Below are 144,179 nucleotides of genomic sequence, written 5' to 3' on the forward strand. Positions count from 1 at the left end.
TATATTTATTCGTATGTTAATTGATATGTTCTTTTAATGTACCTTGGTTTGAAATGTTTTGATAGTCATTGTTTATTAGTTTCCATCAACCTTGTACAGTTTCTTTCTCTGTGACATAAATTAAATGTCTAACATGTTTGCACTAAGAGTGAAATCAGAAAAGGTGTAATAAAAACACCAAAACCACTTAATGATTAAAGGCGGTCATTATTGAAGTATCAGTGAGTGCACGTTCAAAACATTCTTCTCTTTTTTCTAGCTTAGCCAAACTTGAGTAGGGGAAAGCAGGACAATAGGCATCCTGTCACAGGGAGGTGTGACCACCTCCCAGACAGGATTTAGTGTATTGTGGCTGGGTGGGTGCACTTCCAATGTGCCTGAAAGTCTGCATCTGGGCACACTTGGTGTCCCTGTGCATAATCCAGTTCAAACCAATCCTGGCAGACGTTGGCTTCTGCTCTGGTGTGAAACTGGACAAAGGGCATGGGTGTATCCTCCCTACTGTCATGACCCTCCCCTGGGAGGGTCCCCTGAATCTTCCCAACCCTCTCCAGGGAGTACACAAGGACTTACTTGGCTGTAGGGCCATAGATTCAACGTGGACAAGATTCTGATCAAGAAACCACTGAACTTCGACTGACTGGACACTCTGGACTTCACTGGACTTTGACTGGGCCCGACTTCGTCTCCGCCCCAAGCATCATCTGTGCCTGTGCACCATTCAGGCTCTGTGCAGGACCTGTGGAGCATCAAGGACATCTGAATTATCTCCCTTGGGGTGAAGGAGTCACTCCCCTGCATTCACAGGCACCATAGTGCAACTGACTGTTCTACTGATCCTGAGCTCCTGTGGACTCCAAAGGCTCCAGTAACACAGGATGTGGGTTCCTATGTTCATTTAGGTTGATCTGCCCTCTCACCAATATTGAGGCCAGTATCCTTCGTGGGGACCACATAACCTGAACCCCTGTGCACCATGTACTTTTGCAATTGCATATGCTTGTTGGCATTTCCTAGCTAAGTGTATTGGGCTATTGATAGCCCCAGCCTCTATGCACATTTTTTTACAATTACTTTGGCCTCTTCACACTCTATGCCCTGCAAACTGTTGTTTTGTGAAACTGCTAGAGGTCCCCTCATGACTCCTGTGCCTTCGGCCTGTGGGTCTATTTGAGAGGCAACACTGATTTTCTTGGGCGCCCCTGGTTGTGCCAGGGCTGTCCTGAGTCGCCTTGCTGTGGTGGGTCCCCTGGTCCTTGCTGGGTCAGACAGTGACCTTCCTTGATCTTTTTCATGGTTTGCTCATGCCAAGACTTGTTGGTGCTCCCGCCAGACACCAACTCCTCAGCACTTGACATCCTTTGTGGTACAGTTCATATCTGGCTCCCAGTCATCCTCAACATCTCCTGGTCCCCATGGCTGCAGAGGCAAGGTCTCCATCTTCACAACTGAAGCACCCGACATCAGTGGGCATTTGTCTACTGAGACCCTGGTCATACCTGAGTGACCCAGACTCTGTCCCCTCTGCTTTTGGGTTCCTATCTTCAAGAATCTACCTTTGGGTTCCACCAGACACTCTTTTTCTTTCCTAGAAGTGGCATTTCTTTGACGACTCCCATTGAGAATGAAGGCGGCTTCCTATGCCACTTCGACCCTCTGCACCCTGATTCCCTGGGATAGGTAACTCTGGTACTTCAGTATCCACGAGTGGGGCGTCTCTCCAACCTTCTATGTTCCAAAGTGTTTCTTCGTAATCCACTGGGAAGGGTCCTTAAACACTAGAACTGCAACAACGACTCTCCGATTGAATTGTACGTAGCACACAGTCATATTCTCACACTGCACCCATCCTCCGTGGGGTCCCTGCTTACTCACCTTGGGTGGTTCCTTGGGGTCCCAGCAATTCTACAACCTCTATACACTGTCTTGACTTGAGTAGTACTTCTTATACTACTATTTTAGTATATGGTTTGGACTCCCCTGGAGCCCACTGTGTATTAGTGCTACTCATGTTTGTTTCTGTGCTACAGTATTGTGTACTTTGTGTTTATCTGTGTGTAGCAGACACTGTGAGGTATTTAAGGGGTGTTATAATAATAAATACATATTTTTATAACTACTGCGTGGTTCTCCTTTCATTTAACCAATATGTTAAGATTGCATTCTGATAAAACGAGCTGCTTAACATTCCTTCAAGACTAAGCCTGAAAGCTGCTCTCCGCAGCTACCTCTTGGATAGCTTTCTAAGGTTATCTTTGACCTCTTAAATTACCATAAGGGTTGTTTGGACTGGTGCAAGGTGCCCACTTTAATTAGTGATTTTAGAAAAACATTGGTCCTTAGATGAAGAATAAAAAGGAGACAATAGCATATAGACCTTAGTGGGTACTATAGATATTCAATGTCCAGCCGGACAGAGAACTTTTAATGTGCAATTTTGATCAGTGATAATTTTCATAAGAAACAACAAACAAATAAAAGAAGGGAGGACGCAATCCTGCACCAAATATAGGAGAAAGCAAACAGAAAACAAATAACATGGAGGGTTTTCAGGCAACAGTAGAGCAGTGGCGGCTTAAAATATTCATAGAGTCAAGTAAGCTAGCCAAAACAGTATCCATATTCTTCATACAGATTGCGAAACAATGGTACTATTTAGAAAGTCGACGACGTTTCGATCCCGAGCTCTTAAATTGCAAGGATCATCATCAGGACCTGGGAATTAATTGCCTGGTATTTTACACAATGCCTCGTAGGAGCATCGATAGGGTCTACACGGTAATTGTGAAGTTAGGTAGGTGGACGTCACTGATTGTAATGAATTAAGACTATGCAATGTTGTTAAGGGAGCCGCGGTGTGGGCTTCCGATCAGGTTTTCGGGACAACAACCAAGCAGAGGTATTGGCGAAGGCTGACGTGGCCGCAATGGGCAGAGCTGCGTTCAATAACGCGCTCCTGATTGCTCGGTGGCTGGGTAGGCCCGACACACAATGGCAGGAACTATGTGTATAACTTTAATTAGTGGACATCATATACCAGGCCAACTTCTCACATCTGGGTTTGGTAGGGTTCCCTAGATGGCCCCGGAGCCCATGCCAAAAAACTGCAGGTGGCCCCTTGCCAAAACAGATTGTTTTGTGATAGATAGTGGGCACCTGCATTTTGGTCCTAGGCTTAGCAGCCATCTAGGGAAACTTACCAATCCTAAACATTTCTGAAAACTAGACACCTGGGGGAGTCCAGTGATGTGCTCCTAGCTTGGATACCCCAGTGTTTTCTTACGCAGAATCCCCGGCAAACCTCAAATTTAGCTAAAAAGCCACTTTTTCCTCACATTTCTCTGTGGGAAGGATGGGAGATCACTGCACCGGCACACATTTCCCACCACCTAGCAGTCCCCTTAGTCTCCCGATAAAAGTCTAAAAAATAAAAAATAAATCCCTCTACTGTTTATAGCAGATGGATTGTCCCGTGGTGTGCCGAGGACGAAACAATTCCGTCCTTGGCACACCATCGCTGAGGATGTAACCAAACCGGTTAAGTAGAGTGTATGGGTGTTGACTCCCTAAGATTGTCTGGACCTCTGCATTAGATGCCTGCTTCAATGAGTGGTCATAAAGGCCAAACAAATGTGAGTGCCATATTTCGGGGTAATGGAATCAGCTAAAATCTTTGGTACTCGGTGCCCACCAGTGGTCCCCAACCTCCAAGCTTTTATAGACATATAGATAGGTAAGTTTCTTTATTCAATTAAATAGTTAAATATTAAATATGTAAAACATAATAAAAATACAACAAAGCAGATACAAAGCATAAAAACATAACCTGTTATGCAAAATAAATAAAAAGCTAGTCAGTCCATGAACAAGTACTGTTTTATAGTACATAATGGATAAAAGACAGATTCGATTATCAACAGGTGCCAGTTTATCCGGGATAAACAGGATTCAGTAAAAAAAATACAGAAACACTCTTCAAGTAAAACAGATTTGCAATGGCCAAGCACTTCAAATGTTACCACACAACTTAAAAAGTGACCCATGCATTTACATTTACGGATGTCCCCCAACATGGCAGGCAAAGCATGACTGACCTTACTTGAGTAAACTTGGCCTCCTACAAAATCGGAGTCAGATTATTTTTCCTTGGAAGAGAATAGTAATAACAAAAACTAAAGACATGCAACAGAGTCTGACCTGAGGAACCATCACACCCACATGGACCTAGGCAGCCCCCAGCCACCCGTCCTTAGGGAAGCCTAATCAATGTGAAAAACACAGTAATCCTGAATATAGATAAAAGATGTTTATGGTAAATGTTAATCAGTTTCAGTTTCATAAAGCTTTATTTCGATAAATGAATATCTTAAAAGCTAGGCAATCCAATATAAAAAGTATACAAAATGGACCCTAATACACACATTTTAAAAACTAAGTATACAATTAAAGCTTTAAAAGTAATATTTCTCATTTAAAAAAACAATGAATAGTTAAAAAAAATTGTCAGGACAGCTGCGTAGTGGTACAAGGAAGAGGGACATGATTGGAAATTTTAGTCCATTTTCAGATTTCATGCTTCAGGAGTTAGCCTTGATTTTTTGCGCTCTAATGCTCCATGCCCATTTAAGATATTTAGCTATGTCCACAGGCGTAAAGATCCCGAGTGTCGGATTTTAAGATGCGCAGTGCAACTTGATGGCTGCCAGTGCCCATCTGCTTGCATATTGGTTTCAACCAACACCCCCTTGGCACGTTATATGCTGGGCAGACAAACATAAAGGGTACAATAAATGTTAATCACCCAGGTTAGGAATGGTTCCAGACAGCTAATTGTCTGTGTCAGGAAGTAAACTCGCGTTGATGGTTCACAAGACTCAATATCCTTATAGTTGGCCGATTGCCGCATTACGAAGTTTTGTTTAACCTACTGGTAGTCATTTTTAGCTAACCCTTCTAGGTGCGGTATAGGCTGGAGTGACCCAAGGCTAAAAATGCAGACTTTATGTAATCTAGCTATGGGATGACCTTGTGGTTATTCACAGGAAGACAGTCCTGAATAAACAGACGAATAAGAAAGAGCTCATCCTTAAGCCAGATAAAAATTCTGCTTAATAAAGCCCTGAGTTTGGGCAGATCTGAGATGTAACAAATGCCAAGTGTGTATTTTTATATAGCACGGCTACCCCAACGGGGTGTCCCGGCGCTCATTGTATGGCAGTGTGCTTAATTTTGGCTCTGATAGAGTTTAACAAAATAGAAATTATTTCAGGGCTTTTCGGAATGGGAGTTCTTCTTGAATCAATCGAATGGAAAGAGGGAGTTTGTTCCAGAGGGTGGTGGCACATACTTGAAACGTTCTGCCTCCGGAACAAACTTTTTTTAATTTAGGGATGACGAGAAATTTTTTGGAACTGGAGCGGAGAGGTCTGGTGTTGCTGTAGGGGCGAAGGCAGGAGGAAAGGTATGCAGAACCCTTGCCCCTTACAGCTCGGTGGGTCAAAGTTAAGGCCTTGAATTCTGCTCTTTGTTAAATCGGAAGCCAATGAAGACGTCGTCTATGTGGGGAAATGTGCTCACGCAGGGAGATGCCTCAGACCAGCCGGACTGCGGCATTTTACACCATCTGGAGTTGATGGCGAAGGCCAGAGGCGAGTCCTATATAGAGGCCGTTGGCGTAATCCAAATGGGACGTAATTAGTGCTTGGATGATTGTTCTTCTGGTGTTATTGGGTAAAAAATTAATAAATTTTTTGATCATCCTAAGTTTGGAGAAGCAGGCAGCGGACACCGTTTGTTCCTCATGTACAGTGAATCTGGATGTGCCCGGTGGGACAACCAAAAGCCTCCTGCGGAATTTGTTTTCTTCCCGCTGTTTCAAGTCACAATCCCAGTATCCCCAGAGGTCACTGTCATAACTAACCGCTGAGACACACTTGGCCTTAACATAACTTTTTATGAATGGCTGCCTCATATCTATTTTCCCAAACTTGCCTATACCATTCCTGGTGTGCTTTAAGTTGAACCAGTTTGTACTTCTTGCTCCTCAGTTTGATAAGGCTAATTTCACCACCCTCAAACTAAAATGAAGCTTGTTCTTCCTATGACTACAGTCTTTTTCAAACCAAGTGCGGCCAGGTTTGACAAGTGCGCAAGTGGGCTCATGACGCTGAGTACAATATTCCCCTAGAATTTTGACGAGGCTCCCGTTTATCCAGATATTCCTGGAATTCAGATAGTGATCCCCAGCCTGAGTAAAAGTGAGGTTGTCAAACCCATTTGTAGCATCCATGAGAGCCTGGCTCATTGTCCCTGATGTTCAGGTTCACTGCAACGTTGCCCCAACTGACCCTGCACCTATCATTCGAGGGAAGCAAATTAGTGGTAAGTGATTCAGGGATGTTAGCAAAATGATGAATTAAACCTTTGAGTGAATAAAAAGGAGGGTTGTGGTAACTACACTTTTGAGCACCTTCATATCAACCAGACTACCCCAAAGAGTAAGGAGGGTGTTTAAAAAGAATTAAATTTTACTCCTGTAGCCGGGTCGGTTAAAAGTATGGGCAGGTTCCGGATTGGATAGTGTGCATGCATTACATGCCAACAAGCCATAGGATAATGTAAAATACAAATGCTGGTAGGCATCAGTTGCCCAGCGGTTCACTGGGGTGATATTGAGCATAGGTATGCCCCATTCCTCATCCCTCATCTTCTGCTTCAATGGGGGAAATACTGTTGTTGTATTGTGGCTCATATGTGGTGTTAAAGTCACCAGCGATGATGAGAAAATCATGTGTACAATAAAGGTCCCTGTGCGAGATCAGCTCTTGCTTCACCTGTGTCTCACCCCCCCTCCCCCCACATATGGCCATCCGGTTATAGACATTATACAAATAGTAGGTATGAGAATCCTCCCTGGTGATGGTTATACCTGAAATGTCATGCGAGACAATAGAAATTAAATGTATTTTAATGTTAAGGGCCACTTTTACCCTGATAAGAAGGCCGCCATAAGGATAGCCCGTTCCAACACAAAACAGGCCGGAATTTGGTAAGACATGTAACCTGATCTATTGACAGAGTCAATGATCCAGATTTCCTGGAAAAGACATGTCAAACTGGTCTATAAACGCTGCCCCCTGGCCAGATCACCTAGCTTAGATGTCATGCCTGCAGTATGACAGAATATCAGTAATAGTGCAGTTCATGAGGTGGTTGTAGTCAATTGTGTCAGGTGCACAGGATACCAGTTGGGCTGAGGTGACTCAAGATTGGGTGAATAGCCCCTCCCCCCAGTAATGCTTAGAGGACCCAAATTTCCCATTCAATCTATCATGGATGTGCCAAAGGCCTTAATCTGGTTATAGGGCCCCTCTTTCTGAGGGACTTGTGCATTGTAGGCAGAGAGTGAATTAGTTTGAAACTAATCAGTGTGCCAGAAGGGGGTTTCCTACTCAGCTCTAAGTTTACCAAATCCTCCACTAGAAATTTAGATTTCAAACTTATTCTGATATAATCAAAAGTCTCTAGAAACTACGAGGGGTCGTGCAGGCGTTTGGCATGCAAGATATCAGAGCGAATGATAGAGAGATAGTCATGGACTGTCTGTATGTGGTGTATACAGTTATTTATCAGGGACTTTTTATCTTTATGAATTCTCTGGACCAGTTTAGGGACCTTAACCATGTGAATAGTGCCTATGTTTTCTACCAAAGCCGTATTTCCCTCTTTAAGCATACCCTTCCACACACCCATATTTTGGAGCGAAAGCATATTTAACCTACCACAAGATTTATTCAGAGAACTAGCCAGTCGCACTTTGCTGCATTAGGGAATCAAGCGTGTTGGCCTAGTGTTAAATCGGTCGGAGACAGGACAGGGGATGGGGCGAGGATCAACATGATGAGTAACCCTCTAATTTTTCAATCTATTTCTTTTGTTTACTAAAGAAATATAAGTAGGTTGAGGTGCTTGTAAGAAGGGTCTAGGCCTAGGGTCTGGCAGCTTTATAAGAGATCTCAATTCCCCAGTTTCTCCATATAGCTTACCTAGTTTTGATCTTAGATCAAGCACCTCGGCCTGAAGTCTTTGCACCAGCTGGGCCATGCTAGCAGTGGATTTGTTGGACTTGGCCCTTTTTCCAGGGTCTTCCCAGAACTTTTTGCCTTCCTCCTGTATTCCTTCTGACCTGTTATTTGTGGTTTTATGACTCTGGGCACTTTACCACTGCTATTCAGTGCTACAGTGCTAAAGTGCATATGCTCTCTATTGTAAACTTGGTAAGATTGGTCTACACTTGTTTGGCATATTTAATTTACCTATAAATCCCTTGTACAGTGGTATCCCATATACCTAGGGCCAGTAAATTAAATGCTACTTGTGGGCTTACAGCGCTGCTTGCACCACCCACCAAAGTAGCCTATCAAGCCTGTCTCAGGCCCCTGCCACTGCAAGGTCTGCAAGCGCAGTTTACTGCCTGTGTGACGTGACACATAAAGTGGTTGCCACGTCTGTGACTCCTCTTTTACTACATATCAGCCACCCCTAAGGTAGGCCCTAGCTAGTCCTATCGTCAGGGTGCGGTGTAGGTAAAAGGTACGACATGTGCCTTAAGTGTGTGACATGTCCTGGTAGTGACAAACAGCCTATTTGTTTTCTCACTACTGCGAGGCTGCCCTCTCACATGAATGCCTTGGGGATTCCCTGATTGGCTTCAGTGGTAATTCCTGATCTGAGAGGGGTAGCGTGATCAAGTTTGGTATGTTTGTAATAGTAGTGATAAATCCTGCTTATTGGTGAAAGCGGATTTATCATTACGCTTTTAGAAATGCCACTTTTAGAAGTAGGCATTTCTGTGTGCTTTGTGTCTTTGGTCCTCTGCTAGGATGTGTATTGACTGTCTGGCTTTGGAGTGACAGGGGCTGGGCATGTGCAGTGGCCCCAGAGGGTTTGGATGAGTCAGCGCTTGACTGAATAGGCCTGGTCTGCATTTGGACTGGTGGGAGGAGTAGCACCTGTACTGGAATAGGGCTGTGCCTGCCTTCCACAATGATGGCTCCGCCCCCCTGTGGTGTGCCTGGAGCCAGGGCTCACACTGAAAATGGAGGTTGTTGTGCACTTACAAAGTGCCCCCAGAACTGGTTTACACTGGGCTCAAGGCCATGTGCCAGGGCAGAACAAAGACCGGTAGTACTATAAGCACTGGGGCTGTGACCCCATGTCTGTTGAGCTTACTTGGGAACTGCATCTGGGGAACACTCTGCTAGGAGGAACCACTGTGGGACTCATCTACTATGTGCTGGCCTGCCTGTGTCCAGCTATGCCCTTGTGGATTCCTGGAGAAGAGCACTGCCTGTTCCCTGGTTGTGTCTTGAAGTGGGAGACAGGCTGAGCATTTCATATTTTTCCCATTGTCCTGTAACCCAATACGTGGAGCACTCCAGGACCTCTGTGCCCAGTTTTCTGGTCCTCCACAAGAGGAACCATAGCGCTGAGTGAGCGCTGTGCTTTCTTTTCTCCACCTATGAGATGGTGTTCATCAGCCCAGCGTATGGTAGACACCCCCAACTTTATCTCTCTGAGCCCGAGAAGTGGGCTCCAGCCAGGTGGGCAGTGGGCGCCGTGACCAGAAAGCTGGTAATCAACTCAGATTTTGCTCCATGATCCCAAGAGAACCAGGGAGTCAGGCGGAGGATGCCTGGTTGTGGGCGGGGCTCCTGTACGGACCTCCGTGCCCAGTTCTCTGGTCCTCCACAAGAGGAACCGTAGCGCTGAGTGAGCTCTGTGCTTTCTTTTCTCCACCTGTGAGATGGTGTTCATCAGCCCAGCGTGTGGTAGACACCCCCGACTTTATCTCTCTGAGCCAGAGAAGTGGGCTCCAGCCGGGTGGGCAGCGGGCGCCGTGGCAAGGAAGCTGGTAATCAACTCAGATTTCGCTCCATGATCCCAAGAGAACCAGGGAGACAGGAGGAGGATAACTAGACCATAACGATGGACCCTTTCTACTAACAGAACCTTTTATCCTATCCCCCTAATCCAATGAATCTTTCCCTCAAGTTACAATCGGGGTTTGTGTGAACACGGTATGGCACCCACCGTTACTGTGCCTTTACCCTAAGGAATTGAATACAAGTAAACAAACGCAAAGGTGCACCACAAAGTTCTTCAAATAACAATTCTTTTGAAAAATCATACAGAGATGATGTCTTTCTTGTATTTTCAAAATTCTTTATTTTTTCTATGTTAGTAATTGGAATCAGATAATGTGGAGCTGCTGGTATCTCGTAATTCGGAGAAGGTGAAGGCTGTGTGGATGGTTACAGGTCGATTTATTATGATCGACCTGCTGTTATTCCAGTGCCCACATATAAGTCCCAGTGATTCACACTTTTGAATAGCCAGAGAACGTTATAAACCGATACAGATTATCTTGATTGGTTGAAAAATCTCCTTCATTATATGGCAGAGTTGAAAGACAACATATGAAGTTCGTGTCATCCACATTATCTGATTCCAATTACTAACATAGAAAAAAATAAGTCTCAGCACAGGCCTTTATTTTATGAAGACATTGTCCATGGGAAAGGCGCCACACAGATTTTCAATTTTGAAGACCCCAATTGGAAGTATTGCTTTCAATTTACAAGCCCTGAAGAAGTCCCAAAGGGACGAAACGCGTCGGCTGTATGGTGCTAACGTTGGAAAAATAAAGAATTTTGAAAATACAAGAAAGACATCATCTCTGTATGATTTTTCAAAAGAATTGTTATTTGAAGAACTTTGTGGTGCACCTTTGCGTTTGTTTACTTGTAGACAGGAGGAGGATGCCTGGTTGTGGGCGGGGCTCCCGTAAGGAGAGCCCCGCCTGTGTTTTAAGTCTGGTCTTGAGCAAGGGAGAAGAGAAGCAGATGGAGACCTCGCTCCGTGTCTCGCTGCAGCAGCAGCCCAGAGAAGAGCCTTTGCGTGGTTTTCCGGCCAGGGTGGCCATGCTGAATTCTGCCCCTCCCCCGCATTTTTCAGGTAGCGGCGCCGCGTGATCATGGGCAGCTGCCTTGGGGACAATTCCTGTTTCCTTTTGTCCTCAGCATGAACACTCAGCCAGCCAGAGGGGGGCTGACCCTCCGTGTTGGCAGCTGGCCTTTGCTGGAATACTTGAGAAGGGGCCAGAGCTGACTTCCCAAGTGGATTTATGTCAGCCCCCTGCTTGTCTCGGTCCAGAGGGGCCACCATTTTACGGACACTTGAGTGCCTGTGGGAATTACCGTATTTCCTGTTGTAGTTGGGCAGGTGGCTCAGGAACTTACATGGAAAGAACAGGGGAACACAGTTCCTGCATAGTTCCTAATAGGGGCACGGGGACCTATGCAATCTTTTTGGGACACGTGCCTAGAGGCACCAGGAGGTGATGGAGGTATGTACAACATCAGTAATGGTATTTTATGATGTGTACATCCCTTACAAGTGTTTACTAGGTGGCTCTGATGATTATATGCATAATGTCCTATGCTGAGTACCGTTATGATGTTTATGCCTAATGCCTTGTGCTAAGTGCAATTCTGCCAGTAGTTACTGGTGAAGCTAAATGTTTATTACAATGGCCGTATTGGCCAAGTGATTTCTGTAATCCCTGTAGAGTAAGAACAAGTGCCTAGTGGCACAGTCATATATGTGCTTGTGTTCTAATGTGTTTTTATGGATAACACAAAGGCTATTTTTTTATAACCTTGTGTCGAGTTTCTTTTGTGGTATGCCTAGTGTGTCGCTGTTGTGTGATTGTGTTGCGCAAATGCTTTACACATTGCCTCTGGGTCAAGCCTGACTGCACTGCCAAGCTACCAAGGGGGGAGCAGGGGTTATCTTCAGCGTGTAACTCCCTTGCCCTGACTAGAGTGGTGAGTTCTGCCTGGCTTAGGTGGATACCCTAGCCGACTAGAAACCCCATTTCTAACACGGACACATTATTTGTATTAATAATGGTGGTGGCCGATTCAGAGAATCACAGCGTGCTGGATAACTAAGACCATAGCCACTCTATCCTTCATAAAGCCCTTCTTAGAGCACAAGCTTGAAGGAGGAGAGGCAAAGATTGAATATCCATTCTCACTGTTTTCAGAGGGGACAATGGCACAGATGTATGATTTTCAATAACAATGTCAAGAGGGATAACATTAGGGTCAACCCTCGGGCCATCAATAGTCAGAGTAGTGTAATTAGAATCAGTGTTAGCCTGGACATGTGACAGCAAAGACTTGGGCTTCCGTTTCTTAGCAAATATTGGGGCAACTCTGTACGATACTGTATTTGAGTGTGGACCAATAGCATTGTCTCCTCCCAAAATAATTTTCGCCTCTTTAATAATGTATCTATATCCTTGAGAGTTGTGGTATCTTGGTGTCTATCAGGGAGTAACATTGAGGGGGACTTGTTGTTTTTAACCGTCTTTCCCGGGACAGTATCTGTTGCTTTGAGTTTCCCCATCACAACGCTTCTGCCAGTACACTTTGCCTTGTAACTTGAATTTGGGAAACAAAGGAGGAGGAATTGACAAATTAGGCTCTGAAGGTGCTTCCGAGTTCAAAAAGGTGAAATGAAGGGGCCTGCAGCCTGCCCGCTGAGGACTCATCACATTTACCAGTCACTAATCTTAAAACTTGAGAACACCAAGGCTCAAAATACATGTGCAAAGCATGGAAGTAAATGGTGGCTACACAACAGAATTATTGAAGAGTAAGTCCAAAGTTCTTACCCCGGTAGGCGGAAGCACATTGGCGAAGAACCAAGGGGGTGGCCCTGCCCTGCCTCTTCCTGATGCTTAAGGGCATAGGATGGGCCCACCCTTGGCCCCGTCTTTGCCCGGGTGTGGTTTCGCATGTCCCACACAGTGGGGTATCATGATGATCTTTCTAGTGCTCGCCAAAGGATTGATGGCATGACAGGTCACCTTGTTATCCTCGATTCCTCCTATACATGGTAGTCCATTTTTTGAGTCCTTTAACATGCTTGCCAAAGGATTGCAGGTGTGACAGGGCTCACCATGGTGATCCGCCTTGTGAGTCTCCTGCACTGTGATAAGGTTCTTCCACTCCACAGTCGCATTCTGTTGATGCTCAGGTAAGCCATCTCAGACCAGTGCCTTTGTTTTTGCCGATAGTGCACTGACTCCTTCCTGGCTGGTGGAAAGGTGTGCTGAGCCTCATAGCCCCTCCATGCACCAGCACTCGCCTGCTGTGCCTCTGGTGCATACATGGCTATCTCAGCCGGGAGAGGCAATGAGTAGTATGATGCAGGGGTGGAGTGGTTCACTGGCGTTTGCAGAACTGAACTCCCTGCCGAGAAGTGCTGAGTGCGGACTCCCTACTTCCGGTGCTTCTCAACAGCAAATCATCCTCTACTAAGCGATGGGAATTACTTTGGGTATAGAGGTATCTTTTTCCACTAGATCAAACATCAACCGAGAGGTTGGCCAAGTCCAATATGGATCGAGCCCATTCCTTCACTCTGGCCCAGATACAAAGAACCATATGGATTCCAATACATTTCTATTCTCAGACTTTAATGGGCCCCCACAATAACTCCTAATATAAGACCCATTGGACTAACACTATAACATGTCTGAATATACTTTTCATTCAAATTCTCCTATTTTCATCCATAACGTTTAGTGAAGTAACAAGTTAATACCTTATTACTATATGCATTTTATTTTATCTCAACAAACTTGAAATCTTTAGGGGGACAATATTGATGTGAGAGACCTAGATACATAGGTACACGGTTTGCGTTTTAGTTCACTGTTGCTGCCACAAACGTTCCATTATAACACTGTTTTTCACAAAATGCCATCCTTAAGGCGACAATTGCATGTGCATAATGAAACATTTCTTTATCAAGAACAACATTGGAAGAAGGTGCTGCAGAGATGAGGTTATATACCTTTACTAAGTTTCTAAACTTTAGAAATGCCATTGACTTCACACAGTTGCAGATATTACTGCAAATACTCATGAATATATAATATGCAGGCGGGGGCCGAGAAAAAAGGGGGGTCCCAAAATGTGTTTTCCCCATGCAATTTTCCATGGGAATCTTTAGTTGCAGCTACAGCCCGAACTGCTGAATGGAAATACACCAAATTTGACAAAAAGGTAGCCCTTGGTTCAGAGTCGTGCCTTTTTGTTAAATGGTGTAAATCGGTTCAGTAGTTTTTTAGATATTAAATGAAAAAAATATATATATATTTGGGCGGAGCCTAACCATACATCTCATCGTGAGATCTGATTGGCTGTCAGCACTTCATCCAAGAAGTGTTGGCAGCCATGTTGGGACCAAAATACATGATAGCACCTCATTAAAAAGCATTGCTGTTAATAGGTTAATAGAAGGTTTTAAGACTTTAGTTACATTATAAATCATTTGTTGATGGTACCATACTTATTTTAGGAATTGTGGTGTGTTCTAAGGTGATTTTACCATGTAAAAGAGCTGTCTGCTGGGATATCATGAATCATGTTTGAGAGAAAACTATCTTCTCATGCTTTTCCCACAGAGGTTTGGAAGGTGATCTATAAACTAAACTGAGAGCATATTTTCTGTAAATTCACATTATCTTTCTAAGTCATGTGAGAATGAAGTCATCTTGATTGGAATAAAGTGGTAACCCTTAAAACATTTAATTTGCAAAGGAACAATATAAGGGGGTTCATTTTGCCATCGAAATTATGATTAGTGCAGCAGAAAGAAAAATTAGGGCATATTTTGAGTGACTTCTCAAATCCTCTTCAATTTCATTAAAAAAAATTCTGACATGCAGACTGAAACATGCAATTTGAGTACCAGCAGCAGACTTCCGTGGTGAGCAGTAGCTTTACTACAGTGATCTAATGAGCAACTAGCGTGCTAACATTCTGAATTTATGGCAAATGTGTGACACATCTGAATGCCTTCTTGATGGAACCAAAGTAAAAAAGCATTTGCAATGCAATAGGTCTAGCATTTACGAGAGTTTAAGCTATTAGCATTGTAATTAACAATGCCTTTTATTTATGTTTTAAAAAACAAAAATAATAGAAATTGAAGTTGAAGGGTTTTGTATAGCGCTCTACTACCAGGCGGTTTCTTGGCGCTGCAGAAGGGAACTGAAACTGAGGAAGGGAGGGGGAGGATTAAGAAGTCTAGGCAGAAGAAAAAAGATGGGTTTTCAGGGCAGCCCGAAAGTCCAAGTAGGAGGGAATAGACCTAATTGTCAGAGGGAGTGAGTTCCAAAAGAGGGGGGCAAGTGTAGAAAACCTGGATCCACCCGATTTCTTCTTACGAAATCGGGGGACAAGGAGAAGGAACTGAGTGGAAGAGCGAAGATTTCTAGCAGGAACATATGCAATGATCTTAGATCTAAGGAATGCAGGAGCGGTGCCAGCTAGAGACATAAAGGTCAAACATCCCAGCTTGGAGAGCGAGCGCTCCTTGATGGGGAGCCAATTGAGAGTCTTGAGCAGAGAGGTAGAGTGACTAGATTTAGGGAGCCTAAAAATGAGGCGAGCCGCTTGGTTTTGGATGAGCTGCAGGCGACGGCGCTCGTAGGCTGGGATGCCCACATAAAGGGCATTGCCATTATCTTGGCGGGATAGAATCATTGCCAAGACAACAAGTTTAAGAGCTTCAGCCGAGAAGTAACGTCAGACTTTACGGATGGTTCTGAAGGACAGAAAGCAAGAGGAGACTGTTGAGCTTATCTGGGGGCGCAAAGAGAGGTCCTGGCTGACTTTAATGCCCAGGGTTCTAACAGAGGCAGAGGGAGACGGGGGGGAACTAAGGATGGGGGGCCAAAAAGCAGAGGACCAGGGATTAGAGGGACCACTGATGAGAACCAGCTCTGTCTTGTCGGGATTCAATTTTAGTTGATTAAGGTTCATTAAGTTGTAAATGAAAGTAAGAGTGGAGTGGACCCTGGAGACTGAGTCAGGGGAGGGGGAGAACTTGAAAATGAAAAATAGGCATTGTCATTTGCAATGCCAATAGCTTAAACTCTTGTAAAAACGAGACCTAATGCATTGCAAATGCTTGTTTTTAACAGCAATCTCCACTAATGCAAAGTGAAAAAAAAGTACAAAATATAATTTAACAAAACATCAAAAGAAAAGGTTGCATAGTTTTACCCCAAGATGGGCAATACGGCGCCATGACGGGGTCAGTCTCAAGCTCGCTCCGAGTCTTTATAAAGCTGAGAGAGCACAAGTTTGAAAAAATGTATAAGTACGCCATATTTACAAGCACGTAGTTAGTTTAAACATGTTTTGCACACGAGTGTTTTATATTCAATAGCGAAATGTATAGAATGTTAAGTAGAGTAACCATAATTATAACGGTGTGAGATTAAATGTAGAAATGTTGGAGTATATGTGAAAACCTCATGGTTCTCTCATGTTAAAAGAGTCATGTCCGAATTAAATGTAACTTGGATTCCAGTATTTTGTGTAGGCCTTAGGGCAATTCACAGCAAACCTAAACGTGCTGCTAAAATAATGTGAGATAAAGTTGACATGGTTCTTTCAAAATGTACTATTGAACTTAGGGTTAAAAGTATATGCTTTATAGATGTGTTATTTTAGAAACGTATGCTAGTTAAGAATGTTTGCTGTTTAAATCAAGTTAACGTTTTAAGAGTGCAGGAACCTGCTGCATGTAAATCAAGTAGGCCAGAGCAGATAATGTCATGTAGTTTAAATCGTCATGTGCTCGTTAGAGGAGAGGTCGTGAGGTGTCCAGTATGGAGCTCTGAGAGTGTTTTATGGCCTAAGATATGGTGAAGTCTGGAATTTGAGGCCCACTGCAGGACGAGCTGTATGCAGGTGCGAGGGTCCTAATCAGCTCGAATGAAAGGGACTTTGTTCAGTGGCGCCTTGCGCAGGCCTGTAGGAGTTTCCAGGAATTTCAGGGGGTATCAGCGCACTGAAGAAGAAGCCTGGGAACCAAGGCCAACTATAACGAGGGTCTTCAAGAGTACCATCATGGAGTTTGCCGCGGAAAGATGTACCACGTGAGGGGCGTCCCAAGGGGCGTTTCTATTGGAAATGTGATTTGGTATTAGGGAAAGAGACCCGGGAGGAGAGCAGAGCAGATGATTTTGGGAGCCTAAGGAAGCGGATGGGTAGGCAGATAGGCTGATCAGGAGAGACCCATTATCAGAGAAGAGACAAAGAGAAGTGCGTGATCTTCTTAGGAAATCACCACGGCTGACACCTAGAGGGTAAAGATCTTGTTAAGTAGGGATGTCATTTAGTATAGTGTAGGGACAGACTAACCTTAATTTTCTTTTCTGTAATGACTTTGAGGTTGCAACTTGTATCCATTTTGGCAACCCTGATGGTTTTTGAACTTGTACTTATTATTCTGTTTTTCAGACTCAGACTATTCAAAAAGTTCATGTTCATAGTGATACCGATCTACCTCTTGAATCTCATTTTGAGAAGTTTGTATCTTCAGTTATCTTTGACTTTATATTAAATCTTTAAAACTTAATTTTGGTCAGTGGTCATTTAGAGTGGTGTAAGTTCTTAAATTGATTGTTTACTGCGAGATTACCTTTTACTCAAGACAGGTACCAACGATTCAGTCGACAGGAAATGGGATTTGGTAAGATAATTAGTAACCAGTAATCCCGCGTTAGCAGTTGGTAGCAGAGTGAGGATGGTTATCTTCTTGAGGAAGGTAATCTAGAGAGGTTAGTTTACCCCAAGGCCCGAGACGCCGAGAGACGAGCAGCGGAAGAATCGTGTGCCGAAAGGTGCAGACGGTGCGAGAAAAGCAGCAGTATCGGAGAGTGAGTATAAAAAGGGTCATGCGTGAACAGATTGCGGTGTTTTGTGTTGTATTTGTATTGTAATGTCTTGCGGAGTTGAATGCCTGTAGTGTGAAAGAGAGAAGGTTGTGAGCGCGCGCAACCTGGTAAACTGGTAACCTGGTAAACGGGTGAACTGGTGAAATCTTAAGTTCAGGCCAGAGCTTAAGTGGTTTTGGGTGTATCGAACATCCAGGGTAGTTGTCGACCATAGTACGGAGGTCACGAGGTACCATTGACCGCCGTGGATCCAAGATAGGGGGAGTGTAAGAGTGAGTGTATGAGTAACGGACGCTGGTCGAAAGTTACTGCGTGTGAGTAACCTATCGGAGAAGGCGATTGTCTGGAAGTAAACGGAAAGACATTTCGCCAAGTTAGGGTGACAACTACAGAAAGACTGTGGGCGTACAGTCAAAGAAAGGTGATCGCTTGGACGGAAGTAATCATTTTTCAGAGTATGAATGGGATGCGTGCATGACCGAGGAGACGAGCTGAGAAAGGAGGGGAACTGCTGCGAAGGGGGACGGGTGACGTCGGCTAGAGCCGCGCTCTGATTGAGCGGTTGGTGTGACGTTAGCTAGAGCCGCGCTCTGGTTGGGCGGCTAGAGTGACGTCGGAGGAAAGCCGCGTACGGATAGGCCAGTTAGTGAGAACGGCGCTGAGATTGGTGGAATATCATCAGGAAGTAAACAAACGCGGAGAAAAGAGAAATCATGAAGTGTTTTAAGTGTTTGAAAGGGATTTTTAAACGTAAACGAAGTGAACATTATTACGGGGAAGAGGCTCCCCCAGAGGGTACGCCAGCTCATTATATGGCAACGAATGTGGGGCTGCATACGATATTGTGGATTGGGGCTTGGAATAAGCTTACGGAAGGAAATGAGGAAATGCAGTTCCCGAAGTATGGAACGTTTAAGTTAGAGGTGTTACATCGGCTAAAAGCAACCATGTCCTCATTGAAACCCTCACCTAGACCAACACAGTTTGAGGCTCTTAATGCATGGATTAAGGCTGCACACGACCGAAATTTGAACAGGCGTCAACAAAGGCTGACGCGATCGGTAAGGGCAGTGCGAGATTCCAAATGGGATGAGGAGGAAAAGCGTTGGAGGGTACAGACTATTGAGGTGGAGAAAATGTATCCGATGAGGGAGGTGTCAGGAGGAGGAAACCTCATGGAAGAAGACGAGGAAAGCGAGTCGGAGGACAATCTGATAAACAGATTGTTAATGGATAGACCACCTCCGAGAGTGGGATTGATAGAAGATAGAGGGCTCGCAAGGGAAGATGGGAATGAGATAGAGGGATATACACCACTCCCTATATCGGAATGGACACCTAGTAAAGGCGGAGAAACACCTCCAAACAACACTGTACAGAGTGTAGTGGGAAGGTTTGTGGTGCAGAAAACGCCAACCACAGAAAGGGTTGAGTCTGTGGGATTGCCAGACGCTCTTCAAGTGCCTGTTACCATAGGACCCATAGTTTCGATCTATAATTCTGAGAGAGATAGAGGGGAACAACAAAGGCAATTGGATAGGGAAAGGATTGAGATGGAAAGGAGGAATAATGTGACGAATGCATGGAAACAATTACCAGGTTCGGTAACGTGGAACACCCCATTAGACACAACTGTCGGTCCCAATTCAGAACAGGGAGGTCCGAGAGGACCAATGGATCTAAGGGGACCGCGGCCAAGATCTTTTTCAGAGTTAAGAGCTGATTTGAGGGAATGGGACGGGTCCATAGTATCTCCGAGTAACAGGACAAGAACGGAACCAGAGTGGGAAAGCAGGGGAAACGGGACAGTATCTCATTGTGGGGCCAGCGAAAGCAGTCAGAGCCGGGAAGGCCAAAGTCAAGAGAATAGAGGGGATGCATGTCCTACAAATCAGAGAGAACAGCCGGAACAAAATACTAAGATTGTAGAATGTGAGGAAATGTCCCGTCTCTGGGGGAACGGAGGAGATGAGGCGGTACGGGCTTTTCAGAATAGGTTTAGGTGCCTTCATCATACACTTGGGGAAGACGTTCAACATTGGAGAAAGGAGAACAGCGATAGGTCCCGCCACGCCTCGAATAATCAGGAATCACCGGGAAGTAGGGAAGAAAGAGGGAGTAATAGAACCTCTTACCCTCTATCCCGGGAAACTAGCCAGGATGGAGAGAGAGAGGCTGGGAGGCATGAAGGAGTGTTTCACCACCCACCCCGAGAAGACGGAAAGGCATGGGACTTAGAGAGATGGGAACAGGGGAGGACTCCCTATAATTCACCAATACCTAAACGTAGATCTCGGAGCTGGGATGGGAGAGATGCAGATGGAGGAGCTAAATTGAGTGTCTTAAAATCAGATGTTGATGAGATAATAGATGGAACATTGCCTTTGGAAAGGATAGAATTGTACGAACAGGATGAGTTATTGTTCATGGCAAAGGATATTACTAGGAAAGCTAGAGCGTTTCATGAAAAACTGACTGATTTGGCAGACAAGTATGCCGTGGATTTGTCTAAGACAAGAGCATAGCAGAGCAACCACAGATTACAGTACGCAGACCAAGATCTAGATGAGAAGAGAACTACTGGATTAAAAACACACATAAGAGAGCTGGTAACAGGGATAAGAGTGTGGAGAGAACTGGATAAATGGGAAGAAAGGTGGTCGAAAAAGGGCACGGTTAGGAGAAGTACAAATGTATTGACTCCTGAGGGAAGGGCAATGCATATGGAGGCATTCCCTTTGCGAGAAATATCAAATGGAAATTATGTACATGTGCCCTGGAGTAGAGGAGACTTAGCCGCATTTACCAACTCATTTCCGAAGTTGCGGGACAATCCAGTCGAGTGGTATAAGCAGGTAGAGAGGTTTGTTAAAATTTCGAAAGTATTGTGGATAGATTTGAACACGTTGTTTGACATCGTGGTCCCATCTGATTTGTGGACCCCGTGCAAGACTAGTGTCGAATGGCCAAATGCTGAACCATTGAGGGATGTTCGAACAAATGGACCATCTGAGATTGTCATGCGAAAGTATGAAAGGGTAATAGCATGGCTGAAAGATAAGGTACCACCACAGGATATAGATTGGGTAAAAATAGACCGAACAAGGCAGGAACCCAAGGAGACAGTTCACGAGTTTTATGAAAGATTGTTGAAAACATTCAAGCAATACAGTGGACTAGATGTAATGGATCCCAAAGACATAGGGCAGTTCGTGTCAAAGTTTGTCTTGGGGTTGAGGCCTGATATTTGTTTGATGATACAGCAACATTTAATCTGTTGGCAGAACAAACCACTAGATGAGATTTTACGATATGCGAGGTACTGCAGTGACGAGATAGATTCTAAAGCCAAGAATCTAAAGGAGAAATTGATGGTGGTGCAAATGCAGTCCGCTGGGAAGGGTGGCCAGCAGAAGCAGGGGATGGGACGAAAACCAAATGGTCAGAACAAAGATAATGAAGAAGGGCAGAGACCTAAGATAGACTTTGCCACTTTAAAGAAAACGACAAAGTGTCATCTGTGTCACCAGGTGGGGCATTGGCGACGCGAGTGTCCCTTTAACCCTGAAAACGGAGAGCAAGAAGTAGAAGAGCAGGTCCAAGAAGACCCAGTGCAAAAAGTGACAGTCCCAAGCAGTAAGGTGGCCAAAGGGGGGAATTCGGCTCCACGGGCCCAATTCCCACAGCCACCGAAGATAACAGCTGGAGGAAAGGTCTTTAAACAAATGCCTCTGTTTATCGAGGAAGAAAAATGTTATTACATTGATCCATTGACAGGACAACGGGTGAGCAGTGAAGAGGACTGTACCCTCGGGGCAGTTCTAGAAGTGGATCAGAGAGGGCCATTTGTTGAGGCAGAAGTGGCAGGGTGTCCCACTACGTTCTTAGTGGACACTGGGGCTACTCGTTCGACTCTGAGATCAGCGGTAGTTCCAGACTTGCCAATGTCAGGGGAAACAATTCAAGTGGTAGGAGTCGCAAATAAAAGAATGACTAGTCCCTTGACAGAGCCAGTGTCTGTGAAAATTGGAAACCACATGAACGAACATCAGTTTGTGGTTTGTGACTCGAGTCCGGTATGTCTGTTAGGTAGGGATTTGTTATGCAAATTGAATTGCACCATATACTGCACCCCACAAGGAGTGGAGGTACAGACTACCGACGATGATGCTACCTTTAAGGTGGCCAATTCAAAATTCTGTGTAGAACTATATCCTACTCTGACTGTAGAAGATCTTCCACAAGACTTAAGAGATGCAGTGGCGTCAGAGGTGTGGGATTTCACAGGAGAAGATATAGGATTGATTAAAGGGGTAGAACCGGTAAAAATTCTGGTAAAACCAAATGTTGAGTTTCCAAGAACGCCTCAATACAAATTGTCCCAGGAAACGATTGCGGGAATAAAGCCTGTGATCGAGTCAATGATACAGCAGGGAATACTGAAGGAAATCGTGGGCAGTCCTTGTAACTCCCCGATTATGGGTTTGCAGAAACCTAGCGGGAAGTTTAGGATAGTTCAGGATTTACGAAAAATTAACAACATAGTCGTTTCGTGTTGTCCCGTGGTACCGAATCCATCAGTAATATTGTTTCAAATACCATGTCAAGCAGAATGGTTCACAGTGATAGATCTTTGTCAGGCTTTCTTTTCAATCCCATTGGATGAAGAGAGCAGGTACCTTTTTGCGTTTAAAATGGAAGATCGCGTTTTAACATGGTGTCGAATCCCACAAGGATTCACAGACAGTCCATCCATCTTTAATCAGTTGTTGAAAAAGAATCTTGAGAATCTAGTACTGCCACAGAACTCGGTTCTGGTACAGTACATAGATGACCTACTTGTTGCGTCAGAAACAGAGGAAGCTTGTAAAGTAGATTCAATTGCCTTACTGAATCATTTAGCTGAAAATGGACATAAGGTATCTCCGAGCAAGTTACAGTATTGTCTGACAGAAGTACAGTATCTAGGGCACAGGTTAGAAAAAGGGAAACGTAAGGTGTCCCCAGAGAGGATTGAGGCGATAATGAAAATGAATGCGCCTACAACACAGAGAGAAGTTAGAATGTTCTTAGGAATGGTGGGTTACTGCCGACAGTGGATAGTTAACTTTTCACTGAAAGCAAAGCCCTTACAGAAACTGACGCACAAGGAGGTGAGTGATCCGGTACCATGGGATGAAGAATGTCTGGTGGCGTTTTTACAGCTGAGAGACGATTTATGTCGTGCTCCGGCTCTGGGAATGCCAGATTATGAAAAGTCGTTTTCACTCTATTGCTGTGAGAGAGAGGGATGTGCTTTGTCAGTCTTGGCACAGACCCACGGTAATGCCCGTAGACCAGTTGCATACTTTTCGGCTACATTAGATCCAGTAGCCGCAGCGTTGCCCGGATGTCTCAAATCCGTTGCTGCAACGGGTGTCAGCATTGAAAGGAGCGAGAGTATTGTGATGGGACATCCAGTGGTGGTGTATGTACCGCATTCAGTTGAATTGTTAATGACCAGGACGAAGACGCAGCATCTGACCAATAGCAGGCTCACGCGTTATGAGCAAGTTATACTTGCCGCAGAAAACGTGACTCTCAGGAGATGCTCTGTCTTGAATCCTGCTACTTTGATGCCATTACCTTCGGTAATAGAAGGCGAAGGATGTGAAGACCACGATTGCCTTGATGTGACTGAACTATGCACGAAACCCAGACCAGATATAGTGGATGAGCCATTGTCTGACCCCGATGAAATTTATTTTGTTGATGGCTCATGTTTAAGAGACGATACTGGTCGATTGAGAGCAGCTTATGCTGTTTGTACTATTACTGGAGTTGTGGAAGCCGCTTGCCTGGAAGGAGTACATTCCGCACAGGTAGCAGAGATTATTGCCCTAACTCGTGCCTGCATAGCAGGAAATGGAAAGAGAGTCACCATCTACACGGACAGCCAATATGGTTTCGGTGTGGTTCATGATTTCGGGCAGTTGTGGTCTCAGAGGGGTTACATGACTTCCTCTGGTTCGCCCATTCGAAATGGAGAATTTGTGCGATTGCTGATAGAAGCATTACAAGGTCCTGTTGACATTGCAGTAGTGAAGTGTGTAGCTCATACTAAGAATACAGATTTTGTGTCACAAGGTAATAGATATGCTGATGAAGTCGCACGCTATTGTGCGGAACAAAGTTATTCTTTCTCAAAGGTGGAAATAGAAGGTGCAGAAGAAAAGACTGAATTAAGTATGATGTTAGAAACTGTAGACACTTGGGAGGATTTAAGAATAATGCAGGAGAACGCACCTGAAACAGAGAAAAAGGCATGGGAAATAGCAGGCTGTGTGCGAAGTGAAATGGATTTTTGGGTTTCAGCAGATGGGAGAGCTGTGTTACCTGAAGAATTAGCTAATCCCATGGCGAGAGAAATACATGGTCCAGTACATCTAGGAAGGGATGCTATGATGAGAGTTTTTAGGCAGACTTGGTATTGCCCGAAATTCAGAATAGCAGCAGAATCAGTATGTAAGCGATGTGTTACCTGCCAACAACTGAACGTAGGCAAACGAACACCAGTCACACTGAGTCACATTGGGAGGTCGGGGGGGCCTTTCAATAGAATGCAACTAGATTTCATTGAGATGCCAAGAGTCAATCGCCTTCGGTATGTGTTGGTGATTGTATGCGTATTTTCCAGATGGGTTGAAGCGTACCCTACACGTAGGTGCGATACACTCACAGTGGCTAAATTGTTGCTCAGGGAGTTGATACCGCGCTTCGGGGTGCCTGCCTCTTTGGAATCGGACAGAGGAAAACATTTTAACAGCGAAATAGTGAAGATGTTGTGCTCCACACTGAATATCGATCAAAAGCTGCATTGTAGTTATCGACCAGAAGCTTCAGGAATTGTGGAACAAGTGAATGGCACTTTGAAGAATAGATTGGCTAAAGTAGTGGCATCCACATCTTTGAGTTGGCCAGATGCTCTTCCATTGGTGCTCATGAGCATGCGCAGCACACCTGATAGGAGGACAGGTCTCTCTCCCCACGAGATCCTGATGGGGAGGGCCATGAGACTTCCTACAGTTCCAACTACTGCTCTATTGAATATTACAGATGATCTGATCTTGGATTATTGTAAAGGACTGTCTGACGCCATCCATTCTGTGTCCCTTCAGGTGCATGCGGCTGAAGTTCCAGCAGCGAGGAACCTGTGTCATGACCTGAACCCAGGGGACTGGGTCCTGGTTAAAAAACACGTCCGGAAGAACTGCCTAGATGTTCGCTGGCGTGGGCCCTTTCAGGTAATCCTGATCACGAACACCGCGGTGAAGTGCGGGGGGCTGCCAAATTGGATCCATGCATCCCATACTAGAAGAGTTCCAGCACCTCTAGAAGGAACAGCTCCCATCCCAGACGAAAGCCCGGAAGTGGAAGAAGAGTCGCAAGAAGGGATTGAGGCAGCTGAGGAGGTGTCGGAAGAAGTTGGGAACGCATCGGATTCAGAAGAAGAGCGAAGGCAGGACGGCAGTGAGACAGAAGACGCAACTGAAGGAGAGAGCAGAAGTGAATACGACTCAGACTCAGATCCGTATCGGAGCGATCAAGAACCAAGTGGGAGGACAAGGAATAGGAGAATAAGGCTTGGAGCTGCCACTTGGCCAACAAGGAGAAGAAGGCTAAGTTTGAGGTCGGCCCAGGAAGAAACGCTTACTCCTATATCCGAAGACTCAGATCCAGAAGAAGATATCCAGGATCAAGCCGAAGAGGGTCTTAGAAGATCAAGTAGGGTGCGAGTGCCTAGCAGAAGATACTCTACTCCCGACTGGACCTACCTTGTTGCAGATGTCTGGGAGACACAGAACAGGGAGGATCAGGGAAGTGGAACTGATCAGAACTGACCCGATCATCACAGTGCAAATAAAGTTTCTACTGCCAGGAGGGGAGACCGAAAGGTTGCTGACACTCAACATCGTTCATCCTGCTCTCCTGAGTGGAATAAGAAAATTGCTTTTAGAGACAGTTGAGTTTCCAGTTTGCTGTTCACGATATCCAATATTGGAGGGAACTCTTCTTCGTTTGGAAATGCTTGAGCGAGTAGTAGAAATGCTAGGAGCGCTTATTGTTGTGGACTAATACCATATTGTGAATGTCTTCAAAGGGGCGCAGAACTGGAAAGGTGAAGAAAGTGATCTTGATTAGAACGGACCCCTTTGTAACTGTGGATGTAGAACTGATAGTACCAGGAGTGGAGATTGAAAAGACATTAACTCTTCATTTTGTTCGTCCCCTGGTCCAGAGTGAAATAAGGAGAATAATCCTAGAGACAGTTGAATTCCCGTGTTGTTGCAAGAATTGCCCAGAACTTGAGGGAATGTTTCTTCGTATGGACATCTATGAGGATGTAGTGTCACTCCTTGAACCATACATAACTTCAGACGAAAATAAGACTGTTGCAAAGAAATTGTAAACTTGTTGCAAGATAACCTAGCGCCGAGTGGAAGAAGAAAAGTGATAGGGGTTTCATTTTAGTGGATGGAGAAGGGCTAGGGTTGTCTATTTTCTACTGGACTTTGAATTGTTTTGCGGAAATAAATTGTCAAGCTTCCAAGTGTTCCAAGAAAGACATTGCAAGAGAGAAAGACTTTGTTTGAAAAGAAGAGGAAGTGAATGCTGGAAGATAGTCGAAAACTACACTGTTTGAGAACATGGAGGCTGGCAACCCGAACCGCAGGGCAAAATGTATAGCTGTTACATTTTTAGGAGTAGTGGTTTCTCTTATAATTTTAGTGGTAACTGTTTCATTCCTAGCGGGACACGAAGGGGATGGAACCACAGTTAAGGAGGATAAGGGAGTGTCAACACCGAGAACCACCATTATTAAGGAGAAGGGAAACATCAATGAGAAAGACAAAGCGTTGTTAGATGCAGAAGTAAAAAGGTTACACATGGATGAGTCACAGGGGAATTACAAGTCAAATGCTTATGCTAAGTTGCTTTATGAATATGTTGATGCCATGGAAGTAAAGGACTGTTATGTCTGTATGCAATTACCAATTTCGGTGGAGGAGGGTATCAAATACCATCATCTCCCGTTGACATATGGGATAACGTGCAGTTTATTGTTAAGTATGTTTTATGGACGAGACGGATTTGAGTATTACTTCTCGAATTTCGACTCGACATTGCCAGAGGTTCCGAATTTCAAGCATTTGAACAAATGGGACTACTACAAAAGCGAAGACAGGTTACACAAATGGTTTATTCCATGGAGAACGTTAGATACTTCACATGCTCGAATAAACAATCTGACTTGTCAAATATCAGAAGTTGAGAAAAAGTTTATAGCTCAGGTAGATACTAGATACAGGAAGCAGAAGGTATTGAAGGCATCAGGACAAGGAGAAACAGATTGGACCAAGGAGGAAAGGGCACAACAACGAAAAGGAAGTATTGGTCCAATTGCTTTGGATAAGGAGAAACGGGGGAAACTGTGCATTCACAGGAGTTACTCCTGCTATGAAAACGTTTATGTAGGACAAGTCAATTGCGAACATGCTTTTCAATTGGAGTACTACTCTAAGAACTTCATGAAAGGGATGCAAGCAATACCAAATGTATATTTTGTATGTGGAAGATATGCCTATGTGAAGTTACCAGATAATTGGTACGGATCATGCTATCTGGCTGTTGTCTTCCCTAAAATATACCATGTTGAGAATTTAGACACGCCTAAGAAAGAAATATCAACTAGATGGAAGCGAGGGCTGGGTGCAGCAGAAGTAGTTGGAGATGTAATAGGTGCTGCATTCCCTTTCTTAGGATTGATAATGAATGACATTAAGATCAGGAGGTTAGCTACAGTCGTAGATAGACTGTCTGCCAGTACTGCAAGATCCTTGATGCTGATAGAAGGGGAGATGCAATCGATTAGGGCAATGGTTCTTCAGAACCGACTTGCTTTAGATGTTCTGTTAGCAAAAGAGGGAGGAGTCTGTAGGGCCTTGAAGGTACAGGAATGTTGTACTTACATTCCAGACAATTCAAAGCCTCTAGAGAAGTATATACAAAACATCACTGCCATACACTACGAAATTGAGGACCTGGCAAAGGTAAATGTGTGGGAAAAAGTAGGCCATGGAATGGGTAAAGTTGGAAGTTGGTTTGCCAACTTAGGAAAGGGTATCGTTTGGTACATATTGAAGCCCATCATCATAGTAGTGATTTGTGTAATCACTTTGTGGGGATTGGTGCGTTTGTATCAATGGTATAGAGCAAATAGGTTACAGAGAGCTATGAAGAAACAGGAAGAAGAGTTGACAGCGATGCAGGACACTCAATATAAGAGTCTGAAAGCATTAGAGAGTATGAAAAGAAGTGGTACTGCCCTGTCTTCACTTTAAAGGTTCTACATTTTAGTGTCATGGTAATGATGACCCCTAAAGGTCATCAAAGGGGGGACTGAGAGAGCACAAGTTTGAAAAAATGTATAAGTACGCCATATTTACAAGCACGTAGTTAGTTTAAACATGTTTTGCACACGAGTGTTTTATATTCAATAGCGAAATGTATAGAATGTTAAGTAGAGTAACCATAATTATAACGGTGTGAGATTAAATGTAGAAATGTTGGAGTATATGTGAAAACCTCATGGTTCTCTCATGTTAAAAGAGTCATGTCCGAATTAAATGTAACTTGGATTCCAGTATTTTGTGTAGGCCTTAGGGCAATTCACAGCAAACCTAAACGTGCTGCTAAAATAATGTGAGATAAAGTTGACATGGTTCTTTCAAAATGTACTATTGAACTTAGGGTTAAAAGTATATGCTTTATAGATGTGTTATTTTAGAAACGTATGCTAGTTAAGAATGTTTGCTGTTTAAATCAAGTTAACGTTTTAAGAGTGCAGGAACCTGCTGCATGTAAATCAAGTAGGCCAGAGCAGATAATGTCATGTAGTTTAAATCGTCATGTGCTCGTTAGAGGAGAGGTCGTGAGGTGTCCAGTATGGAGCTCTGAGAGTGTTTTATGGCCTAAGATATGGTGAAGTCTGGAATTTGAGGCCCACTGCAGGACGAGCTGTATGCAGGTGCGAGGGTCCTAATCAGCTCGAATGAAAGGGACTTTGTTCAGTGGCGCCTTGCGCAGGCCTGTAGGAGTTTCCAGGAATTTCAGGGGGTATCAGCGCACTGAAGAAGAAGCCTGGGAACCAAGGTCAACTATAACGAGGGTCTTCAAGAGTACCATCATGGAGTTTGCCGCGGAAAGATGTACCACGTGAGGGGCGTCCCAAGGGGCGTTTCTATTGGAAATGTGATTTGGTATTAGGGAAAGAGACCCGGGAGGAGAGCAGAGCAGATGATTTTGGGAGCCTAAGGAAGCGGATGGGTAGGCAGATAGGCTGATCAGGAGAGACCCATTATCAGAGAAGAGACAAAGAGAAGTGCGTGATCTTCTTAGGAAATCACCACGGCTGACACCTAGAGGGTAAAGATCTTGTTAAGTAGGGATGTCATTTAGTATAGTGTAGGGACAGACTAACCTTAATTTTCTTTTCTGTAATGACTTTGAGGTTGCAACTTGTATCCATTTTGGCAACCCTGATGGTTTTTGAACTTGTACTTATTATTCTGTTTTTCAGACTCAGACTATTCAAAAAGTTCATGTTCATAGTGATACCGATCTACCTCTTGAATCTCATTTTGAGAAGTTTGTATCTTCAGTTATCTTTGACTTTATATTAAATCTTTAAAACTTAATTTTGGTCAGTGGTCATTTAGAGTGGTGTAAGTTCTTAAATTGATTGTTTACTGCGAGATTACCTTTTACTCAAGACAGGTACCAACGATTCAGTCGACAGGAAATGGGATTTGGTAAGATAATTAGTAACCAGTAATCCCGCGTTAGCAAAGCCATAAAGTCGGCAGTGCACAAAAAGGATTATTTTCTGCAAACAATGAATGCGTGACACAAATAATGAAATGTGCTAAGTCAGTGTTCTTTTGGAATGTTAAATAGGCCCTCACATTCAGTCACCCTGAACAACGTGCGACCGAAGTACTCCTACATGCACAAGAATCTACCAAGCAGGTCGCGTTATGAGAGACGTTTCAGGAGGGTACGATGGGAGCTCAAGAGAGGGGCCCTGTGCTCAGGGGAGGAGGGATCAGAGAGGACGAGGGGATCGCTAACACCTGGAAACTACACCGTGCAGATGCTTCCAAATGTCAGAATGCACAAATTCTTCTGAACTACCAGCCCGAGGAGACGTTGCTTCCTGGACCTGCATGGACGTGCAGGGGAGGGGACTGCGGTGGATGGGAGCATCTTCCAGTTCTGTTCTGTGGATGAGTTTTTCAGTGGGGTATATTGCACTGCAGTAGTCAAGGCATATTGTTCTAAGAGGGCGGGTTAAACATCCTTTTTCAAGTGTGGGCATTTTGAGCCAAGTGTCGTCAACTGTTATGCAGTTGCAAAGCCTGAGATCTGCAAAAACATCAAATTACAACACACAACCGCACTATGTGAATCAGAAATGTCTATCTGGCTTGTGAAGTACACCTTGTGGCTTACTGCAAATCGGAAAAAGGGCGGGGTGCATGACAGGGACGCTCCCACTTTCATCCAGTCAATAATGCTTTGTAGGGATGCTTTACAGCTGTAACTGGGTTTGTAAACTGTTGACAAGTTAGCAACCTTTGAAGCAGGTATTACTGACTTGTAAATGGGACAACTTCCACTCTTCAAATTGGGTGGTTTTGAGCTATGACTGATTTGTACATTTGAGGCCATGTCATCAAGCAGTCACTGTGCAGAAAGCAACCAACAGCTTTGCGACATGGCGTTAGCACCCCGGGCCTCTGGTTCTGAAGGAAGGGGCAACACCTTGATTCTTTAGGTCTTGTACATCGTACTAACACATTGCCTTCTGGCAGCTTCAGAGCACTCTGAGACACTGCAAGCATAAACAAATGCCAAAGCAAAGCGCTATGAAGGTAGTCACAGTGAGCACAGTGCATTTTGTTTTTAAGAGTCCTGTGTGCTTGTTCTTTTGGTGAAGGCCTCTTCTTGGCCTGATTGGGGGTTAGGTGAGTTGGTCCTGTTCTGTGGGGTTGTACCTTGCTGCACTGTGACATTCCTAATAATGGGATATTTTTTTGGGGGTTGGGAGCACCTTGTTTTTTTGGGGCAAAAAGAGTAGCTGGTTGAGGCAGAAGCATATTTTGTGTGGGAGCATTTCCTTCTGCTCATGGTAGCATGAAGTTAGATATGGGAGCATGTTACACTAGGTATCATACAGTTCTGCCTGTACTCTAGAAGAGGGTGTAATGCAGTGCTGAGACACCATGATTTCCTGATTTCTCACAAGCCAACCTTTATGATCAGTCAGAGGCAGCTTTTGAGGGAGAAATGCGGGGAAGGGTAATAATTCACCTCTAAGTGTCTGGGTGATTTCAGGGTGTGAGAAGCATGATAGAGCACTCTGTACTGAAGGCAGTGCAAGTTTCTCACAGCTTCTGTCAGAGGGTCATAAAGGTGTTCTGATTACATGCACATTCAATGCATGGGCTCTTCGCAGAGCGATAATCATATATGTGCAAACCGTAATTACACATACACCGGAGTCCAGAAAGCGTATGAGGTGCTGCACAACCATGAAAATACCTATAGCATTGAAGGAAAAGAAAATGCAGAGTTTATTGGTGGGGCAAGTGTGCGTGTAAAACAGAAGGGGGAGTGAAGTGGAGGAGGTAGTAAATACAGTTAAAGAGGAAGTAAACTGTGACCCATGGAGATGGAGGTTAGTAAAGTGTTGGTAGAAAAAAGGTGTAAGTGAATAACTCAGATGGAGCGTTTGCAGAGGAAGGCAGTGTGATGGGAAGAAGAGATAATCTTTTGCAAGTTGTGATGTTTAATTCACAACATCAGTTTCATAATTTTTCATAATCTCTTTTTTTCTGAATTGAATCACTTTTAATTATAATTGGTCATTGCAATGAGTTGTTAAGTATGTATTAAGGGCCCGATGTAGGTAATCCCAGATTACCGATTCTTAAATACCGAATCATACCGATTCGGTATTTAAGAACTGGCAATCGGGCTGTAGGTAATTTTACCGGATTCATTACCGAATCTGTATGAATCGGTAATTACCGAATCGGTATTTACAGATTTGGTAATTGCCATTCATTCCGATGGGTCTGGGGGCCCATAGGAATGAATGTCAAATACCGAATCGGTAAATACCGATTCGGTAGTTGGAGGAAACATTGAAGGGTGGCAGGGTGTCACTTTGACACCCTGTTGCACCCCTCAATTGTGCATGTGTGCACATGTTGCAGACATACATGCCCTTAGGGCATGTATGTCTGCAACATGGCACTGTTTAAAAAGCAAGAAAAATGCTTTTTAAAGGGTTTTCATTATTTACCACCAACTTCTAGTTGGTGGTAAATAACGAATTCTTAAACCCCTGTAGCACTGATTACAGTGCTTCCTACATGTCAAAATACAGATTCGGTAATTTTACCGATTCGGTATTTTACAGATTCGGTAAAATTACCGATTCTGATTTTTTAAATGCCGCTACATCTCCATCCTCAAATACCGGTCGGTAACGCCCCCCGCAATGTACTGCTAATGACCTCAGACACTACATCATTCATGACATGGTCAGTTACATCACTCATGACATCACTCATGACATCTCAAATGAGCTGTGAATGAAATGGAACTATAATCGCTAGAACTTTATTTAGTGATAGTGTGTGTATATTAACACCCCTTTTTTTCTTTTCTTTCGTGTAAGAACCATTATAATACGCAACGTGCCCAGATTAATATGGCCGATAGCCTTTCACTTTAAAGTAATGTGTAGTCCATTGTTTATGTTGATGTTTGCAATCCTAAGTATGTTTATTATGAATAAGTAACGTTGACAAATATACAGGTATGGCGATCACGGGGCAAGATATGCTTAAATGACATTGTGCAAAAACAACAGTTGATGGACAGAATGCAGAACAATGTCATACATTCACCCCAGTACAGACATCTGGGCCTAAATCCATCATTTGTTAGATCACCATTCGATTCACGACTGGTCACGACTCACGACTGATTTGCATCAAATCAGTCGTGATTTGATGCATATGGCTGGGTACAAGGCCATATGCAAATCAGTCGTGACCCGGTGGTGCCCCTGGGAACAGTCCAGCCCGAACTGCCAAGCCAGGTCCTCCCTGGACTTGAAACAAGCATCCTAGGACCGGTTTCGGGCTTTTAGCCCTCATCAGTCAGGTTCAGACGGAGATTCCGTCCCAGAGGCGGAGCTTCCGTCCCAGAGGCAGAGCTTCTGTCCTGGAGGCGGAGCCTCCGGCCCAGAGGTGGGACTTCCAACACGGAGGTGGATATTTGGGCCATGGCTAAATCTCTGCCACCGGCCGGAATCCCAACCTCCGGGCTGAAGCTCTGCCTCCGGGCCAGAAGCTCCACCTCCGAATCAGAAGCTCCGCCTCCGAGCGAGAATCTACGGGCCGAGTGCGGACGTAAAGTTAGTAGTCGTAAATCCATTCTGTGAATACCATAAGTAGAAAGTGCATTCTGTGAATACCAAAAGTAGTAAGTGCATTCTGTGAATACCAAAAGTAGTAGTTTAGGATTTTGTCTTAAGATAATTCTGTGAATCGGGCCCAAGCATCCTAGGACCGGTTTCGGCCCTCATCGGCCAGGATAGCTTGATTCCATAGGCATGGAGAGCACAGGACTCATGTTTGAGCATACCTGCCCCACTCGGGGTGACAAATGCAAAAACAACCGTTGATGGACAGAATGCAGAACAATGTCATACATTCACCCCAGTACAGAGATTTGGGCCTAAATCTATCATTTTTTTGCTCACCATGCCATTCCAGTTTGAACCCAGCCATCTGCAAATCAGTCTTGACCCTGTGCCCCATGGGAACAGTCCAGCCCGAACTGCCAAGCCATGTCCTCCCTGGACTGGAAACAAGCATCCTAGGACCGGTTTCGGGCTTTCAGCCCTCATCGGCCAGGATAGCTTGATTCCATTGGCATAGAGAGCACGGGACTCACGTCTGAGCATACCTGTCCCACTCTGGGTGATAAATGCAAAACCAACAGTTGATGGACAGAATGTAGAACGATGTCATACATTCATCCCAGTACAGAGAAGTACTTGCCACAGCAAGTGAGGTGTTCAAAGCAGCTCGCCTCATTTCCTCCCGAGCATGATTGAGAGGATGTGTGGCCCGGAGATGCTTGTACATAGAAGCAGTGCCAAAAGAGTATTTTTTTTCACTGCCTCTTGACAGGACTCGGTCACAAATTTTGTACGTCACCTTTCCCGCATTTACTTTCTTCTCTCCAGGTAGAAAAGTGAAGAATTTCCACATGACAGATTCTGGCTTCTGTGGACGTGGTGCCTTCTGCAAGAATTCTTCTTCAGAAGATACTTCCTCCTGCTGCTGCTGCTGTCCAGATGCCATTTTGTTTGATATTTTTTGAAAAACACCAAAAAAAACAAGCAAAAAGAGTTCTTGTAGGAAAAGAGATGTCTCTCTAAAGATGTTCCAACAAGAATGATTAAAATGGGTCAGGGCCTTCAATAGTTACAGTGGGAACTGTTATAAACCCATGAAATCCTTTTTTTTGAGGTCACATTGGATCCACGCACAATGCGTTCATGAAGCACGCACCCAAAGCGACTTCCCGAAAATATATTTAAAAATAATATAAGTTTCGGAGACGTTATAGTTAGAAATTAGCATTTAAAAAACCTTAGAACTTCACTGAAAAAACCATAGGTTTCAGGGGCGTTATAGTTAGTTGGACATTTCACTCGTACAAAACCTTATAAATTGCCCTGTTATAGCAAGTTCCGCTAACTATAACTCGCGCGCCCACAATGCACTGATGACATCTCAAATGACATCACTGATTACATCATCCTTGTGATAGAGTAGCAGACCTCCTCTCACCCTAATATAACCTTTGATACACACACTCAAAAACACGAACTAACATTTTGAAAACAATGGACATACCAATACCAGTTACAACACACCTATTCAGTATTTCCAAGATCTACACACACATCCACTCATTTACCAACAGTCCCTATACAGTCACTCATACATGTACTCACTCATCATATGTACTCATACACCTATACATCCTGTTACACACCGCGACTCATCCATAGAGTTACTCACACACATAGTCAAACATGCGAACAAAGTATCAAACATCCATTTACTTGCATATACAGTTATACACACTACCACACTTACTTCTACAGAAACGTACACATACTCTCCTAAACAATCACTTATAGAAAAACCTACTTATTTGTACAGGACCACTTCCAGTCTCTCACCCTCGCATATACTCACTTATATACACCAATACTCACATATGCTAATTTAAAACATATGAAGTTACTCATAAAGACACTATTGAGACAGTCATTCACTCCCTAACACACCCACTCATTCACCTATACAGGCCTGCACACATGCTGTCATCAACACATACAAACAGTGAGTCACTCATTCATGCATCTATGCACCAAATAATACCCCCACCGAACCATACAGACACTCAGACACTCATACTGAAACTCAAAAAGCCAATTAATAATCTATATAGACACTCATGTAGCTACTCACCAACCCATGCAGCCACTTATACACAAAGTGAGAGACTGATACAGATATTTACATATTTAAACATTACTCACTAACCCATGTATTCTCTAAGATACACTTAATCAGTCAGTTATACATTCAATTGTACAAAAAAAATCATCCATTTAGACACTTATATACCCATTTATTCTTCCATCAACCTTGAGATATACATATATATAACATACTTATTTTTCGGAAAAACACACATTCACTGGATGATGTCATCAGTGATGTCATTTGAGATGTCATCAGTGATGTCATGAGTGATGTCACTGACCATTCATACAAAACCATTGAAATTCCCACGTTATAGTTAGTTCAGCTAACTATAACTCACGCGTCCGCAATCCACTGCTGATGACATCACATAATACATCACTCATGACATGGTCAGTGACATCACTGATGACATCATTCTTGTGAAAGAGTGGCAGACCTCCTCTCACCTTAATATAACCTTTGATACACACATTCAAAAATAGAAACTACAATTTTCCAAAAAATGGAGATACCAATACCAGTTACAACAACCTCCGCGTGACGCCATGTACGCTTATACGGCGCACCGCACGCGTACCCCACAAAAGTTGTATAATGTTTAAAACGATATATCTATGTATTTAATGTAAATTTTAAAGGTAGACATCTGGGATAATCATGAAAATAGTTTTTTTTTTACTTTTAATAAGCGTATATTACTTTTAAAAGCAATTACGCAAATCACGCCGATACGTCGTACGTACTCGCACAGTAAGAACACCGTAAACGCCCCTTAAGCGTTTTCAAAGCCATGTAACTTTCAAAGAACAGATTTGATTGGTTCATAACACTTCCTATTCCAACTGTTCAAAGACCCCTCTCATTTCAATCATTCTACTTTGACTTTCTCAGGAGAAGCATCTTTTCTGTGGAGCTTCACTCATTTAGAAAAAACATTCACCATGGCTCAATTTGTTGACTCTTCTCAACATTCCTCTGATGAAGAATTTCTACCTGAGCAGCCTCAGAAGAAGAGTAAGGAAGCTGCTATTTGGAAATGTTTTACATTTCCTGAAGGGAAAAAAAAGGTCAACGCTCCCAAAGTGACCTGTAAAATTTGTGAGGTTACTCTCTCTAGGGGTGACCCCAACAAAAAATACTCATTCGGGACAGCAAGCATGGTGCGCCATGTGAAGAATCTGCACCTGAACAACTACACCAGAGTTGTAACACAAAGGTTGCAGGAGGAGCGTCAAGCTGCTGTTCCTAGCACATCAAGTGCACTACCACCTTCGCCGAGTAGTCCGCATGCAAACATACAACCAGATTTTGCAGATCTGACTACTCGTTGCAAATTTTGCGATGAATTATTATGCTAAGGGGAACAATCTATTGACCTCATTGTGCGCAGGAAGCGGAACCACCGTTGTCCACGGCAATACTTTTTTTTTACTGTTTTCTTGCTGTTCCACAGTTTTTTTGGTTCCAGTTTCATTTCTTTGTTTAAAAAACAAAAAAATCCTTGTTAAAAAAATACCAAACTAAAAAGACAAAAGAAACAGTTCTTGTCAGAACTTCCTTCACTGGTAAAAAAAAAGAGCTATATTTCTATAATAGTGTGTAAAACTTTGTCTGATTGAATGTGTAGTGCATAAATGAGTTAGTGTATGGTGAATGTGAAAGCGCAGAACTATAAGTAAGTGCTACAGCATAAATCTATAAGGTGTTTACTTATAGTATTCTGTAGTTCTTTCAAAGCACTTGATTGTAACATATGTGCATAAATATGTTACAAGTCTATGCTTCCCTTTACACTGCTGGTGAAACTGCCTGGGTGAATTTGTAAGTGTTAGGGGCAGATTAACAACCTCCTTCTGCCTCTTTTACACTGCTATTGCATCACTTTTCTGACGCAGCATTGGTGCAAAAGATGCGTCATGGTGTGTGCTATTTACAATATGATGCATCTGGGAGGTGCGTTACATTGTAAATTCCTGTACCAGAAGGAGACATTCCTACACGGGGGGATGGGGGGCATTCCGGCGCAGAAACGCCTCCTAAAAGTGGCTGAGTGAAATCTACAAGACTTCACTTTGCCACTTTTGAGCTCATGCTGCGTCAAAACCCTGCTCAGCCCTCCACAGGGCTTGGTCGCCCCACTCACTGCTGCCGCTCCTGCCTGCCTTTGCCGCCTCCTGCCTGCAGATTCCTTCGCTCGCTGCCCGCTGCTCCAGGGAATTTCCCGCTGCTCCTGGGAATTTTCCGCTGCTCCTGGGAATTTCCCGCTGCCCGCTGCTTCTTGGAATTTCCCGCCGCTGCCTCCCTGCGGCCCCGCCCCCCTGTGATTCCATTCGCCGCCCCGCTCCCCAGCTGCTCCTCCCTCCCGGCTCCTTACTTATGACGCCCCCAGAGCGACCGGGCAGCGGATGCGCTCAGCGGGAGCGCCGATTGAGCGCCGAAGGTGCGCCAAAGGTAAGCGCGTCTGCGCCCGTCCGTGCCTGGCCCGCGCCCAGCGCCAGGACCCCTGGCCCTCCCCGCCGAGGCAAGACGACCCGACTGACCTACGACGCCGCCACTCTCAACGCACTCAATGCCGGCCGGACCCACGCCTGCTGCCGAGCCACCCCGAGACGCACCCACGGACCCTTCACCTGCTGCACCTGCAAGTTCACCTGCTTCCGAACCTGCCCCGCACCCGCCAAGACAAACACCAGCAGCAACCACCTCAAGTGCATCCTGATCAACACCCGCTCCGTCCACAGACACGCCGTGGAACTCTGGAACCTCCTCGACGCTACATCACCGGACATCGCCTTCCTCACGGAAACCTGGATGAACGCCTCCTCTGGACCCGACATCGCCATCGCCATCCCGGACGGGTACAAGATCATCAGGAGGGACTGCATCAACCAGACCGGAGGTGGCATCGCCATCGTCCACAGGAACACCATCCGCATCACGACCGACGCCAACGACTCCTTCGCCGCAGCCGAACATCTCCACTTCCAGACTCACACCGACCCTAAGACGACCCTCAGAGGCACCCTCGTCTACAGACCCCCGGGACCACGCACACAATTCAGCGAATACATCACAGACTTCATCAGCCCGCACGCCCTCCCCTCCACCGACTACATCCTCCTCGGGGACCTCAACTTCCACTTGGAGAACAACAAGGACCGCAACACCACGGCCCTGCTGGAAAACCTCGCCAACCTCGGACTCAAGCAACTGGTCAACAGCCCCACCCACTACGCCGGCCACACGCTTGATCCCGTCTTCTCTTCCAGCAAGTACATCACCTTCAGCCACGCCACCGGACTCCACTGGACCGACCACAGCTGCGTCCACTTCAGCTTCAAAAGATCCACGACTCACCACCACCCGCAACAGGTACCTCACAGGAATTGGAGCAAGATCACCGCAGACCAGCTCACCACCTCCCTCAGCCAGAGCCCACCCGCCAACACAACGGACCCCAACGAAGCAGCCCGCAACTTCACACAGTGGCTGACCGCCTGCGCCGACGACCTCGCGCCACTAAAGAACCCTCCCAGTAGACCCAGAAGCAAGAAGGCATCCTGGTTCACCGACGACCTCAAGGACTCCAAGAAGACCTGCCGCACCCTCGAGAAAGCCTGGCTCCTCGACCGGACCACCGACAACATGACCGCCCTCAAAAACGCTACCCGCAAGCACCAGCAGCTCATCCGCACCACCAAGAAGAAATCCCTGAAGGAACGACTGGACAACAACGCCCACGACAGCAAAGAGCTCTTCACTATCGTCAAGGAGTTCTCCAACCCCAGCACCGGCACCAACGACATCACTCCGTCACAAGACCTCTGCGACTCCCTCGCCTCGTTCTTCCACCGCAAGATCGCCGACATCCACAACAGCTTCGGCGCCCCACCCACGCACCCAACCGTCGAACCAACGCCCCCCACCGCCACCCTTCGCACCTGGACCACGGTGACCACCGAAGACACAGCCCGCACGATGAACACCATCCACTCCGGATCACCGACTGACCCCCGCCCACACCACGTCTTCAACAAGGCTGACTCCACCATCGCACCCCAACTCCGGAACATCATCAACGCCTCCTTCAACACCGCCACCTTCCCGGAGAGCTGGAAGCACGCCGAGATCAGCGCCCTCCTGAAGAAACCTACAGCGGACCCCACCGATCTCAAAAACTTCCGCCCCATCTCGCTCCTCCCTTTTCCTGCTAAAGTCAACGAGAAGATCATCAACAGACAGCTGACCGCCTTCCTCGAGACAAACGGATCCCTCGACCCCTCGCAGTCCGGCTTCAGAGCCAACCATAGCACCGAGACCGCCCTCATCGCAGCCACCGATGACATCCGGACCCTGCTCGACAAGGGGGAAACAGTGGCCCTCATCCTCCTGGACCTCTCCGCTGCGTTCGACACGGTCTGCCACCGCACCCTAGTCCAGTGCCTCAGCAACATCGGTATCCAAGAGAAGGCACTGGAGCGGATCATCTCGTTCCTCGCCGGAAGAAGACAAAGAGTCCGCCTCCCCCCGTTTCGCTCCGAGGCCACCGAAGTCATCTGCGGCGTCCCGCAAGGATCTTCACTCAGCCCCACCCTCTTCAACATCTACATGAAACCTCTCGCAGCCATCGCACGCCAGCACAACCTCAATATCATCTCTTACGCCGACGACACCCAGCTGATCCTCTCCCTCACCAGAGGCCCCGACACCGCCAGAACCTGCCTACACGAAGGGATGAAAGACATCGCCGAGTGGATGAAGGACCGCCGCCTGAAACTGAACTCGGACAAGACGGAAGTCCTCATCCTGGGATCTTCGCCCTCTGCCTGGGACGACTCCTGGTGGCCCCCAGCCCTGGGCACCGCACCCAAGCCAACCGACCACGCACGCAACCTGGGCTTCATCCTGGACCCCTCCCTCTCGATGACCAGACAAGTCAACGCCGTCTCCTCATCGTGCTTCAACACCCTACGTATGCTTCGCAAGATCTTCCGCTGGATCCCGACGAGACCAGGAAGACTGTCACCCAGGCACTCGTCACCAGCCGACTGAACTAAAGAAAAACGCCCTCTACGCCGGAACCACAGCCAAGCTACAGAAAAGACTCCAGCGCATCCAGAACGCCTCAGCCCGACTCATCCTGGATGTCCCCCGACGCAGCCACATCTCCAGCCACCTGAGGAACCTGCACTGGCTCCCCGTCGACAAGAGGATCACGTTCCGGCTCCTCACCCACGCACACAAGTCTCTCCACGACCTGGGCCCCAAGTACCTCAACGACCGCCTGACCTTCTACACGCCCACCCGCCAGCTACGGTCCACCAGCCTCGCCCTCGCAGCCGTACCACGCATCCGAAGAGCCACCGCCGGAGGAAGATCCTTCTCTTACCTGGCTGCCAAGACTTGGAACTCCCTCCCCATCCACCTTCGGCTGACCCAGGACCATCTCGCCTTCAGGAAACAACTCAAGACCTGGCTGTTCGAGCAGTAGCATACCCTTCCCCCCAAGCGCCTTGAGACCCTCCCGGGTGAGTAGTGCGCTATACAAATGGCATGATTGATTGATTGATTGCACTTGCTTGAAACAGGTGTAAGGATTGACTCAGCATTGTGAGCATAGAGCCCCCGAGCATTGCTGGAGATGCGTTGCACTTGCAACGCGACTCAAGCCATGCGCCGCCTTCACGGCACAGATACATCACATATCTGTACCGTTTTTGCCCCATAGTGCACCACATTGTAAATACGGCACATCCATAGTGATGATTTCACAGTGCACAATAACTGGCATGTCCCTGGGGATATGCCAGTTATTGTACATCTACCCATTAGTGTTTTAATGTAGTGAATGGATTACTACACACTGATCAATGAGTCATTACAAAACTATAACAGGAGTGACAAAGTGTTTGGTGGAAGTGTAAGGATAGAGACTGGGGAATTGAACATATAAAAGGCAAGTTTGCAAGTGCATAGAAGACTGCAAGCATAGTCTATACGAGTTTAAAACAGTTCATGGCTTAAGGCCTACTTTGATCCATAATTACTTGGGTACTGACTAGATGATTACAGTTCTGCAACGAGAGTACATGACTGAATTTATAAGATATTCATTTTTAGCACAGTGCATAGATAAGAACATTCTGCTGAATGGCTCAGTACAATACTGAATCAGCAATCACAGAGTTTGTGCTGGAAGTGTAAGGATACAGACTAGGGTATTGAAGGTATAAAAGACAAGTTTTACGGTGCATAGAACAGTGCATGCATAGTCTATAGGGGTTTGAAGCAGTCCATGCCCTAAGGCCCACAATGCTCGATGAGTACTTGGGTACTGGCTGAATGATTACAATTCTCCAAGAAGAGTGTCTGGCTGAATGTATAGCAGCTTCACTTTTAGAACAGTGTATAGATAAATACATAGTGCTGTATGGCTCACTACAAAACTGAAACAGAAGTGTGAAAGTGTTTAGTGGAACTGTAAGGATACAATGCAATGCAATTGAAGGTTTAAAAGGCAAGTTTGCAGGTGCATAGAAGAGTGCATGCATAGTCTATAGAGATTTGAAGCAGTTCATGCCCTAAGGCCTACGTTCGTGCATGACTACTTGGGAACTGACTGAATGCTCACAGTTCTGCAAGGAGAGTGTCTGGCTGAATATATAGCAGCTTCACTTTTAAAACACTGTATAGATAAGCACATACTGCTGTATGGCTCATTACAATATTAAAATACCAGTAGCACAATGTTTGGAGCAAGTGTAAAGATACAGATTGGGCAAATAAAAGTTTAAAAGCCAAGTTTGCAGGTGCATAGAAAAGTGCATTTATTATCTATAGGTGTTTGAAGTAGTCCATACCCTTAGGCCTACTTTGCTGCATAACTACTTGGGTAGTGGCTGAATGATTACTGTTCTCCAAGGAGAGTGTCAAGCTGAATGTATAACTGCTTCACTTTTTGTACAGTGTATAGATAAGCACATATTGCTGTATGGCTCACTACACTATTGAAACAGTTGTGGCAGAGTGTTTGGAGGGAGTGTAAGGATAGAGACTGGGTAATTAAATGTTTAAAAGACAATTTTTCAGGTGCATACAAGAGTACATGCATAGTAAATAGGAGTTTGAAGCAGTCCATATTCTAAGGCCTACTTCACTGCATGAAAACTTGGGTACTGACTGAATGATAACAGTTCTGCAAGCAGAGTGTCAGGCTGAATGTATAACTACTTCACTTTTAGAACAGTGTATAGATAAGCACACACTGCTGTATGGATCACTACAATACTGAAACAGTAGTGTGATAGTGTTTAGTGAAAGTGTAATGATACAGACTGGGGAATTAAGGTTATAAAAGGCAAATTTGCAGGTGCATAGAAGATTGCAAGCATAGTCTATAGGGGTTTAAAACAGTCCTTGGCCTAAGGCCTACTTTGCTCCATAATTACTTGGGTACGGACTGGATGATTACAGTTCTGCAAGGAGAGTGCCTGACTAAATTTATTAGAGCTTCATTTTTAGCACAGTGCATAGATAAGGACATCCTGCTGAATAGCTCACTACAATACAAACGCTTAAAAAATAACCCAATTTCCGTATTCATGCACAGTTTAAAATAAATACAAAGAGGAAAATAAATACTTTTCTGTTTGTATTTATCTGTAAACATCAGTAAAAACATAAATCAAGCAGCCCTACTTATAATTTCAGAATATTTTCAACTTAATTAGCAGTAATTAACATATAAGTGCGGTAAAAGTATGACACAGCACCTATAATACCTGACTTTCAACAACACCGTTCACAGTTCGATTCAATAGTCCATCAGCATCTCAGCCCACCACTATTCCACTGTAAAAAATACCTTGGTTAATCTTCCCAACGCCCCGAGCGCCAGCACACCTTTCCGAGGGTAGGTTTACGATTTACAAATGCTAGCATTTTTTAAATTAAGAAGCATAATAATAACAAATATTAATCCTTTTTTTTTCTTCTAATGATAACGATATATATTTTTTTTTATGTCTTCTATTTAGATGTTTTTAATCATGAAAATGCAAAGAACACAGTTTACCGAGTAACACTTTTTAAACTCTCCAACGTATGTAGATAATAATACCTTATACATGTTACTATCGAAATCGAAACCTTTACAGCTTCACAGTTTGTAACTTTTCCCAACACGTGCAGAAGTAAAACAGTTAAAAACGTGAGCACGTGTAAACTGCAAAACGTGCCATCTAAATAGGCGGAGCCACATCTTCCTTCCGTAGACTACTAAACAACCAAAAATGATATAAACCACACCTACTGTGCAATTAGTTTCGTTTTCGCGAGTTATTTCTGAGTTGCCAATCTGTGTTGCAGGTTCCGTTTTCTAGCATCGGATTCTCTTTTTTATTCTGGAGTTGTAAGTTGTTTCAATATGGCATAGGCATAGTACCTAGTTATAATTTGTGGCTATTTGTCAATATTTAAACATTTATATCTAGAAAAAAATGTTATTGCATGTTTTCCGATTTTTCTCTGTAACGTCAGCAGCTTGTTTTTAGAAACAGATAGATTATAACAAATATTGCTCCTTTACTGACTCCTTTCACCTTATATATAGTGACTTTTTATATTATAATATGACACTGTACTTCGCTTGAGAGGTGTTGCTGACCCGTCGACGCAAACCCTAAACATTTACAATTAACATCACCATCTTCCACTTGTTATTGTGTTTCCCCTAGAGATCACATACTGTTAATATGTATATTTTAATATGAACAGTCATGCTGATCTTAGTGGAGTTTACGATCCATCGTCACAAACAGTAACGATAAGTAAGCAACGTTACCGGCTTGCGGTTTTCAGTCTATTTTCCCCTTGTGATCATGTGCTGTGAAAATATATACATATTATTATTCTCACAGTCATGATCTCAGAGGAGTTTATGACCCCTCGCCACGAAGATCAAACTTTTTCACCTCCCGGAGAAAAGAAGTTCAGTAAATAATTACAGCTCAAAAGTATTTAATTATGGATGTTCTGTTAAACACATAACTTTATTTTCCTTTTCTTTTTACTGCAACAATGGTATCAATAGTTATATTATAATTGATTGTCCCATTGTTGCAGAAGAGGAATAGGAGATTTTTCAGCGCCATCTGTAATATAGCTTTCATATATTAAAAAGTACTTGATCAGATATTTTTTTCAAGAAACTTATTTTTTACGAAACTGAAAAACAAAAAATATAGCTATCATGCATACTTTGTTACTTTAAATATTTAATAAACCCTACATTTCTGAATGTTATTTTCTAATTTCTATTCTTTTTTGTGGTTCCTATTCACCTTCTCCCTAAAGAATATATAGGACCTGTACTTTATATTATAAGAGTACCATCCTATATATTCTTTAGTGAGTATGTGATTTGTTAGCGGAACAGTCTGCAACCTCTAAGCACTACGACAGTACGTTCCTGAATTGTACAGAATACAAATTTGAAAAATAATAATGCAGACATTTTTATGTAATATAAAGTCACTTGTATTTAACAGTTTTTTACTTGTTCTCTTGTTCTCAGATAATGTAGTGCGGGAGTGTTTGTTGTAGCACTTCTATTCTACTTTATATAAAAGTGACTTATGCCCTCTTACATCATCAAGAGTGTGGGGCAACACTTTTACAAACTGTAGCAGTAAAAAGAAGGATATAGCCACGCTTAACTAATATTTTATGAAATTCCATTTTTAATTGTCACCCCTTTCATATATACAGCGACAGTTTCTGAAGAAAGTTTATTTGTATTTGCTTAATAAAAACTGTTTCAAACCTAGACTGAATTTTTTGCTGGGCAACCACACCTCCCCATCAGAAAAGTAAACATCACATTATAAGTAAATAGTACTCCTAAGAAGTATGTCACCCGCAAACTTGATTAAAAAAACAGCGCAAGACTCATTTTTCCGCCATGATTTATACACCACACGGCAATTATATAAATGGCCCTTGAAACATATAAAAACATTTTTTTCCCTCATAATCCCTCTCCGCCACCTTATGAGCACTGTACAGAGTTAATAGTGTTCCTTACCTGCCCTCTACTACTTTCTTTTCCCATACTCCTTTGGAAGTGCGTCACAAAATCACTGACAACAGTGAACCGTTCCCACCCAATAAGGAGCAAACTTGTGCTCGGAACACCTCAGCCAATAAAATGTCCATGTTGTTCTGCAGAGGAGGAAGGAATGACTGCCAAACCTTCTGCTTTTAATACTTCACAGCCAATGAACATTAAGCTTCATGCTTGGAGCACATTACCCTAATACTCTCCGAACAGGAAGGAATCGCTTACAACATTTTTCCACTGACTTCTTCTACGACTAACAGTTCCTATGAAAAAATATAAATCTTCAGAACAGTAACTATTTCAATTAGCAACATATTGTGGTAAACTTCTAACCTCTGTGCTTACGCAAGTGTTCCATGAACTGTCACTATGGTAACAGGCACAAAGCCGTTTGAGGATAGCATTGAAAGTTACTAGCTGTACAAAAACCGTTATATTTACCCTGGATCCTCTACAAGACAGAAAGGAAAGCAAACTAAAACAAAACACTGTGTACCACATTTACAACCCCCTTGCACCACTTACACGTCCACGCCCCGCCCCCCCAACAAAATTAAAAGTGTGTGGACCTCAAACCCCGGGAACAACCACCCCCGTAGATTTCTGTATTATGTGACAGGGGCTCGGTAGCCCTCCGCCTGGTGCCATCAAGAGCCCTTGAGACCGCCACACCAACAGCCGGTTCCTGCAGTTTCCCGGGGTACCTACCCCCGGGACACTGCTGTTTGCTATGAGAGGGGGAAGTCTTACGGCTCCCGCCCTCCCATAGCAAACTTAGTTTGAATTTTGAAAGACACAGCAGAGAAATTAGGTCTCACTTTCAAAATCCAAACAAGATTGCATTTCCACATGCAACTTAGCATCTCCCCATATGTAAAAGCAATGCCGGCTCCAGAAGGACAAGAGGAGTCGGCGGGACCGTGGAGCCATTGTACGCTCCGTCTTTTTTATTGATTGGGTCAAGTGTAGTGACGAAAGCGCTGGATGGGTGTGGTGTGGGTGTATACCAACCATGAGGGAGTGAGTGTGCCGATGTGACAACTAGACCTGGAACTAAGAAATCAGTACAATGGAAATCTGGGCCATGTAGTGTTGTTGTGTTTTCCTGGTAGCGTAAGCACAGTGGGCTGTACCAATGTATTCGGTCTCGATTAATTTACACCTCCCCCGGGGCTTTTAAATATTGGGAGGGGGGCCGCGCGGCCCTGTTCATAACACTCAAACACAAACTGTGGTGGCGTATGAATTAATAAATTAGAGATGTATAGACCTCACTATTCACCTGTGAGGATTTCCATGCGCTGGGGGAGTATGTGGGGGGGATTAGTGCAGCTTTCGTCATTCGAAAAGGCAGGTGTTAAGGCTCTTCCTGAATGCTTTCAGTGTGGGGGTTCATCTGATGCTGAGAGTGAGTTCTTTCCAGGTCTTGGCCATGATGTACGACAAGGGTGTGCCTCTTGTCTGGTTATCTCATTACAGAGGATTTCGGCCAAGGCCTGGTCAGAGAAGTGGACCCCCTCTGGGCCACCCATTATAAATAAAAACATTCCCCCCGGGATTTGGCCCCCCCGGGGGCTAATTAACAATAAAGCGGGCTTCAGGTTTTTTTCTTCTTTTTCACAGCATAATCGTACCTTACGCGTATAGCGTGACTTTAAAAAAAATATATTTTTTTTGCCTAGGGGGTCCTTGTGGGACCTCCTGGGCAGGCCTACGGGGTCAGGGTGTTTCTACCCTGCCGTCTTTCTGTGTTTTTCGCGTTTCTTTCGCTGCTTTCTTGTGCCTTGGTTCTACCGAGGCACAAGATGGCTGCCAATACTTCCTAGTTTGGAGTGTTGACAGACAGTCGACAGCCAATTAGCATGCAGCTCGTGCTCGTAATGGTACGCACACTATCCTCGGGCAGTACTCGTACGCTACTTCGTCTATAGATATATCTATGATTTTACTTTTGATTTTCTCAGAAACTACTGAACGGATTTACACCATTTAACAAAAAGCGTAATCTGCGAACCAAACTCTACCTTTTTGACAAATTTGGTGTAATTCCGTTCAGCAGTTCAGGCTGTAGCCTGTCCCTATGGAAAATTGAATGGAGAAAACACGTTTTGGGACCCCCCTTTTTTCTTGGACCCCGCTTCACGAATCACCCCCAAACTTTCAGGGAAGGAGCGGAGCGGAGCAGGCCATTTTCTTGGAGAATTCAGCAAAGATTTATTGACCGGTGCCAAAGTTATTCCAAATAGAATGTTGTGGATTTCCTATGGAAACTAGATCTTAACTATAACTACCTACTGGCGACCGCCAGTAGGTAATATATATATATATATATATTACTTTGAATCTTCTGGTTCCCACCTTGTGTGCAGAAGTCACGGCACCAGAGCAGCAGTGAGTTTAAGTTATTTATTCTTTTATAACACCATGTGCATTAGCAACAGGACGGCCTACGCGTTTCGACTATACATAGTCTTCAACTGGATCATAGAGTCCTATGTGTCTAGACAATTTATACTGTGCTCTGTGTAAGTACCCTCATCAATTTCTATACATTTTTTTAAAAAAACAACTAGACTACCAATCTTGAGCATATGTTCAAGGCTCATTGTCAACGCCATTTTACACTGAGTTTTCAATTCCAACATCCTAGTTATTTAGTAAAGTACTATTAAATGATTTATACGGAGGAGAAAAAAAGTTTCAAAGTGCTAGTATGTGAAAAAAAAGGGAAGAAAGTGTTGTCCATAGGTTTTCCATTATTCCTATTAGAGTACTCAGTGTTTATTTCTAGAGTTCATACGTATGTTACAACCATCTATGCATTTGTAAATTTTTACATTTATAACTTTCAAATTCATGTAAAGTACATAATTCTTATATCTGTCTGTTTTACAAATAAACACAAAAAGGTTTGATTAAGTCATCCAATTAACTGGTCTACGGCAACTAAAGTCTATTTCCTCATTGTTTATGCCATTACACTTATCCCTAATTATTTTGCAAGATAAACATTATTGTTAATACTCTTTCTAGTGAAGAACGGTTTTAGGACACTTTAGGAAAGTTCTAATATGCATAAGACAATGTGTGTGTTGAGGATATATACATTTCACATATCACATTTGTACTGCAGTCCATGCCAAGACCAATAAAAAAAGGGTTCATTCACTTGTTTGTGAATTTGTAACTACCAGAATTCCTATAAAATGCAGGTTGTTCAATGATTAGGAAAATAATGGCTAACGATGACCAAAAGTAATAAAAACTCAAGAAGGAGAAAGAGGGAAATAATGGATGCTAAAATAGACTGATTCAATTGAGTCCCGATCAATAGTTCCTGGGTTTTTTCTCAAGTAGGAATATTTGTCTTTTTCTAGAGTTCAAGATGGCTTTGATTTCAGTATCTTGCCACTTCCTTCTTGTTGCTTTTCAAGGACGTTTCCAGCCATATGTTCAGTTACAGTAAAGGCTCTTCACTCTTATCAATCCCTCTTATCATTTCTTATAATCCAATTTTTTTGTCATTTTATGTTTGTTATATATTCACATTATTCTTGCACTTCTCACGGGCTTTGTTGTTGGTGAGATTTTTTCTGTTCGCTTACATTACAGAGACAGGGGAGAGAGAGATAAATCCATGAATTGTACATTGCATTCGATATAATTGGCTTGCCAGTGTTATTGAATATGCTATGCAAGTTGCTTGTTCTTTTATTTCTCCAAATGTACATATAACTCTGCATCCAAGTTGTGACCATGTGGGTATTCAGTTCCCATCCCAAGAATCATCCTGCTTTCCATCTTTCTTAGTTTCAGAGTGCGGTCTCCTCCTCTTTCAGATATCTTGGCAAGTTTCAACCCCGAATATGTTAATTTGGTGCAATCCCCTTTGTGATGTTCATTAAAATGTTTTACCATGGGGTAGTTCGAATCGTTGTTCTTTATTGCACGCAGGTGTTGGAGGATCCGCAATTTTAGTTTGTTGATGGTGCTCCTGATGTATTCTTTTCCACATGGGCATCCAAGTCTGTAAATTACAAACTTTGATTCGCAGGTGATATGGTCTGAGATCTTTTCAATTTTCCCATTTTGCAAAGTATATTCCTTGATGTTCTTACCATGCTCGCAAGCTTTGCACTTGGCACATTTCCAAAAGCCTGGTGTGCTCAACCACGGTATTTTTTCTTTCTCTGGTTGCTTTTTCTCCAAGTGACTTTGTGTCAAGATGTCTCTGAGGGACGATGTCTTCCTCTAGGTGATACTCGGTAGGGAGTTAAGTGTTCCTTGAGAGTTTCATCTAATATAAGAATATCCCAATTATTTTTTATGATCTTCTTCATATTTTGGCTCTGGTTGTCAAAGTCCAAAATGAGACGTGTTATATTTTCAGATTTTTCTATCTGTGGATCTTTCACGATCTCTTAGACTTCCATTGTTCGTTTTTATTCTCTCCGTGAGATCAAGAGATCTGATCTATTCTTCAAATGCATCCGGGTTTTCACTGTTATCAGAACTTCTAGCGGGTATCCTCTGGATAGGAACCGGCTAAACATTCTCTCTATTTCTGCATCCAAATCTTCTTTTTCCGAGCAATTCCTTTTCGCTCTTAACATCTCTCCGTATGGTATACTCCATTTTAAATTTGAGGGATGACCGCTGTTTGCATGGAGGATGCTATTGCAGGATGTTGGTTTGTGGTACATCTTAGTGCATAGTTTGTTTTCCCGTATGCTTACTTCTACATCCCCCTTTTTTCTTGGCCCCCGCTTCACGAATGACCCCCAAACTTTCAGGGAAGGAGCGGAGCAGGCCATTTTCTTGGAGAATTTAGCAAAGATTCATTGACCGGTGCCAAAGTTATTCCAAATAGCATGTTGTGGATTTCCTATGGAAACTAGGTCCTAACGATAACTACCTACTGGCGACTGCCAGTAGGTAATTTATATATATATATATATATATATATATATATATATATATATATATATATATATATATATATATATATAGCATCAATTAGTCTTCTCCTTCCTTTACTGGGCACAGCAGCGCTTACAGAAGCATAACATGGCACCACACCCGATACTCACCGGAGAAATGCATGCAGGGATTTGGTGTCCTACAGCATCGAACTGCAGCTGCAAGTATTTATGTTTGGGGCATGCTGCACTCGAACCAATGGGAGCGCCGTGGAATGAATAAAGGAGGGAGGCAATGTAATTTGGTGAAAATAGGCATCTGAGGAAGGCGGGGACGCCGAAATGCATAATGCCGATCACCGTGAATAAAGGATTGCCAAGAGAATCCCCGCTGTGTCCTCTGATCTTTTCTTGGAAGGGATTTTGTTTGCATATATTCACGCGCTGGCCAGTAGCGTGTGTACAGAGGACCCGCCTTTTCAAGTGGCCTGCAGAAATATTGGCAACGTGGTTTTTCTAAGGTATTGGACTTTGCAGACCCACCCCGAAAACGGACCAAACAAGATGCTGCTGCAGCCAGCAGTCCGTCACTGCACGGGGACACAGGATCACTGTACCTGTCTGTCACAGCCCGGTTTGGATTTTGTGCTTGGGGTTGAGGCGTTGGGGACTTGAGGCAGCCGTGAACACTGTTATTACAAGTTACATTTGGCATCAAGTAGCCTTCTCCTTCCTTTACTGGGCACAGCAGCGCTTACAGAAGCATAACATGGCTCCACACCCGATACTCACCGGAGAAATGCATGCAGGGATTTGGTGTCCTACAGCATCGAACTGCAGCTGCAAGTATTTATGTTTGGGGCATGCTGCACTCGAACCAATGGGAGCGCCATGGAATGAATAAAGGAGGGAGGCAATGTAATTTGGTGAAAATAGGCATCTGAGGAAGGCGGGGACGCCGAAATGCATAATGCCGATCACCGTGAATAAAGGATTGCCAAGAGAATCCCCGCTGTGTCCTCTGATCTTTTCTTGGAAGGGATTTTGTTTGCATATATATATATATATATATATATATATATATATATATATATATATATATATATATATATATATATATATATATATATATATATTTATAGCATTCCATGTGAAGTGTGAGGGTACTACGTACAATAGTTTTATGGATGACCTGGGGCTCAAATTAAATGCCCTAAAAACTTTCTTTATGACCTGTGGGCAGGGGAGGAAAAAATGCAGCAGTCTCCCATTGGGACATAGCAGGGTTGCCCCCACCAACATCTTCATATACCTTGGTGTCATGTTTAAGCAGTCAGGTTCATGGTGGCCGGCAGTCAAGGTGAGGAGCCTTTTTTTTATGAAGTCGACTGAGGCCGTGACACCAGAAAATATGACCAAAAGGATGGAAGAAATTAACAAAAGAATTGGCAAACACGAAGATGAAATAATCGCTAAAAAAGAACGAAAGTTCGTAAGAGATCAAATTGATTATAACTCTGGAAGAGTATTTACGTTCAGCAAGAAATATGACCACATGGTGCGCAAAGGAATACAAGCGAATATTGATAAAAAACCCAGACGGGGGGTGAGTCTGGTGAAGAAGTGGTAGAGAGTGATGTGTCTGTAGAGGAACAGGCCTCAGGTTCGACAGAAAATTTAACAAAAGATACAACCAAGTCGACAAATTTTTGGATGGAATTCAAACGTATGAATCAGAACCTACAACAACAGAACTGGCAAATAGATCGGGGCCGAGGAAGGGCCCAAGGATTCAGAGGAAGAGGCAGAGGCAGAGGAAATCAAGGAAAAAGCGACAACAAGCCCAACCAAAAGATAGGCGTGGAGGAAGCGGCAAAAGGAAACACAGCCCCCATGGGAGTGGAAACACGGGGCCAGAAAAGAAGAGGAAAATGAATTTACAGAATGTGATAAACCTGTCGTCCCGCACCTTATCCAAGAGTGAATATGAGGTACTCCAATTTGGTCTTTCTTTCTGTCCTACTACTAACTTTTGTTACTCACAAGAACGTATAGACCTTTTTAAATTTACAAGGAAGCTAAGACTCCATAAATGGAATAAATTAAAAGTAAAGAATACCAATGTGGTACCATCTAGCATAAAACCTGCTAAAGAAAGTATAATTGATATAGAAGCTTTGATTACCTTGAAAAGTTTAGAAGGGGGTACTCCTATGAATGAACCAATTGATGCCAAAACTTTGGGTTTTGATACAAACTTAAACTGTCCTAACTTGTTCAAGCAGAAATCCTCCTTCAACCCCTCGTTACCTACATGTGGTATTGATACATTCGAATCTCTGATGATTAATGACTTAAAGCACATGGCAAAACATAAACATTGGTCGGAAGACAATCTGACCAAATGTGAAAGGTCTGCCATAAAAACACTTCGCGAAGATTCATCAATAGTGATAAGACAATCGGACAAAGGGGGGAACGTGGTAGTGATGGATGCCACAGCATACATCGCTGAGGGTATGAGACAATTGAACTGTATTGACTGTTATGAGGTTTCATCTATGCAAAAGATTGAAGAAACAAATGTAAGGTATTTTGAAATGTTGAAAGTTTGGAAAGACCAAGGTCTGATTGAATGGAACGAATACTCATTCCTTCTTAACCGCAATCCAACAGTAGCAGTCTTATACCTGTTGCCAAAACTCCACAAGGATTGTGTCAACCCTCCAGGAAGACCAATTGTTTCTTCAATTGGATCCCTGCTGGAAAACACATCCAGATATATTGACCATTTCCTACGCCCCTTTGTGGAAGACACCCCATCCTACCTTAAAGATAGCAGGGATTTTATTAACAAGATGAAAGACTGTGTCTGGAAGGAGAACTATTTATTCATCACACTTGACGTGTGTAGTCTCTACACATCAATCAGACATTGCAATGGTATTGAGGCTTGTCGTAGGTTCCTGAAGAGGAGATCCATCTCCTATCTTGAACATACTAACATGATCATCACGATGATGGAGTTCTGTCTTGAGCACAATTATTTTGTGTTCAATGATGTGTACTACCGTCAATGTCAGGGCACGGCGATGGGGACTTGTTTTGCTCCCAGCTTCGCTAATCTATTCATGGCGAGCTGGGAGCAGCAGGTAGCCAGGACCAATCATCTGTATCGCAGCCATGTGAGAGTATGGCTGCGGTACATAGATGACCTATTTATCATTTGGGAAGGTCCACAAAGCAGTGCAGAGCTATTTATCAAAGAACTAAATAGGAACGAAATGAACCTGGTACTAGAGGGTAACATCAGTGATAAAGGCGCAGTCTTCCTTGACTTGTCTGTGGAGGCAGCAGCAGATAAACTTGTGATGAAATTGTTTCGTAAAAAGACCGCAGGTAACACCCTGCTCCATGCAGAAAGCAGCCACCCCAAAACGCTGATTAAAAGCATTCCTTACGGGGAATTCCTCCGGGCCCGGAGGAATTGCAGCAGAGACTCCGACTTCATTAAAGAAGCAGAATGCATGAAAAAGCGCTTTACAGAAAGAGGATACAAACAGGAGGTTGTAAATTGTGCCTTGGAGAAAGCTAGCAAGGTCAGCCACCTGTCCCTTCTGAATCCAGAAAAAGGTAAAAAGAAGGAGGAGATTGAGCCAATAAGATTCATTTCCACTTTTCACTCAAAATCATGGAAGATTCAAAAAAGCTTACAGAAACATTGGAATGTACTAAAAACTGAACCTACCCTCAATGATATCCTCCAGGAAAGGCCTAGCAGTACCTATCGTAGAGCAGACACTTTAAGAAGCAAAGTAAGCCGCAATGAGGTGAGCATGATTAAATCAAGCTCATCTAAAATTCAGGGCTTCTATACTTGCATGAACTGCAAGGCATGCAAGTATAGTTCTAATGTCAAGAAAGTATACTTCCCAGTTGAGGACAAAGAAAGAACTATCGAAAAACATCTCACCTGCTTGTCAGAATACTGTGTCTACGTACTAACATGTCCTTGTCACAAAAAATACGTAGGCAGTACTATGTTCCCGGCCAAGACCCGCATCTTACAACACATGAGGGCAATTCAAAATAAGGAACAAAATTCTCCTGTCGCTCGACATTTTGAAGAGCTGCATGGAGGGAACCGCAATCTTCTGAAATTCTTTGTAATAGACAAATTGCCACCAATGAAAAGAGGTGGTGACAAGATCCGCAAGCTACGACAGCTTGAGAACAGATATATTGTTGACCTAGACTGTCTAATCCCGGGAGGTCTGAACTCCGAGGAGGAGATGGTATGGCACCTGGGCGAGTAAATTACCAAGGACAAAGGGGGTCTCTAACCTCTTTTCTCTGCAAATTCTGAGTACTGACTTTAGTTTACCAGATGAATAATATTGTGTGTCCTAAATCCTGTAATGATTTTAATCTTTTAACCACACTGGTATCATTGAGGTCTTGTAACCGATCTTATTTGAACATAGTTTAGAATACGATGGTAATTGATTGAAGGTATTCAATATGCATGAGCTGACAGGCTGTATTTTGTCCATATTGCAGGTTTCAGATGACTTGTCACCAGGAGAGAATATATGGTTTATCACTTGAGAAGATGAGATGAGAAAGATGAGCGTAGCAGTATCCTTAACCCCACATGGCTTAAAAGAAGCAAATACATCCTATATGAACTGAGTGAAAATTGGCCACTTGGCTTTTGCTTATTTAACGTTTGCATTTTTATTTTAATTTTATTTTGGGAGACCTTGGGGTATAGAAATATATTTCACCTAGGCTTTACGAGTACGATACCCATATAGTGGGTGAAAATAGCAGTCTTATATTGGCCACTGGGCCTGAATTTCGAGTCATGCATATACAACATTATTATTATTATTATTTTATTTCATTGCGTAAGTAATGCACCATTGACTGTTGCATGGTACATGAAAAACCCTGTATAGCTGAAACTAAAGAGCTTCTTATGTTTACATCGTGTAAAGAAGGAAATTATAATTTAAGGTCCGCTTTTTTATTTCATTTATTGATGCAAAAAAACCGATCATATGTACATATGTAAATACTGTGTATAATTAGCCACTGGGCAGGTAAACCTGATGCGGTTTTCATTATATGAAGTATAAATGTCCACAAGAAGCATTGTGTTATTTAAAACGAAAGGGTTGTCATTTACAATCACCATGCAAAGATGGCCACCACAGGAAACTAACTGTGTCCTTTTTCTATGTTCATGATCGTTTCTGACCACGTATGCACTTTGGTTTAACTTTATTTAATCAGTTGTCTGTAACACACGAGTTACCCGTGAGCAAGGCGAGAGGTATCGCCGAAACGCGTTGGGTTGGTTCTACACTAGCCGTGTACTACATGCTGGAACTGAATATGGAATAAATTTTTCATCAGCAAAACGCGCTGTCTAAATGGTAATTATTTGGATTAAATCGATTGGAGTGGAGTTGCATACACACAGCGGACGCTGTGTTTGGTGGCAAGCGATATATATATATATATATATATATATATTTATAGCATTCCATGTGAAGTGTGAGGGTACTACGTACAATAGTTTTATGGATGACCTGGGGCTCAAATTAAATGCCCTAAAAACTTTCTTTATGACCTGTGGGCAGGGGAGGAAAAAATGCAGCAGTCTCCCATTGGGACATAGCAGGGTTGCCCCCACCAACATCTTCATATACCTTGGTGTCATGTTTAAGCAGTCAGGTTCATGGTGGCCGGCAGTCAAGGTGAGGAGCCTTTTTTTTTATGAAGTCGACTGAGGCCGTGGGAAATTTCTCGAGGAAAATGGGCAAAAGAACTCCGGGTATCCTTCTAAAGATTTATCAAGCAAAATGCGTGAGCATTGCGGCATTTAGGGTGGGAGTTTGGGGTTTTCATAACGTATTCTCTATATAATGCGTGGAAAATGCTTTTTAAGGTATATTTTAGCAGTACCTGTCAGTTCCACAGTTTTTAACTGCCATAGCAAGTTGGGTATTTCCTACATTACTGATGTGATTAGACTACAACTGGTGCTTCTTTGGTACCATGTTTGTACCTCCAGTTTTACCGGCCTAAACAGGAAAATTATCAAGGACTCAATGAATTTGGATCATGCAAGTAAGATAACTTGGTTAAAATATGTCTAGAATTGCATGTTTGATTTGGGCATCAAGAATATTACACTTCCCCATAGTAAAATCATTTAATACCAAGGAAGGATCTTAAAGCAATTTGCATGTCCATCTTGAGTCGCTTAGAATGGCAGCCAAGATGAATAAATGTATGGTAGTCCAACATCAAATGACCTTGATTCCTTATGAAATCTAACCATACCTTTTATGTTGTACTGGGGATAGGATGTATATCTTTTAACACGTTTTAGGTTTGGCATCTTTCATCCTCTATTTAGCTACCCAAGGATGAATGATTGGTCTAGTAATCTTGGCCCCTGCCCTTGTGACAACATTTCCCCTCAAACGACTATCCACGTGATTTTATTTTGTACATTCTATGGTAAGGAGATCTAGATGGATTATGCCCCTATTAAAGGTGGTGGGAAGGAGGCAATGTCATCCTGCCTTTTTATATCTGCAGTTGCTGGATAGCGCGTATTGTATAGGTGGTATGACCGGCTTTCTAAAGAACATCTTGAGAGCAAGGAAAAGAATAAATAGCTAACATTTCTATGTAAATGAACTTGTCTGTACTATTAGCTGTAGGGTTGCCCTGTTCTTAAATGTATTAATATGATCATCTTAGCATTGTTTTAATCTAATGAACTGTGTAATATGTGTATATTTGTATTTTATCTGTTTGCTTTTGTGATTTTAATGTCTGAAATTAAATAAAACATATTCTGATCTGATCTTTATGTATATGTATGTATATATATATATATATATATATATATATATATTACCTACTGGCGGTCGCCAGTAGGTAGTTATAGTTAGGACCTAGTTTCCATAGGAAATCCGCAACATTCTATTGAGAATAACTTTTGCGTTCATGGACGGAATTGGCTGAATTTCTCCAAGAAAATGGCCAGCTCCGCTCCGCTCCTTCCCTGAAAGTTTGGGGGGGGATTTGTCAAGCGGGGGCCGAGATAAAAGGGGGGTCCCAAAACGTGTTTTCCCCATGTTACTTTCCATAGGGCGGTTGGACTCACTTTTAGCCCGAACGGCTGAATGGATTTCCACCAAACTTGGCAAAATTGTAGGGACTGGTAGCCCGATGTGCCTTTGCTATGTCTCAAGATATGTGCTCCAGTGGATTTTGAGTAATTTAGGTTCAAAAAAAAATATATATCTATATGCGCGCCCCGGTACGCGCTCCAGGCGCGCTCCAGCGCGCTACGCGAGTTTGCGAGCGGAAAGCTGATTGGCTCTCGGGTGTCTGTCAACATTCAAAACAGTCCGGAGCGGCCGCCATCTTGTGTCTCGGTAGGATCGAGACACAAGAGGTGGCAAAAACAAAGGGGGAAATGACCAAAAGGGGGCAGGGTAGACCCCCCCTGACCCCCTAGGTTTGATGTGGGGGCCATTTTCGATTTTCGCAGGGGGAGCGCCCGGTACGCGCACCGAGGAGCGTACCGGGGAGTGTACCATGGGGAAAACCCAATGAAACAGTAAAATAATAATTTAAAGTGCTTAGAGGTAGGGTAGCTCTGAATAGAGTTGTTGTGTTGTGTGGGTGATTAAAGTACCAACATGTAGGTACCAATGCAGAGTCTTAAATTCAATGTACACCGTCTCCTCTGTAGATATCTTGCATGTTGTTACAGAAGTTATTGTGGTATTTGGAATCCACACCATAGTCTGTCAGGAAAGCAGAAACAGATCATTTAAGCACTCCATGAGAAGGCCTAGGGGATCATGGGTAGTCTACCCTGCTCCCTTATGATGTTTTCAAGTATTACATTTTACTCTCTTCTGAATCTACACAAAATTGACGGTGATATGGTGGATTAGAGACAGACAGTGAGAGAAAGGAGGCAGGAGATGAAAAAGAGATGTCAAATACACATTGGAGATAATATAGTGGGAGAAAGGAAGCAACTATGAGCAAACTTACTATGTAACACAAAAAAGTTGCACAGTATACTGTAAGTCTCACTTTATATTATAATCATTTTGGTACTACTTCATGAATTACATATAAAAATGAATAATGTCTCAAACTATTTTTAATTATTAAATATAAATTTATTGTTCTGAATTTTCATAATTTAATAAAACTTCCAACATCTGATCATCTGGAATCTCCTGAAAATTTTGATCACATGATTCAATTCTTTCTAAACAGTCAATTCATTCTTGGTCCAGGGACTCATCCATGAAATCCAAGTCAAGGGAATTTTGTTGAAGAATGTCCTCATTCGTAATTTCAAAAGAAATATTGATGCTCTCTTGTTTACCTTCCATTTTCTTGCTGTAAATTGCATAAAAAAACTATATAACTATATCAGTAGAGTTAGGGCACTGTTGGGTTTAAGTTCAGAGAGGTACTTCTGAGCTTTTAACAGTGAAGTTATCTTTGGGCAGTGTATGGTATCAGGCAGGAAGTAGAAATATAAAAAAGTGCATGTGATGAAGCCTAAGTAAATTCATAATTATGCCAGAGAAGCCTAACTTAATCCATAACTATAACAGAGAAGCCTATCTCAATCTATAACTATAACAGAGGGACAGTAAATAACTAACCAAAAACGTTTTTCCAAATTAACTTAAAGTGCACAACATAGTTCCCCTTACAAATTAACAACTTACCTTTCAGAAAGCAGTTGAAGTTTTGAGAGAAAATCCTTTCTAAATGTACCTCAGGTAGTACTAGTCAAAATGGCCGTGTTTCCCTCTCATTTTTCATATATATTCATGTACATAACCAATCAAATGTCAGCACATAAAAATACAAAATGAAAGTAACATTTTAATTGGTTGTAAATTCTAACACTTTCATATGTGTTTTTGTCATGTAATTTACCTCAGGATATTTAGACAGGGCTACAGCCCAAATGGCTCAATGGAATTCCATCAAATTTGGGAAAATGGTAGGGACTGGTATGTAGTAGGGCCTATTCTATATTTGGTGAAAGTCTCGCCAGTGGTTTTTATGTAAATTAACTTCCAAATTTTTTGGGGAGAGCTTACCGGTGCGCGCCCCGGTACGCGTACCGACAGCGCAACGGGAGTCCTCCATCTTGTGTTCCGGTACAATTGAGACACAAGATGGAGGACAAACAACGTTGGGAATGGGTAAAAGGGGGCACGGTAGAGACCCCCTGACCCCCTAGGTTTTCTGAGGGGGACTTAGGAGGCCCCATATAGGCCAAACATTTTTATTTTATTTTTATTTTCGCGGGGGGAGTGCCCGGTACGCGCACCGGGGAGCGTACTTTGGTGAAAATTAGTGAAAAATGTTAGAGTAAAGTAATCATTTTGAGTGATCAGAGGTGGGGGAAGGGTAGGGAAGCACACCACAGCAGCAGGTATGTAGACATACTTTATTGCTTCTTTGAAGATGGAATATTGTCCGTAATTAACAACCTTCCACCGACGAGTTTCAGAGCTGTCTGCTCCTTCCTCTTGGGTGTTGTGGCTGAATGTGTTTCATTTCCGGTTTCCTCACAGTCTCCCATTTACGTGTCTTTAGTAGTCACGATGCGCTAAGTAGTGTCTATGCATTGTGGGACTTGTGGTTTTGATAGACCAGTTTTAACCCTCAGTGGGTGCCGCAAACTCGCCATTCAAAGAAGCAATAAAGTATGTCTACATACCTGCTGCTGTGGTGTGCTTCTTCGCTGCAGAGCGCTTTGGAATACCAAAATTGTACGGGACGGCTTCGGTCGTGGAAGGAGCACCGCCTGATTAATGAGGAGGGAGCTGGAGTAGAATGGGACCGTCTCAGCAGGAGACTTTCCAGGTGCAAAGACGGCATGGCAGCGCTGAAAACTATGAAGGGAAGCATATCCTACCGGGGCACACTGGAGTGCCTTTTAATATCACATGGAATTCACTAATCATTGTGGTCCTTTAAACAGAATGGCGAGTTTGCGGCACCCACTGAGGGTTAAAACTGGTCTATCAAAACCACAAAATCGGTGGTGTCTTTGACAAACGAAGGGATAGCCTGAACAAAGGGTTGCATAAAAAAATCAACATATTTAGAAGTGTTCTCGAGAGCACTGCCACAAGATGAGACAATCGGTCTCACTGGTGGTTTCGTGGCATTTTTATGAAGTTTAGGGAGCAAATATAACACTGGTAATTTTGGGTGTTTGCAGTTGAGGAATGCATATTCATCCTTACTCAGCAAGCCTCTTGATCTCCACTCTATCAATTTACCGGCAACATCTGTCATTGCTTTGTTGTACTCTTGTTTAGAAGAAATACGATATCTAGTGTGGTCTGCTAGCTGATCAAGTCCCTCTTGTAAATACATTTCTAGTGGCCAAATGACCACATTGCCTCCTTTGTCACTCTGTTTAATGACAAAACTTTTGTTCGCCTCCAACTCTTTCAGGGCTATTCTTTGTGTGCGTGTCAGGTTGTGTTTGTCATGTTGTTTACATTTGTTGAGTCTTTTAAACTCAGCCACCACCCCTCTTTCAAAACAATTGATTGCATCACAATTAATCTGCGGAAGAAAAACTGATTTGGGTTTGAAACTGGTATGACCGTCATCATTTAGTACAAGATCAGTGTTCAATATGTTAACATAACGATCTTCATTATAATCATCCACATCAGTTAGTTCATGCACAGTCTGTAACATTGTCAAGTCTCCTATGGCTAAATTAGGTTGGTCACCGGTGGTACCCATAGATTTTTGTCTATGTGGTTGGGTACTAAACCATTTTTTGAGTTTTAATTTTCTGGTGAAATAAAATAAATCAATTCTGGAGTCTGTATAGCTGAAACCAGTTGTGGGGCAAAAAGATAAACCTAAAGACAGTACATCAAATTGTTCTTTACTTAAAGTAAAATTCGAAAGGTTTACCACAGTCATGGCGTTTACTGCTTCTTGGCAAATCGGCCTCTGGTCCGGGTTCCCACAGGGCTGTCTGTTGGATTCGAGTAGTTTGTTCTGTTGCCTCCTCTTCCTCCTCTTCCACGACCTCTTGCCGGGCTGTCACTTGTAGCCTGTGCATTTGCCCGCTCTCTGGCCATTAATGTGAACTCCTTTAAAACTTGGGCTTTTACCCTTTCAGTGTCATCCATTGTTGCTGCGCTTGAGTTCCCATTAACTATGAAGCCTGGCGACTCTGAATTCACCATTGTTAAAGTTGTTACTGTGGGACTGGTTGAGGTGCTCGCTTGTTCATTTCCCATTGGTCTAACTTGCGGATTGACTTTAGCATCTCTCAGCTTGTCGAACTTTTTGCCAAAGGTCAGAATTTGTCCATTGGTATAATCAATTTCGTCTCTTTCGAATTTACTCAGTTTCTTCATTTTAATTTCTTCTTCGATTTTTTGAAGTCTTTTGTTCATTTTCTCCATTTCGCTGTCAAACTCACTGGTTGAGTATAATTCCTTTAATTTTTGTATGATAACCTCACTTTCTTCAGTTAATTTGATACTCTCTTTTTCGGCATATTGTATGAGAATTTTTAACATATTGAGTGAGCACATGTGGTTATTGTGATTTTTATTCATGTTATCGAACTGACACACACAGTCATTTTCGGAGAGGGAGTCTGTTTTTCATTTTCATGACCATGTGACTTTCACTTTATTTACTTGCACCTTAACAATGTTTATTGCCCGTGATGAAGGAGTGACTACAACTCCGAAATGCGTTGGACATCGTGCCTGAATAAACTTCCTTGCACTACGAAAATTGTGGCCACGGCTCCTTTGTTGTAAAACTCGACGTGAACTTTTGAGAGTTTTCCACGGGGTGACAGCGTGTTTGGTATAGAGGGGGTGGCTACCCCAGCCGTGTGCCCGCCGGATCTGTGGCTTGGGTCAGCCTAACTTTCGTGTTTCATATATATATATGCATGTATATATATGTATGTATATATATATATATATATATATATATATATATATATATATTATATATTACCTACTGGCGGTCGCCAGTAGGTATATATAGTTAGGATTTTTTCCCTATGGGATTTTTGAAAATTCTATGTCTAATAACTTTGGCGTTTGTGGACGGAATTGGCTGAAATTTTCTGGAAAATGGAACATTTTGTTTCTGAGCAGCCCCTAAAAATTTGGGGGGGGTTCGTCCAAGGGGGGCCGAGAAAAAAGGGGGGTCCCAAAACATGTTTTTAACATTGAGTTTTCCATAGGGCGGTTGGCCTCACTTTTAGCCCGAACGGCTGAATGGATTTGCATGAAACTTGGCAAAATTGTAGGGACTGGTAGCCCGATGTGCCTTTTGTAGGTCTCAATATATGTGCTCCAGTGGATTTTGAGAAATTAACGTTTAAAAAAAGATATATATCTGTAACAGCGGACCGGGCAGCTCCCCGGTTCGCGGACCGGGGCGCGTACCAGAACTTCGCGTAGCGAAGCTGATTGGTTCTCCTGCGTCTGTCAACATTCTAAACAGTCCGGAGCGGCCGCCATCTTGTCTCTCGGTAGGATCGAGAGACAAGAGGAGGCCAAAACAAAGGGGGAAATAACCATAAGGGGGCATAGTAGATCCTCCCTGACCCTTAGGTTTAATGTGGAGGCTTTAAAAGGGCCCCGCGGGGTAGCGCCCGGTCCGCGAACCGGGAAGCGTTCTGGGCAGCGTACTACAATGAAAAATGAATGATAGACTTTTCAAATGCTGTATGTTAATTGATTGTTGGTTTTGTTGATTATTTTTTATTTTCTTTATTTTTTAAGCATTTTTTTTTATTGTGATTGTGTTTCATAATTTATTAAACTTTCTAACATTTCATTGTCAGAAATTTCATAATTATCATGGAATATACATTGTAGTCTCTGAGGGTGTAAAATGTCCTCATTTGCAAGGAGGTTATCTACTGCTTGTACACATTGCAGTAGTTCATTGTCCCAAGTTTCATCGAAAAATTCAATGTCAATTTGATCAATTGTATCAATCAATTCTTGGCTGCTCTCTTGCAGGTCCATTTCAAAAGAAACTTGGTTTTCGCCTTCCATTTTGCCTGAAATTTGGATTAAAAAAATATATATTAGTAGAGATAGGGCAATGTTGGGAATAATTTTAGATAGGTATTTTTTATCAGTGAATTTATTTTTGGGCAGTGTATAGTATCAGAGTGGAAGTAGGAATATAAAAAAGTGTATGTGATTTAACGTAAGTAAATTCATAATTATACAAGAGAAGCCTAACTCCATCCATAACTATAACAGAGAAGTCTCTCTAAATCTATAACTACTACAGAGGGATAGTATATATCTATCAGAAAAAGTTTACCATATTAACTTATAGTGTACAATATACTTCAGTTTTAAAAATAAAAACTTACCTTTAGAAAGAAGTTGAAGGAATTAGTGAAAATACTATTGAAATGTACAGCAAGAAGTAGTAGTCAAAATGGCTGTGTTTTCTTCTCTTCCTTTATATATATTCAGGTATATAACCAATGAAATGTCAGGTAAAAAAAGTAGAAAATGAAAGTAACATATTAATTGGTTGTCAATTCCAACACTTCAGATGTGTTTTGTGAAGTAATTTACCTCAGGGTATTTAGAGAGGTCTACAGGCTAAATGACTAAATGGAATTCCAATCAAATTTGTGAAAATGGTAGGGATTGGTATGTAGTATGAGCTAATCTATATTTGGTGAAATTGTCTCCAGTGGCTTTTCTGTGAACTACTTTCCCACCTTTTTTGATGGTGCGCTTCCCAGGGAGCGACCCGGTACGCGAACCGTTGAGCGCCTCGGTTCGCGGACCTTAAGCGTTCCGGGAGTCCACCATTTTGTGTTTCGGTCGAATTAAGATACAAGATGGAGGGCAAATAATGTTCAGAATGGGTAGAAGGGGGCACGGTAGAGTTATCTTGACCCCCTAGGTTTTGTGAGGGTGGCTGAGGAGGCTTATATGTGCGAAAAAAAAACATTTTTTTAAAAAATTTCGCGAGGTTAGCTCCCGGTTCGCGTACCGGGTAGCGCCCCAGGGAGCGTACTTTGTTGAAAATTAGTGAAAAATGTTAGAGTAAAATAATAATTGTGAGTGATTAGATGTAGGGTAGCTCTGAGAAGAGCTTTTGGGTTTATGGTACATTTAGGTACTTATAAGTAGGTACCAATGCACATTCTTAAATTCAGAGTGAAAATTCTGTTGCCCTCATCTGAGAAGTGAACTCCATCTCCTCTGTAGATATCTTGCATGTAGTAACGCAAGTTATTGTTGTACAGGGAGCCCATTCCATGGTCTCTCATGTAAGCTGAAACAGATTTGTTTACATGCTTCCTCGACTTCTCAATTTGTGGACAAAATTGGTTTGACCACCTCCATTTCTGTCTTTGGCATATATTTGAATATACCAAGGCAGTCTGAGGAAAAAGTGCCATTAATTGCTCAAAGGTGTCCTTTAAAAGCATTTCCAGACCTACACCAGTCAAAGTGCCCAAGTCATTACCTCCACAGTGCACAATTAACAGGTCAGGTTTGGGCAAATGCATAAAGGTTTTCACCAATGGTATCAATTGGTGACATTTTAATCCTCTGTGGCCAAACCACTTAATTTCCACATCTTGTAAATTGAGGTTAGGTAAATTCCTGTTTTCAACGTACCTTTGAGCCCAGTGAATATAACTATGTCCAACAATCCAGACAGAAAACATGGTGAGAGAAGGTTCTCCTGCAGTCAGATGAAGTGTGGCAATGAAATGGCAGTTGAAAAAATGAGAGTGTAAAATGAAAAAAAACTGTGGAGTTTCTGTGTTCATGAAGCAGTAACAGTGATTGGTGGATTTTGATTGCTGAAAACAGAAAGTTAGGGTGCACGGATGTGTTCTTTGAAAGATGTATTTTGAGTGGTCAATAAAAAATCATTAAATGAAAGAATGCACTGGATATGCAGGTGCACTGAGAGTTCAGAGTTCAATTGCAACATTGTTGTGTGAACTTGCAAACAACAGAGGTCTTCCAAGAGGTGGTTGCCATGCAGATAAGGCAGAAAGGGCAGAGGGGGGATGGGTTTTCATTTGAAAAAAAGTGAGGGAAGACTTTTGATTGGGTGACATGAGAGATATGTGTGAAGAATTACAGCATTTCTGTGCTTTTGATAGCTGCAGACTCTGGAGTGCATACCTTTTGCTCTGCTGAAGACAAATTGGTGTGTTTCTGAGACTGTTTTCAAACTCAAAGTATTTGCTAAGGTGAGAAAATATTTCTTTAATTTAGATAGAGAATAGTGTGCTTTAAGGAGAAAATTATGAATTATGTGGCGCAAATTGCTTGTAAATATGCTCCCACCTGTGCATGGAAAATTTAGATTTTGAATGTTTGTGTTACATAGCCATGTTAAAAGTGATACAAACATGCTGCAAAGGCAATCAAAAAACGCTTTTATGTGTTTTAAGGACATTTTAAGTAATTTTCCCATGTGCAGTGTTTTGAAATTATGATTTGAAAATCGTTTTTGGGGAAAAGGAATTGTTTTTAAATTTATGACAAGGACATAATGGTGTATGCTTCTTTATAAGGCAATTGACTGTCCCTGATGTTATTTTTCCCATTTTAATGTAAGACCTTTCTCTGTGGCGCAAATTGCTTGTAAATATGCTCCCACCTGTGCATGGTAAATTTAGATTTTAAATGTTTGTGTTACATAGCCATGTTAAAAGTGACCCAACCATGCTGGAAAGGCAATCAAAAAACGCTTTCATGTGTCTTAAGGACATTTTAAGTCATTTTCCCATGTGCAGTGTTTTGAAATTATGATTTGAAAATCGTTTTTGGGGAAAAGGAATTGTTTTTAAATTTATGACAAGGACATAATGGTGTATGCTTCTTTATAAGGCAATTGACTGTCCCTGATGTTATTTTTCCCATTTTTATGTAAGACCTTTCTCTGTGGCGCAAATTGCTTGTAAATATGCTCCCACCTGTGCATGGCAAATTTAGATTTTGAATGTTTGTGTTACATAGCCATGTTAAAAGTGATACAAACATGCTGCAAAGGCAATCAAAAAACGCTTTTATGTGTCTTAAGGACATTTTAAGTAATTTTCGCATGTGCAGTGTTTTGAAATTATGATTTGAAAATCGTTTTAATCGCAAATTGCACCTTCATTCCTATGGGCCTCCTGGCCCATGGAAATGAATGGGTAATTTGCAATTAGCAATTTGCTCATTGCAAATTTGGAATGGTAAAGAATCGCTATTTATTCCTTAAAATTCGCTATTTTGGAAATGCAAAATAGTTATATGATACATATGGCGGTTGATGTCTAACAAGATAAGAAGCTTAGGGATACATTTATGATGACTGGCGCAATGAAGTGGACATCACTTACTTCATTGGTAGAGCTTTACATGTATTATGTCCTCTGTATTCTTCATCAAGCGTAACTTTAATCTGCAATCCTGAGTAGGCCTCACTTTAAACAAACCTCTGGATAGGCCACATCTTATTGTCATCCTGAATTAATCATTTAAAATGCTAGGGACAGATTTATGATAGGTGTATGCCTCTTTTGCGCCACTTAGAAAACACTGTCCATGGGGAAATGACTTAAAATGTCCTTAAGACACATGAATGTGTTTTTTTAAAACGTTTGCAATTTTTTTGGGTCACTTTTAACATGGCTATGTGACTCAAACAGTCAAAATCTAAATTCGCCATGCACAGGTGGGAGCATATTTACAAGGAATGTGCTACATGGGGAAAGGTCTTATAATGTAATATGGGAAAAATGACATCAGAGACACTGAAATGCCTTATAGAGAAGCATACACCATTATGTCCTTGTCATAAATTTGCAAACCATTACTTTTCCCCAAAAACGATTTTCAAATCATAATTTGAAAACACTGCACATGTGGAAATGACTTAAAATGTCCTTAATTCAAAATTTGCTATTCCTTATTTTGCGATTGCACTGAAGGATTTGCAAATTTTGCGATTCCTTAAATGCAATGTATCAAACAAAAAATATGTAAAAAATGATATTAAGGATTTGGAAACTACCACCAACTTCTAGTTTGTGGTAATTTGCGAATTCTTTTCAAAAAGCATTTTTTTCCCCAAAAAAAAAAAGTCACATATGACGCCCATACATGCCCTTAGGGCATGTATGTGTGCCATATGCCCCCAAATTTCTTTTTCAAGGGTGCAGCAGGGTGTTCTTGAGATACCCCTGCACGCTTGAAAAAATTCCTATTTTGTGATGAGCTAATTGCTAATCGCAAATTGCAACCTTCATTCCTATGAGCCTCCTAGCCCATGGAAATGAATGGGTAATTTGCAATTAGCAATTTGCTCATTGCAAATTAGGAATGGTAAAGAATTGCTATTTATTCCTTAAAATTTGCTATTTAGGAAATGCAAAATAGTTTGATGGTACATATGGTGGTTCATCTGTAACAAGATAAGAAGCTTAGGGATACATTTATGATGACTGGTGCAATAAAGTGGACATTACTTACTTCATTGGTAGGCCTTTACATGTATTATCTCCTCTGTATTCTTCATCAAGCGTAACTTTAATCTGCAATCCTGAGTAGGCCTCACCTTAAACAAACCTTTGGATAGGGCACACCTTATTGTCATCCTGGATTAATCATTTAAAATGCTAGGGACAGATTTATGATAGGTGTATGCCTCTTTTGTGCCACTGTGCGTCACTTTTATGATGCAGCGGCGGTGCTAATTTGCAATTAGCCATTTGCTCATTGCAAATTAGGAATGGTAAAGAATTGCTATTTATTCCTTAAAATTTGCTATTTAGGAAATGCAAAATAGTTTGATGGTACATATGGTGGTTCATCTGTAACAAGATAAGAAGCTTAGGGATACATTTATGATGATTGGCGCAATAAAGTGCACATTACTTACTTCATTGGTAGGCCTTTACATGTATTATCTTCTCTGTATTCTTAATCAAGCGTAACTTTAATCTGCAATCCTGAGTAGGCCTCACCTTAAACAAAGCTCTGGATAGGCCACACTTTATCGTCATCCTGGATTAATCATTTAAAATGCTAGGGACAGATTTATGATAGGTGTATGCCTCTTTTGTGCCACTGTGCGTCACTTTTATGATGCAGCGGCGGTGCAAAAGATTTGCTATGAGGCGACAACAGTACAAATTTATGCATTTAGGCAGATATGTCATGGTGTAAAAAAAACGTACCACATGAAACCGATGCAGCAGTGATGCAAAAGATGCACCATGTCGCAAGACAGGCCTCACTTGGGGCCATATGTATCAAGCTAATTAGCATTCGCAAAGATCAAAATTCTACGAATTTCGGCCTTTGCAAATGTTAATTAGACAAATGGTATGTATCAAACAAGTTTGATGCAAAATAAGGAGTAGCAAAATTTGCTATTCCTTATTTTGCAATTGCACTGAAGGATTTGCAAATTTTGTGACTACTTAAATGAAATGTATCAAACAAAAAATATGTAAAAAATGACATTAAGGATTTGGAAACTATTGTGGTAAATTGGTGGTAATTTGTGAATTCTTTTCAAAAAGCTTTTTTTCAAAAAAACAAAAGGTCCCATATGACGCCAACACATGCCCTTAGGGCATGTATGTGTGCCATATGCCCCCAAATTTCTTTTTCAGGGGTGCAGCAGGGTGTTCTTGAGACACCCCTGCACCCTTGGAAAAATTCCTAATTTGTGATGAGCAAATTGCTAATCGCAAATTAAACCTTCATTCCTATGAGCCTCCTAGCCCATGGAAATGAATGGGTAACTTGCAATTAGCAATTTGCTCATTGCAAATTAGGAATGGTAAAGAATTGCTATTTATTCCTTAAAATTCGCTATTTAGGAAATGCAAAATAGTTTAATGCTACATATGGCGGTTCATCTGTAACAAGATAAGAAGCTTAGGGATAGATTTATGATGACTGGTGCATCACCAGGGATGTGTCAGTCATCCTGCGCCGCTGTTCCGCCACCCATGGTGTGCTGCATTTAGAATGCGGGGCATCATGGGGCAAAAATGACACAGATGCGTGACGTATCTGTGCTGTAAAGGTAGTGATTGCTGGAGTTGTATCGCAAGTGCGATGCAGCTCAAGCAAGGCTCAGGGGTGCTCCATCTCCACAATGTTGCGTCAAGACCTATGCCTGCTTAAAGCAGGCGCAGGGTTTTGACGAAGCTTTCTCCTATCTGATTGTAAATACGGCACACCATGGGTGGCAGAGTAGTGGTGCACGTTAACTGGTGCATGCCTGGGGATGTGCCATTTAACATAAATCTGCCCCTTTACATTTAAGTATGTGCAGGACACACAGAGTTGGTGAGGCTTATCCAAGGTTAAGAAGAGATGAGTCCTGTTCACTGAAAATTTAGACATAGTCTTCACCTGCTCAGCATTGTTGGACATGGCTAAATAATAGCTGCAAAATATTACTCTTGTTAAACAATTTTACTATTATAATCTCTGAGATTTGTCTCTTACTCTGCAACATCTCATTGTTGTTATCTTTCTTTAAAGATAAAGACAACCTCAACATGAGCGACAATCTGCAATCAGTTGATTTTGACCTCATCATTGAACTTGTAATTGAAACATCAGTGGATGTTGATCCCTTGGATGATTTAAATCCTGAGGATGAAGAAGAGCGTGATGAGGATGCAGATTTGTCCGAATTATATGACATAGGATGGGAAGCTGACCTGCTTGAGCCTATGGAAATATAAACATTTATTTTTAAAATTTATAATTAATAAAAAGTAAAAAGGTAAACCGTTTAATTTAAAAATAAAGACACCTTCAAAAGCAGGTTATGTGTAGTGTCTTCAATAAAATATTAAAATATGCTCATAAAATTAGATCAGATTCACATATAAAATAGCATAGGTAACATAAATATAAATGTCATTTCTTTTCTGCTATTTCTGTATTGTAAATTTGCAAGGACTAAAAAATCTTCTATTTAAAATGTCAAGTAGTGTGTTAAGTTTTTGATCACTGTTATTGTTTTACTGTTTGGTAATAATGGTTAATAAAAATTTTTATTATATTTTACCACAGATTCAACTGCAGATCATTTCAAATTTCACCATGCCAACAATAGAAAGACAGAGAAAGGCTGCAAAACGTCAAAGACAGCAGGTGAAAGAAAATAAGCAGCAGTCCTCTAACAAAAAGATTTGTCAAGTCACGAAGAAAGCACCGGGTAAGAGCACAAAATATTTCATAAGAAATATGTGTAGTAAAAAAAATATAACTACAGAAAATGTTTCAGTCCATAAAACGAGAAGGAATTCAAATGGAAAGGAAAGGCCAATCAAAAATGTTAGTGCTAGAGCAAGAGATAACTCTGTGCATGATAGTAGAAGGAAACAACAGTTTAGGGAGATTCGTAAACGAATGTTCCGCAACAGGATAATTGGCAATTTGTTAAAAAATATTAAGAAAGGTCAACAGAAATTGGTTTTTTATAAAAGAAAAAAAAAAGTTGAGAAAGTTATTGATCAGGCATTTGAAATTAAACGTAAGTTATTTATTTTGATAATCAATAGAATTAGGAAGCTAAACAAGGCAATTTATGATTTCAAAAGAAATAGTAGATGGAAGAGAATAGTTAATCGTAGTAATTTTTGTGAAGTTTTTTCTGGAGAATGGATGCATAGTTCAAGCTGTGAGGCATTTTTTAATGAGGAGAGTTATTTCCAGGATAATGATTTGGTGCATGCAGTTGACACCAGTGGTCGTGCTTATGAAGTGAAAGATGGTTGTCCAGTTGAAAAAGAAAAACTTGTGACAACAGAGGCAGAAGAGGTGTTAGGTAATGAGGTTTTAGGAAGACGTGCTAAGGGTCCTGTGTACACCTGGAAGTGTAGTAGTATTTGCAGTGTGCGACAGGATTCCATCAATTTGCTTTGTGATTTTGTACGGTCATTTAATAAGAAAAGTTTGAAGCAGAAAATAAGGTTGTTGCAAGAATTAGATCCTTGCAGAGTAAGAGAAGTGACAGGTTTGCATGGTCATTCACTGGCTTGTCTTTCCAGGAGAGTATGCCAGAGTGTTTTTCATCATTTCAGGATGCTAGCAGTGCATCATAATAAAGTGAGGAAATTAGTTAGAATGTTGTATTATGCTAAGAGTCCAGAAATTATGCTTAAACAATTATGCGCTGCTCTTTTGCATGGTTCTGAAATAGATGTGAAGAATATATGTGAAGAAATTGAGTTTTGTTACTTTGGAAGTAAAGAGGAGAATGTTGAAATTGAGCAAGAAGAAGAGGGTCATGTGGAAGATAGTGTACAGGTTTCCAGTACAGATAATTTCCAGAGGGAAATTGCGACGTTTGAGGTGAAATCAAGTGAGAGGCCTAATTTCACTTGTGTGTGTTGTCGACGCACTTATTATAAGAATCAGACTAAGTTAGTGGATTTATATGCAAAAAGTGAAAGGGAAAATAATAGTGAATGGAAGGATTTCGCAACATACTTGATGGTAGAAAATTGTTTTGATTTGGGATTGGATCAACGTGTGTGTAGTTATTGTTGTTGCACATTAAATCAAAACCAGATGCCTGCTAGAGCAGTTCATAATAATCTGGAATTGGTTGAGATTCCTTCTGAATTGAAGGATTTAAATACTTATGAATCTATTTTGATTCAAAGTATCCATCCCTTTCAGGCTATTGTAAGAATGGAGACAAAGACAGGGAAATTGCCTCCATCAGATTTACAGAGAGGATTAAAGGGAAGAGTTGTTTATTTGCCTCTAGATTTGAAGAAAAACATTAACACAATTGGAGTAGAAAAAGTGGAAGAGGAACCTCTGGTTAAATTAGTTAATGGGGTTCCAACAAAGAATAAGAAAATATGGCAAGATTTAGTAGATGTTAGGAAAGTTAAAAAGGCAACATTGTATTTGAAAAAAAATAATAAATACTATAAGAATGTATATGTTGCAGAAGAGGAAGTAAGTGAGGAAGAGGATAGCGATTTGTGTGCTGGTCAAATTGAGAAAGTAGAACCCTCTACTAGTGAAGAAATATATGAACATTATAGTGTTCATCCTTTGCATTCCAAGGAAGTCATGGGGAATGCTATTGAGTTGTTTCAAATGAAACAAGCCAAAGGGAGTCCCATTAGTGTTTGGGAGGAAAGTTTGGAAGCTCGGTGTTTCCCACAGCTTTTTCCAACAGGTCAGGGAGGAAGATATGATGAGCGACCTCATCAAATTCCTGCTTTTGAATACCGGACTTTGCGATTGTATGCAGGAGATGCTAGGTTTCGACAATGCATTCCTTATTTGTTTCATCTCCTGTTTGAAAGCGATCTGTCTGGACTGTCATATGCAGTGAACCACATCTTGAAAAGTGGTATACACATGCAAAACATCTCGGCAAGTGACTTTATGGATAAAGTCAATGTCCAAGATAGTATTTTGGATTCTCACCTGATTAATCTCATGGCGTGTCAGCGTGGTACTAATGAGTACTGGTACCGTCGTCATGGTGATTTAAAATGTATGCTGAGGAACTTAGGTACTCCCACATGGTTCCTCACTCTGAGCTGTGCCGAGTATGGCTGGGAAGACTTACTTGAATTTCTACGAGAGGCAAATGCTAACGTAGATAACATCGAATTCAAGACACCCGGAGAACTGTGCTCTTTGGATCCAGTCAATGTATGTAGGTACTTCAATCATAGATTTGAAGCTATGATGTCTTTCATCATGAATAAGAAGAATCCACCTCTTGGAGAGGTGTTGGATTTCTTCTGGAGAAAGGAGTACCAAGCAAGAGGTGCTCCTCATATACATATGTTGCTGTGGATCAAGGATGCACCTAAATTTGAAACGGATCCAGAAGTCTCAGTGATGAGTTTCATCCAACAGTATTCTACGTGTGCTGTTCCAAACGCAAAGGAGAAGAAAAGCCTAAGAGAAAAAGTTCTGCGTTTCCAAAGCCATCGATGTGGAAAGTACTGCCGTCGTAAATTCCGAAACAAGGACAAGTTCTACACTAAATGTCGTTTCGGCTTTCCACGACCGGTGATTTCTAAAGGAAGAGTAAACAGTTTGATGTCTTCGCTGCGACACAATGTCATGAAGAAATCACCTAAAAACACTTACAATTTGAAGAGGAACGAAGAGTCCAAGTACATCAACGACTACAACCCGGTGATTTTGTCCATGTGGAATGCTAACATGGATATACAGTTTGTGGCTGATAACTGTATGGCTGTGGCTCGGTATGTGACGTCTTACATCACCAAAAAAGAGAAGACAGAATTGAAGGATATGTGGGAGGACATTTCCCATGAAAAGAGCCTCAGCAAGAAGTTGTACAGTTTCAGTCTGAAGATGTTGTCGCATCGAGAAATCGGAGCGTACAAATGTTCTGACCGGTTGTCTTCAGCAAGTCTCTATGCCAAGTCCAGGAGTATCGTTTGGGCGAGTCTTGGTCTTGCTGCAACGCGTAATCGAGTTCTCAAACCTGTGCGGGAAATTGAGTATTTGGCGGAAAAGGAGCCAAACAGTACCGACATTTTGAAGACCAACATGTTGGATACATATTATCCAAATCGAAGCATTCACCTCGACAATGTTTGTCTGTATGAGGTTCTTCAAAATTACATATTCAAGAGGAACATCAAAGAAGATACTGAGAAAGGAGTGTATGCTGTAATAGGAAGTGAGGGATGTCTGGTCAAGCAAAGAAAATGCCACTTGGTAAACCATCGAAAATTGAGTGGCGAATCTCCTGAAAAAAAGGAGTTTTTCTATTTAGCACTTTTGCAACTTTTCAAGCCTTGGCGTGCAGAAGAGGAACTGCTTGGAGATTTCCTCTGTTACGAAGACTCTTTCAATGCCGCCAAGGAGACCATAGAATGTCCTGCTTTTCCCAAATATGTAGAAATGTTGAATGCGGAAATTGAGCAGGAAGCAACGATTGCAGCCGAGATTGCCAGAGACAGTTCTCAGGACAGTCAGAGTTCTGCTTCATTGAGTCAGGATCCACTAGGAGGACCTGTTATTGAAAATGAAGCTGCCACTGCTATGAATGAAGTGGAAAGAGCCATGGCACATGCTCAAGAGGATGCGGTTAACTTAGAAGAGTTGAAAAGACAACTCAACGTTGAGCAGAGGAAAATATATGACGAAGTTACCATGCAAATTGATCATGGATTAAGTCATGATAAGAAAGAGTGCTCATGTACGTCGTTGAAGCCTGTCCGACTGTACGTGAGTGGAGAAGCGGGAACTGGAAAAAGTTTCCTCATTAAAGCAATTTCATGCTATTTGCAGGAAAGGACAGAGTCATCGCTGTCTTGTGTTGTCACTGCTCCAACTGGACTGGCAGCACATAATATTAAAGGGATTACTTTACATCGTTTACTGATGCTGCCAGTGGAGCATGACAATAAATTACAATATCACAAGCTATCTGGAGATGCTTGTTTTGAAGTTTCAAGAATCTTGAGGAAAATGAAACTTCTTATCATTGACGAAGTAAGCATGGTTTCCAATGTCATGCTTGCCTTTGTGCATTTGAGGATGCAAGAAGTTCTCAAAACAGAGTATGATGTGTTATTTGGTGGCAAACACATCATTGTTTTCGGAGATCTTCTGCAGCTGACACCAGTGAAAGGGCAACCTGTGTTCAAAATGCTCACGCATGAAGATACCAGGAAGTGCCTAGGCAGCATTGGCAACGTCAATATATGGTTAAACTTCAATTATGCTGAACTGCATGAAAATATGCGTCAGGCAAAGGATGAAGTTTACAAGACTATTCTACAAGATGTTAGAATTGGAAAAGTGACCGAGCATGGGAAAGAAGCTTTACATGCACGATTACTGTCAAATTTATATCCAGAACAAGATGTTGTGCCTGAGAATATTTTTCAGAAAATTACTGAGAAGAAATCTGGAATATGTTTGATGCCAACTCTTGCAGAATGTGCCAAATTTAACAACAAAATGTTGCATTTAGAAAAGCAAGAGATTGTGAAACTGGAAGCTATTGATAGAGTAGAGCATATGGGATCAACAATTATTTTGTCTGAGAATCTGAAAACAAAATTGGATTCATTAGAGAAGAGTATATCTAAAACTGCAGGTTTTGAAAAGACTCTGAATGTGTGCTTGAACTGCCATATAATTTTAAGAAGGAATTTACATGTTGAAAGAGGTCTGGTAAATGGATCAATGGGTAATGTTGTTGATTTTGTGAAATACAGAAATAGAGATGGAATTGAATTTTTAAAAATTAAATTTGATGGCATTGAGGAAGTACAGCTAATTGGTCGTTGTTCTGCTAGATTTTTGCTTGTAAAAGACTTATATGTTCGCCGTAAGCAGTTTCCTGTTTGCTTGGCATATGCGGTGACAATTCATAAATCGCAAGGTTTAAGTGTAGACAGTGCATTGGTGAATATTGGCAGTTCTGTGTTCAAGGAGGGTATGGCATATGTGGCATTGTCACGAGTTAGAACTTTATCGGGATTGTACTTGATTGAGTGTGATGTCACAAACATTTGTGCGGATCTAGATTGTGTTAAGGAATACAATAGGTTAAGAAGAGAGTATGCGCCACATTTGCCTCAGTATCCTTTATTTGAGAAACGTGTGGTAGGCCGGAAACGAACAAATGAGAACAATACTGGGGAGGTTGTAGCAAAAAGACAAAAAGTCAATGAACCTAAAATTACAAGCAGAAACAAAAAGGATTCTGTTGAAGATGTTGTTGGTTTTCAGTTTGAAAACAGTTCTGGTGTCAACTGCTATGCTAATGTAGTGGTTAATGTTTTGTTTTCTCTAGAAAATGTAAAAGAAGAGATTGTGGTCAATTCTGATCAAAGATTTTGCAGTTTGTTAAATTCTGTGTTAGAGAAATGTAGCACTGATAGAAGAAACATAGAAAGTGTGTCTGAAATTCGAAATCTGTTAGACAGATGTTCAGGCCAAACACAATTCTCTCAAAATATTCAGCAAGATTGTCAGGAGTTTTTAATGTATATGCTTGATGTATTACATGCTGAAGGTGTAGATGTAGATCAGCTGTTTGGGCTTTCTTATCAATGGCAGCATGACTGCGAGAACTGTATGGTATCAAGTACTACTAGTGTAGACTCAGAAAGATTTATATATTTAACTTTGCCAGACAGTAAATCAGTCTCCTTTAATAAGCTAGTAAAAGCAGCTGATCACAACATGGAGTGTAGCCAATGTAAATCTGAAATGATGTCCACATTATTTATACGAACATATGGCCAGTATGTCATTTTAATGTTCCAACGATGTAGGCCTGATGGAACAAAATTGACAACTTTAATTAAAAATTTTGTAGCTTCGCAGTTGTCAATATCAGGAAGGACTTTTGTAACTGCAGCAATTATATATCATGACGGCCCTTCAATAACATCAGGACATTACACAGCTTATTTAAAGTCTAGAAATGGCTGGTCATTCTGCAATGATTCTGTTTTAATTTTCAAAAAAAAATTGCCGTATGACCTTAAAAACTCTTACCTGGTGTTTTTAAAACCAAAATTTTAGGGAAATAATCTCGGGATGTGCTCTGTGGAATTTCAAGAAGTTCTAATGGCTCCTACACAATTTGGCCTTGAGGATAAGTGTAGTTCAGAGACATAACTTCTAACCATAGGACTGGACGTCATGGAGAAATACGTGCACTTTTAATGAGTTCAGAAAAACTGTTTCTTTTTATAAGCTAATTGAAGCAGCCAATCAAAACATGGAGTAGAGGGAATGTAAGTCTGCAATGCTGTCTACTGTTTTACATTGCTTTGTGATTAAAAGTGATGTAGAGAATTAAATAATTGTAGTAGTCATAGAGGTAGTGTAAGTCTGCTTCATAGTAAGCAGTATCAGTGTCATAGGAAATGTAGAACATGACTGAGCAATAAGGGGAAGATATTACTATTCCAGGATTGTGAAAATGATCTTCAACATTTTAATTCTGAAAGTTGCGGAAATGCCAAATGACGGGATTGGCTTACAAGAAATCCAAGAGTTATAAATGGCTCTGACCAGATTTGGCCTTGTGGAAAATTGTGGTAGAGAGCAAGAAGTCATTTATTGCATGTAACGTGTTTTTAAAAACGATGGAGATTTTCTTTCAGAAAGTGGCGGGCTGAAAGTAATAACAGCACAAAAGAGTGTAAGCTGTTCATAGGACATCCTTGGACGTCATGGAAAGTAAGTTAACTTTAAGGAGTTCTGAATTTTGATTTCTGATGTTGTATGGGTTTTTTAAACACAATCATTTTGATTGTGTTTTTTTTTCCCCGCTGTTACATGATGAATACCTTCAAGTCACTGTTTTTAGTGAATTTTGATACATTCTGAGAACAGCAAAAATAAACCATTTAACATGTATAATTAATTCTGTACTGTTTGCATTTATGATGTATATGTAGAACTGTGTAGGAGGCATGGAGAAGGTGAGGCTTCTGTAAGTGTCAAAGTTGTTGCATGCAGTTCTGCACTTCTGCGTATTCTTTCATATGCTAGACTACATCTGCACAATGAGATACCTAAGCAAAGGAAACACAAGTGATGTGATTGTGAAATGAGCAAAATAAATTGCACGTATTTCAATTACATCACCTGTGTTTCCTATCATTACGAATCACATTGTGCAGATCAAGTTTAGGTCTGTCCAGGGAAACATAGGAGGTTTGGACTTTGTTGAAGAGTGCAGTGGACATGACTCACTTCATTGGTAGACCTTCACATGTATTATCTCCTCTGTACTCTTCAACAAGTGTAAATGTCATCTGCAACCCTGAGTAGGCCTCACCTGAAACAAACCTCTGGATAGTAGACATCTTATTGGCATCCTGAAGCAATTATTTAAAATTTTAGTGTCTTGCGACACTTTTCTGAAACAACAGCAATGCAAAAGATGCACCATGTTTTAAGATAGGCCTCACTTCATCTGCATCAAGATACTGTTAGTTTAAAATGTATATCTTTAGGACTGTGTAGGGGGCCTGGAGAAGCAGAAGCTTCTGTAAGTGTCAAAGTTGTTGAAAAACTGTTTGTCCTTCAATCTTTTCCCTTGTCTTTTCTAATTTTTAAATACATGTTTTAATATTTTTCAAATGTTTGTTCTCTCTTTCACAGATTGAAAGTATAAAAACAAAAAGTGAGTAATTTAACGACAATTATAAGGTAAATATTTTGTACTGTTTTCGTTACATTTCTATCACATTTAACTACTATTAGTTCCACTGCTTCATTTCTTTAACCCTCAGTTTCCTGCCTTTGCTACTTCCCTCATTCCTTTCTCTATTACCTACTTACTCAACTCCTTCCACTCTTTTTCTCAGTCCCTCTCTTCTCATAGTTCCTCACTCTTGTTCACTCACTGCGTCTCTATTACTCTTAGTGTCTTTGACTGATCACTCTATCACTACTTGTTCATAATGCTTTCTCTGTGTAGTTGAAGCACACTAAGGGGAATATTATGAACACAGCCAATAAAATTATTGCTCTTTTTATTGGCAGAAAACTGGTGCAAAAGTGGTTTTAGTGGCAGTTTTCTGCCACAAAAGCAGCTTTAGCGACACATTTCTGCCAATAAAAGCTACAAAACTTTTATTGCCTATGTTGATGATATGGCTCTATGTTAATTACATTTCTTTGCTGTTTCAATTAATCTTTTTCTGTTATTTTTTGTTTTCTGTTTTCTATTTTTTCTCTCTGTTATTCCTCATGTTTTAATCTTATTTTGAACATTCACTCACATTCTCCAAGAAACTCTTCTTTGTTAATGTTATACTCTCTTTTTTTTTCTTTCACTTCGTTATCTATTTTGTTTTTCACAATTATACCCTCTTCTGTCTTTTCTTCGGTAAATAGATCTATTAAACAGTATCTCTTCTTTACTCCCTATAGCTGTCTTTCTTTTAACATCACTCTCTGTTTCCTTTCCTTATACTTACACTTTTTTTTTGTTTTAAATTTTTTTGGTTAGCTCCCGGTCCGCGTACCGGGAAGCTAACCCGGAAGCGAACCAAAAGAAATAGAGCTTGCCAGAGTGCTAAACATTCTAGCAATTTTTTTGGAAAGGGACGGTAGTTCTGAAAAGAACTTTTTTTTTATATTTTTGTTGTTTTATATATTTTTTTTATTTTTTGAACATTTTTTGTTTTTTTGTATTTTTTGAACGATTTTATATTTTTTTTGGTTTTTTTTGGGGGGGGGAAACAACAAAAAACAGGCGTTTAAAAGGGCTCAACAGGAGCAAAAAAAAATTACTGGGGGCGGTTAGGGCAATCATGGTGTTCATACGCCAGGTTTAGTGCATTGATGCTCATGTTGCCACAAGCTAATAATGCACGACAGTGCATACATAAGTGAATCATGTGCCCAAAATTTTCTTGAATATTTGGCACAGTTTCCCGTGCCTCTTCTGGTGTTAGAGAAATCGGTATTGTTGGTCTGGCCACAGGAGTTGGTCTTGGATTGTCGTGCATATCCCTTATTTCCGCCCGGCTGTAATTTAGGGGATGTTTCCTCGTCATGTGCCTGTGCATTGTGTGATTTCCATAGCTATATTTTTTGTCCGTCCCTCTGGACAATTGTTCCTTGCATATGAGGCAGGTGACATACCTTGCGTTAACTTTTTTTTGGCCACGAGGTATTGAATAAAACTGCCAGATGAAACTGGCTTTCTTTCTGGAAACCCGGGGCAACTCTTCTAAAAATTGTGGTTCTTCTCCCTCCTCATCCATTTCTTCCTCTTCCTCCTCAGTGTTGGTCAGGACCTGGGGAGGTGGTCCTTTCTTCCCATGAGGAGGTGGTGGTGGTGGTGGGGGTCCACCAGCTGAAGCTACCAATGAAGCCATTTTCCAACAAGCAAAATAGGTCTTCCTCTCACAATGATGAAAGTCAGAGTGAGGAAAGAAGGAGGGGTTTTCATCGTTTGGGAAAAAACAATACTTCTCAACCAATGAAAAGTGTTATTTTTAAGTCACCTGACCTAGCCTTCCATCATTATGAAACCAAAAGTGAAATGAACCAATGAAAAGTTTTATTAACAAGTCACATGACCTCTCACGCTCATGTTATGCGCTGCGGAACGCTCCCCGGTTAGCTTCCGGGTCGCTCCGCTTCGCGCCTCGGTCCGCGCCCCGGGACACTTCCGGGTGCGCTAACGCGATACGTCACAAGACGCATTTCGCGGCAACGCGATACGTCGCGCTTTCGCGCCGCGGATCGCTTCCGGGGAGCTGCGTTTCGCGCCTCGGTCCGCGCCCCGGGGCACTTCCGGGTGCGCTAACGCAGTACGTCATAAGACGCATTACGCGGCAACGCGATACCGTCACTATGTTGTTTTCTTACCGGTTCGCGTACCGGGTCGCGGAATCAAATTGAGCTAACGGGAAGCTTTCCGGTTCGCGGACCGGGAGCGAAACAAAAAAAATATTTAAAAAAAATTATTAATAAACATATAAAATATATTTTTGGATTTAAAGAAGAATACATTTTACAGCTATAGATAATAGCTTTTAAAAAACCAATGAAATTCACTGAAAAAACCATAGGTTATAGACCATATATAGTTAGGAATTAGCATTTACAAAACCTTGAAAATTCACTGAAAAAACCATAGGTTATACACCATATATAGTTAGGAATTAGCATTTAAAAAACCTTATTTTACTCACACAAAACCATTGAAATTCCATATATAGTTAGTTGTACTAACTATATATCGCGCACCCGCAATCCACTGCTGATCATGTCACATATTACATCATTCATGACATGGTCAGTGACATCACTGATGACATCACTGATGACATCTCAAATGACATCACTGATGACATCACTGATGACATCTCAAATGACATCACTGATGACATCACTGATGACATCTCAAATGACATCACTGATGACATCACTGATAACATCTCAAATGACATCACTGATGACATCTCAAATGACATCACTGATGACATCACTGATGACATCTCAAATGACATCACTGATGACATCACTGATGACATCTCAAATGACATCACTGATGACATCACTGATAACATCTCAAATGACATCACTGATAACATCTCAAATGACATCACTGATGACATCTCATTTGACATCAATGGTCACATCACTGATGATATCATTCATGTGACAATACAATGCATCTCCTCACACTTTAATATAACCTCTGTTACACCCAGTGTTAAATACAGAATATATTTTTTTAAACAATTGACACACCAATACTAGTTACTACATATGCACTCACTGATTCCTACGTCTATACACACATTCACTCATTCACCCATACAATCATTCATACATACAATCACTCATCTTTACAACACTATCATATGCACTCATACACCCTATACAGACACTCACACTCTGCCACTCATCCTTGGAGTTACTCACACACCTAGTCAGTCCTGTAAAGAATCAATCACACTTCCATTTTCTAATCTATACAGTTAAACATAGAGTACCTTACATTTTCAAACATATTCTAACACATACTTACTCTCTTATAATTAATTGATACAAGAACACATTGATCTGCACAGAGTCACACATCTCCCAGCCAGCCACACACACACTCAGTCTCCCATACAAATACTTGGACAATCAATCAATAACCCATATAGTTACTCATATAGCTACTGATCAACACATGCAGCAGTTTACAGAATACCAGACATAATGATGCACAAATTAAGACAGTTTAGTCACTAACCTATGCATTCAGTGAGACACATTTAATCACTCACTCATACAGTCAGTCACGCACCTACTAAAACCTTCATTCAGACACTTATACATCCACTCATTCAGTTGTGATGTGATGTCATCAGTGATGTCATTTGAGATGTCATCAGTGATGTCATCAGTGATGTCATTTGAGATGTCATCAGTGATGTCATCAGTGATGTCACTGACCATGTCATGAATGATGTAATATGTGACATGATCAGCAGTGGATTGCGGGTGCGCGATATATAGTTAGTACAACTAACTATATATGGAATTTCAATGGTTTTGTGTGAGTAAAATAAGGTTTTTTAAATGCTAATTCCTAACTATATATGGTGTATAACCTATGGTTTTTTCAGTGAATTTTCAAGGTTTTGTAAATGCTAATTCCTAACTATATATGGTCTATAACCTATGGTTTTTTCAGTGAATATATATATATATATATATATATATATATATATATATATATATATATATATATATATATATATATATATATATATATATATATATGTATAAAATTAGAGCATTCCATGTGAAGTGTGAGGGTGCCATACCAATAAACAGTGATGTGCCAAATACCTAAAGTCAACCACTGAAGCCCTACCACTGAAGAGTGCATTTCAGACAATTAATTTCTAACTTCGAGCAAGTAGGTCAAAGCATCAAATAAACCAACTAGTTAGTAGTTAGGTTCAACCCAGCAGGGACACTTGCAATAGGTAACACTGGCTTCATCTTCTTGCTTCATGAATATAGAAAGCGTACAAGTTCCAGAACTGATACAGTGTCATTGGGTATCAGCAAGGAAATGTAAAGGTAATGCCTTTTTTCAAACTTTTTTTATTGTTATTTAGCAAAATAAACATGGCATATTATAAGTCTGAATATAAATAAATGTTTGCTGCTCCATAAGTCTGTCCTTTCAATGGATCAATAAGGTGAAAAAAGCTTGGAGAAGTCACAGGGTCTATCATGCAGCAAGTAGTAAATGGGTGTAAGGTGGAGATTTCCAGAGGGAGTAGATGCAATTTTTAAAAAGTTTTTTCTAGCCTAAATCATCACAGTTGTCAGCTATCCATAAGTGTATATAAATCCTGTTTTAAAACAATGCAACTTCCAAAAACATTATGACAGCTGGTTTCAGGTGACTGCCATTTCACATTCAGCTGCCTCTAAATGCAAAAATTGCACAGAGCTCTGATTGATAGAAAAAGAATGTGCTTTGTTACAGTCCTGTTTGGCATCATAGTAAACCCATGTGGTGAGTTAGGGCCAATGGAGGCCTCACTATCCTGGTGTTAGAAACTTGGTTATTGGTTGACTGTGGTGTGATCCCTGGCTAAGTAGTAACCACAATTTTAGTCAGGGTAATGCACAAGCAAACCTCAAATTAAGCTATGCTCAGCCCCTAGTAGCTTGGCAAACAGCAGTCAGACTTTACTTAGAGACAATGTATAAAGAATTTGTGCAATGCTTCAAACAGTAAAATAGGGATAAGACAGCACAAAAAGAATCACATACCAGATTAGGACAATAGAGCAAAATGAAATAAATAAAACAAGAAAAAAATAACAAAAATCCAATCAGTAGAACAGGAATTATGAATTTTTGAAAGAATAATCTGTAAAATAGTGCCAAAAAGCAGAAAAGTGTCAACTGCAGCTACCTAGTAATGCTGGACCAGGTCAAAGTCAACCGCAATCGAACGCGGGTCGGATACAGTTCCAGATTAGGCTGAAGTTTTACCTTCTAAAGGTTTCTGCCAAGAGCTCAGGTCATGTTGGAGAGGGTTACAGTGAGCATGTAGAGCGTTGCGGTCCCTGGTCGGCGTGGCACGTAGAGCAGGTTGAATGTCGCAGACAGGTGGACTGGAGCTTCATGCTGGAGGTCCTCTGCGGTCGATTGATGCTTGCTGTGCAAAGAGACAAATGCTAAATTTTTGTTGCGTGTCATGGTTCTAGTGTGAACAGACCTGTTCGTTGTCGCAAAGAGACTAAATGCTTGATTTCAAGAGCTTGTCACCCACACCAAGGGTCCGGGACTGAGAGGCACCACTTGGAGGTCAGAAACTCACTGCAGCTGGAGGGGAAGCATTTTATTTCCCTGGGGTTTAAATCAGGAGACAAGAAGACTAACGCTTTGAGTCACTCAGAGGTTCTAGGTTCAAGATGAAGTTGAAGGTCCAGTTTGTCTTCCCCAGGCAAGAGGGCAGAAGCCAAGCAGGTCAGCACAGTAAGGCAGTAGTTCCTTTAGAGCAACAGTCCAGCAGAATGGCAGTCCTTGAAGCAGCATAGCAGTCCTTCTTACTGGCAGACTATACACAGGTCCAGAAATGTACTGAAGTGGTCAGCCAGAGGTCCTTCTTTGGTTGTCAGTAATGTAGGGGCCAACACATGCTTCATGAAGGTTCAAGTCAAAAGGAATGAGACTTACAAGAAAGCGAGTAAATACCCTCACTGGAAAAGATTCCACCCAGCTACTAAGACAGCATTAAGTATTTGTATAAATTCCATTAGCACGTCTCTAGCATTGAAATCTGGAACCATCCCGTTCATTTTGTGGAAGAATGGTCAGCAGTATAGTAGCACAGATGCCCTGCATTCTTGGTCCTGGTTCCAGACTAACTACATGGGGTATGACACCCTTTGTGTGAAGGAAGGATACAGTCTATTCAAGTGTAAGTGGGACTGAACCTACCTCCTCCCTCACATCCTGCCTGGGATGCCGGATCCAGTCACACCTAAGCTTCCATTGTGTGTGGATGTCTAGGAGGAATACACAAAAACCAGCTGTCACCTGCACCCAGTCATGTGACCCAGAGACAGGTTGCAAGCACCACATGGCTAAGGCAGGAAACATACCACAAAAAATGCCAGTACTCACTTGCCTTCTACAACCCCTTAGTTCCCTTCATCACCACTATACTCAATAACAGTGATAATGTTTATTTTTTTATTCATTATTACACTTTGTTTTAGAAAACGTTATCATACCCAGAAGAACATTATGAATATATCTTGAATTTACACTACATGACACCCACCCAGTATCACTGTACAGCCAAAACATTGACCACTAACCACAATTTACATTGTGAAAATCCCATTTACATTACAAAAAAACAAATGTGTCAGTTATGGATTTAATTGCCCAAAAGGAGATATTACCCATTACACACTGTACAAATACTTATAAACTCCTTATTCAAGGGGTGGAGCAACCTAACAATGCTGCCCTGTTCAGAACCAGGAGTATTGTATTACTTCACTTAAATCCCTTTCATCCTAGTTATCAGCACAAATTTCTTGTGCTCGTTTGTTGCACAGTTGTCAATGCATTTCAAATCCATAATATTTTCTATGGGTTCTCCTCAAGACTCAGAGCTGTTGACCACTCATATATTCTTGACGTTATATGATGATACTGTAAGGATGGCTTTTAATGCTCATCTGATGGAATGGCTCTAGTCCGCTGTAGTCACTACTTCATACAAAATCAAGGATGGAATGCTAAATGTGACTCACTCGGGACAATGTTTTTGTTGTGTCACCTTCGATGCTTTGATAGAAGTGGGCGTGGTGTTTCTGACCTCCAGTACCCAGTCTCTTTTCTAAAAGAGAAATTTCAGAATTGCAATTTAAAATCCGACTTCACCTTAAGTTAGGATTTTAAATTAGGATTTCAGAGACATCAAACATGAACTTGTTATGTCTTCCCATTTGTAGATTACATCTATAAAATGTAATAAGGCAACTCCAATGCTATCCCATGGGAGAGATAGGCCTTGCAGTAGTGAAAACAACTTTAAGTGTTTTTCACTACCAGGACATGAAAAACCTAAAAGTAAGTGTCCTACTTTTTAAATACATTGCTCCCTGCTCTCGGGGCTGTTCAGGGCCTACCCTAGGTGTAATTTATATGTATTAAAAAGGAAGGTTTGCGTCTGACTTGCTATGTTTCTTCTAATGTAAGCGCTATCCCACTCTCATTGCCTCATGATGTGTCATAAGATGGAATTGTTTAATTCAATAAAAAGATTTTTTTTTAAAAAGGAAGGTTTGCGCCTTGTGAAAGGTCCAGTGCCAAGTCAAAATGGCAGTTTAAGCAGCACATACAGACTCTGTAATGGCAGGCCTGAGACATGTTTAAAGTGTTACCAAAGTGGGTGCATAACCAGTACTGCATGCCCACTAGTAGCATTTAATTTACATGCCCTGGGTACATGTAGTGCACTTTACTAGGGACGTTTAAATTTGCCAATTAGGGATAAGCCTATATTACCATGTTTTGCAAGCACTTTAGCACTGGTTAGCTTTAAAGTGCACAACCTCTTAAGGCAAGCAAAAACGAAGTCACCAAAATAGGACATCTGAAGGCAAAAAGTTAGGGATAAGCGACGCCAATGATATCAGATCTCATACCTGGGCTGACAGAAAGCAAAACTAATCTGGACAAAATACCACCATCAAGATGAATATTACTAATGCTTAGTTCTGGGATAATCTAAATTGAGAAAGTCAAATGAAGCCTTTCCTAGGGACCTTTGTAAAAAAATATTTACCTCTGCTTTCCAACTAAGGCTTCTGTGGCCTAGCTCACTGTGCTTTGGTATCAATGGCATATGCCCATGTAGGTGGTGGCACTGGTCACACACTTGTTTTTGGGCCTCACAAGAGAGATGAAAGACGTTTATGTTTGTGTCCATGATGTGTGTCTGGAATGCCTCAGATGCAGAGAAGACTCCTGCATTCTACAGTTAGGCCTATGAGAATAGTGTTGTTCTTGCAAGAAAGGATTCCATGTCGCAATCTTGGTGATGGCTACATTTACAGCACAGAGATCACACCTGTCAGGCATGGATCTCTAAATACAGAGATGGTCCTCCTCTCATGACCTGGGATCGAGAAAATAGAGCAAAGAGTATGAGATTCTACAGAAGTAACTAACCTGCAATTGTTATGACTTCCATTCTGTCCACTGTGTGTTAAACTTATTTAGAAAGTGAGTGAATTCCTCAATGTACTGCTTTATTTTTTGCAATTCACAAAGTGATATACGATCGTTTGACACCGCAAAGTTCATTATAAAATACACAGACAACGAAATAAAATATCAATATCACACATGATATGAGGGTTGTACAATAGTCATTGCCACTATCTGGACCAATACACCTCAGTAGACATGCTACACTAACTTTCCAAACCCAGTCTAAGAGCACAAATATACCAACTCATACAACAATAGCCCTGCATGAACATCTGGCCAAATACAGTATTGGCTAACCATCAATGTGGCCAGTTTGGTCAAAGAAGGACCAGGGCTCTTTCTCAGAGATCTTCTGATCGGTAACTAGACATAATATCGAATTCAAAATATCGAATAGCCATCAATCAATACATTTGTAGAGCGCGCTACTCACCCGTGGGGGTCTCAAGTCACTGAAGGGGGGGGGGTGACGCTATTGCACGAATAACCAGGTCTTGAGGTGTTTCCTGAAGGTGAGATGTCCTGGGTCAGTCGTAGGTGTGCGGGAGGGAGTTCCATGTCTTGGCTGCCAGGTAGGAGAACGATCTTCCTCCGGTGGTGGTTCTGCGAATCCGTGGGACGGTGGGGAGGGAAAGGCTGGTGGAGCGGACCTGGCGGGTGGGGGTGTAGAATGAGAGGCGGTTGTTGAGGTATTCGGGGCCCATGTTGTGGAGCGCTTTGTGTGCGTAGGTGAGCAGCCTGAACGTGATCCTCTTGCTGACGGGGAGCCAGTGCAGGTCTCTCAGGTGGGCGGATATGTGGCTGTGGCAAGGGATGACGAGGATGAGTCGGGCGGAGGCGTTCTGTGTGCGCTGAAGGCGTTTCTGAAGTTTGGCTGTGGTTCCTGCATATAGGGCGTTCCCGTAGTCCAGTCGGCTGGTGACGAGGACCTGGGTGACCGTCTTTCTGGTTTCGGTGGGGATCCATCGGAAGATCTTTCGGAGCATGCGCAGGGTGTTGAAGCATGAAGACGAGACTGCGTTGACTTGCTTGGTCATCGTGAGGGAGGAGTCCAGGATGAATCCCAGGTTGCGTGCGTGGTCCGTGGGTGTCGGTGCGGTGCCCAGCGTCGTGGGCCACCAGGAGTCGTCCCAGGCGGATGGGGATTGCCCGAGGATGAGGACCTCCGTCTTGTCCGAGTTGAGCTTCAGACCTCTGTGCTTCATCCATTCTGCAACATCCTTCATTCCATCCTGGAAGTTGGTTTTGGCGGTGAGTGGGTTTTTGGTGAGGGAGAGTACCAGTTAGGTGTCGTCGGCATAGGAGATGATGTTGATGTTGTGTTTGCGTGCAACGGTGGCGAGGGGGCTCATATAGATATTGAAGAGGGTTGGGCTGAGTGAGGAGCCTTGAGGTACGCCGCAGATGATCTTTTTGGCCCCGGAGCGGAAGGGAGGGAGGAGGACTCTCTGGGTTCTGTCGGAGAGGAACGATGTGATCCAGTCCAGGGCCTTTCCTTGGATCCCAGTGTTGTAGAGGCGGGTTATTAGGGTGCGGTGGCAGACGGTGACAAAGGCTGCCAAGAGGTCCAGGAGGATGAGAGCGGCTGTCTCTCCATTGTCCATCAGGGTCCTGATGTCATCGGTGGCTGCGATGAGGGCGGTCTCGGTGCTGTGGTTGGCTCGAAATCCAGACTGGAATGGGTCGAGCGAGTTGTTTGCTTCGAGGAATGCAGTCAGTTGTTTATTGACGGTCTTCTCAATGACTTTAGCCGGGAAGGGGAGAAGAGAGATGGAGCGGAAGTTCTTGAGGTCTTTAGGGTCCGCTGTTGGTTCCTTCAGAAGGGCGTTGATTTCTGCGTGTTTCCAGCTTTCAGGGAAGGTGGCTGAGGTGAAGGAGCTGTTGATTACGTTCCGGAGGTGAGGTGCGATGATAGTGTCTGCTTTGTTGAAGATATGATGAGGGCATGGGTCGGAGGGGGAGCCAGAGTGGATGGTGTTCATGACGTGGGTGGTGTCTTCAGTGCTGATGGGGGTCCATGCGCTGAGGCTGGTGGTGGGGGTGGATGGTTTGTTGTCTGGGGGTGGAGTCTGGGGTCCGAAGCTGTTGTGTATATCTGCGATTTTGCGGTGGAAGAACGTGGCGAGGGAGTTGCAGAGGTCTTGCGATGGTGTGACGCTGTTGTTGCTGGCGCTGGGGTTGGAGAGCTCTTTGACAATGCTGAAGAGTTCCTTGCTGTTGTGGGTGTTGTTGTCCAGCAGCTCTTTGATGGTGCGGATCATCTGGTGGTATTCGCGGGTGGCGTTCTTGAGGGCTGTCATGTTTTCTGATGTCTATTCGTGGCGCCAAGCTTTTTCGAGGGTTCGGCATGATTTCTTTGCGATTTTGAGGGCGTCTGTGACCCATGAGGTTTTTCTGTTGCTGGTTTTGCCTGGGGGCTTCTTCAGTGGAGCGAGGTCGTCGGTGCAGTTGGTGATCCACTGTGCGACATTGTGTGCTGCGTCGTTGGTGTCAGGGGTGTCGCCAGGTGGGTTCTGACTTAGCGATGTGGTCAGCTGGTCTGTGGTGACTTTGCTCCAGCATCTATGGGGGATCTGTAGCGTGTGGTGGTGGGATGTGGTCTTCTTGAAGGTGAAGTGGATGCAGCTGTGGTCGGTCCAGTGTAGTCCGGTGGAGTGGCTGAAGGAGACGTGGTTGCTGGCGGAGAAGTTGGGGTCGAGTGTGTGGCCAGCGAGGTGGGTGTGAGTGTCCACCAGTTGCTTGAGTCCGAGGTTGGCCAGGTTGTCGGGCAGGGTGCTGGTGTTGTTGCTGCTGTTTTTCTCCAGGTGGAAGTTCAGATCCCCTGGGAGGAAGTACTCTGGTGAGGCTAGGGCGTGCGGGCTGATGAAGTCGGCGATGGTTTTGCTGAATTGCGTCAGTGGGTCCGGGGGTCTGTAGATGAGTGTTCCTCTGAGGCTGGTCTGGGGGTCTGTGTGGATCTGGAAGTGTAGGTGTTCGGCGGCGGTGAGTGTGTCTTCGGCGTTGGTTGTGACGCTGATGGTGTTCCTGTAGATGATGGCGATTCCTCCTCCAGTTTTGTTGACGCGGTCCTTCCGGGTGATTTTGTAACTGTCCAGGATGGCTATGGCGATGTCGGGGGCCTCGGAGGCGTTCATCCAGGTTTCCGTGAGGAAGGCGACGTCTCGTGATGTTGTATCAAGGAGTTCCCGGAGTTCGACGGCGTGTTTGTGGACGGAGCGGGTGTTGAGGAGGATGCACTTTAGGTGGTTGTTGTTGTCGTTGCTGTATTCGGTGGGTGGGGTGCCAGTTCGGAGGCAGGTGAATCTGCAGGCTTGGCAGGTGAAGGGTCTGTGGGTGCGCCTCGGGGTGGCTTGGTGGCAGGCGGCAGGTTGTCCGGTGTTGAGTGCGATGAGGGTGGCGGTGTCGTATCTCAGTCAGGTGCCCTGGCTTCGGCTGGGGCCAGGGGTTCTGGCACTGGGCGCGGTCCAGGCGTGGACGGGCGCAGACGGGCTCCATAATAGGCTAAGTGGGAGGGAGGGGCAGCTGGGAGGCGGGAGCGGGGCGGCCAATGGTCGGGCAGAAGGAGAAAGGGGGCGGGGCCGCGGGGGAGCAGCGGCAGGAAGCGGGGAGCGGGGGGCACCGAGGGGCAGGGGCGCACAGGGAGCGCTAAGAGGCCAAAGAAATAAGCAGTGGGTAGAGAAAACAAGAGCGACCACAGATTACAAAAGGAATGCAACCCGGGGCACACCAGCGGCGAGCCCTTCATCAGCCCTCAGATCCCAGAGGGGTCGAGCGGCGTGGGGAGTGTCCTGGGGTCAGGTCACTCTCACCTGCGCCGCGCGACCTCCATAAGAGGCCAAGTGGGAGGGAGGGGCAGCTGGGAGGCGGGAGCAGGGCGGCCAATCGGCGGGCAGAAGGAGAAAGGGGGCGGGGCCGCGGGAAAGCAGCGGCGGGAAGCGGGAGCAGGGGGGGCACAGAGGGGCAGGGGCGCACAGGGAGCACTAAGAGGCCAAAGAAATAAGCAGTGGGTAGAGAAAACAAGAGCGACCACAGATTACAAAAGGAATGCAACCCGGGGCACACCAGCGGCGAGCCTTCGTCAGCCCTCAGGTCCCAAAGGGGTCGAGCGGCGTGGGGAGTGACCTGGGGCCATAATATCGAAGTAAAAATATAGAATGGACAAACTATCAAATGGACACAATATAGTGGTGAAAAATATCGAATTGAAGGTAAGTAATATAATATCAATTTTCTAAATATAGAAAGTCAAAATATCGAAGTATATAATATAGGTATTAAAATATATCGCATTTTTAATAATATCAAATTTTTTTAAGTATTTTGTATGTTAGTATATGTGTGAAAAGTGCATATTAATTTTGGAATTTATTTTAAGTAATGAATTTTATGCTATTTAATTTTTGCGTAATTTAATTCTGTAGTGGGTTTATAGGGGAATAGGGTGAGAAGTAATGTAATTATATTAAATTAAATAATAATTTTTAGAAATTACTAATTATTTTTATTTAATTTTGCGTTTTAGTTCTGGAGCGGGTTGTGGGTTTATAGGGGAATAGGTGGGAAATAATTTAATTGTAATTAAGTAAATACTTTTTATTTATTTATTGGTATTGATTTTAAATTTATTGGTTATTAATTTTTTTAATTGGTAATTAATGTTTATTAATTGGTATTGGTACTAGCCTCTGTCCCCAGGGCGCCGATTCAGCGCTCCTGGCTGTATCGGAATCCATTCGGAGTAGGCTAGATGTGGTGGACTCCGCGGCCTTGGTCCTATTGGACCTAAGTGCCGCTTTCGATACGGTGTCTCACGCGATCCTTCTTGAATGCCTCCTTGCAGTTGGAATTAGGGGTGGTGCCCTGGACTGGATCTGGTCCTTCCTGGCAGGGTGGTCCTTCCAGGTTTTTGTGCCACCTTTCCATTCCCAGGATTATGCCCTGCGCCAGGGGGTACCTCAGGGCTCTATTTTGAGCCCGTTGTTGTTTAACCTTTATGGGAGACCCTTGGCGGAAGTGGCTAGAGACAGTGGGCTGTCTTTGGTGTCGTACGCTGGTGATTGCCTTCTCTAAAAACTGCTGTGCCAAGTTGAAGAGGTTTAAGGAGGACTTGTCGGTTATCTCGGATTGGATGAGGGCTAATTGTCTTCAATTAAATGCCAGCAAATCCAACATCTTACTATTTGGGAAGGACCAGGAACTCTGGTCCGAACAATGGTGGCCTGACCATCTTAAACCCGCCCCGTCACCTAAGGAGGCTGTTAAGAACCTGGGTGTCTGGTTTGATAATTGATTGACATTTGAGAAACAGACAAAAGCTGTTGCCGCTGTTTGCTTTGGGCTCTTGAGAGGACTGAGACCTTTGCTTGTTATTTTTTCTCCCAGAGTGTGTCAGAATATAGTGCAGGCTTCCATTCTTGCTAGGTTTGATTATGCAAATTCCCTATATTTAGGAGCCAACAAAGCCAGCATTAAATGCCTGCAGAGGGTACAGAACGCGGCAGCGCGTCTGTTAGTGGCTCTTCCCAAATCCTGTTCGGTGGCGCATGTGCTCCCCAAGCTTCATTGGCTGCCCATCGAACAGCGCATTCAGTTTAAGGTGATGTGCATCTCTCATAAAATCTTGATGCACCAAGCCCCTGCTGGGTTATCCTGTTTACTGATGCCCTGCATGCCCAAACGTGCGTTGCGATCTACCGACCGTGGGCTTGTCTGTGTCCCTCGAGTCTGGAGAGCGAGGGCCGGGGGCCATTTGTTTGGCCTCTTAGCGGCAAAACTTTGGAACTCCCTCCATGCGCACATTAGAGGTCTCCCAAATCTCTTGATGTTTCGTAAGTCCATAAAAAATTGGCTGTTTCCATTATCTGATGTTTAGGTACCTGCAGGTCTCCCTGTTCTCTCTTTGGTTTCTGGTCTGCGTTGGGACGCCTCGTTGCTGAGGCAGCCATACGCATTACAAATCCCAAACAAATAAATAAAAAATATTTAATTTGTATGAATTGATTAATTGATAGTTACGATAATTGTATTAATTTATTTTCTGTAGTGGGTTGTGGGTTTATAGGGGAATAGGGTGGGAAGTAATTTAATTGTAATTAAGTAAATCATTTTTATTTATTTACAGGTATTGATTTTTAATTTATTGTTTATTCATTTTTAATTGGTAATTAATTTTTATTAATTGGTATTTAATTTGTAATAATTGATTAATTGATAATTACGATAATTGTATTAATTTATTTTCTGTAGCGGATTGTGGGTTTATAGAGGAATAGGATGGGAAGTAATTTAATTGTAATTAATGACATAGTAAAAAAACGTTGTGTATTGATAACTAATTTATTGTTAATTAATTTTTATTATTAATTAGTTTTTGTTATTGAAAATGAATTAGTTGTTAATTAATTATGAATAGGTAATTCATTTTTAATAACGAATATTTATTTGTATGTCTAGTTAATTAATTATTACATAATATTAAATTGGTAATTCATTTTAATTAATGTTTTATTGGTATTGATATTTAATTAATTTTTATTAATACATTAAATCATTACTTTCCCTACTCTTAAACTCACTGGAGTGGGAATAGTAATTTTTACCCCTATGCTATTCAACGCTTTCCCTACTGTTGCACTCTCTGGAGTGGGAATAGTAATTTTTAACCCTACGCTATTCAACGCTTTCCCTACTGTTGCACTCTCTGGAGTGGGAATAGTAATTTTTAACCCTACACTATCCAACGCTTTCCCTACTGTTGCACTCTCTGAAGTGGGAATAGTAATTTTTACCCCTACGCTATCCAACGCTTTCCCTACTGTTGCACCCACTGGAGTGGGAATAGTAATTTTTACCTTCCCGCTGATTAAACTGGATATACAGATCAAAAGATCTCTGATAAAGAGCCCCCTGGCCCATCAGACATGGCATCGCCGGCCAGACGAGAAGCGCCCAATGATGAATCACGCCACCGCAAAAGGTGTGTGGGGGCTTTAAGATCTGACCTTCCGGTACTCCTGTGACCAAACTGGCCAGTTTTGTGATTTCATCACCTTGCAATCTCTTTGCTAATGAGGAACTACTCCTACCTTGATGGTTATCCTATTAATTTCTAGGAGGAGCATAGGCGTAGGACCTCTCTAAATATTGAGCTCTTCATCCCTCTACCTGATACAATGGACCATTGCAATATTGCTCACACATGTACAATCATAGAAAGAATTAAAAAAATATTTGATATTCAACAAGCATATGCATGTGCTGTTACACCATCAGAATATTTGACATTGCCCCCAACAACATAAGCATTTTATCTTACACCAGGGTATGTAACATAGAATAGACGCCAAATATACAGGTATTCTTCACATGTGTGAGTAAAATATGTAGCAAAACTTCATTGAAACTGCTTTGTCACGTATAAATACGGCATACCATTAGGAGTGGTCTGTAATGGCGAAGACCATCAAACTACAATGAATATTCCTGACATGTGCTGGGTGGGAATATGGTTATGTGATAGTAGGGGATAGCTGGTGTTGTCTCGATACTGTGGCACACTCCCAGGCTCTTAAATTAAAGGAACTCACAATAGTTTTGCCACACACATACGACCACTTACGACCATAGCTAGTCGTAAATTAAAAGTCAAAGTTAGTCTCACAGGTGACCACTTCTGAAGGAATTGCATACTCGTTTTCACAGTATCAGTGGGCACAGAGAAGGTGTGATGTGGAAAAATGTTTTGGAATGAAAAAAGATTTTAACTGTTTTTTATCTTTTTAAATTTCATGATTGTCACCACCAGAACTGGTTATGTTATGCCTGGTGCCAATTAACACACTTTTCCTCCACTATCGTTAAATAATACACATTTTTATTTGAATATCTAACAGAGGCAGAGGGCTCTGATTTAAGTTGATTAAGAAATATCACACTAAGGTCTTAAACGTTCCAGAAAAGATATGGAGTCTACTGCCAATTCTGCTATTCTAAGTAGTTAATCATACTTTCCTCCGTTGAGAGCTTAACTTTGAACCTTAATTTACTGATCAATACAATAACTTGCATTACAGATTACTTTGAATGCATGCTAATTAATTCACCTTTACTTAAAAGAAATGTCCTCGATACCTTCCAGATGTTCTCACTCGATTTAATTTAAATGAACTTGTTTTCTTTTTAAGTCTTGTGAGCAATTATTTTCTGAACATGAAACAAGGTAGCTTGGGGAGGCCTGTTCTAATTAAAAATAAAAAATGTCTGTCTTGCCAACTCTCAGCGGAAAATAAGCTTTGGAGACTGCAGTTTTTGTGGAGATTTAATTGTTGTATTTTCCAGTCTTTTGTCAAATTAAACAAACAAGTGACATATCAAGGTATTTTAATGTGCAGGCTCGAAAAAAATCCAAAAGGTTAACATGTCTAAAAGAATAAATGGTTTCTAAATGTTTCACAGGAACTGGGAAGAATACAGAATGACAGGAAGACAAGCAGTGCATACGCGCCTCCAGGAAGCGCTTTAAATAAAGTCAGTTCCAGGTTTCTCCTGGACTTGTGTAGTAATGTGGATTTTTAAAGCGGATGCAACTCCTTTAACCCGTGAAACATGAGAAACAACATGACAAACTGAACAGTTCATGATAATACCTTCTACATACTTTTCTTTCTTATTGCCTTGCCTGTTTTGAGGAATTGCAGGATGAGGTGTAATTTAAAAACGCACCACGTTATTTCACTTATGTCATTCGAACACTGAGTTTCAAAATTGCTTATATTTAATGTCTAAAATATTTTATAACACTTTATAATAACAATAAACAATGACTACAAAAAAGAGCATGGTTTAGAGTACCCCTAAAAAGGCTTATCATTAAATAACAACCAATTAACTACTAAGTGGTACAATGTTATATGAATGTAGTAAAACATAACATAAAAAGGGGGAGGAAGAAACAATTAGTAATTATCATACAAAGAATTTCAATTAGAGCTACCATAGGCTAAACATAAGCAACATATAATATAAGGTAAAATATAGGAGGGAAGTAAAATTAAGCAGAAAAATAACAATCAATCGGTTTCCCCAAAAATTGCTTATATTTGCAATGCAACTTTTTTAATTAATTGAAACCTGGAGAAACATTAGCAATGTACTGAGATTTTACTCAAAATTAAGCAGAATCTGAAGTATGTGTTACACACTACATTTAGGGGTATTTTCACAAGAAATTGTGATAACTGCCACAAGGTTAGCGTAACGCAACTTTCAACATCGCAGCCTATCGCAGGAAAATAATTCCTGTGGCAACGTGGAATTCACAACACGGTGGTAGCATGCGATAGTCTGCCGAAACTGCGGACAATGTCCGCGATTCAACTACCTCGATAGAGACAAAAACACAAACCACAACACAAAACAAGCTGCGATGGGCCAAAACGCGATGAGGAAATCCGCGATAAGCAGCGCCAGGCCTGCAACACACACAAGGCAGGTGGGAAAAATCACCATAAAAGTAGAAACAACACCCAAACACAAACTGACCAACACCCAAGCACCATGAAGGCAGCCGTAGCGGGCGCAGTGGACGAGCGCAACCCCACAAGCACCCTGGACGACCAGCCTGGGACCTCGGGGACAGGGAAGGGCAAGGACAAGAAGAAGAAGACGAAGTTCAGTCCGCAGGCGAACAGGATCATAGTAACGGAGGTAATGGAACACCATCAACAACTGTTCGTCGCCTCCAACCTGTCATTGGGTATCAAAAATGGAATATGCCGGGACATTGTGGCAAGGTGAATGCCGTCAGTGAGCACAAGAGGACAATGGACGAGGTCAAGAGGCGATGGAATGACATCAAGTGGAGGACCAAGACGAAACTCTCTGCCAACTAGAAGCCAGCAATGCAGACTGGAGGTGGGGGCCCAAAGCCACAGCTCGAGCTGGATGGCATGGAGGAGCTGGTGTCGACAGTCATCAGTGTGGAGACTGTGGCCGGAGTTGGGGGATCGGACACTGCTCGACAGGACACAACACAACCACAACAGGGTGAGTGACCTCTAGGTACTGAGAGGACGGTCGAGATGGGCCCAATGGCACACATGTACAATCAAGCAGAGCACAGTGCACACCCACAATGACTCTGGGTCCTCACCGAGATCTACAGACTGTCACAATGTACAATGTCATGCTGTCTGAATGTCAACATGTACCATGCGACTACATACATGAGGACACATTGTAATACACCATCTCCACTTAACATCGCAGGGGCACCGTCAACACCTCCTGCAGAGCAGTCCCAGCCAATGTTCCCTATAATTTTTATCCTTTGTGTGCGGTAGTGTATGGTCTGTGTGTGCTGAAGCCAAGGCTATGTGTGCCAGGAACTCGATTGGGCGTGGGGTTGCAGCGACAAATATCAAGAGCAGATTATGTGTGTATTCATGTTAATTGCAATGCCAGTCATGAGCCGCAATTAACATGAATACTTTCTCAGAGGCACACAATATGCCACACACAGGGACGGCCTTAGTGTTGGTGGCGGCCTGTGTAACAATGTTTGTTGGCGCCCCCCAATGACCACCTCTGGCAGTGATTCCCTTACTATTCCCCTTCAACAGTGCCCCTCAAGTCTCCATTACCATACTCTCTGAGATGCCTTTAATTAGGTTTATAGCGCCACTCATACCAGTGTAGGTTGTCAGAGCACTTTACATCACACACATTACACAGAGACAATCAATCACGTGTGTAAATCAGTGTACAGTATATGTTACATTAGACAGAGGAATGCAAGGTGTAGGAGTGACATTTCATCCATACTGGTAGACAGTATATCCAACCCATAAACAAGGAGTGTGTCATTTATCTATATTTCATTAATGATCAATGTCCGTGCTGTATGCTCTTCCTCCAAACAAAGAAGATCTTAAGGGAGTCTTGTTGGTAGCTATAACAGTTCCAATTCTGCTTCAAAAATAGAATAGCGTCAACAACCAATATATCAACAAGGTAATTATATACAAGTATCTGACATGTACATAACTTCAATGATAGATGTAGGGTTAAGAATAGTAAATCTAAACCTACCAATATACATTTATATCATTTGTAGTTTGGTTGTCAATATTTTTGTGACAATATTCTCATAGCACAAGGTTTCTGTAGTCAGTATTCTGACATGCGACTTCTGTAACTGAGTGCACCTTGCACAGACCCTGGACACTGTGGACAATAGCGAATACAGCCCCGGGTACATATAAAAGGTTTTATGGGTGTATGGGGCTTGCGTTTGCTCTGTGAGGCTCAAAATAGACGTAGGATGCTGTCCATAAGTAACTAAGATCCTGATTTGGGGATTGGCAAGAGATTCACTATAGAATCGCCGCAGCTACTGATGTCCACAGTGATTACATGCCCTAAAAATCATACTCAGATCTTCTCTCTCATATATTTTCAAAGCATTAAATAACATTAATGACTTTAGGATCTACACAAGATCTGTTATTCCATGTTCTCGTAAGTTGAGGGCTCAGATGGAATCTTTGACACAGTCATTAATATATAGATAAGCAGAATAAACAAACCAATATTTTCATGATTCTACCTCACGAAATTTGTAAATACAGATAAAACATGTTGCGAATAATCCACCAAGTTCCGCACATTTTCTCATCCATGGAAAGATGAAAGGCCGGGTCAGCCTGACCTGAATTCCTGCAGTTGGCATATCGTTCTCACCAGCGGGCACTCGATTGCAATAGGTGTCTCACTGCCTTCCCAAGAAACGGGAGTTAAAAAAAGAAAAACACAATGAACGTCCCACCTCCCCACCTGGACGAAATGTTCTGGGGAGATCTGTATCAGTGTGTATGACATACAATGGGAATGCAGCACGAGTTTGTGGGGGCGGGTTGATGATATCTGCCGGGAGGAGATGGAAGAAGGTGATACCCTGGGTGTAGCACGGTTACAACAAATTTTTTACAACGCACTACCATTACATCGCAACTTTTACCACGCAAACCATTACAACGCAATGCGCTGGGGGGCGCTCTAGGATAGGGAATGTATTTAATATACTATCCAACACCTTCCCTGCTATCCACGGGGACTGGAGTTGGAATAGTAAATTAAATAATTCACTATCCAGCGCCTAAAAGCATTATGCGTTGTAATGGACTGCGTGGTAAAAACCGCGTTGTAAAGGCATGCGTGGTAAAAGCATGCGTTGTAGTGACACCAATCCATACCCTGTGCCAGTGGATGCAGACGCAGCACGCTTGCCAGAAAAAAGGGACAACATTTTCCATACTGATCGACCAGTAATGTGTTTTTCTTGCCTGTTCAACAGAATTCTCTGAAGGGGATTAAGGGCTTTGAAAATAGGGCGATAGTTTAATTAGCACGTGGCCCTCTCCCACTTTGCTGTGACCACAGAGAGAAACGGTAAAATCGTGTTTAAGTGGAATTCATTTGGGAAAAGGTAAGCGGGGTCGACAGATGTAGGCCAAACGCTAATTTTATTTTCCATGTTTTTTCCCCCATCTCTGAATATTTGGCCATTGACCCAGGGTAATTAGCACGAACAGGTATTATCTAGGCACTTACCAGCGCTGACATTAAAATAAAGATGCCCCACTTTCATAGCGCTTTGCTGTGAACACCGAGATGCTTGTTTTACTGTGCTAGCATCTTGTTTGCACACCCCTGCAGGCTGGGGTGTTTGAATTTTTGTGCAGCACAGTTCTGAAACGTGCCCCAACTCCTGCGCTGTGCATAGTATCCTGATGCACAGCCTCTGAGTGTTCGAGCTGTGTCTGTGTGCACATGTATAATCCCTTTACACCTATTTTTTTGTTCCGTTCCTCTACTGTGTCTCATGTACTCGACTCGCCTCTCTCCCCGGTAAGGCCCCGTCTTATATGTCCAACCTATGTGTGTCCGAGCCCTTTCTCATGCTCCATGTATGCCCGGTCTCACCCTGGCGTCATGCGTATACAGCCTCTCCGAGCCTCCAATCCATCGGAAGCATCCCGTGTGGCCTAGTTCATTTATATTCGACACTTGGCATTTACATCCCCCTGCCCCCACCGTTCACCGAAAACACACACACGCCGTGGCCCGTTTATATACGTGACAGGATGCATCAACTTACATGCTTCGATGGCTCCTCATGGGTAGTAAGCGCTATATAAATGCAATAACATTACAATACATGCCGCCAACACCAAGCACGCCATGTGCTCTTCCTTATATCAAGGGAGCAAATGTGCTGCTTCCGACAGAATACCACTTCCATGCGTTTAAAACCATTCTTGAGCCAAAGTAAAGAACTACAACTCCCATACTGCAGTGAGGTGGCCATTCAAATCACTGGAGTGAAAGCACGATGCTGATACGGGAGATTTGGCTAAACTACCTACACCAGAGCTCAAACTTTTACCAAGCATTGGCAGTCTGGGGCAGGGTGAGGGAAATGAGGAGGGCTGCACTATAGAAGAGTGCAGTGCACAGAAGAATGTCTTCCCCTACACCCCTTGGAGCTTTCTATCCATGCCTACGCCTGCTCTGAAATTGTTTAAACAAACCTCTCCCTGATCTGTCAGAGCCCGACGGAGCAGGTATACTTTTATTCTACTACAGCTGTCAGGCTTCTCTCGCGCCTGCCGCCCCCTCCCCCTCTTTTCAGGAGCAGTCAGACACTTCTAGGAGCTGCCGTACACCGCACCGTGGGAAGAGCTGGAAGCTAAAGGAAAGGGAAAAAAAACACCCCTGCAGTCCGGTGTTTCTTGGAGCTGTAGCAGGTAGTGATTCTGAAGGCACATGTGTGCTTGTAGACTTGCATTTCTTTTGGTAAAAGAGTGGGCCAGATTATGTGCTGCGCTCTATTACCAAAAGAAATGCAGCAAGTCAACAAGCACACGTGTGCTTTCAGAGTCCCCTGAAAGTACACATCGTGGTCCTTTAATATTGCTGCCTTCATTCGTTAAAAGGGCACGCCTGCAGGGCAGATTGAATGCCTTTGTTAAAGTAATCATGCTAATTGCAGCGCATGATGGGCGCTGCGATTAACACGAATACCTTCACAAAGGCATACAATTTGTCCCGCAGCTGCACCCTATTAACAAAAGAAAGGTAGCAAGTGCAGGAGGCACTTGCAGCTGAATTCACCTCTGTGTGCTTCAAACACCCCACTGCGTGCTCGAGATGAGATAGGTCCGCACGCTGGTTTGAGGAAACAGTGGTCCCAGCCACTCTTTACTGATGACGAGGAGGACAACACCAGCATCAACACCCAAACCATCCAAGACATCATTGACCTCATCCACCACTCACCTCCAGGATCAGAGCAGCCACCTACATTGAGTAGACCTCACCCACTCCCCAAAGGACCCAGCAGGAGGCACCCACAGCCTCTGCACTCCCCCAAGACCCCAGGAACAACACATGGCCTTCCAACACTGTGTGCTGGAGTGCCAGAGGGAGACCGCAGAGCAGGTGCGGTTGGGCTTCGGCATCATGGCAACCAAACTTGACGCCATCCTTGGGTGTGTAGGCCCACTCCATGGTCTCCAACGACCCTCACTGACATCGCTGGAGTCATGACGTGGAGATAAGATCACCTGTCCGCTTAGAGTGGCTCCAGCAAAACCAGCCGTGAGCTGGCACACATGCAGAGGCTCATGGAGGACATGGTGCGGATGGAGGCGGAAAGGATGGCAACCACCGCTGCACATCAGTGGAATGTAGCTGGGATCTAACATGCCCTGCAGATCCTCATCATGGCATTGCTGCCACAAGGGGTGGTGATGATGAATGCTGCTTCCCTCACACCATCCACATCTCCGCCCCCTGGTGTGTCTCTGCCTCCCAGTGCAGTAGGTCTATCCGCTCTGGCATCTGATGTGTCAGTGGCACACAGTGCTGCAGCCGGTATAGCAACACCCCCAGGTGGGGCAGAGCACACATCCGGGGACGAGGACATGGATGTGCCTGTGATTAGAAGGACTCAGTAGCATTAATTTCTGTCACTTGGCCTGTTTCTGCTTGGTCCCAGACATGGCCTCATGACCTTCCACTGACCCTAGATTCACACAGATGCGCTCACCTTGGACTACGACATGGACTGCCACATCCTGTTTGATGACCAATGACACGGCGACCAGACTGCGGACTGCACCGCTCCTCTTCCACAGTACTTGTCATCCCCGGATGGACTCTGGCTGACCCTCCATGGGCCCATTTTGTGTAGTGTGTTCGGCATTGCCCTGTACCGCTCCAGCTGCAGGAATGCACTGGATGTGCAATAAACATCCAGGGACGCACTGCTGTGTCATGTATTTCATCATTCATGTATGTATGTGTGGTGATTTCCCTTGCGTCAATGATGTCATCCCGTGGGATGCCAGTCAAAGGGTGCTACATATCAATATGTGTTATGGGTCCCATGGACACCACAACGGGGACACATGCATCAGCCGCTTTCTTGTCTGGACATGGACTGAACCACGCCCAGAGCCCCCGTCATTGTTGCAGGCCCTGCGCTGGTACAGCGTACACCAGGCCTGCCCACTCCACTTACGCTCCGAGGGGGGGCCTCATTGCTACCCGTCGCAGGCGTACTTGCTGGTGGTGTGCAGGTCACTGGTCTAGTTGTCAGCATGTCACAGCCACTCCCTGAGGGCAGGTTTGCACGCACACCACACCCATCCGGCAGGCGTCACAGGCCATCTGATACCGCAAATATAAGGGGCCGACAACATCACATACCCCTCTGCCGGTGGTGACTGTATGACGGACCCTAGGTCTTGAGGCTGGCATGGGCCTACCACCACGTGGCGCTGACTGGGGTTGAACAGGGTTTGTGGCACATGCTGCATTGTAGATGCCTCAGGCACCCCGCCATGGGATGGTGACTGGGGTTGAACAGGATTTGTGGCACACACTGCAATGCGGACAGCCACGGGACAGTGACTGAAGTTGAACAGGGTTTGCGGCACACGCTGCATTGAAGACGGCACAGGCACCCCACCACGGGACAGTGACTTTGGGTGCACTGAGTCATTGGCACCTTAAGCTGCTTAGCGGGTGTTCAAACTTCGATGACGCCTTGTCTCGGTGGTCCGGAATGCTCAGGATTTGTGTGCCTTGCAGACCGCAGTGTATGCCAAGCCAGCGGGCTGCGCGGGCCTACCGCCACGTGGCCTCACTTCCGGGATCACAGAGTTAGTGGCACCCATTGGACTGAGCGACTGTGCAGGCTGCGATGTGGCCGGGTGTCCTAGTATGTCCTATGCCATGGTGTAATCAAGACTCAGCACCAGACGTGAGACCTGGTGGTCTGCGCAGCGTTGCTGCATGGTGTGGAGGGTGCCATGTACGCGAGCTTGTGGCTTGCAGCGGCACATGGTGGGACCTGCTGTCTGCACGCCGGTGGCGGAAGGTGAGCAGTGAGGCCCAGGTGTGCATGGGTTGGCATGCTCCGATGGGCGGCGGGAGGGGCTGGGATGCCTCTGCCTGGGTGTGCATGGGCGGGTGGGGAACGTTGTCTTGTGCAAGTGTGTGTACTGTGCCAGTCATGTATCTGGACTCTGTTTCAGATGACAGCTCTGACTCTGATGTGTGTCCTGGTGTACTGCTATACATACCGGTAAGTGGTTGGAGACACACCGGTGGAAGCAGGTGAGCAGTGTGGCCTGGGTGTGCAGCGGCGGCACTCTCTCTCTAGCTCCCCCTTTCTTCTTCCCTCTTTCTCTCTCTCTCTCCCCCTCTCTTCTTCTCTCTCTCTCCCCCTCTCTTCTTCCCTCACTTTCTCTCTCTCTCCCCCTCTCTTCTCTATCGCTCACCTTTCCCCCCACTTCTTCTCTCTCTCTCTCCCCCTCTCTTCTTCTCTCTCTCTCTCTATTCTCTCTCTCCCTCTCTTCGACTCTCCCCCTCACTTCTTCTCTCTCTCCCCCTCTCTTCTTCTCTCTCCCCCTCTCTTCTTCTCTCTCTCTCTCTCTCTCTCTCTCTCCTTTGTTCTCTCTCTGTCCTTTGATGTGCGCAGGACATACCTTTTCATCATGTTTTTTGTCTTGCAGGCTGTGACCTACAGATTGTCCCGAGCGAAGCCGCCATGTGTCTTTATTTCATTTCTGTGTTCATTTAAATAAAGTTTCATTGGTTGCTTCGAAAGTGAATGTGTGATGCTCATTTCTGTGAAGACACATGCATTTCACCAGTTGTGATTGTGCGACATCAGGCAGATTATTTCGTACATGTTTAGGTGTAGCTGATGTTTCATGTCTTTGGTCGGGGGGTGCCAGGCATGGGTGGTCCTGGGTGTGGTGTCGGTGGGTGTTGTGGCCCCCTTGGGTGTCCGTGCTGCATGTTCAGTTGCTCCATGACATCTGTTTGTCTTCAGGTGTGGCTGTGGGCTGGGCTCCCTTTTGTGGTGCAGGCTGTGGTCCGACTTTACGGTATTGGAAAAAGGGAAAGGACGCACTGGGCTCAGTGCTGGATAATAATAAAACTCATAGCCTGTAGACCATCATTCAATCCAAGTACTGGAAACAACATGTGTAGAACAATATATATTTTTGATTTATTATGTTCTCATTTTTTGCATACTATTTATCCATTATAACTGACAACAGCTGATTAAATTACATACATACATGAACATTAAATATCAAACATGATTAGTTTTCTCTATAGTACACAATTCAATTTTATGATAAAAAAATATATTTTTGTTAAATCTTTATCCAAAACTGACAGATGGGGGCTTTCTTTTACCGATGAAGAATTTAGTCAATTTCAAGATCGTTGCCCTATTAAGTGCCACATGACGTGAATGAATAACACTGTCCTCCCATAAGAAACATTGCAACTTTTTTTTTTAAGTTTGAAAAGCTTTATTGAATTAAAAAAGACAATGTAAAACATCAGTACGACAGCAGAAATGAAGAGCGTCAGGAATCAAAAGAATTATGAAGAATAATGTGCCATCATAACAAGAAAAGCCCCAAACGGGGAAAACACTATACAAATGAAAAAATGCTTTTATAACTTTTCATTTTGTGGGGAGAAGAAAGAAAGAAAAAGAGAGAAGAAGGGAAAAAAAGGGGGGGGGAACAGCAGTAAAAAAAACAACTAAATGGTAAACAGAGTAGAGGGGTATAAGATAACAAAAGTACATAATAATAGTAAAAACAGTAATACCAATACTAACAATAACAGGTGATCATGAGGCACTTTTAGATAAAAAGTCTGTTAAAGGGGACCAAAGTAAATCACGTTTAATCAACATTGGAATCGAAGAAGCGCATGCACGATCTAATCTGTGATGATGGCAGAGTAAATTCCACCAGGCATTATAAACCACATTTTTGGTATCTTTCCAGTTAGTTGTAATGATTTGAAAAGCAATAGCAATGCAAAGGTCAATAAATTTACGAGTATGAAGTGGGACATCCCAAACTGGGGCCAAACCACCCAGAAATACAGAAGAAATAAGAAAAGGAACATTAGTGGATAAAATCTTGTTAAGTGTAGACCAAATGTGGGACCACATAAGTTGGACCTTAGGACAAAGAAAGAACATGTGAACCAAATCACCAGAGGTGCATGAACAAGACCAACACTTCTTAGCATCTAACAATTTAAATTTGAACAAGTCACAGGGAGTATAAAATAATCTATTATAAAAAAAGTAAAGGGTTTGTGTGGTACTAGCGGACCGGGAGGTGGAATGAAGCTTGGACCAAATAGAATCCCAGGTAAGTGAGGGAAAAGTTTGATTGAGGTCCGATTCCCAGATAAGTTCTAGGGTAGTTTTAGGCCTATCAATAGGTGAGGGGGAAAGTAGTCTATAAATAGCAGAGGCCTTAAGGGGAACCTGAAAGTTTGGTGGAGAGGCAAGGAGGGGAGGTGAAGAAGGGGGAGGGATGTGTTGCAGGATAATAGTGGATAGTGTAGGTAGAAGTTCGTGAAAATGTGCACAGTATTTGTTAGAGATACCAAAAGAGTCACGGAGTGCTGGAAAGGTTAATAAGGAATTGTTAGAAATGAGGTGTCTATAAGTGAGAATGCCTTTGTCGATCCATTTAAGAGATTTATTATACCAACGTGGGGTATTCAAATGAAGAGTAGATGGAACAGAGAAGGAACGAAAAAGAGCAAGTGTTAAAGCTTTGGAGTGTTTAAAAGTAGGTGAAAGCAGCTTAGGAGGTGGTTGAGTTAGATTGGAGGCAAGAAGAAAAGAGAAGGGGTGAAGTTGAGCCAATTCCAGAGAACTCCAAGCCGTAGTAGGAGGAGATGAAGTTTCGAGAAGGAAAGGCCAAATTTGCTTGAGAGAAAAAGCAGAGTGAAAGCGTGAGATGTTGGGGAAGTTAACCCCACCAAGATGTTTAGGTTGCTGAAGACGGAGGAGAGAGACTCTAGCCTTACGCTTATTCCACAAAAATTTGGAAAAAAGACTATTGATGGACTTAAAAAAGAAATGGGGGAGAGAGATAGGAAGTATGGAAAGACAGAAGTTCACGATAGGAAGTAGCATCATTTTAATTGTGGAAAGACGACCCCACCAGGAAAGAAAAAGAGGGGACCAACGTTCTATAAGAGAAGAGAGCTTTTTAAGTATATCGGAATTATTAATTCTGATAGTTTCTCTAATGGTGTTAGCATATAAAACACCAAGACATTTAATAGAGCCAGAATTCCATTGGAAACCGGAGCCCTGAAACATGTGAGGAAGACAGAATTTATTGAGGGGAAGGACTTCTGTTTTATCAATGTTTAATTTATAACCAGAAACTGAGGAGTAATCATGTAATAAAGAAAAGAAAGCAGGAAGAGCAACAGCAGGGTTGGAAATGTAAAGCAGAATATCGTCGGCGTAAGCAGTAAACTTAATCTCCACATCTTTATAAAGAAAGCCAGAATAAGAAGGGGATTGACGAATTTTCTCAAGGAAAGGTTCGAGAGCCAATATAAAGAGGAGGGGGGAGAGTGGACAACCTTGTCTGGTACCTCTATGAAGGGGAAAATAATCAGATTGCATACCGTTAATCCATATAGAGGTAGAAGGAGCGGAATAAAGCAATTGAACGAATTTAAGAAAAGTGGGACTGAAACCATGCCAGCGCAGGGCACCAAACATAAAATCCCAGTTGACACGATCAAATGCCTTCTCGGCGTCTAGAGTAATGGCCGCCAAAGGACTGTCCATTTTAGCAGAGAGATGAATGATATTAAGAAGGGTCCTAGAGTTGTCTGTAATGGATCTTCCCTTAACAAAACCGGATTGATGAATGTTAACCAAATCAGGGATGATGGAATTAATCCGTAGAGCCAGAAGTTTCGCATATAATTTACAATCAGTATTAATTAGGGAGATGGGTCGGTAGTTTTTACACAGGGAAGGGTTCTTATATTTTTTGGGGAGAAGAACAAGCATAGCCTGCGTGAAAGAGCCTTTGGATTCACCAGAGGAGAGAAAGTGGTTAATTAACTGGAGCAAATAAGGAATCAGTACAGATTTAAATTGTAGAAAGAAACGAACAGTAAAGCCGTCGGGGCCAGGAGTCTTATCTTTGGGGAGAAGAGAGAGGGCAGCAAGAATTTCTTTTTCTGAAATCGGGGCATCAAGAAAAGAGAAATCCACCAAAGGAGAAGGAGGTTTAGGGACAGAGTTAAAGAAAGAATCTAATTGCTCTACTGAAGGGGAAGACTCAGGGGTATAAAGAGAAAAATAAAATTGAACAAAGCAATCCAGAATTTTGGCATCAGAAGATTGGGGCGAGCCTTGTGAATCTTTAATCAAGACTATTTTCGATTTTTGTTTCTTAATTTTGAGGTAATTTGCCAAAGCTCTACCAGCTTTATTGCGACCACCATATATCTTCGCATTAAATTGAAGAAGCTGATTGGAGGCCGATTCCCAAGAATGTTTATTAAATTGCATTTTAGCAGTAATGAGAGAGGATAAAGAATCCGGGGAGTTGGAAGTGTAATAAAGATGCTCAAGTTCTTTGATGCGAGTAAGATAAGAAGAAGCCTGGGAAAGCGCTTTCTTTTTTTTACGGGACACAAAATCAATAATACAACCCAGAGCAGTGGCCTTAAAAGCATCCCAGAGAAAGTGAAAGTCAGAGGAAGAGTTGGAGTTAGTAGTGAAAAAGTCGTCCATGAAATGAGTGAAATGTTCAATGAATGCGGGATCAAGTAAAAGGGAATTGTTAAAGCGCCATCTGCGGGCCTGAGGGGAGGCAGAGGGGTAGTCCATATCTAAAATGACCGGGGCATGATCTGATATGAGGATAGAGCCAATTTCTGAGTTGGACATAAATTGAAAAGCATGGTGGGAGAGAAAAATACAATCAATACGGGAAAGGGAATTATGCACAGGAGAAAAAAAGGAAAATTCGAGAGAGTCGGGGTGGGATAATCTCCATGAATCTATAAGGCCTCTGGAGGAAATGGATCTATGAAAGGACTTTTGCATTTTATTGGGAATGTAACGAGCTTGTGATTTGCGGTCCAAAAAGGGGTCCATCAATTGATTACAATCCCCCCCAACAATCAAATCTTCATTAGCATTGGAAGAGAGAAGGGAGGAGAAATCATTCCAAAAGGAAGAATCAATGCCATTCGGACCATAGACATTACAAAGAGAGAGATGAACATCATTAACAATACAATCAAGGAACAGCCACCTGCCATTAGTATCAACAGTTTCATTTAAAATTTGAACGGACAATGCTTTATGAAATAAAATAACAACACCATTTTTGTGATTAATAGCAGGAGAGCAGAAAACATCTTCAACCCATTGCCTAAGTAACAACGATAACTCCTGTGTAGAAAGATGTGTTTCTTGTAAAAAGGCAATTTGACATTTTAAACGAGCAAGATGAGACAAAACACGTTGTTTCTTGATAGGGTTACGAAGACCCTTAACATTCCAGGAAATGAGTCGAAAACCTTTCATATGAGGGGATTAAAGGAAAAGTAGAAAGAAAGAGTAATACAGGTAAAAAGAGAGAGTATATAGAAAGATTGGCAAGGAGAGATGGAGACAAGCCAAATATAATAAAAAGAGGAATGATGGAAATAGTAAAGAAACCCAAGTAGAGAGAGCAAAAGGAAAAGGAGCAAGGCCATCATGATGAGAAGAAGTGAAGAGATATAAATGGAGGAGAAAAAGAAGAAGTAACTAGGACCACAGTGCCAAAAGGGAGGTGGAAAAAAGAGCAAGAGTAAGGTAGGTAAAGTAGAAAAAACCGAAAAAGGCAAAAAAAGGAAGGAGTAAAATGCTGAGGTGAGTAAGAAGGAGAGAGGTAGAGAAAGAAAGGGGAGCAAATAGAAGGAAGAAGGGAGCCAAAAGCAACCCTAAAGAAGACAGCAAGCAGAAGGATGGCAAGAAGAACCAAAACGATTCTAGCCATACAGACACGTAACAGAAAAAACAATGAAGTGAGAGCGGGAGCAGCGGTACAAGACGACCGCACGAGAGGGAAAAAAGGAGTCGAGAACACAGTCCGAGGAACAAAAAAAAGACAAGAAGAGAAGGGAAAAATATAAAAAGAACCTGGGACCGAGCACGACCAAGAACCAATGAAGGAGACTTACCAAACAAGTATGCAGGGATATCAGCGTACTGGGATGACGGAGACGGGTGATAAAACAATACAATGAAGAGGAAGACAATCGAAACAGCGGGAGACGAACCTAAGAGACAAGAAAAACAAGAGAGTGAGGTAATGAAAGGAGAAAAAACAAGTCGACATTGTAGACAATAAAAGAAACACAGAGATGAAAAAATATAAAAACTAGGAGCCACTTTGTTCCATGGAATCTTCTCTGTGGGAATGAATGAATCTGCGGAGATCAGCCGGATCCTCGAAGCTGTAAGACCGTTCCTTGTATGTAACCTTGAAGAAACAAGGATGAATCAGACCATATCTAGCGTTCATGGAGCGAAGCGAAGGCCGCATATCCAAGAATTCCTTTCGACTCGTCGCAGTCTGTTTAGATACATCCTGAGAGAAAAAAAGTTTATTCCCTGACCAAAAAAGTTGCTTGTGTTGCTTGGCAGAATGTAGAATAGTCATGAGGTCAGAGTAGAGAAGAAAATAAGCAATAATGCCTCGAGGTTTTGCGGAGGTAGAGGAGTTTTTGGGACCAAGACGGTGCGCTCGTTGAATATTGACATCCACATGTTTTGGCAGGCCAACAATTGGTAGGACCTGTGTCTTCAAAAATAGGATGATGTCGTACCCTTCAGAATTCTCCGGAACACCATAAATACGTAGATTGTTACGTCTATTACGATTTTCCAAATCTTCAGACGTTTTCTTGAGGACAAGAACCTCCTTGGTGAGACTGTCCAGTTTAGCGTCGACATCTTGGACGTCACTGATTGTTTGTTCAACATCAGTAACCCTTTTGTCGAGATTAGACCACTTATCATCCAGTCTCTGCAAGGTAGCAGAAGTATCCGCAATAAAGGGGCGAATAAGTCGAAGTTCTTCCATGAGGTCCTCCAGGGTGACAGGAGGCGGAGATTTGGAAGGAGATGGTGGATCCTTCTTGAGGCGTTTGCCTGCAGTTATGGAGTCCTTGCGTGAGGCTGGAGCAGCATTGCGGGGCTTTGCTGGTATGCCCGTGCTCCATGATGGTAGAGCCAGAGAAAGGAGCAGCGTGAGCGTGAGGCAAAAGATTAGCAGCGGAGTGTGGAATGAGGGCTGCAAAATCCCAACAAATGCAATGAAAGTACAAATCAGGAAAACCTCACGCAAAAATAATGAGCAACACAGATTCAACAGAGCGCAGAAAAGAAGGAGTTATAATGGACCCAAGTAGTGCAGAACTCCAGCCGAACACTATCGAGGCAAATGATGAGATGAAAAGTGGAGACGAAGGTCCGTCGACAAGAAGAAGGCAGAAACGACTCAAAATGCCTTAATAAAGTTCAAATGGCTGATGAAAGTCATTGCAACGTTGAAAAAACAAAGCCATTGGGCAATGAAGAGCAAAAAGGCACCAGAGAGAAGGTTTAGAAGAAAAAAGAAAAAAAAACGGTGAAGAAAAAAAAAAAAAATGGCGGCCGTTTCTGAGGTGAATGCATTTATGCAAATTATACCCTAAAAAAAACCTGGCAAGCGTACTGAAACATACCCACATGTTGGGGGGCAGTTCCGACGCTAGAAACGGCTGTTTCCGCCAAGAAACGCTGACTGAAAGCGGGTCCTTCGTTTGAAATGCGCCGCCGAAATCGCGGAGCTCAAGGGGGCGCGGCCATCTTGTTCGCCGCGTCGCGCGCTCAAAAACATTGCAACTTTCGAAAGAGATTTTTATCACAGAGATCGACATGCCACTCACCATTGGGAACATCTTCTCTAGTGGCCATATGTAAAGTTGTCATAAGGCAGCTTCAGCACAAGGTCCTAGTCAGTTGTCCCATCCAGATATATAATCAGGACGGACGATTATATTTCAGATAACCTATTGAAGTAGATGTGTCATCTCCAGTTACACCTAAAAAATTTAACTACAAGGATATTACATTGGTAACCACTGGTAAAAAGAAAACCCTGACGAAGGCTCAGCCAAAATGCGTTGGTAGCCAGCAATCAAAACCAATGTGTAGAGAATGGGCTAGCAAATATCATATCTGTCCTTCTCTTCTTCTTGTTGTATGCTGAACTTCAACTGAGTACAATAATTGTAGTTATTGATGCATATAGGGTCATTTGCAATATACTGTTTGGTGGTTTAACAAAAATATATATTTTTTATCATAAAATTGAATTGTGTACTATAGAGAGAACTAATCATGCTTGATATTTAATGTTCATGTATGTATTTAATTTAATCAACTGTTGTCAGATAAAATGGATAAATAGTATGCAAAAAATGAGAAGATAATAAATCAAAAATATATATTTTTCTACACATGGTGTTTCCAGTACTTCGTTTAAATGATGGTCTACAGGCTATGAGTTTTATTATAATCCAGCACTGAGCCCGGTGCGTCCTTTCCCTTTGGGTGAAACTATTGATCTCAGATTATCCCTGATTTTTCTAACGTGGGGCCTGATTCACAAATGTAGGTTTGTATGTGTAGATATACTCCCACACCAGGTGTAAATACCCATATTTTTGACAGTTTTATTTACCATTTCCAAGATTTACATCTAAATGTAGACTTAAGAGCCCCCACTTACTTAGATGAGTGGGTGGAGACTGTCACAACTGAATGTATGCTTGTAAAGTTACATTTTAAAATTTTCAGTTGTTCATGGTGATTTGGACTGGTAATCTAATTTCTGGAAAATATAGGCATATTTATGCGCTTGGCAGAGAGCTCTAAACATGAGAGGCAGTAGTCCTGCCAGGGTGGTGGAGTTAATGTCCCCCGTCGCCATTATGGACAAACTCTAAATCATTTCTAAATTAGGTATATATTAGGTAACAGCAAACTCTAAATCATTTTTAAATTAGGTATATTATTAAATGAAGAAAAATGACATATACAATGAATTATGATTATTATTACTAACTTTAAAAAATTGACCTATATTTTAAATGTAGAATAATGTAATTCTTTTAACATTATTACCTATGAGGTGTTAGTGTTATATTTTGTCTCTATGTTGACCATTTGTGGTGCTTACCTTACTCCAAGGCTGTGTTGAAGTATATTTGAACCTGTTTTACCACTATTAGAGCTGTTGTAGAATTAGAAATGTAATTTGTGAGAATCATTTGTCTTATTCTTATGTGGGAGTGCCTGCATCTGTTTTTTTGTCAGCACCTCCCTCCTTAAACCCCTCCTTAAATATCCATTAATCCCACCCATTTCATAGTAATTATTCCCAATTTTCTACCACTCCCCTTTGCCTCTAACTCATTTTACAAATCCTATCACTACGTGTATGGAGATTCCAGCCTAGATAGCTCTCTACAGATAGAGGCAGAAGTGGATCTGTTTGGCCATAGGTTGTAAATTGCATTTTGCTGTATGTGAAACAGTTCTACTAGAGTACTACTTTACTTACTTAAAATGTTTTTTCTGAATTGGGCCCAAAGTATTTACATAGGTATTAGGATTGTTGTATTGTGATATTTTGAAAAACTGTTAAACCAATTTCCACTCCTTTAAGAAAATCGAGACACTTTTCCCTAGCGACCTGTAAAACTATAGGAACATTCGTACACTCTTGTTTAGGTCGAGCAGACCTGCATTCAAAGCGAAGCTTTGATTGCTGTCTGCTTCTAGACCTATTGTCAGCCGTATTTGGGAATGTGGACAAGAGATGGGCACGAGCGCAGATTGCACCTCGTGGGCGCGCACGGCGCCGTGCCCATCTCCTGCCTCGGAAGCTCCAACACGCATGCGCATACCCAGAGGTCACACACACACACGAGCACCCATGCACGCACCCATACATACAGAGAATCCACCCCCGCCGTCGCATACACACACTGCATACACACATACTGCATACACACACCCTCCCCCCCTTACCTCACCAGAGACACACACACGAGCGCACATACACACACGCACGCATACAGAGACACCCCAGCCGTCGCACACATACACACACACACACGCGCGCACACATACACACACACGCGCCCCACCCCCTCTCTCCTCCCCTCCCGAATACAGTCCCATTTACCGCCAATCCGGTGTTCTGTAGCCTCCGCGGGGCTCTCCCTCGGGCATGGGAGCCCCGCGTCACCACTGCTACTCGGGCCAGGAACTCCGTGGGCGCTGATTCGCGCACAAGACGGAAGTCCCGCCCCCACGCTAGGTTTCGTTTTCATGAGTGCGCGCGCACATCTTGTTTTTAAATGCGGGTTATTTTAAATTGTGTACAGTATCTGCTTTCTGCCCATTAAGTTTAATTTGATGCTGCACATCTCTTGGGTGCACCATCCTCCCGGCCCCCGTCCCCGCAGCATGCCTCACATACCTGCCCCTCATTCCCGAGCTGCTGCCGGTGCCCATCGGTTGTGCAAGGGGGACGCTGTGTAAAGGATCCCGGTGCGCCATGTGCTGAAGACAAGTCGAGACTTGCAGCTCAGCTCGTGTTTCGGGCCGAGCTCCAGGGATCGTAGGCGGGATAGAGGGGTCTTCACACCTCCTCATACCCTGTCGGGCTGTGCGCGGGGCCCTGACACTGACCCCTCTCGTAGCCTCCTTGCTCCAGAACCACGGACCCCCGCCGCTGTGCCAGCCCAGTGCCGAGTAATGCCACTCTCATTGAGGGCAGAGGGTTCTGTCAGACACCCTCGCCGCACACAGGGAGACTGCAAGGACCATCCGACAGGCAAAGCGATGCTTTTTTTTTGTATTTGTTGCGAAATTAAGGTGGGCATAACTTTCCCGGCAGTGGGAGGGGAGGGGTGGATCTGGTTGTAGGGCAGTCTGTCTGTGAAAAGCAGGTACATACTGTACCTCTTTAAGGAGGGAATGGTAAACTCCCAGCATATGCCTTTCTCGTTTCGCGCTGGGCGTCACACGTTGTGTTTTTTTTGTATTTGTCCAAAAAGTGAAGAGGGGCGTACGTGTTAATTAAGGTTCTTAGTGACTTTTTGTAAGCAGTGGTGGTGTCGGAAGCGTTACGTACCTCAAATAAAGGAGGGACCCACCTAATCCAGATCAATGTAAAATATTGACCAATCGAGTTGGTTCTTAGAGAATATCACTGTTCAATGTCGGGGGTTTATCATAACAACTCCATAGCTACCGAGTAGCGCAACAGCACTTTACGGGACGTGGATTTTAAGTACTTTCTTGCCAGGTTAAACAAGAATCTACAGGTCCCAGAATGAAATGAGTAGCTATTTGCTAAAAACCAACCACGTCCAGCATCTCACGTGGTACGTGGTATGTAGAGCCCTATATAACCCAGTTCGACTGGGCTGAGAAACACGGGTAAAACTGGAGAGCAAACAAAGGGGAATAATGTCCGAAGGAGTCAGGAAATGCACTGTCTGTCTGCGTGGTCTTTAAATAACGTTTGTGTGTGTAATGAAGTCCCATTCATTGTTGATTTGGGGGGGGGAGATAGGTGAATTTTTTACCACTCTAAATCTGTCATAAAATCTGTTTGGTCCTTGACTTAGGGTGCCCTAGTCGTATAAAACAGGTATTAAACATATGAACAATTTTTATTATAGTTTTTGTCAGCTGAACTGAGGCACTACAAATTGTTCTCTCCATAAAACCAGTCTGATGTCACCATCGGACCAGTGGAGGTTGTGCGTGTCATATTTTCTGCATGACAAATGACCTTGTTCATGATTTCCATTGAAATACACAGAGCTAAATTGATTTTATGTGATAATCTGGCAGTATGACATGTCTGTGGCCCATCTGGTCTTAGCTGGGGCACCCTGATGAAATGTTGCTCAGAACCCTGACTTATTTTGGAGTTGCAGTGTACACAGTCTTTTTGAGAGACTCAATGCTCAATATAATGTAACGAGGACAGAAGTTGTCTTTAATTTGAGCACTGGAACATTCAAAATATGGGACCCAAAATAACAGAAATCGATGAGCTATTGCATATTAATTCCCCGCTCTGGCTTATTTAAATATGCTCTTCCTCTACATTGCCTTCAAAACAGCTCCCTCTGCCGCTCTTCCTCTCCAGTGCCCTCAAAACATCTCCTACTGCTGCTCTTCCTCTCCAGTTCCCTCAAAACAGTTCATTCCCTCTGCCGCCCTTCCTCTCCAGTGCCCTCAAAACAGCTCCTACTGCTGCTCTTCGTCTCCGGTGCCCTCAAAACAGCTCCCTCTACTGCTCCTCCTCTCCAGTGCCCTCAAAACAGCTCCCTCTGCTGCTCTTCCTCTCCAGTGCCCTCAAAACAGCTCCCTCTTCACACACTCCGCACCCTCACACACTCCGCACACGCTGCAACCCTACCACTCTCCGCACCCTCACACTCTCCGCACCCTCACATGCTCCGCACCCTCACACTCTCCGCACCCTCACACTCTCCGCACCCTCACACACTCTGCACTCTCACACACTCTGCACCCTCACACACAATTACACTCTACTGATTACAACATACACTCCACACAATACCACTCAGTGCCACATAATTATATGCTACATAATTACACTGCGCACAATGCAACATACACTCCAAATACCACTCAGTGCCACATAATTACACTCCACTGAATGCAACACACACTCCACACAGTACCACTCAGTGCCACATAATTATATGCTACATAATTACACTGCACTCAATGCAACATACACTCCAAACAATACCACTCAGTGCCACATAATTACACACCACATAATTACACTCTACTGAATACAACATACATTCCAAATACCACTCAGTGCCACATAATTACCTGCCATATAATTACCCGCCACATAATTACACTGCACTCAATGCAACATGCACTCCAAATACCACTCAGTGCCCCATAATTACACGCCACATAATTACACTGCACTCAATGCAACATACACTCCAATGCCCCATAATTACACGCCACATAATTACACTGCACTCAATGCAACATACACTCCAAAAAATACCACTCAGTGCCACATAATTATACACCACATAATTACACTCTACTGAATACAACATACACTACAGACAATACCACTCAGTTCCACATAATTATATGCTACATATTTACACTGCGCTCAACGCAACATATACTCCAAATACCACTCAGTGCCAAATATTTACACGCAACATAATTACACTGCACTCAATGCAACATACACTCCAAATACCACTCAGTGCCACATAGTTACACACCACATAATTACACTCTATCTATCGCATCACCACAGCATCACTCAGCACCACCACACCATCACTCAGGGGCACCACAACATCACTATGCGCTACCACAGCATCACTCGTCGCAACCACATCATCACTCAGCGCCACCACAGCATCAATCTGTGCAACCTTTCAACAACAACTGGTTCAAATATGTTCTCTCAATGTTTCAAGCTTTATTACAAATGTCACAAAAAGAGGTTAATATTTCACTTAAGTTCTTGGATTTTTGTCACAATAAAATACACTGAACATAATCATCACAAAAGTTATTTACAAAAGTTTAACCTATTGCCATTATAAATTACAATAACTTTTATTTAGGTATTAATTATTTAAAAAAAATCAAAGCAATTGTTATTTGTAATATCAATACATCTAAGTCACGTAAATACAACACATATTGCATTATAAATGCTATAGGTGTCACATTTGTGAAAGTTAAAAGTATTGGCATTGTAAATGACAAAGCTATTAATGTAGCTATTTTCAAAACCAACACATAAATAAAAAATGTGTCATTTACAATACCAATAGCTCATACTTTTCTAATGCGAGACCTATTGCATTGCAAATGCTTGTTTTTAACTGTGAGCAAAATACTGTTATTGAGATTAACTTTACAAAAGAAACTGCTTAGCTCACCACTCTTCCATATTTATTTATTTATTTATTTATTTATTTATTTATTTATGTATGTACTTATTTAACAGAGTTTTTTACAGTGCCTCACTGGCTATTTGAGTGTGCTGGGTCGAGTTACATAAAGCATATAGCTGCTTTGAGGTAAGAAAGTTAGGACCTGATTCTGAAAGTCATCGTCAATGTGTGGGTGTGGCTTACCCCTGGAATTTCAGAATTAAGTCCCACCCACTCACAGAAATGTCTTTGCGATCAGGGCATAAGAATTAAATCAGAAGTTAAGGCTTACTTCTTGGAATGATGTGTTCAGTTGACTTATAATCTGAATAATTTATATGTCTTTAATGTGGGTTACGAGTGTTCCAGAGTCTCCTGATGGGTCATCCTGAACCTTTAAAAATCGGCCTCCATGCTTTTGTCTCATAAAGGAGCATTGTGGGATCAGGAGATGTAGATCTTACCGCAAGTTCCTAGCTGGCAAGTCAAAGCAGGCTTTGGTAGAATTTTTTAATTCTCCCAGAGGAATAAGAGGAATTTGATCATTTCACCTTGCTCCTGGAATGCGGAACTACTGATAAATTCTGCCGCTCCGCCAGCGGACTAAATTTGCAGTGGTTATGTTTCTAAAATAGGGCTGGAAGAAGGAGCAGTCCCTCTAAGTTTAAAAATCATTGAAGAATATAGTTTAATCTGCAGTGTTTTATAAACACTGAGGGACTGCGCCCTCTTGCAGCCCTGTTTAGACCAAACCACTGCAGGGCATACCCCTCTGTTCCCTTACATACTCTGCGGTAATCTGCAGAGTATGTAAGGGTGCCAAGGGGTATGCACTACAGTGCATACCTCTGGGCACCCTTACATAGTCTCCATTGATTACTGCAGAGCATTTAAGGGCATGGCCTGAGTGGTATACAGTTGTTTCTGAACTTTAAAAACCAATGCATAACACTCCGCAGTGCATACCCTTCGGTGCCCTTAGATACTCTGCAGCAATTACTGACGAGCAGTGCTTAATTTGAGCCAGTGGTTTCTGGTGCTCAGATCCCTCACTTAATCACTTAATCATCAACACCGGTGCTTGAGCACCAGGTAGGGATGCAATAATGTTTGGTGGGCACAGGGAGATTAAGTGATTTGCCCAGAATTACAGGATGTTAAGCTGATGCTGAGAATCGAACTTGGTCGACAACTCTGGCCATTAAGCCACATCTACCCCCCCCCCCCACCCTCCCCACCCACTTGTAGGTTTCTGTGTTAACAGGAGACAGGAGGCTGTTCGAAGCTGGCTCCTGACAAGAGCCCGGGCACTTTTTTTGTTTACTAATTAACCACTGCTGATGAGTATGTAAGGTGTGGAGGTGTATGCACAGCAGTGATTTCTAAACAGGGCAGGAAGAGGGAGCAGTACCTCTGTTTGAAAACCACTGCAGAAAAAATAGCAGCAAATGCTCCATCCACCCCGTGGAATTTCACTGAATCTCATGGAAGTTTAACAGAATTCCATGGAATCAAAATCCACTAACTCCACACACTCCGAGTTGGGAGGTGCCATATCCTAGAGGTAGCTAGGACCTGTACCATGTTTGTGTACAACAGAAGGTTGTAGTTTTGAACCTGTGCTTCCCTTGCAGTTTACATAGTGCCCTCTGAGTCAGTTCTGTCTGTGTCATTCTGCTCCCTTTGCAGTCAGGTGATCAATTATTTGACATGTCCAGTGTAAATCACTTTGCAGATGTAAAGAGAAGCAATCACTAGGGGGCATGCCAGCTCTATGGTTGAACCCACTTTAAGGGAAGAGGAAATTACTGGGAGCAAAGTCATTATCACTTTTCACTAAACAAAACTTGTGATGGTATGACAATTCACACTTTTCTAGCAACTCTTTTCTGAGCACTGACATTGACAGTCTTCTAACCAAAAGTCATACATTTTAACCAAAAGCAAATAATCTATCTTTGAAAAAGGCAAAATGCCATATTGTCAATTTGCTTCAGACCACAGCTTGCATTTTACTGAGTGATTTTACAGATAATTAATACTTTTATTAGAAGCCACGGCAGCGCCTAAAACCCCTACGAGGGACCCCGTCCTTGGCCCATGAATCAAAACAAGATTCACCACATGCATGGCAATATAAGCAGCTACATTGCGGCTACATGCCTTACACAAACCAAGGAGTGCCTTATGCACCATGGTTTGGAACCATGGTTAAATCACCTTTCTAATTTTGTAGAGTGACAATCAACTATTTTTGAACACCGAAGTTGCCTTCCATAAACTCAAAAAGAAGAGAACAACCCTGAAAATATTGGTGGCGGACAGCATGTTTAGATAGGGATGTCACTCTATCATAGGAGGACTATCACAAAGAGAAAAGGTAATTTCTATTATTCTAGATCCACATGAAACTTTTCCATATACTAATGGTAACTGAAATTTTCAATCAAATGAAAATAACTTCATAGATACTTTTAAAAAGGGCAATTTGTTTGGTGAGTAAAGCAAATGTTCAGAGTTTAAAGTGATAATACTTGAATGTTAATGCTGTGAAAAGGGAGAGAGGTTGTTCCACCACCGTTACATCCCTTAGCCAGACTAATTTCCCTCTATAATACCTCCAGGTCGTTGCCAAAAAGAAGACATCTATCAATATTTCGACCTCAAGATGAAAGGATTTGTCCATTCCTTTTCCAGAAATTCTTCTTTTTCTCCTTGGCTCAAAGTCAAGTAGGGTTGTGCAAAATTATAATTAGAGGTGTGTGAAATTACACCTGTGAGACATATAATGCACGTAATAGGTGGGGCAAAATTTGCTATGCCAGAGTCACTGGTCCCCTCATCCCCAGTGAGAGGCAGGCAAAGCCATGGCTTTCTCCTGGAAAGGCCTCTTTGCCAGTTTTCAAGACATCCACCAGTTAGCTTGCCAGTTTCTAAATCAGTTGTTGGCTAAAATGCCTCCTGTGATGTTTCATTCTCAAGCAGATCCAAGCAATGGACAAGTATGGGTGTGCCAACTCAGTGAACCACATCACCAGCCAAGCAGGCTTAAATTTCACACACCCATAAAGTAAACAAGGTTATTATTACTAGGCAAGAAAATGTAAGATCCTGGCTTGGCATTTTTACCCTTTTGAGAAATTATTGCTGGGGCCAGTCTTCATAAGGCTATAGACCCGGGTGATTATGGTGCGATGAATACTGTCAACTCTGCCAGTAGCAATGTACCCACAGAACCTACCTTGTGGGCATTTCATGCAATCAGGATGCAGCTAGTGGCTCTACGCTATCTAAGTTGAGTAATTCTGTCAACCAGAATCACACAAAGACTTGGTTGCAAACAACTCACAATATGTTCAAATCCAGCATTTTTTTCAAGTATCCAAATGTCTTTTGTGGCTCAGTGAAGGCCATGTTTGCTCTAATTATATGCATCTTCTAAAGTACTCAAGAGTAATTCAATTGCTTGTCCTGAATTAGCTTTAATTGGAAGAGGGCAGTCATATCCTTATTTCTGTCCTGTTTTCACTTAATTATTGAGGATAAGTGTGTTTTTGTATCTGCACTGCTAAATATGTTCCTAAAGTGAGAACAAACTGTATTTTTCATGAAAGTATCCCAAGTAAGTCATTTTGTGAAAGAAGGTTGAAAGCAAATCCTTCAGGTATTAAAGAACATAGTAAAACTGAAAATTCATTATAATTGCTGCTTCCCACAATAGCAAACACCAAAAACAAGGGAACAGAAATGGCACCAAGCTCCGATCCAGTTACATTCTCCATCTTGGTCACTGGCTGTTACAAACCAGTTTCACCAGTTTCCCTTCCTTTTATGTACGAATGCAAATTGTTTGGAACACTAAGAGCCTCATTTGGATGTCGATGGGACTGCCACTGACAGGCAGTCTGTGGCGATACCATAGACATCCAGGGCATCGGTCCGACCACCGCATTACGATACATAGGGGCAGCCCATATCAGTCTGGGGACAGATCGCATCTGACAGGATCAAGGATCCCGTTGAGGTAGCAGTCAGACTACTATCCCTACCATGAGGGCGGTGTCTGCACAGGCACTGCCATAGGGATTAGGATGCCCCTTTCCGACTGCCTTTTCAAGGCAGTCCCATCGCCATGGAAAGGCAGCCGGAAAGGGAATTTGGGTGCCCCAAGCAGGGCCCCCAGACCACTGCTAAGTGGCCTGGGGTCACATGTAGTGCCCCCCACACATCCTGGCACACTGTGCATGGATGTGCACAAAATGCCTTTTACTTTTTCAGCCTGTGCTGCAGCTCTTTAGCTGCACAGCAGCGCAAGCCACAGTAGAAAAAGGGCCCTTCCTGACCACCTGCATGGCGGTCTCATCATGATAGGGCGGGTTGGACAGCCAACTGATTATCGGGCGGTCTCCTGCCTGCAGCGATGGTGGTCGTACAAGCCATCACAATCAGACCCTAAATTCTCACTTATAAAAATGGAGAAAAAACATCAATAATAATGGACACCATTACTTGAATTGATGAACAGATGCTCTCTAAAGTTGATACTGAGTTTGAATGTTTATGTAGCAAAATAGAACACATACCAGAATTTAAAAAAAACAGGCCAATCCAGAGGAAACTGCGATGAAAGGGTTAAGCTTCCTAACTTAGGGTCCTCAGGACTACCACCTCCTCTTAAACAAACAAAAAAACTTTTCTTTCTAAACGCAATCCAGTTTTCTTTAAGCAAAACAATTGCTTTATTAAAAGCAATCGCAGACATAGTGGTCTGCTGATCCCAGAAGGGCACCATCTCTGTGATGGACTCCGATCATAGTGAGTCGGATTAGCAAACAGTTCCTTAATATGCATGAGGTACCTCAGATCCTTACCCACAACAATTTGGATTTAAGAAAATGATCAGTTCTTATTAAAAATCTTTACTGATGACAAATTGCAACCAGAAATTTATGACCATATATTAGTACAAATAGCCCTAGAAGAGTGAAGGAAAGTCCAGATTCTATTCAAAATATGAGTCTTGTTGAACCTCATCAGTAACGTGCTGCTTGATTTCTATTGAACAGTGATCTATGGGACTCTTGACTGGACATGCTGTAGCACTTACGATGTCACACTGAGAAGAACAAGCCTAATAGCTCAAGAAGGCTGAAAGAGGAGTGTTATTGCTTGTGTTCCCATTCAAGCAGTACACTAAATGGTAGTTTGGGCTGGACTGTTCCTATTGGATCAGGACCACGGCTAATTTACATATGGTTACTGTGCCTTTAGTGGCACAGGCAGCAGAGAAGCCAATGCACTGGAATGCAACCCAGAGTAGTTTAATATTTAACATATTTATTCTGTGTGGGCCTAGCCACATGGGCAAGAAGGCCCTATAAATTAACAGAAAATACAATGAAGACAAAATGGGATTACGTTATCTATACTCTGACATAGAAAATTGAGAATGACGCATCATTCAAAATGGGAATAGAGAAAGGAAATGAATTTCAAGGAGAGAGCTTTACACTCTTACAAACAAAGTTCTTCAGACGTCTGAAACTAAAGAGGGAATTCATCATTCTGAAATCTTTAGGGAGATTTTAACCATAGTCTAAATGCCAGACAGAAGAACGCTTAGTGTAAACCTTTTGTTTTTTTACTTTTGAGATTTCTTTCATCAGGTAAGATTAATTCTGAGTTTTTCTTTATCTACAGTAAAAAAAAACTCTTGCTTTTATAGGTCTGACTGTCTAGTTGAAAAACTTTATGGGTTAAACATGCTGTTGTATCCTATGATTTGCTGTCACTTTGCCTTAGAAATAGTTTCTTCTTGAAATTCATTTTAGAACTGGGGTTCACTTCTCCATACTCGGCTCTGGATGGTGGCAATGCTCTGCTCCATATTTTCCCTTAAGAGGATTCTGCATGCAGCAGCTTGCCACATCCAGGGCCCAAAGAAATATTACTACATCACCTCCCTCCTGATATAATTCCACTGGCTAACCTTTCCAGCCTTAATCATCTTCAAAATTAATTGCATCATCTACGAAGCCATCTGAACCGGCACCCCTGCATTTCTGTCTGGAAATGTCACCTTCTCTGGTGGTTTTCAACTCATGCGCAGCCAGGACACCATCAAATTGGAGATGAAAAAGTGCAAAAAAGAAGAATCAAAGCAACAGGCCTTTCTGTTAAAAAAAGAAGAATCAAGGCAGCAAGCATTTTTGTAATTTGTTTTACATGGGGCCCCACAGTATATGCAGTTATGGCCATTTTTACTTTTTTTTTTTACAATTTTTAAATGTTATTTGTCTAGGTGTTTGCAATTTGATGACACTTTATACATTCATTTCCACAGTGTCTGCATTGTATAACATTATAGAACCGTGTTTTGCTGTTATTTATTTATTTTTTAAGTGTTGGACTGAGAGTCGTTGGTTTTCTACTATAAATTTCCACATCGGGACAATTTCTCGTTTTTCCATACGTTTGCCAGGCAAAAGTCAATTGAAGATGGTTTGTAGTTGTTAGAGTTTTGTGGGTCCAAATTGTTCTTCTTAATTGATTGATATGTGTATGGTTTTTTTTACTCTTTCCTCTGGCAAAAATCATGTGTTTAAGGGGTTATTGATAATGTTTTTGACTGTGATACCTGCTGATGTTGATAGAAGAATATTCTACAAAATTAATGAACAGCAGAGGTCTGATGGGCAGAAAGCTAGGCTACTGGCTTTTACTAGGTCCTCAAATTGTGTGGTTGTAACTTCTTGAAATGATAAAATAGATGGAACTCGTTTTTCTGCCTTGATGTTTTTTATCTATTTGATTGGGATTCAGTTGCTTTTCATGATTACTAAATCTGACTCCAGCATGTCTGCTTTTCATAAGTTGGCGCTAGCTTATAGCAGAGGTCTTTTGAAGGTGGAGTTAAGAGATGACTGTTGTGAAAGTCTCATAGAATCTTGTGGAGTCCCTTGATTGGGAATTTGGCATCACTGAGTCTGCTTGCATAGTAGATTCCTTGGTCTTTTTATGTATGATTTGTGTATTCAATTCAGTCTGAGTAGACACATTTGATATTGATGGTTCTTGTATTTGAACCAGAGTTGTGAGTAGTTTTAAAGGGATTTATTTTCCAATCACAAAATTTAAGATTCTCTGACTCTTCATTCATTAGTCAGATATCAATAAGGTTACATAACTGATAATAGAAAAATAAAGTTAGTACAGAGCATATAATAATTTACAATACAGTGTGTTCCATAATGGAAAGAATTCCTATTCTAAGAAAATGAGGCGCAAATAATGTGAGTCAGAACTCATGAAGAGTTCAAGAATAAAAGCAAGATTGAGATTAGCATGAAGCTACATCAATAATTAGTAATTGCAAAAATCTTACATAAATATAAATTAAGAATAGAGCAAAGAAGGCTTGGCAAAGCCTATTAACCAAAGCATAAAACTTGGGATTTTAACACATAGCCTATATCTTATCTGCCCTCTTCTCAGCTGAGTCTGTCTCCCCTTGTTCAGCTTCTTCTGAACACTGTTCTGATCTCCATCAAAGTCTGCCCTCCCCTTCTCAGCAGGTCTCTAAATCTGAATCCCAAAAAGGTCCTAAAAAAATCCTGCAATAATACTGCTAGATGTTGCAAAGAATGTGGCATGATTTTTGTTCTTCATCTAATTGGAATACAGAAATGTTCAAAAGTTCCTCCCTACTTCTCGATGTCTGTACACGTCATCCATCAGGCGAGCGAAATCCTTCTCACAACACATTTGAATTGTACTCTAAATGACTTCATATTCTAACTTTCTGTTGTACCATTTTATTTTAACTAAACTGTATAACATCAGCTCTAAAAAGAACTTATTATTTAGGCAGGAAACATTAAATATATTTTTCAATAATACATTTTAAAATGTGTGTGCTTTTCAGTTTTCTCTATGCTACGAAACAAATGAGGCTTACGATAAAACAGATTACAGACTGTAAATTATACGAGCCTTCTTTCTGTCACAGAGAGGAAACATTGCTCTCTTATCTGAAGGTGGAGCTGAAGCTCTCAGAGCAAAGGCAGCTTTTTGTTCTCTTCAGTTTAAAATGTCATGTTAATTTCAAAGCACTGCACACATGTTTAAACACTTTTTATAACTTAAAACTGCATTCTTACAGTGAGGAAAAAATATAAACTAGTCATATTACAGTCAAACTATGAATTAATTGTTCCTGTTTTACATGATTTTTTAAGTAGTAAGCGTCTGACTAAGGCTTCATGCTTTCATTATTCCAGCTCAAATGTCTGTGTGTCATTTTTTAAATGCAGTGTTATGTCAGAAGCCAAGGCAGCCTTGTCATTAGTAATGTTTAAATCTATAGGAAATGTTTACACTCTCACTCCTACCCCTGATTAATCAAACCATCACACCTCAAATGGTTTGTGAATCATCGCACCTAATTTATTTCACATGTGACATTATTCAAAGAGCACTCTTATCATTACTTGAGTCAAATGTATGTTTCTGTACCTAAATAATTGCTACTCCTCTTTAATGTTTGTAGACATGATAATTTCATTAGCAGACCTAATTTCTATCAGGGGTATAAAACCCCCTACTAAAAATAGTATGTTCAGTATCAGTCTTATTACAAAAATTGAGCACATAACAGTTTGACATCTATTTCTACAGCAACACAAGTTCTGTCTGTAATCAAATAATATATAGCCAAGCTCAAATGTTCAGTGCAGAGTTCAGTAAGTAGCGTCTTAGAATGGTTAGTTTTTAACAGTTCAGATTTAGAAATAGACAATCTTTAAACCTCCTCCGCGTTAATCCAAAAAGGTTATCCCTAACTCTTCTTGTAGCTTTTTCTCTGGCCTAGATTAGTCTTCTGTAAAATAAGTAACTAACATAATAAAGGTCTAACAGAACAGTTCTTTTCATTTGATCAATTGTTTTCTTTTCAGCTTTTGATAGTTCTCAGTTATTGTTTCACCTTTTCTTAGTTCTTTTTGGTAATCAAGGTGGCTCATACAATTCAAGTCCCGCATCACAAAGGTCATCATATGTAGCATTCTGTACTTTTTCCATGCAATATGACCCCTCAGGTGCTGAATAACTCAGACAGAGCACCATTTATCCTTTGGACCTTTTCAATTCAAGCCTTCCACTTTTTTCTTCACTCTGTTCAGATTCAGACGTTTCAGCTATGCGTTTTTCAGGGGACCACTGCAGACTTCTTGGATGCCCCTTTAGCCAGCTTTCTTCCACCTCCACTTGTGGGCCCGTAGCACTAGTTCCTCCATCAAAGGCTGGACCTGGCTCATTCACCACTTTGACACCAGTTTCATCCGAGCCAGTTTCCACTTCTTGCTTTTCTAGTTCCACCTCAGTTTGCTCTAGTGCTTCTTCAGACTTAGTGTATTGCCTTAAAGCTTGACTGACCCTCTCTTGTGGCCTTTCACCCACTGCTGGCATCCCTTCTGGAAGAGGAGCTGTTTCATCAAGGGGATACTGGACTCTATGGATATGTGTGGCATGCACCCAGTTCAGAAGGCCACCACCCTTCACAACAGTTGTGACCATGATCACTTGGAACATGCCTTTCCATCTTGATTCCAATCAAGTCTTCAGAATGTGCTTCTCAATCCCAACACCATCTCTCAGATCGAGGTTGTGGGACTGTTCATCATGCAGACCTTGTGTAGCAGCTTCAACCTGGTGAGAAACTGCATGCACCACATCAGCCAATCCTTCGCAGCAATGGCTTATCTTCTCAGATGTGATTTTCACAAGTGCAGTTGCATGTACAACATCAAGCCACTTCAGTGATGTTGAGACACAGACTTTCCCAAAGTGAGACTCTTTGTTGTCTTTGTGTTGCTTGATTATGCTTGAAAATTCAGGTTGATAGCTACAATGCAATCTTTGTTCAATCTGAAGTTCTGCACACATTATCTTAGAGAGCTCAGCAATAGAGTGGGTCTTTTTTATCTGATTTCAGAGAAACTGGCAATCTAAACCTGGGCATCAATTTGTGCAATAACACATTTGCTAACATTTAGTTGTCATTTCTTCTGGTTGTGTAGGCTCTCACCCATCTCGTGAAGTTGTATACTACGACTAGGACGTCTCTCAGGTCATTGTAATCAGGCAGTTTGAAAATGTTCTTTTGCATTCTATTGAAGGGACCTTCTGATCTCCGTATGTTACTCAGTGTAACATGTGTTCCTATCCCTGCATTAATCTGTTGACATGTCACTTCTCGATGACACTCTTCTTCTGCAAGCTTCCTACATTTTTGGTGGTATCTATTATTTCTAAAGAAACATTTCATTGAATCCCTCTCTAAGTGTGTGTGTCCATGCATGTATTGTGTTACTGGAAATGACAAACTATCTAGGAACACTGGTCTCCCACCAGCTGACATTTGGATGCCATTTGTATTTTTCTCAAAATATATTCTAATCTGACCTTGTTGTTCTGAAACGTTTTCTTATACCCCTTCTAACTCTTTCCAAGTGTAAGTTATTGACATCAACATTACATAGACAATTTCCTTCTCAAAATTGCATGTGAAAATACTATTGAATGTGTGGACTAAATGGACACTATATTGTGCAACTAAATTAGCATCTCTCTTTCCTATGACAAGAGTGACTCCCATTTGAGAAGTTAGACTGCATGCTCTGAGAAGGACAATCAATTTTGTGCTGAGGTAATTTCTTGAAGCCATGAAGCTTTCACAACATGATGTATAGTGAACACAGCATATGCTACTCCTAATGGGCCATTGTTACCTCTTAAAAATAGGCCACCTACTAAATTTACAAGGCAGGCTCAATCAGGGGTTCATCATTAGTCTCTAACCTTGGCTTCTTGCATAGATCCGTAATACCTAGACATTCATGTTCAGCTTCATCACAAACAATTTCATGTGCAGGCTGTAGACTCAATACATTTGAATTTAGACATGTTTTGATTACAAATGTTTTCAATAGCAACTCCACAAAGTAAGAGACCATTTCAGTTACTTTGTAATCCATCGTTAAATTCTCACAAATTTCGTGACTGACATCAACCGCAGCTACTAATTTAAGGCAGCTGGGCATTTCTGTGATGACAGGGTCAAGGTTTGTTGGGAAATATGTCACATACCTTTGAACAAATTCATGTTTTTGACAAGGCACTGAGAAAGAGCAGCCCTCCCTCTCACTGCAAATTAGTGTATATTATTGTAAATAAACTGCCATTTGTAGTGCCGAGGCATTACACATTTTCTCTTTCAACTCTAGGAATGCTTTTGTGCAATCATTGTCCAGTGGAAGCAGATCAGACACATCCTTGTGTGTAAGCCTCAGTAAAGGCTTAGCCACCTGGCAAGGGTTTCAGAATTTGAGGTGGATTCATCTGGTGAATTTCTTCCACTCTCTCTGGTTACACCAATCTAGCTCTTCTTTCAATTTTGTGTCCCAGATATTGATCTTCACTTTGACAGTATTCCGGAATATTCTCATGTAAAGGCACTGTGATATAAAACTGAAACAGTAAGCAATTCTTTTGTACACAGAATCTGAAAAAGTATGTTGGCTAGATTCAGTACCATAGGATAATATGGAACAATGATGCTGCTAATCTCCTGCACTATTCTGTACTTTTCATTGGACTTCTGTAAACCTGTAATCAGAGAGATACATTAACTTGCAATCAATTCCCTCAAAAGTCCTTTACTTGGTTGATCTTCAGTTACGGCTGAAATTCTTGTAACTGTCTCTTGTTTTAAATTGTATGATGGTATTGCTGAATACATGGCATCTGGTTTCAATTTGACTAAGGCTCATTTTGCTCTTTTTATTGATCTCATATCATTCTCTGTGAAATTACATATTTCTGGATTTTCTATTTCTTTCAAAATAGAAGGTCATTTTTCAACTGTCATTACTGGAAACAAACCTACAGCTGTCTCTTGTGGTGCCATTTTAAACTGTACATCCACATTAGGAGTCATATTCAACATCATCCAGTGTACAGTAGATTTTGCTGTTTAATTTGCCCCACAAATGTCTTACTGTCGGGCCTACAGAGAAGAGTCACAAACAATACATTCTCCAAAAACGCAAAGGCAGTGAGGGAAAACAATTACAGCCGCACTTGCTCTTTTATCACTCTAAGTAAATTTGCCCAACAATCTGGCTTGTGCCCTCCTTTGTAAGTCCACTGCCCCAGAATTTAAATTTAGACTACACAATATAATTGCTCAAAAAGGCACAAATCAAATGACATACAGTATGCACACAGATCACACAAATGATTGTGAAAACTTGTCTTCTTAGAAAAATCTTCTTTTATTCTTTATCCACACAGCCAACGCATTTCACCCCAGCGGGCTTCATCAGGGCTAATCGTGGAAGAATTCAATTCCACGTTCTAACAGGTCGATAGATGGTACTCAAGAGTTCACTTCTTCTACAGAGGTCCTTCTCAAAATAGGATAATCTGTGAGGTGTCCATTGTTTACGATCTCGCAGACAGGTTCAAACGTAATGAATTCGAACATCAATGAGTTCCAGATTAGGTACTTCGTTTCACACACAATGCCATCTGAGATGTAATAATCCTCCCGGTCAACAAACACAAACAATACATTGATAACTTTCCTCAAATGAACCTAATTTAGCTACAACCGTCTTTAAGCCTGGATTTGTAATCTGACTGCTTAAAATTCCTAGAACTTGGATCTTCCTTCCTAAGGGGCCTATTAGGATGGCGGTTGGACCTGCGTCCGTCCGCCACCCCCGAGGTGGAGGGACCGTCCGCAGGGGCAGCGGCAGTCCCTCCGGTGCAATTAGGATGTGACCGCCACCCTGGCGGTCACATCCCATATCTTTAACCTTGCGGCGGGTGCTGCTTGAAGCAGCACCCGCCGCAGGGTTAAAAATGCATGTTTTGCATTTACATGCACAAAGCGGCAGGCACCGCGCGGTGCCTGCTGATTTGTGCATGTAAATGCAGGGGGGTACCATAGGTACCCTCCATGTGCACCCCCCACACCCAACACCCTGGGGGCTCGCAACGGGCCCCCAAACACCAAAGACCACATGATTTTCCACAGCAGAAAAGCCGCCGCGGAAAAGCATGCTTTCTGCCCCATCCTAATATGGCTGGCAGTGTCTGATAGACACCGCCACCATATTAGAGCTTTTCCGCCACTGTCGGAAGGCGACCACGGCGGGAAAGCGGCAGATGGCCTTCCCGTCCGCCGATGACCCCCCAGCCATCCTAATCTGGCGGGGGGGTCTTTGTAGGCACCGCAGCGGTGAATCCGCATCCTCCCGCCTGCCCGGAGGATGCGGATTCACCGCAATCCTAATTGGCCCCATAGTGAGGTAAGTCTTTCACTTTTCTCACAATGGATCTGTTAATATCTGAAATATTGGGGATAAAACCCTCATTTTCAAATACAGCAAACTGTTGAAACGTGTTTTGATTTTGATTCTGAAAATAATTCAAATTTGCTTTGGACAACTGATTTAAATTAGATTTAGGGTTTCCCATAGTTTGTAGGAGCATCTGGGCTTGGAGAACATGTATAATTGGGATCTGTTTCTGAATTGACAGTGGCATTTGCTTAACTGGTACATTTTGCATCTACATTTCTTTCTGTATTTGCACATTTTCATTATTGCATCAGGTTTAAATCTACAGTTCCTCTTCCAATGCTCACATCTGTTACAAAGAAGGCAAAAGGTCACCTTCTTCTGCATTGCAAACATCCATACCTGAATTTGAACCAACCAAAACACCTCTATCCTGTAAAACACCAAATCTTTCTTGAGCACCTTTTACTCTGCTTGTGGAACAACACCTTGTATCTCACCTTCATTCCCTGCAAACAACTGATTCTGAAATCCACTCTGAGCAGATTTCCTCTGAACCATCATACGTTTCTCCTTAAACTCTTTTTGCTTCATTCTTTGTTCATCACTACAATGCCCTTCATCCTTCAGAATCCCATCTATCAACTTGCTTTGCCAACAAACCATACTTTGCTGTATGTAAACATTGATCTGACCAGAGCGCATTAATCCATTAACAAACTGAGACACAAAACAATCTCATGTCACTGGCATCAGGACATTCTCTCCCACTGTGTTTTTGAAACTCTTCATACATTCTTCAACAAAATTCATGAACTGAGTCTTTTAGTTCTTGTGAGGTTCTTTTCATCTTTAACCAATTAATATCCTTTGGTGGCACTCCGCCCTTCAGAAAAGTAATCTCTGCTTCATTTTTCTCCATAACAACAGAAGATGGTGCATTAATTCAGACATTTCTCATTGTCTCCTAACTTGGCACTTGCACAACAACTTTACATTTAGACCACAATTCAATTTGCATTGCAGTGTCAAAGAACATTTTCAAATTAATCCTCAACACCTTTGCAATTTCAATAAATCCATCAGCTTGTGAGTACCAAAGCTCAGGCTTGTCTCTCAGTTTTGGAAATGTGTTCACAAATGCTACAAGATTAATTTTGTTCCATGGTATATGAATCTGCACTTCTCCCACTATTTCTCTCAATGAATAAGGTGAAACTTCTCCCTCACACTGTTTATTATTTTCCTCAACTAGGTCTGGTGATTACTTTTTCTTCATATTTGTCCTTGCCCACATGTCTCCTAATTTCTCAAAACCATTCCATATACAAATGTATTAAACCAATTCTGTAATATGTACATTCCTGAAAAACGCATTGTCTCAATTGCTTCATCATCCATAAATACCCTGAAACTTTCCTGAAATGAAAACCTCCTGAAACATCAATTTCATATTTTGGGCCAAATCAGTTAATCTGACATGTGTTGTTACTGTTTTCCTTATTCAGGGAAGTTAATTATTTTTGGTGATATTGGTTCAAATTCTCAAGATCTAAACATTACCTTATAATTTCTTCAAGTTCAATTTTTTACTTTGTAACATTTAGTGGGCTCTCTTTTCGGGTTCTGGGTCAATGTGTTTCTCCATGTGCTCTATCTTTTTAAACCCTGCTGCTTCCTCAAAGCAGCAGGGATAGAAGCACACATAGAAGTTGCAAAACAGCATTTTTGTCAAATTATTGTTTATGTGAACCTTCCTGCACATAAACAATAATAGGCAATTTGCTGTTTCTCTGTGTTCTGCACCACAAGGCAGCACACATGGAAACAGCAAAAAAGGAAAAATAAAGCATTTCTCCTCGTTTCCCTGTTTAAGACCATGTTTTCCCCGGTCTTAATTTTGACACTGCCTCCTATTTACGCTGCCCTTGTAAATACGAGGCAGCATCAAAATGAATGGGTGTTGTGGTGGAACACTAACCGCAACACCCATTTCCCTCCCCTTTCACTCTAAATGCAGCTTGAAAGGGTGCTTTATTAACAAGTGGCTTAACGTTGCCTTGTAAATAAGACGAGGCCTCTATTGTAATCCCAATGTCACTGAAAGTGACATGGTGGTAGCAATAGGGGCTTATAAATATGCTCCTAAGTTCAGTGTTTTAACGCATAGCCTACTTCTAATCTGCCCTTGACCAAGCTGATTCTGTCTCCCCTTGTTCAGCTTTGTCTGAACACTGTTCTGCTCTCCATCAAAGGCTACCATCTCCTCCTCTGCAGGTCTCTAAATCTGAATCTGAAAAAAAATCCCACAATTACCCTGCTACTCATTAACTAGGACCACGTGAATATAAAAAAAATAGATGTCGTAAAGGATGTTTCGTGATCTTTGTTCCTCATCCAATTGGAATACAGAATTATTCAAAAGTTCTGCTCTCCATCAAAGGCTACCATCTCCTCCTCTGCAGGTCTCTAAATCTGAATCTGAAAAAAAATCCCACAATTATCCTGCTACTCATTAACTAGGAACACGTGTATATAAAAAAAATAGATGTCGCAAAGGATGTTTCGTGATCTTTGTTCCTCATCCAATTGGAATACAGAATTATTCAAAAGTTCAGCTCCACCTCTCACCTACTGCTCTGCACTTTACTCCTGAGGCTTGAGCCGGGAGGTTCTTTTAAAAATTCTCGCTACTGATTTTAAAACTGTGTTGCTTTTTCCCCGTGTGTCCTCTCCCCTTCCCCCTGGCACCTGATCTGCACTCGCGCTGAATACTACCTGAGCGGCAGACAAGGCAAAGGTGATTGTGCTATACTTTAATATTCCCTTAGTTAGGCGGCAGAATACTTGCTTTGCCCTTGTGGGTGTGGCCGAATTACGGGCCGTCATCTGCGGGGACTAACTAAGTAACTGAAGGCAGGACAGCGGCCATCTTTGTGAGGGCTCGCACTGCACGTCGCTCGGCCGACTGCATAAAACCATACGTCGATGGCTCCGCGCAGCGGACGCGCATTGCGGGCGCGCCGATCGCGCGCCGGAGTCAAGCCTGAGTCCTGCCCGTCTGCGCCCGTCCGCGAACGACCGGGGCGCGGGGCAGGACTCCATGCCCCCACAGAACAAACAACTGAGACAGTCTCGGAGGTAGATCATCATAGAATCTACTATTCGAGAACGTAACTACTCGCACTTGGTAAGAACTCTATCAAACCCTGCCTCCACACCATAGACCCGGATTTGATACCCGCGCAATGCAAGATATGCTATGTGCCACTTCCCACAGTAAATAATAACGCTCCCTCTACAGCAAAATTAAAGATGATGCTGCTAAACTGCAGATCAATTTAAAGCATAAAACAGAAATACAGGACTTATTAAAAAACAATGATTTCGATGTAATGTTTCTCACAGAAACATGGCTGGAGGATTCATCCTCCCCTGACATTCTAGAAGCCATACCAGCGAACTACAGTCTTCTAAGATTAGACAGGCAAAAACAACGCGGTGGAGGACTCGCACTCATATGTAAAAAGGAGTTAGAATGTACCCTAACTAATAAGCCCATCATTAACAGTGAATGTGGCATATTCTCCATAAAACTGACATCTCTTACTACTATTACAGGCCTCCTGATATATCGTCCGCCTGGTACTCCAGGTCCCTTTTGCAACCATCTCATAGAAGTATCGACCCAGCTAGCTATAAGACATAAAAACCTTTTGATCTTAGGCGATCTGAATCTTCATTTTGAAGATAGCAACGCAAAGGATGCACAAATACTTAAGACAGCGCTTAACTCATTAGGTTTAAAACTGCTATTCACTAATTCGACCCACCAACTAGGACACCTCCTAGACCTGATTTTTGCCAGTTGGGAGGGAATTGAAATTTTTTTCCCCACCCCGCTAATTTGGTCTGATCACTACATGATTGCTTTTGAAATACCAAGTAATCTTAAAAACGCTCATAATAAAACATTCTCGCATAAGCGTCGCAACTGGAAGAATTACACCCCAGACCGGTTTATCAACGCATTAGATGAACAACCGCCCGCCACAGGTCAATCCTTACAAGAGGTGTGGAACAATTATGAAATATGGCTAGGAAAGGCATTAGATAAAATCGCCCCTTGGACCAATAAACCCCCAGTTAGAAGAACCAAATCAGAGCCATGGTTTACTGAGAAACTTAAACTCGCAAAAGCCCAATGTAAATCGACAGAGCGCAAATGGAGAAAAAGTTACACTCCTGAACTCATGAAAATTTACAGAACGGAACTAAAAAAATACCAAAAAATGGTAAGAGAGGAAAAAAGTGTCTTTTTCAAAAACAGAATTGAGGAGGCGGACAACCCCACGAAGGAACTGTTCTGTATTTATAAAGAATTAATGAATACCACACGCCTAGACACCCAAGACACATATTCCAACGATATATGTGAACAAATAGCAGATTTCTTCATTGAAAAAGTAGAGAAAATTCATGCTACCTTCCCCAAACCCATTAATTTAGTAAACAATGTAGTTACTAAAGCCTCCCCTACTCAAAATCCCATACTTACCACATTCACTACACCTGACAAAAAAGACCTACTCAGTATCATCAATGGTATTCATTCATGATCTCCCAGTGATGTGTGTCCACTGGTAAAAAGTAAGGACATCATGGAAAACACCCTTATAGATCACATCAGAAACATGATTATTCTATCCTTTTATGAGTGTAATGTCCCAGAGGCTTGGAAAATAGCTCATGTCATTCCCTTAAAAAAAAAAACTAATATTCCTATCACACAGTTTCAAAATCTTAGGCCTATCTCTCTTCTTCCATATTGTGCCAAAATTATAGAAAAAATAGTTAACAAACAACTTATGGCATTCTTGGAAAGAGAAACCCTACTCCATTCCTCCCAATCGGGTTTTAGACCAGGCTATTCCACCGAATCAGCGGTCCTGTACTCTACGGAATGCATCCGCAAGATGGTGGACGAGGGCGAGTTGGCAGCGTTGGTCATGCTTGACCTAAGCGCAGCATTTGACACCGTGCTGCACTCAACGCTGCTGTCTCGTCTCTCGGATATAGGAGTGAAGGACCAGGCACTGGCATGGCTTGAATCTTTCCTTACCAAAAGATCGTTCCAGCTACACTGCCCACCCTTCAGATCATCTCCTCGTAGCGTGAGCCATTGGGTTCCACAGGGCTCCAGTCTGAGCCCTACTCTATTTAACATCTATATGGAACCCCTGGCTCACGTTGTAGAGGATTTCGGGGTGGGCATTGTCAGCTATGCTGACGACACTCAATTAATGTTCAAACTAACACCGGACAGCAAGGAATATGCCACCAATTTCTCAAGCTGCATGGCAGCTGTAGCTAGTTGGATGGACAATAATTGTCTCCGTTTAAATGGAGACAAGACTGAGGTGCTGGTGGTGGGGAAAGAAACCTCGATATGGTCCCATGCTTGGTGGCCCTCTGCACTGGGTGAACTACCCAGCCCTGTAGAAACGGTCAGAAACCTAGGGGTCATGTTAGATTCTGACCTCTCGGGCAAATCCCAAGTTAGTAAAATAACAGGAAAGTGCTTCGGTACATTAAAAGTCCTTCGTAAAATCATTGACCTTATTCCCATCGGAGCCAGAAAAACAATAGTACATGCGCTAATAACACCCCATTTAGATTATGGAAATGCTCTCCTGATAGGCCTTAACCAGAAAGGCCTACACCAGCTGCAATTCATTCGAAATGCAGCCGCCCGAATGGTGCTGGGTCTTCCTAGAAGAACTTCCTCCAAAGCAGCCCTAGCCAAGCTGCACTGGCTTCCCGTCAGGGAAAGAGTCAGATTTAAAAGCCTCTGCTATGCCCATCGGATAGCCCACCATAAAGGACCTATCTACCTCAGAAGTCTCTCGACCATCCATTGCCCGATCAGAGACTTAAGATCATCTGGCATGATGCAATTTAAACTACCCCGTATCACCAGAGCGAAAATGGGAGGTAGATCCTTCCGCTTTTTGGTGGTTAAATACTGGAATGCCCTCCCACTCCACTTACGGATGGAACCTTCCGAAACACTATTCAGGGCAAAACTGAAAACTCACCTATTCCCGAAATAATTCCAAGATAGCACCTCCCTTTGCCCCTACTCCTCTTGAATATTTTGTAAGCAGTAAGCGCGGGGATACACAGTTTCGTGCAGCCAGGCGCTTTACAAATGTTTTATTATTATTATTATTACTGTCTGCACACGTCATCCATCAGGTGAGCAAAATCCTCACAACACATGTGAATCATACTCTAAATGACTCCATCTCTTAACTTTCTGATAAAGAAACATTTTATTTTAACTAAACAGAATAACATCAGGTCTGAAGATAACTTATCATTCAGGCAGGAAACATTAAATACATTTTACGATAATATATTTAAAAATGTGTATACTTTTCAGTTTTCTCTACACTATGAAATGAATGCAATTAAATATGATGCTTTGCGGCGCAAGCCTTAGTGATTTCAAAGCTGGATTATGGCAGCGCAACCCTTTGCGGCCTTCCTAGTTCAAAGACGGCTCCCCTTAGGGTTGCCCTCAACTATGCTGCTAGGCTCTTAACAGGCGCTAAAAAATTAAACTATATTTCTCCAGACCTGTTATTCCTGAACTGGCTTCCATATGAAGCTCGGATACAGTTAAAAATTGCATGCATGGCACCAAAACCATTCACTTCAAACCCCGCTGTACCTCGCTCAAAAACTGGAACTCTCATGCCAGCACCCTATTGCTCAAACCGCAAAAAGTAAAGAAAAGAAAAACCTACAATCGAGCCTTTTCAGGTATTGCACAGAGGATTTGGAACTCCCTACCCCCGAAGTCAGGGTGAATCCTTCCACTATCCTCTTCGAAAAGGAAGTCAAAGTTTTCTTGATAAAGAAATTGCTGCCTCAGAATGGCTATTCCGTAGGATATTGAGGTCACACTCACAGATTTGTGGCCCAGCTGCCAGGGCTCCTGAGAATGCCTGACTTTACATGACTGTGAATCTTTCACTTTGTTGGGTTTTGACTGCCTGTATCCCTCTTGATGTATAAACTGTAAAGCGCTCTGAAACCCTCGGTGGTCATGTTTGCGCTATAGAAAACTTTCTAAATAAATGAATAAAAATAAATAAATAAAATAAGATAAAATAGGTTACATGTGATAAATTATATGAGGCTTCTTTCTTCTACTGAGAGGAAACATTCCTCTCCCATCTGAATGTCAAGCTGAAGTTCTCAGAGCAAGAACAGCTTTTTGTTCTCTTCACTTTAAAATGTTGTGTTAATTTCAATGCAATGGACACATTTAAACTCTTTTTATAAGTTGAAATTACATTATTATAGTGAGGACAAAATCTAAACTAGTCATATTACAGTCAAACTATGAATTAATTGTACACATTTTATATAATTTGTTAAGTAGAAAGCATCTGATTAAGGCCTCATGTTTTCATTATTTCAGCACCAAATGTCTGCGTGTGGTTTTTTAAATTCAGTTGTATGTCTGAAGCCCAAGGCAGCTTTGTCATTAGTAATGCTTAAATCTATAGGAAATGTTTGCACAACGGCATAATGCTGTCCGAATGCTCAATTATATTTTCTTTTCTTTAAAATGCAGCAACATCCAACACAGGACGCCAACACGTTTCAGCTTATGCCTTCAACCGGCCAATATATATATATATATATATATATCTCCCAGCAAAGAAATTAATGGGCCGCACTCACAAGGTCATTTTTTCGGTAATTTATTTTTTCATCCAAGGAAGATAAACACAGGACGAGTTTCGGCTTTCGCGCCTTTTTCCCACTGTGTGCAAAGTGCCTTACAAAATAACATTTTGGGAACAAAACGTCCCAACATGGATCGTGTTTCATTTAACTAAATTGAGCCCTGTATATATATATATATATATATATATATATAGATATATATATATATATAAAATGGAGCAGTGTACCTGTTTGTGAGGCAGAAGAAAAGCTGGGATCGTGCTACGCCGATGAGGTGCCCCGATGGCAGTGTTACGAAGGAGGGAAGGAGGCTAAGCGGCACCCATTAGGGAAATAATACTGTCCTGAACTACTGATTCCAGGATACATTGCGAACTTACCAGCCCAAGGGGGCGGAACTGAGACTTTATAAACCATTGCAGTACTTTGAACGCTTTCCCTCAACTATTCCCCCAGAATGCCATGGCACTAATGAAGGACTCTGCGAAACGCGTATGGCGTATAAGGCACACGTTTGTACCGTCTTGAAGCGTTTCCCGAACCTGGCTGCAGCACAAATAAAAGAAGGTGAAAGGCCTAATCGGTGTGATTCTGCACGCTAGACGTTGATTGTTGTTCCATCGTGAACACAAAGGTCCTGCCTTGAATCTGGGCGGACACCGCCAAATGTGCCGACACGTATCCGGGCAAATTAAAATATTGAATACTCCAGATTTTTATGACCTTAGCGGCTCCATTAGACGGGACGTAAATTACGGTCCTCGATCTAGACTCGCCTAAACCAGGGCCCACATCAACCCACGGTGCCATTTACAAAACCTTTTGGAATCGTAATTTTGCACTATCTGCCACCGCCTGTAATCTTAATCGCATGCGGATTCTTTTCCACTGGCCCCTCCAGAAGTAGTACCACAGCGTCTTATCTGGGCTTCACTTACCATCTAGGTACCCGAGGCCCTGCCCCCTCCAGCTGAACCACGAGAACGGAATTGGCCCATATCCAAGCAACATGCAATCCATGGTTCCTTGGAATCTTCCCCTAAAATAGGCTTGCATGGTAGGCAATGCATTGGTTGTCCTGATGATGATCCTTAATTTTTTTAGGATCGAAACGCCGTCAACAGATATTGTAGTTTAAACACTAGTTCCCTATTGTGCGACATAATTGCGTTTTTACTACAAGAGTAAAGCTAGATTGATTTTGTCCACTCTTGCACCAGCTTCTCAAAAATTGTAAAATTGCCTGTCACCCTTATATATTGTTTGTTCAGCCCTGTTGTTTGTTGTGGATACAGGATTGTGTCCCACTACATACATGTCGTTTTTAAATGTTTTCTATTTCTGTCATTGATTAAATTCAGGGTCCGGCTGGACACCTTAGCTATTATAGTGCTGATTGTGGCCTATAATTATTTGAAGACTGTGCATTTGTTTCTTGTCAAGGACGTTTTGTTGATTGATATAACCTGGTCCTACACAAGCACTCCCAATGGCTGCAGGGCCTTCACAGGAGGCAGCAGGCTTGCACTGGGCGACAGCAGGCCTGCAAGGTTCGGCTGGCTCCTCACGTGGCTGCAAGGCCTGCATTGATGGCTCAGGTCACTCATGGACACCAGTATAACAAAGGCAACAATTAGGGCTCGTTACCGCCTCGTCGCCAGTGTGAAGGGCGCTGGCATGGGTGAATAATTAGCACAGCGGCCGTAATCAGAGCCTGACACTCCTAATTAGTTAACTGCGTGGTTCCGACTACCGGACCCGGGCCACGCCTCTTTATTTATACGACGTCACGCGCCAGCGCTCACGTATCACCTCCAGGTGCGGGTAGACTGCAACGCTACCCAGCCGGAGGACATTACAAGCGCATCTTGCAGTCTTGAGCTAGCCTTTTCCGCCTGCCTTCCATAAACCCGTCACAAAGGGTTATTCCGGTCTGGGCAATGTTTCTATTGAACTTGCAGCAGCCGTTTGTTAAAGGTAAACAGGGCAGACTATTTCTAACAAACAGAAAATCTGGCTCCATCACACGCATAATTTGTTTTATTTACTCATAACAAGTCCCATAATGTATGTGCCAAACGCAATAAGTTCACCCTGTGGCGAGCGATCTTGCATTATTCCGCATTTCCCTTAACGCTACCAATCAGCACAAAAAACATAGTTTAATAGTGTGCCCCACTATACATTGATTTATGCCAAAAGCAAAGATCCACTCATTCTGAAAGCTTTTGTGGTATGGACGAGGACGGAGTGCTTTCAGTCTTGGACAGTTAAGTATCTTAAAGACGTAAGTAAATTGGGTTCATTAACCTGGACTTACCCTTGTAGAAGCCATGCTGCTGACCCTAATTAGAATGTGTTGCTCCAATAATTGTCACTAATAAGTTGTAGAGCCTTGGGAAACCGGTTTTTGCTTTTACGGAATAAAACATACATAAAACACTGCATCGGTGCAAAATGCACCCTCCAAAATCCACACTACCGGCACTTGAAGCTGCCACACTGCATTGCTGCTGTCTTGATCACTCTTTCTTTGTCTGTTTCTCCGATAAATGTTTCACTCTTTCAAAATTTAAAAACGCATTGTTTCCGGAAAATAGTTCTCTAAATATATATATTTGTTTCTCCCATTATACGACGTTGCTTCATTTGCTGCGTGATTAATTTAATAAAAACACTGCAGTGAAGCTTCAAAATGCAGCATTTTGGATAGCTGCGTTGCGGCGTGTTTTACTATGGCAAACTGCATTTTAAAACTCCGCAGCCAGTACCTCAAAAAATCTTTGCTTCATAACACAGACAGGAAACTTCAATGCTAAGTCCCATCTATATTATGCAATTGGGCAAATAACGTCTACATAGCCAGCTCCAAGTGCGACTGACTCTGTCCCAGCTCCACCAGAATTCAAGAGAAATCCCCTTGCCTGGAAATCTAACTATTTCACTATTGTCTAGCCAGCATTGAAATGACATTTGTGAAATGCAATGCTCCTTTATGCAGCTTTTTGTTTGGAACTGTTCTCACAATATATAAGCAGTGGAGAACCAGAGATGCTGTCATCTATGTGAAGTAGATGCGTTTTAAATTATTATACATGCAATCCACATCACATAATTCTACATCACACCACAAAATTCAACAGCACACCACAAAGTTCAACTGCCCTACGTAATACTCCACAAGACAAAATAACATACCACATAAATACTTTCCGCACAATTTCCCTACAAATAATTCCAATAAAGTAAATACCACATAATTATTATCCACACCATACCACATAATTCCACTACACACCACACACATCCACTCCAATCCAAAACACATAACTAAAAAACATTTACATTTACAATGTCAATAGCTAGTAACTCTCGTAAATGCGAGACCTATTGCATTGCAAATGCTAGTTATGAATGCTGATGATGCGGTTCTGGTGACCAGAATGGGGAGAGGGCTTCTAAGTTTAATTGATGATTTTATAGATTTTATGCATGGTTTACAATTAAGGGCAAACAAGAGTGAAACGTTTATTATGATTTGTGTGGCAAGAAGAAACTAAAAGACTTACTTTTATTAACAGCTGAAAGCTGAAACCCCTTTTGGTGGGATTCCCAGCTAATAGTTTCACTTTAGCGGATTTGAGCCCCTGTCCATGCGATGTCAAATCTGTTCAGCCAACCCTACTACACCTTATTTTGCTCTTTTTATTAGATAACTAGAAGAAATATTTTATTGACTATTTTGAAAGACTTTGGGGCATATTAGCAAGGGCTTTATCGCCGCTTTAGCGGCACTTTTTTGCAGATAAAGCGGCGATTTTTTTATTGCCCAATTACCAAGCTGTCGCTAACTTCCAGGCGATAGCAACCCGTTTGGGGCCCACTTTGCATGTCAGCGATATTTATCGCTAATGACATGAAAAGTGGGCATACCCAAACTGGTAGCGACTGAAGGCAGTTTCTAACACAACTATCGCCTATTAGCAATACCCGCGATGCGATAAAAAAATGCGCACTAACCCCGATTAGTACCAGGATTTTACACCTGATAAAATCCTGACTTAACCATAATAGCCAATGGGAGGTGGATTCTATGGCTAAGTCCCCACCTGCCTATTAGTGAGATTTTCCTTAGCTATAGGATTTTTATCGCTGGAAATCTTGCGTTAAACATGTGATTCGCCGCTATCGCTGGATTTTTTATCGCCGTGGAGATAAACGTTGGTAATACTGCGTTATCTCCACGATATAATCCAGCGATAGGAGGCGATAAAAAAAATTGCGCTAAGCGCAGATTGGGATAATTTTCGCAAGTTGTTGCTAATATGTCCCTTTGTATTTAGCCAATGCAGACCAGCTCTGTTGTTTTAACAACTGCTACATAGCCTTTTGACATGCTGCTCTGTGGCATCTTGTATATGGCAGAGAGTAAAATTTATAAAATGTGCAATAATGTGAGTCCATTCTGTATTTTATATAATGTGTTGTGCAAAGCTGTATTATTATCTATGCTCTGAAGGATTGTTATTTGTTATGCTTCTTTGTACTGTGTTTTCATGCTTTTTATGGCACAGAAATGTTGCAAATAAAAGCAACTGATACCTGAATCCTGTGCTTCATCAGTAGTATTTTACTAGCCAAAGAAATGACAAATTAATTCTGCACCACAATATTTAACAGTCTACATTAAAAAGCACCCATTATTCTTCAGCTGTCGAAAGACAGAAATAGAGGGCCCCAACTATCCCTGGTTTAAAATCAGTTTTTTAACTGGCAGGCCCTGGCCCATTTAGAGCACTGATGATGCTAATAACAATTACTGCCCTAACATACCAGCAAGGACATTAAATAGAGCCAGACAAAATATTTTGCAATCTGGGGCCATATTATGCAATTCTGCACATTTTCCTTGTTAGCGTCGGCCACCGCTAACGAGCAGAGAGCGCCGTATTACATTGAATGTGCTGTTCCCAGGGCAGCCACAAACTCTTGTTGCCCTGGGGGCAGTGTATTCAAGTGAAATAAGGAGTGGCTTTGAAGCAGCCCCTCCGCGGTTCACTGTTCAAGCGGCATCCCACATTCACTTTTAGGGGGGATTAGATATCCCCTTGTAGGCAGGTGCAGTGAGTGACTCCACCCGCCTACAAGGGTA

The sequence above is a fragment of the Lissotriton helveticus genome, chromosome 2_1 (genome assembly GCF_964261635.1).
Source record: "Lissotriton helveticus chromosome 2_1, aLisHel1.1, whole genome shotgun sequence".
In the NCBI taxonomy this organism is placed as follows: domain Eukaryota; kingdom Metazoa; phylum Chordata; class Amphibia; order Caudata; family Salamandridae; genus Lissotriton; species Lissotriton helveticus.